General features: G+C 55.8%; 2 protein-coding genes and 1 long non-coding RNA gene across 8 annotated transcripts; 2 read left to right on the top strand and 1 right to left on the bottom strand.

Annotated features, from left to right (window-relative positions):
* Positions 1-27,649: 27,649 nt before the first annotated feature.
* On the top strand, positions 27,650-81,308 carry TP53BP2 (tumor protein p53 binding protein 2). 5 transcript variants are annotated; one of them, XM_058701363.1, is made up of 18 exons: positions 27,650-27,901; positions 51,704-51,851; positions 57,185-57,298; positions 60,040-60,122; positions 63,606-63,707; positions 65,648-65,822; positions 66,449-66,630; positions 66,860-67,024; positions 67,199-67,424; positions 68,883-69,005; positions 69,292-69,440; positions 70,155-70,614; positions 71,789-72,564; positions 74,364-74,501; positions 75,184-75,317; positions 77,711-77,877; positions 78,286-78,485; positions 80,609-81,308. In XM_058701363.1, the coding sequence occupies exons 1-18, from the start codon at positions 27,875-27,877 to the stop codon at positions 80,648-80,650; spliced, it is 3,411 nt and encodes a 1,136-aa protein (XP_058557346.1). In that variant the 5' UTR covers positions 27,650-27,874; the 3' UTR covers positions 80,651-81,308. The 5 variants fall into 5 exon arrangements, with proteins under 5 accessions (XP_058557346.1, XP_058557347.1, XP_058557344.1 ...); XM_058701364.1 differs by lacking the exon at positions 27,650-27,901 and adding an exon at positions 49,499-49,610; XM_058701361.1 differs by lacking the exon at positions 27,650-27,901 and having other exon boundaries at positions 68,883-68,993.
* Positions 28,545-30,036, top strand: LOC131496130 (uncharacterized). Its single transcript, XR_009254329.1, has 2 exons — positions 28,545-29,083; positions 29,804-30,036. It is a non-coding gene; the product is annotated as an uncharacterized LOC131496130 (long non-coding RNA).
* Positions 81,309-83,357: 2,049 nt separating the features above from the next.
* On the bottom strand, positions 83,358-121,971 carry CAPN2 (calpain 2). Of its 2 annotated transcripts, none has more exons than XM_058701367.1 (21): positions 121,568-121,969; positions 117,469-117,538; positions 104,642-104,760; positions 103,202-103,335; positions 102,287-102,455; positions 101,182-101,265; positions 99,563-99,648; positions 98,952-99,026; positions 98,337-98,497; positions 96,669-96,838; positions 95,389-95,400; positions 93,960-94,171; positions 92,836-92,872; positions 92,082-92,147; positions 91,137-91,194; positions 89,620-89,684; positions 88,889-88,957; positions 88,298-88,376; positions 86,691-86,807; positions 85,803-85,861; positions 83,358-84,218 (listed from the first exon to the last, which is right to left on the bottom strand). In XM_058701367.1, the coding sequence occupies exons 1-21, from the start codon at positions 121,802-121,804 to the stop codon at positions 84,195-84,197; spliced, it is 2,103 nt and encodes a 700-aa protein (XP_058557350.1). In that variant the 5' UTR covers positions 121,805-121,969; the 3' UTR covers positions 83,358-84,194. The 2 variants fall into 2 exon arrangements, with proteins under 2 accessions (XP_058557350.1, XP_058557349.1); XM_058701366.1 differs by lacking the exon at positions 83,358-84,218 and adding an exon at positions 84,225-84,944 and having other exon boundaries at positions 121,568-121,971.
* Between the last annotated feature and the right edge of the window lie 16,900 nt (positions 121,972-138,871).

Raw genomic sequence — 138,871 nt, 5'->3', positions numbered from 1 at the left:
CTTCCGAGTGTGTCTCTGCTTCTCCGTGCCTAGTTCTTATTTCCTCTTCCTTGAAGGTCCAGTCTCGATCCCCTTTTGCCTTGGGCTTTGCTTATGGGCTCTTCCAACATCGGCAAGATGAAATCCAACAGGGACAAATGCTAACGTCCTATACTTGAAATGAAAACTCCAATCAGGGGTGCCCAGGGGACTCAGCTGGTTGAGCGTCTGACTCTTGATCTCAGCTCAGGTCTCCATCTCAGGGTCGTGATTTCAAGCCCCACGTTGGGCTCTGCACTGGGTGTGGAGCCTACTTAAAAAAAGAAAAAAAAGAAAATTCGAATTAAACAACACAGAATGTAAAAGGTGTTGAATAATGCCCACGTATGTGGAAAGGCTGAGATCTGAGGTCGAAGCAATTGGACGATGTGACGTGACTGTCCTTCAGATGCTCCCTCTCTCCTCCATGTCCCTCCCTGCCCTGTCACCTGCCCTTACACCTTAAGGCTGGTGACAGCACAGAGCAGAACCAGACAACAGTGAACGGAGCAGACAGGACTTGAGACCCCAGGTTTAAAAAAAAAAAATTTTTTTTAATGTTTATTTATTTTTGAGACAGACAGAGATAGAATGTGAGTGGGTTAGGGGCAGAGAGAGAGGGAGACACAGAATCGGAAGCAGGCTCCAGGCTCTGAGCATTCAGCACAGAGCCCGACGCGGGGCTCGAACTCACCAGCCATGAGATCATGGCTGAGCCGAAGTCAGACGCTCAACCGACTGAGCCACCCAGGTGCCCCTGAGACCCCAGATTTGAGGAACATGTGAAGTAACCAACCGAGTTCTGCCCGAGACAGAGGACGGGGCATGGGAGAAGGAAAGAGCAGCCACGTGGGTGACGGAGTCATTTGGACATGTTGTCCAGGAGCTCGGGATGTGGACCGATGATGGAAAGTAGAGAGGAGGCTGGCAGTTTGGATCAAGACCCTTCTCCCACACGAGCTGCGCAGAGAAGGCGTGGGCCGTCTGGGACAGACTGTCCTCTGCACCCCTGAAGGGTCAGTGCTTGAATTAAGTAACTTTTTTTTTTTTTAAGGTTTATTTATTTCTTTTGAAAGACAGTGTGTGAGCGGGGGAGCGTCCTCCTGGCCCTCCGCGCCAGCCTCTCATCCACACGCTTGTCACCTCAAGTTCCCTGACAGATTTGAACATTTAAAATGACAACTTCGGGGCGCCTGGGTGGCGCAGTCGGTTAAGCGTCCGACTTCAGCCAGGTCACGATCTCACGGCCTGTGAGTTCGAGCCCCGCGTCAGGCTCTGTGCTGACAGCTCAGAGCCTGGAGCCTGTTTCCGATTCCGTGTCTCCCTCTCTCTCTGCCCCTCCCCTGTTCATGCTCTGTCTCTCTCTGTCCCAAAGATAAATAAAAAGCGTTGGAAAAAAAAAATTAAAAAAAATAAATAAATAAATAAATAAAAAAATAAAATGACAACTTCTCTGTGAAACAGAAGGGATTTTACATCCTCTGCCTTTGTGTTTGCAAACGACAAAGACCTTCCCAGAATGAACACGCCCTGTGTGGCCTCTCGGTACAGGGTCTGAGATGACACCCAGCTCGTGGTCCTCAGGGCCGGAGAGGCTGTTCTGGGCCCGCGTATCTCTGGCCGTTTGCTCCAGTGAGCATTTTGAGGGCTAGGCTGGCTGTGCTGTGACCTAGGTTTGACAAGTCTGTCCCTCGTTAGTGTCCTGAAGGGGTACGAACCGTGTACGTCATATGTGAAATCTAAGGCCTTACGGCAAGTCACGTCGGGACATTTGAACGGACCCTGAGTCCTTGCCTGGTCTGTCCTCCTTGATCTTGAACCCGGGCGTGGGCCTTTCCATCCAAGAGGGCTCCACCCTCCACAGGCGAGGATTGGCCTGGCCCAGGAGCCCAGCAGTCGGAATCGCTAATCGGGTGGTAGTACAGTGTGAGGGGGCACGTGATGCCAGAGGTCGGGGATGGGTCAGGAATCCAGGGGCACGTCAGCGGCGAAGGGCCAGGCAAGTCCCCAACCCCAGGCAGACAGGGAACTCAGCACTCACAACACTGTCTAGTGACCCTCCTTCGGGGGGCGAATCAGCAATCTGAGAGCGCGTGGGGTGGGCGTAAGCTTGAAAGCCACTTGTCCCTGTGATTATACCTGGTCGGAGAGGGCATCGGACTCCAGAGAGGGGGGTGGGTTCTGCTAACCTAACTGGGGAGAGCTTCCAGAAGATCGCGCTTCCTCCTACCTGACCGTGTGGGGGAAACACGGTGTGGTGATACGCAATACTTTGCGATTACAGAGAAGGCGGCCGAGGACACCAATGCATTCCTTCCCTTAAATCCAACCAGAGACAATTTCGTTCTCGGGGGACAGCCAAGAGGCAGCTATGATTATCAATCCCCAGGCGACGCCATCAGGGGCAGGATTCCCGGCAGCTTCCCGCGTCCGACCACCGGCCGTCAGCCTCCTGGCGAGGTCCTGTGGCAGCTCTCGGTGGTCTTTCTCTGTAGGGAAGTCATCGTACTCAGGCGAGGGTCAGGACGCCGCAGGGAGAGTAATACTCGGGGCATGGTGAGCCTCCACCACATGTCAGCGTCTGCTCGGGCAGGACGGGCGACCGCAGATGAAATGCTCTGTCGCCCATGGCCAGGCCACGGAGCCACGGGGCCGCCGCTGTTCAAGCAAATCGCTCGGTGACGAAGGACACGGAAGGGAACTGCTGACCGTGCTCCCTAATAACCTTCTTATTCTCTTCACTCAGACTCGGTGTATTTTTAGGAAGATTCCTCCTTCGATCCAACCAAACAGGAGTCCTTTTCTTACGTTTTCTGGGAAGACTTGAATGTAATAACCTTACCCTGGGAGCCTCTCCTATTGTCTTTGGAGGCAGCAGGGAGCGGGGAAGCCCAAGAGAATTAAAAAACAAAAAAACCAAAAAACCCCAACAAAACGCAATTGGAAAAACCTTTCAGAGGTTATTTAACTCCTGAGTAACAGCTTCACTTAGAGCCTATTTTGGGAACGGACTTCTTGTCTTGAAGAGTCCCCGGGGAAGAACGTCTTGTGACCGTGTTAAACCGTGTTAGACACTCAGACAAGGGCTTCGGGACCCCTCAGGGTCAAGGGTGAGGCCCAGTGGTGACCCGTGGAGCCCTTTCAGTCGGAGATGATCCACAGGGATGTTCATTCCTGGGGGGGGCAGGGGCGGGCTGTGCCCCTCAAGCTCCAGTCAAGTTCTCACTCGGATATGGTCGCAGTATATTCGCGGGACGCTTCCAAAACTGGCTCCAGGACATTCGCACCGCCCGGACGGCGGGTGCAGACGAGGGAGCCAAGGCACAGAACACTCTGGCTCACCACCAAGGATGGGGGCCTCCCTGGGTGACCATTCGTCTAGGTCGTGGCTTTTGCAGGTGGAAAATGAGTCGAGGGCAGCCCTCAGCCGCTGTCTGTCCACGTGGTCAGAAGGTAAGATGTGGGGCTGGTGGGGACTAGGGAGGCTGGGCGTGTGCTGTGGCCTGGAAAACGTGTACATTGCAGGGAGTTTTTCAGGAGAAAGGTTTGTAACTGATTTTGAACAAATTAGGTAAAAAAAAAAAAGGTGGGGGGGCTCAGTCTGTTAAGTGTCTGACTCTTGATTTCAGCTCAGGTCATGATCTCATGGTTCGTGAGATCAAACCCCATGTTGGGCTCTTTTGCTGACAGAGCAGAGCCTGCTTGGGATTCTTTCTCTCTCTCTCTCTCTCTCTCTCTCTCTCTTTCTCTCTCTCACCCCCTCTCTGCTCCTCCCCTGTTCACACACACTCTCTCTCTCTTAAAATAAATAAACGAATAAACATTTAAAATAAAATAAAATGAGGTACATATTATATTAAAAAATGATCAAGTAGCGGGGCGTCTGGCTGGCTCAGTCAGTAGAGCAGACAGCTCTTGATCTCAGGTACGTGAGTTCGAGCCCACGTTGCGTAGAGAGTTTACTTAATAAACAAAGAAATTAAACAATTAAAAAAAAGGATCGACTAGCAGTGGAATTGTCCCATACCAACTGCCCGAGTTTGGGTGGTTTGGGAACTGCTTCGCCCATAACCTCCCGTTCCTCCGCCTACCTCTTCAATGCCCTCCTGAAAAGACAGCGGCGGGCTCTCTGGGGAGCGAGAAGGTACCGGCTGTCTGTGTGGCAGCCTCTCATGGACGGCCCCCAGGTTCCCTTTCAGATCTGAAGTAGTCGCCACACGTTACCTTTTTATATCTTAGCCTGTGGGTCTCTGCTTGACCGGTATAATTTTGTACGAGTCAAAACCTTGAAAAGCAGATGTCCGGAAATGTCTCTCTCCTTCGTGTCTTAGTCCACATTCTGCATAGCACGTTATTGGAGGTAAAAAAAAAAAAAAAAAAAAAAACATGATCAAAAAGTCTTGTCCTTAAAGTAAGAATAACAATACGAGGTTGACTTTCTAGTCACTGTTCAAAGACACTGCTCAGCGCACATTTCAGACGGAAAGCCCCGGGAGCCGCTCTTGTGGTCTCGGTAGATTGACTATCAGACGCTCTGTGCTGGAATGAGGTTTAAACCCCAGGCCGCCTCACTCTGCGTCTCGTCCTTCCCAAGCCTCCTGCCTCCGAGCTTCCTGGAAAACAGAGCTGGCTTCGAAAGCCTTCAGGACTCTCTTCCCTTGGTACGAGCGTCCGAATGATTCCCTATAATTCTTCTTGCCGAAACGAAATTGGATTAAAAAGCAAAACTGCCTTTTTCAAAAACAAAAGATTGAAATCCAGATGGCTCACAGTGGAGAAACCTATATGAGCTGTGGAAAAAATTACGTAACAGACCATGAAAGTTAGCGGACGTAAGTGCACTGACTAGATGCACTAGATTCCCGGTGAACGTCAGCGAATTTGTCTCTTGAGTCACGTACCTACCACCTTGGATTAGAGTGTTTGAAAAAAAGAAGGCCTCTGTCTACACAGCACAGAACGGCCCTCCCTCCTCTCCACCTCGGGCTGTGAGAGCCGGGTTCCCAGGAGGGACCCCCAGACCTGCCCCATGCCCTCCATGGCAAACCGATGCCTTTTTTCTCAGAAGAGACAGGCCTCACCAGGTCCACGGACACAGATGATGGAACCCAGATGGTCGCACGACCATGGCTCATGCACGAGATGCAGGTGAATGTCCTCCTCTCTCACTCATGTGAAAACATAGAAGGGGGAGACCTGATGCTTTTTGTTTTTAATGTTTATTTTTTAATGTTTATTTTTGAGAGAGAGAGAGAGAGAGAGACAGAGTGTGAATGGGAGGAAAGAAGAGGGAGACACAGACTCCGAAGCAGGCTCCAAGCTCCGATCTGTCAGCACAGAGCCCGATGCAGGGCTCGAACTTACAAACCTTGGGATCATGACCTGAGCCAAAGTCGGACACTTAACCGACTGAGCCTCCCTGACGCCCTTGTATTTAAAAATGACTTAGGGGTGCCTGGAGGACTCAGTTGGTTAAGTATCTGACTCTTGATCTTGGCTCGGGTCATGATCTCGTGGTTTGCAGGTTCGAGCCCCACGTCGGACTCTGTGCCGACAGCTCAGAATCTGGAGCCTGCTTTGGATTCTGTGTCTCCCTCTCTCTCTGCCCCTCCGCCAGTTGTGCTCTGTTTCTCTCTCTCTCAAAACATTAAAAAAAATTTTTTTAAACTAGCAAAAATTGTCTGAGATTAAATTATGTGAATTGCCCCAACTGTCCCAAAGGATAACCAAGAGTTGACTGAATGATGGAATGAACAAGACATTTATGTGTTTTATTTTTTTAAAAAGCCAATAACTGTATTCATCTTTTTTTTTTTTTTGAGAAAGAGAGAGAGAGAGAGAAAGAGAGAGAGAGAGAGGGAATCCCAGGCAAGCTCCGTGCTCAGTGTGGTGCCCAAGTTGGGGCTCAATCTCTTTGGGGCTCGATCCCATACCTTGGGATCACAACCTGAGCCAAAATCAAGAGTCAGATGCTCAACTGACTGAGCCCCCCAAGGAGCCCCTGAACAAGACATTAAAAAAAAAGAGAGAGACAGTGAAACATAATATGTATTTATCTTTGTAAATCAAGCACCACTTTTTTATTGCTTAACAATGAAATACATGGCTGTGTTCCCGGACAAGAAGAGGGGTGTGCTAAGGCACAGCGATGGTCTTCCTGCCAGGAGGAGAGTGGGGACATACCCAGCACGTGGCATTCAGGGGAAAGACGGGGAAGAAGGACATTCTCTTGACTGGGACCGAGAGAAGGCATGACCGAGAACCTCGGCGAAGACGGAGAGGAAGTCACAGGACGTGCAGGGACTGGTGATGACGAACCGGGAGCCCGTTAAGATGCTTCCGTGTGCGTGACCCATGGTAAGTGGTAGTCAGGGCGTGCACCTGACCCCCGGACTCAGGGCTGTGCTTCTCTAATGTAGCTACCAGGTGGCCTTCAACCCTCCTGCGTGTGGCACAAAGTCCCGGCCGTGGGCCGGCCGGCCGCCTGGGTGCGAAGGTGGGACACCGGTGATCCTATCCTCTGCGTTCCTTCCTCGGCCAGGGCCGACCTGCTCCCGTGTCGTCAGCTCTGCCTCGTGCTGTCACACAGCGCCTGCCGGACGGACAGGCTCGTTTCTGAGGACGGAAGCAGCCGTTCGCCCCAAACCTAGCGCGCACCCCGTTAGAAGCCATTTCCATATATTTTAGAAAAAGCAAAATAAAGTTTCAACCTATTTCTCATGTTTCCATTTTTATGAATAGCATTGATACGAGCATGGAGGTTTTTGACACCAAAGTACAAATAAAGGATTAAAGAACAGTTTTAAATTCTCGTTATATATTCCCAGGTAGTTTTACAGGGGGGAAAAAACACCACATTTTTTTTTTCCAATTGCCACTTTCCCTAAAGCTCCAACTCCCAACAAAAAATAAGTTGCTGGGGCGCCTGGGTGGCGCAGTCGGTTAAGCGTCCGACTTCAGCCAGGTCACGATCTCGCGGTCCGTGAGTTCGAGCCCCGCATCAGGCTCTGGGCTGATGGCTCGGAGCCTGGAGCCTGTTTCCGATTCTGTGTCTCCCTCTCTCTCTGCCCCTCCCCCGTTCATGCTCTGTCTCTCTCTGTCCCAAAAATAAATAAAAAACGTTGAAAAAAAAATTTAAAAAAAAAAAAAATAAGTTGCTGGTGCTGGCTCCTGATGAGCTGCAAACGGTCCCTCCTCCCCACTCTCCCCTCACCGGGTGCCCCTCGCTCCCTCCTTTGTTGGCAGCTGGCAGGCGACCTTGCTCCTTCTGAGACGGCAGTGGGGTGGGACCCTCGGTGCCTTTCGGCAGGTGCACATCGATGATGTTTGCAGGAAAGGGCTCAGACAGCATCTGAACGCGTAGAACCATTTCATAAACTCCTGTTTTATCTCTTTTCATCTTTGGTGTTGCCTGAACCTGCATTTCTTCCATTAGCGACGGGTCGGTCTCCCCTACAACCATCACCTGTCAGTGTTTATGTGTCTCCGTCCGTCTTCACCAGCAACCCTGACCGCCCGTGGAGGGGGAAATGAGCGCCAACCTTATTCATTTTCAATGTTTTGTTGCTAGGTTATGTTTTTCACACTTACGTTCCCAATTTTTAATCTTCCCTTAAAAATTTTACGTTGCATTGTTCTTGGGAAGAAGCTGTTTTGAAATTAAATACTCTTAAATAGGTTAATAAAATCCAAAAAGCTCAACAGAACATAAGAAGTCTCCGCCTCCATCAAGTCTCCTAACTTCCTTTCCCAGAAGCAACTAGTTGTTTATTATTATTCCCTGGATTTGTTCATCGTATAAACAACGTGTGCATGTTTTTGTATTTATATATTTGCTTTAAAGCACTGAGAATAACTACATATACACCATTGTAATACCTTGCCTGCTTTTTTTTTAATTAAAAATTTTTTTAATGTTTACTTTTGAGAGAGAGAGAGAGAGCGGGCAGGGGAGGGGCAGAGAGAGAGGGAGACACAGAATCCGAAGCAGGCTCCGGGCTCTGAGCTGTGAGCACAGAGCACGACACGGGACTCGAACCCACGAACCGCAAGATCATGACCTGAGCGGAAACCAAGAGTTGGTGGCTTAACCGACTGAGCCCCCCAGGGGCCCCAGGAAAGTTTTTTTTTTTAAGTGTTCTGGGGCAAAACCATTTTTTACTCTGGTTTAGAGCTTAGGGCCTTCTTTTGTGAATTGGTTTAGGCCACCAGAGGAGCCTCCTGACTGGTTCCGGGCCCGGCTTTATGGAATTCTGGCCTGGGTTTAACATCAGATCTCGTCTCCCCAGCACCCACCCACACCCCCCCCCCGCCCCCGCCAGGCCACAAGGATTCGTTTTTTCTGTTTATGGGACCCGCGAAGGCCTAAGTAGCAATTCCAATCAAGCTGTCACATAAACAAAAAACGATGAATGATTTTCAACTAAAAGGATGCCTGTCACAAGCAGCCAGCACGTCGAGCAGAGGCAGGGACAGCCCAGCCATCCCTGGCCACCCCGGCACGGCTGCAAGACAGGCTCAGCCTGGGGCCTCTGGGCGGCCGGGCGGCTGGGAGATGCTGTTTGCCCGTCCATTCCTTGCCCTTTGCACACAAACCTTATTTTAGACATCAGCTGTAGTGGCTCTTTGCGGACCGGGGTGGAAACCCCTGAGACGGGCCCTCGGCCACTGGCTCCTGAGTTCGTGTCTGTCCTGTGGGGTGTATAAAATGTGTGTATTTATGCGAACAACGCATTTCACGTGGGTCGTGTCTTGCTACTGACGACTGACACCTGTTAAAAGCGAGGATCTGCGTTACCATTCTGGTCGCAAAATCCCAAGCAAGACTGCTAACCGCGTTCTGACGTGCTCACCTCACAGAAATAGCCTTGTGTTTCGGGGGCTAAAATTGGAGCTGAGCAACTGGCCGAAAGCCTGAAAGGCTGGGACGCCGGGCTCTGACTGGCAAGAATCGGCTCCAGAGCGAGAAGATCATTCCTCGATGGAACAAAAGACTTAGCGTTTGTTGTGGCTGGTGTCCTAGGCTTCTGGGCTGGGAGGGAAACGCAGATAAATTAAAAATAAAACCCAGGGGGCGCCTGGGTGGCGCAGTCGGTTAAGCGTCCGACTTCAGCCAGGTCACGATCTCACGGTCCGCGAGTTTGAGCCCCGCGTCGGGCTCTGGGCTGATGGCTTGGAGCCTGGAGCCTGTTTCCGATTCTGTGTCTCCCTCTCTCTCTGCCCCTCCCCCGTTCATGCTCTGTCTGTCTCTCTCTGTCCCAAAAGTAAATAAAAAACGTTGAAAAAATAAAAATAAAAAAATAAAAATAAAAATAAAACCCAGGTTTATCCAACTTGGATTCTCCTCCCTAGAAAGGAGTTCAGCCAAGTCCCAGAAATGTGCAGAGTTACGGTGACGAGTGTCTCAGTGGGGGGATGAATGTGGTGTGCAGGGTCCCGATGGGGCGGCTTCTTCCCACCTGAAGGACTCGGAAAGGACTCATGGAGGAAGTCTGGGCCGGCCCGGGAAGGCTGGGGAGGGCTCACACGCGCAGGATTGAGGGGATGGGGCTCCTGTCACGGCTCCTGGTTCCAGAGGCGGCTGAAAGGGTCTGTCGCCGAAAGGCAGAGGCGCCGAGGGGAAGGAAAACAACAGAGGTGGCCCGAGCTGTGAGAATCGAAGCTTTCAGAAAGCGGTGTCGTGAGGGCTCATGGGTAGGAGCCCGGAGACAGTCAGTATGTGTGTCGAAGGGTGATGAGGTCACACTGGCCCCAGATGTGACCGCCTGCTGGACAACAGGGCTGTTGGGGCTTTTGTGACGGCTGTCCTTTGGTGCAGGCAGATTCTAGAAGGGGTTCAGGTGCAAAAGGCTGTCTGACTGCTTGAGGGAGGGAACATGTGAGCCAAGCAAGGGTCACGTGAGCGGGAGTTGCCCGGGACCCATTTAGGGATCAGCCAGTGGCTCTGTCCGGGTGACAGTGACACAGAGGGAACAGAGAGGCGTGGCGCATGGATGTTGCAGGACCTTGATCGCCAGGCCTGGTGCTTTGGACACTTTTTTCTGAAGGCAGTGAGATTCCTCTAAGGGCAGATCTGGACCGTATAGGCGTGTGCGTACGTGCAAACGTGTCATGTACTCGGTCCCTTGTGGATGGAAGGGAAGCAATCAGATACTTTTGCGGGCAACCAAATACCTAAAAATTATTTCCTAGCAAGATGTTTACAAATGATTCCTCATTTTTTTAATTAAAAAAAAATCTTTTTTTTTTTTTGAGAGAGAGTGTGTGTGTGCATGCGTGCTAGTGGGGCAGGACCAGAGGGAGAGAGAGAGAGACAGACAGACAGACAGAGGATCTGAAGGCAGCTCCAAGCTGTCAGCACAGAGCCCGATGCGGGGCTCGAACTCATGAACTGTGAGATCATGAAATGAGCCAAAGTCAGACGCTTAACTGACTGGGCCACCTGGGCACCCCACAAATGGTTCCGTATGACTCCGATGTGACTTTTAAGCATCCTGACGAGTAAAGGGCATTTTTTAGGGGAGGGCGAGGATTTCACCGATGGGAATCCAGTGGGGCCCAAGACGCACCTTGGAGGGGTCCCTGAGCTCAGGGCTCAGCTCAGTCCTTGGATTTTTAGGTCCAGCACCTGGATTTTCTTCGTCCACCCAGTGACAGGCTCATGATCATTATAATCCCAGCAAGAAGATTTGCAAGAGGGGTTTCCCCGCCCAGTGACCAGAACGCTTGGGTCTCTGATCCACGCCCGCAGGAGGAGAGCAGCCCTCACCTGTGGTAGAAGGGCTCCCAGTGGCTGCGTCGTGGGTCAGACGGTGGTTTCCGAAGCATAGAACATAGATGAGAAAACACAGCTGTGGCGAGTGCCTGGCCCACTCTCCTGGTGACAAGCCCCTTCTCATCAGAGGATACTTCTCCACTGACGGGGGGACACGTAGGGTCTTGGACAGAGAGATATGCCTCTGGCCTCTTTTGTCCCCCTGGACCCATGTTTTCTCCCACACTCACCTCCTTTCTGACACTTGGGTCTTTCGAGGGCTTTGGTTTCGCTGACTCAGGCCACGATCAGGTCTATTTCTGCTGGCAGATGACGCGGGTCGGACGTCCCAGAATTTGAGGAAAGGACTACGATCTCATCTAACAGGAGTTTGGGAAGGAGTTCAGCTTCTCTGAATTTTCCGCACGTTGACTAACTGTTATTTGTGTCGGGAGATCAACACAAGCAATTGTGTTGTCGACGATTCCCGTCTACAGCTCTGGTAAGAGGGGGTTAGCCGGACACATGGAGCATTCTAGAAGCTGCACAAACTCCTACCACACATCCTGTACCCCCCGCACTGATGTGCAATCCCTTCGTGCACGGAGGGAGGAGGTAGCTCTGGTAGGAAGAGTGGGCCGGGACGCCGCTCTGGAGGCTGCTTCTGGCGCTCCGCCTTGTTGTGGGCTTGGGTATGTGTGACTGTCGCCCCCCAAGAGGATGTTAGACGATCACACGGTGGGGATCCCATTTCTGTCCTGCTGGGGATGCCTCCTCGGCAGTGGTGGGTACTGAGGAGCCCCACCTCCAGGGGGAAACCCTGGAGGGTGGAGGGAGGCTCAGCTCAGAGAGAACCCGTGTCTTCAGGGTCGTTGGCCGGTCCACGTGTGGGCGAGGGCCACAGGGTGAGTCATCTCAGGAACGTAACACCTCGAGCACTCATTTGGGGCTGACTTATCAGTATTGATCCGCAGGGCCTTAGCAAACCGCTGGCCTCTATTCTTCTGGAAAAAAAACATGGGAAACCCCATGTGATCACAAGGATGAGGTTAAGGGTCGTTGACCCAGAGGAAGTAGTGCCCGGCCTGTCCCATCCTGGGTGGCAGGTCACTCTTCAGCCACCCCCCCACCTCCCTCCCCCTCTCCCCGTGGGGCAGCCCTGCTTGGGAAGCTCTCTCTCTCTCTCTGCCCCTCCTCCACTTGTGCTCTCTCTGCCTCTCTCAAAATAAATAAATGAACTTTTTTAAAAAATGGGAGAAACCTACGGTTTTGCTGGAAGCTCAGAAAATACACACTTTCCGTCGTTGTTTGCAGGTGAAATGAAGACAAAATCGTGCATCTTTCCACCCAGGGAGGTAAGCTGTTCGTGGGTTCTAGAAGGTTGTGAATGGCCAGGTGCTGGGAACATCGGTTGGGCAGGATCCCAAGGGGCCAGGGCCTGGGAGGTGACGTGACCGCCACAGGCAAAGCCACCAGCAGGCCCATGCAGGTGTTTGCTATTTTAAGGACTGGTGGTCCCATCGGGGGCTTGCGTCGGCCCCCCCACCCCTTTACACAAATAACATTCAGCAGTTCTGACTCAGCGGTTTATGCCAAAGGATGTAGAATGTGAAACCGACGAGGGTGCGTGTTGTTGACGTTGGTGTAAATGTGGGTTCCGGGACCTCACACCACGTGCGTTTCTGCCCCACGTGGGCCGTTTCCTGCCCGGAGCCACAGGTGTAAGGCCTCGGCCTGGTCTCTGGCTCCCCCGCATCCCAGAGGTGGGTCTCCAGCCCGCCTCGCCACGCGGTGTGCGTGTCTCCTTCTTGACCAGCCTGGGCTGGACGCTCTTGGCCTGGCTGCCTCGGCGTGGACTGTCCCCTAGCAGAGCCTCATCTGAGGTGCAGGGAGGGGAGAGGGACAGGGAAGGAGGAAAATCATAACCGAGGGTCCACGTTGCTTTGAGCAACAGAGATGGGTCTCCACGGGGACCTCCGAGGGAGCGGAAAGATGCCTCCAGAAGACAGACATTTATCCAGTGCTTCTGTCCCCGTCACTGAGGGGACCTGGCACTTGCTGGGCCTGGCAGACCCAGAAGGACCACGGCCTGCCCCCACAATCTCGGGGGCGGGGCTCGGGGCACAGGACGTGGTGCCATGGTGTCTGGTGAGCGGGGCGGTTGTGACAGGTTCCTAACAGTCCGCCCGCCTCTGCTTTCCGCCCACCGTCCACATAAAGGAACAGCTCTTCTCAGGGACTCCTGTGCTCGAAAGACTGTGGTATGTGGTCACGACATCCCGGAGAAGGGGCTAGCAGCTTGGGCTGATGTCAAACCCCTTGCAAGGAGTCTGCCCCGGCCAGGGCCCCGACGGCTCCCTGAGTGGCGCAGACCTTCCCATGCCCACACGTGGCCACACTCTCCCCCCTCTCTTCTCTCCACCCAAAGTCCTGCCTGTCCCTCAGGGCACAGCTCCCAGGTCACCTGTATTAATCCTCCGTTGCTGCGTGCAAATCCATACACTTGGCCACTCCCCACCACAGCCCTTTCCGACCTCACCGCACCGCACCGCAGTGAGCCCGCTGAGCAGGCGGGGGTCAGGGGGGCCTCTGGGGGCCTTTCCCGGCTTTTCCCCTGAGGCTCTGGGGTCCACTCTGCTCCCCAGCTCATCCAGGCGGCTGGCCGACCTCAGTTCCTTGCAGTCGTAGGAAGGAGGTCCCTGTTCTCAGTGGGGGAGCTGAGACAGAGAAACAGAGGGGCCCCTCGGCTGAGACGCCCCCACACCTCACGTTTCCTCCTTCTGCCACAGAAGACTCGGGGGTTCAACGGGGCCACAGGGACAAGCTCCCTTGTGCAGGAAGGCAAGACCGTCCTGTTCCACCCACGCTCAAAGGATGTGAGGTTACGAAGGGTGGGGGGCCACTGGGGTCACTCCTAGAAATCGGCCACCGCACCCGTCCTCCAGGAGTTCTTCTACGGCCCCTCTCAGCGAGAGCTGTCTCCTTCCTCTGAGCCTCGACGTCGCGATAGTGAAGCCACTGTGTCCCCCCCTGAGCCACCGTGATGCTCCCCTCCCCACGGAGAATAAGGGCACTGGCCTCACTGACCCACCGCTCCTCTTCCCCGGTGCTGGTTCCTTGTCGTCTCTGAGTACTTTTGTGCCACAATGCATTTTGGTTTTGTACTAGATTTAAATACGGAAAGGCTCATAAAGGGCACGTCTTAAAATGTTAAAGAAAAAGCACAGAGCCAGGACAGGAATGAAGTCCCGTGGGAGAGGAGGTGAGTGCCAACACTCCAGGACGGCGACCAAGGGGCACGTGCTACGCCCTAGGACGCCGTCCTTCGGAGACTCGCACACACCCGGGCAGTTTCACGTGTGTTCCTAAAGTGGACATGAAGATTGGAACCTCTAGATCTGCATGATTTTGTGGGGGTTTCTGGGTCCAGGGGACAGTGATCCATTTTCAGAGTTCACTTCAGGCCCGTACGGGAAGGGGACCAGTCACTTACTCTTAAGTGACAGTTTGGTTGAGCATATGACCTTTTTTCTGGGAAATGATTCCTGTAGAAAGACCTTTTTTTAAAAAAACACCAGGGGCGGGGCGCCTGGGTGGCTCAGTCGGTTGGGCCTCTGACTTCAGCTCAGGTTGTGATCTCATGGTCCGTGGGTTCAAGCCCTGCATCTGGCTCTGTGCTGACAGCTCGGAGCCTGGAGCCTGCTTCCGATTCTGTGTCTCCCCCTCTCTCTGCCTCTCCCCTGCTCATGCTCTGTCTCTGTCTCAAAAATTAAAAAAAAACACACCACAAAAACCACACACCAGGGGGCACCTGGGTGGCTCAGTTGGTTGAGCGTCTGACTCTTGGTTTTGGCTCAGATCATGATCTCACAGTTTGTGGGATCGAGCCCCGCGTCAGACTCTGTGCTGACAGAGTGGAGCCTGCTTGGGATTTCTCTCTCTCCCTCCCTCTCTTCCCCCCCTGCTCTCACACTCTCTCTCTCAAAATAAATAAATAAACTTAAAAAAAACTCAAACACTCAGAAGACGGGAATATAGCCATAAGTTGCCCACGGGACACGTCTTGTACATACGGTGACTGTGAACGAGGCTCAGATGAAGGTGTTTTGACCCACGGTAGAAACTTTATTCAGACTCACCCCAACAATAATGTTAAAATTTAAATCCAGCCACTGTACAGAGTTCACAATTACACGAGAATGTGTCATTTTTAATCCAATGAGAGTTTATTTTTGCAAACGTTTTGAGTTATAACTTGTTAATTCCACTTCTTATAGTCTGAATAGTACGATCAGACCGTTTGCAAAGCGTTTTTACAACTGCAAGCAGTTCCCTGGGCCCTTCAGCCCCTGGAGGCACCCGGACTGTGAGCATAAGTCTGCTAGTCCCTGGGGCCATCATAGAAACCGCCAAGAGGCGCACCTGAACTGCCTCTTTGCTGCCGGGTCCCGGTGCGGTGCCCCATGGGCCCGGATTAGGTCCATGTAGCGTCATGACCAGTACGTAACCTGAGAGCTAAGTGTCGTTTGCCATTTTACAGATGAGGACACTGAGGTTTCCAGAGACTGAAATCAAATGGTCCAACGCCATACGGTTATTTAAGTGGCCGATGCGGCTTCCCACCGGGTCCTGTGTGACTCCAAGTCTGTGATTTTAGACACCCTGGTTTATAACTTTTCAGAGACTGAAGTCCTTTTTTTTAATGTTTATTATTTGAGAGAGAGAGAGAGAGACAGAGAGAGAGAGAGAGACAGAGAGACAGAGAGCAAGCAGGGGAGGGGCAGAGAGAGAGGGAGACACAGAATCCGAAGCAGGCTCCGGGCTCCGAGCTGTCAGCGCAGAGCCAGACGTGGGGCTCGAACCCACGGACCATGAGATCATGACCTGAGCTGAAGTTGGCCGCCCAACTGACTGAGGGCCACCCAGGCGCCCCTCAAAGACTGAAGTTCTTAAACACCAAATAGGCTTTATTTTAGAGGCAGGCTTTGGCCGGTGAAGTCAGGCTTGTTGAAAATTCCCTCGATTTTTTATTGCCCTGTATCTTTTCAAAAAGACTTATTCTCAGACGGGCTGAAGATTCCTGACTTAGGTTGCTGGCGTTACCCGATCGCGTCCACCAGGATCTGTGCACACCTCTCCTGAGGCCCTGCCGGTGTTGGGGGCACAGACTGACCGACCGCCCCATCTACTGGTCACATTCGGCCCACGTCCCCAGCATCACAGGCTGCTTCTCCAAAGACACACGTCCTAGAGGTGATGGAGTCACGGTGCGTGTGGCTTCTGAGAGCAGCTGTGTGGCTCAGCTCTGGGTCCCCTGCGCCCCGGGGAACAGCCAGGCTGTCATGTGGTTCAGCGAGTCTGTTAGCCTCCCCAGAGAGGCTCCCCCCTGATGCGCATGTGTCCCTGCCGGGACTGTTGAGGCCCTGCCGAGGGGCACTGTGGCTTATAACCCTCTCGTGGGCGCCTGGGACTTCTGGTAGACCTCAACTGGGGTGGAGAATCTGCTCGTTAGTGGACACCTGTGCATTTGTGTCCACACAGAGAGCCAGATAAGCGGATTCCAGTCCTCACATGCTTCTAGGGGATGATGAAACCCTTCTTGAGGGTTTTTAGGGCATCAACCCCCCCCAAGGGTGCACTCGAGCAACCAGCAAAAGTGATTGCGATCCTGTGGGGACCCACAGAGTTACCGTTGTTGCTGTCTCTGCTCAGGCGTCCCCCCCCCCCCCCCCAGGCCTCCCCTCGCTCCAAGAGACCCACTCACTTCTGGCCAGAAGCATGAATTTCACTTCTTGTACTTCTGGCCGAGTGATCGGGACCCGAGCTGCCTTCTTGCCAGAAACAAGTATTTCTATTTCAGACACTTTAACAATGCACAGTCCAGGACTGTGGTCCCTGAGGAAAAAGAAGCTCGTGAGGTCAGCCCCATTTGCCCTGAGTCTGTCTGGGGATTCCTTTTGGACTTGGTGTCATCAGGCTCTGAGCTGGGGAGGCAGAGGTCAGAGTTTTAGGCTGTTGGTGTGGCTTGAGTCCAAGGCTGAGCAGGGGCCCGGAGAGGAGGCAGTGGGGGGTCATGGATGCTGTGGGACATAGAGGTCAAGGGGACAGCATGGACGGCTCAAAAGTAACCCCACATGTATGTGGTTAATTGATTTTTGACAAAGGGGCAGAGATAATTAAACGGGGAGAGTATGGCCTACTTCACTAGAATAAACCGGAGATCCATACGGGGAAAAAAAAAAAGCTTATGACCTTATTTCATAATACACACACAAAGTAACCCAAAATAGCTTGCGGGTTTAAATGTAAAAGGTAAAATCATAAAATTTACATAAAAAATATGGAAGAAAAACTTCTGAAACCTTGCATTAAGCAAAAAGCACAGAAAACACAAAACAAAGAAAAAAGTGATGAATTGAATTTTGAATTAGAATTTCACTTTTTGAGAGACACCATTAAGGTCCTCTGTCCCCCCTCTCTCTGCACCGCCCCCCGCCCCCGCTCACGCTCCCTCTTAATCCAATGTAATATGACAAGCAACACAATTAAAATGGGCTGAAGACTTGGTTCGATGCTTCACAAAAGAAAATATACAAATGGCCCAAAAGCACACGAAAAGAAGCTCCTCATTAGTCATGAGACGATGCAGGCGTTCCCAGGTATGCAGCACCTGGGGCTCCTGTACGTGGCTGGCAGGAACGTGAAACGGTATAACCACTTTGGAGAATGGTTTGGCAATTTTTTAGAAACGTAAACAGACATGAACCAAATGACCCAGCAGTTCTGTTTCTAGATATTTACCAAGGAGAATGAAAATCCATACTCGGAAAAAGACTTCACCGCGTGAATGGTCACAGTGGGCTCGTTGGTAGCAGTGGGGCCAGGGAACAAACCAGATGTCTGTGAGGGGAAGGTTTGGACAACGAGTGGTGCTCGGCAGCAAGAAAGGGTCACCGATAGAAGCAGGAACGTGAATTTCAGCAACATCACGCTGAGCAAAAGAAGTTTGCAGACATGGAAGACACAGCAGCGTTCATGCTGTTGGGTTTCATGTCTCTGACACTAGAGCCTGTTAGTATAGGAAGTGGATCGGTGGTTGGCAGATGCTGGGCTGACCAGTGTGCGGGGGTAGGATGTGGCTGTGGTGGACCTGCCGGTGTTTATGAGAGTTTATGCATTTGTCAAAACCCAAACAACTTCCTGCTTAAGATGTGCGACGCCCTGAATGGCGCTGATTAAACGGGTAAAGTGTGCACAGCGGGGACAGCTTCTCACCTGCACGAGACACTCGTGTCTCTGAGTCCCCGTGTCTCTGTCTGCAAACTGGGACGATCACTGCATCGATTTCACAGGGGTGTTGGCACGGTTTAGTAAGATGCAACGTGCTGTCCTCTCAGGATCTGGCACGGAACTTGTCATTAGTGGGGTTTTCCCAATGACATCATGCAGGGATGTGGTTCCTGGCTCATTCACTGACCAAGAGCTGCCTCTGCAGACCTGGGGGTGGACAGGCACATCCGCCCACCAGCCATGGGTCACACACATCACACCCTGGACAAGCTCCTCCTTTTATTCCAGCTCTCAGCAGGGGAGTGACGTCACCTTCCTGCCCCAGCTGCGCTGTGACATCTGCATACCTCGATCCAGAGAAGGCACCCAGCCCTGTGGGAAGAAGCGAACTTTCTTTGGGATGGTGGCTGCCCCGGTGAGACCCAGGCTGATGTGATTGCAGTGGACTCATCGGACCCAGCGACGTATCGGCAAAACACGTGTCTCTGGGATCTGTGCGTGCTGTCCTGTGTCACTGAGCGTTGCTGCCCTCCTTGTCTGTGACTCCTGCCCGCCGTCTGCCCTGACACTCGCCTCAGGATTCCTACCCCATGACAACGCCCGTGTCACTGGCCCCCGCCTCCCCTGTGCACTCCCGCTACGTCACTCCTGAGCCATCTGCCCTGCCCCACTCTCCTGGAGTTGCCTCCAGACTCTAGTTCTCTGCCCACACCTGCAAGGAGCTGGACGGGTTTTGTTTTGTCTGTCTGTTTGTTTCTTTATTTTTGAGGGGGGAGGGGCAGAGAGAGTGAGAGGATCTGAAGAGAGCTCTGCACTGACAGCGTCCCCCCCACCCCCACGCAGGACTCGAACTCACGAACCCGTGAGATCATGACCTGAGTGGAAGTCAGACGCTTAACTGGCTGAGCCCCCAGGCGGTCCTGGAGGGGCCGTTGACCTCAAGCCAAGCTGAACTCCTGACCTCAGGCATCCGAGCTGCCTCCCCTGCGGCCCACACGGGGTTTCGTCTAAGACGAGCGTGGAGGGCGCGTCACAGGGTGAGGGTGAGGCCCAGGGCGGGGTGCAGGGGTGAATAGCGGGGTGAGGGTGAGGCCCGGGGCGCGAAGCCGGGTCTGGCACTTCGTTTGTCTTTGTGTCTCCTGTCCGAGGGAAGCCCTTCCACGTGCGGCTTTCCTCTATTTTGACTCTTAATTCCCCTCCTGGGGTTCTGCCCAGGTTAACTTAAAAACACAGCAGGCCATGACAGCAGACGGAATGTGCTCATTCCTTTGGGCAGTTTTCTGGGGCGCAGAGTGTGGCCTCAGGCAGGCATGGATCCGAGCATCAGCTCGGCTGGATATCAGCTACACGACCTGGGGTGACATCTTCCACCAGCCGCCAGCCGCCCTGGGCTTTCTGCACCCAGGGCGCTGGGCTCACTTCTGCCCCAGGGTTTAGCATTTGCTGTTCCCTCTGCCCGGCCCGGCCCGTTCATCCCAGTCTGCTGAGGGCGGTTCCTTATTCAGATCTCGCTTTAAATGCCATGCCTTCAGATGGAACTTTCTGGACCTCCATTTCTAAAACACTTACCTCATCTGTTCTCGACGGCGTCGTCTTAATTCCTTCCCAGCACATGTCCTACTTACTGGTTTATCATCTGTCACCCTTGGTGACAGTGAGAGCATCCAGAGGTCAGGGCAGGGTGGCATCCGCCTGTCTCACCGCGATTTCCCCAGGGCCTAGGGTTGTACTGGCATGTGTGGTTCTTAGTAGTTACAAAGTGGATCAGAGAGTCTGCGCCTCAAAGCTTTAGCTTCTCTGTCTGTACGATGGACGTAATCGTACGTCCCTGTAAAGTTGGCGAAAATTATATGAGAAAACGTTGTGCACCTGAGTGGAGGTACAGGAGGGGTGAAGGGCAGCAGGGCAGTGAAGGGTCAGCCGCGTAGTGATTAAGAACACAGACTCTAGGGGCGCCTGGGTGGCTCAGTCGGTTGAGTGTCTGACCTCGGCTCAGGTCATGATCTCATGGTTCGTGAGTCCGAGCCCCGCATCGGGCTCTGTGCTGACAGCTCAGAGCCTCATCTGCCTGCTTCGGATTCTGTGTCCCCCTCTCTCTCCGTCCCACCCCTGCTTGTGCTCTGTCTCTCTCTGTCTTTCAAAAATGAATAAATGTAAAAAAAAAAAATTTAAAAAAACAACACACACAGACTCTAGGCTCAAATCCCAGCTTCTGCCACTCATCAGCTGGGACACTCCAGGCCAGTCACTTAACCTCTCTGGGCCTCAGCTTCCTCATTCATAAATGAGGATAATAAAAGCAAAGCCTCACGGCTACCGTGGCAATGAAAAGACTCCCAGCACACGGGGTTCTTAAAGTCACGCCTTCGCCTCAGTAAGCAGACCTCATTCCACACAGATGCGCCCCAGGAAGGTCTCGGCTGATATCAGAGATTCGGTAGTGTCTACTGAGTTAACCCGAAAAGCTGTATGTAAATTTATTTTTTTTTGATAAATAAAAGCATATATTTTTTTAAGTTTTCTTTATTTACTTAAGTAATCTCCGCACCCAATATGAGTCTCAAACTCACGACCCCGAGATTAAGCGTCACATGGTTCCCTGATGGAGCTGGCCAGGGGCCCCAGAAGAAGCATATTTAAAAAAAATTTTTATTTCTGTTTATTTATTTTTGAGAGACAGAGAGAGACAAAGCATGAGCAGGGGAGGGGCAGAGAGAGAGGGAGACACAGAATCCAAAGCAGACTGCAGGCTCTGAGCTGTCAGCACAGAGCCTGACGCAGGGCTTGAACTCTTGAACCACAAAATCATGACCTGAGCCGAAGTCGGACATCTAACCGATGGAAGCCACCCCGATGCCCCGCCAGTATTCCAATATTCTAAGAGAGACCAGGAAGAAATGCATGTACACTTCTCACTGTGGAATAAGGGTTCCTTTGCACCGGGGCCATGGAGGCCACGGCAGCCTCTGCAGATGGCCACGGGCTTCGTGTCGCCTTCTCAGTGGAAGCGTCTATTGTCTGCACGTTAGAGCTAGACGTCTCTTGCCCGTCCACCGTGAAGCCTCAACTTAACCTTCTGAAATGTATCTCATTAAGGAGATTTTCTTTATTTTCAAGCCCTGTTAGAATTATAGATACAGTTCTTCACGGACGCTGCCCCACGGGCAAGTGGTGTTCCAGCAGTGGGCTCGGTTCCGTGGATCTTCTGTCCCCTTCAACCCGAACCTCCTGTGGCCATGGGATTGGGAAAACGTACAAAACATTGGCTGCTTAGGGGACTGAGCCACCCAGGCACCCCAGAACATTGGCTGCTATGGACTAGTTGTGTCCCCTCAAAACTCACGTGTTGAAGCCTTAACCCGCAGCGTGATGGCATTTGGAGGAGGGGCCTTTGGAAGATAATTACGCTTATGTGAGTCACGGGGGGTGGGGCCCCCGTACTGGGAACACCGTTGGCGGGCACCTTGGTCTTATACTTCCTGGCCTCCAGAACTGTGAAAAAATAAGTCCCTGTAGTTTCTGCCACCTGGTCCGTGATTTTCCGTTACGGAAGCAAGCTGACTACTGCGGTGGCTTTGACCACACGAGCTACAGACAGACCAAATCATTCATCGTCCACTCTTTTGTTCGCACGCTAACCCTGCACTAGTGTGTCCTGGGCCCCGTGTTAGGTAGTGAAGGGCCAGTAGTAAACAGTGATGCGTCCCTGCTCTACTGTTGGCGGTCCTGTGGGAGAGACACATTAACTGAATGACACTGGTGATGCAAACCAGTCTGAAGCGGCAGTGGTGACAGGTGAGGTCCTTGGGGCTATGCTGCAGCCTGTACTGGGGGCACCGGTGGGGGGCAAAGACGCTGTAGCTGAGTCTCAGAGTGGGAGGGGCCTGGGGAGGGGGGACAGACACTCAGGGCCTGGACGAGGCGTTAAGGAGGGGCTGGAAGCGGCCCGTCCCCCAGCCCACGTGGTAGCATGAAGGATGGCGGTTGGTGGTGTCCCTGGGGACACGGCGAGTGGACAGAGCTCGCGGCCAGAATGCGTGTCGGAGGCGAGGACAAGAACGTCGAGCATGGCTTGGGCGTGTCTGGCCTGAGAAAACGGATGAACACTCGTGCAGATACCGTAGAAGCCCGGGACTGCGGAGAGGGGCCATGGATTGGGTTTTAGACAAGTCGCACTTGCAATGCTTTGAGATGGCCAAGAGGACCGTCCAGCGGGAACTGGACATGACTGGACGGGGTCCCCAGCCCGTTCAGTGCAACTTTCTGTGACGGTGGACATATTCCGTACCTACGCGGTCTAGCATTGTAGCCACGACCCACACGGGGCCATGTACATTAAACTAATTAAAATTAGCAGTTTACACCTAAAACTAATCTAACGCTGTATGTTAAGCACACTGGCATTAGAACATAAAAAGTTAGGATCTTAGCTTCTCGGCTGCACCGGCACATTCCATGGCTGTACGCGGTTTGGGACGTCGCACTCGGCAGTGCATTTCTGGAGCCCAGAGAAACCTTCCAGGAAGAACACACAAAACTTCAATCCATGGGGAGGCAAGGTCAAGGCTGGTGAGGAAGAACGCCCTTCAGAGACAAAGAGAAGGAGCAGTCAGGGGAGGAGGAAGAAACCACCGGAGCGCTGTCCCAAAGTCAAGTGAAAAGTGTGTATCGCGAGGAGGGGACAGGCAACATCTCCGTGCTTCTGGAAGGCCAAGGAAGACGGAGACTGAACGTGTTTACTGCACCCGTGAGATGAAGGTCCGTGGTGACCTTGGCTGTTTCAGGGGAGGCCTCGGGCCGACAGGCCAGCTGGATAAGGGGAGGCGAGATGCTGGAGAGAGAACTGAACGGAGCATAAGACGTCGCGAGCTCCTTGCTCCATAAGTTGTCAGTCAGGCAGGGAATTACTTAAACAAATCAGTGGATGGCCAATGGCACAGACAGATGTCTTCGAAGCCCCGAGAGTGTCCTACAAAGTTACCAAGCTTGAGTCTTTTGTCAGGAACACAGGGAGGTGCACAACGCGGCTGGTCCTGCGGACCCTAACTCTCAGAGGCCAGGCACGAGCTAGCTCAGGCAGGGCCTCGGAGGCCACGTCAACAGCATGCTGTCCCAACAGCACTGGACAGCAACTGAAGGCTTTCATTCTTCTGTTTTGAAAACATCATATTATCTTGGGGCGCCAGGGAGGCTCAGTCGCTTGAGCGTCTGACTCTTGATTTCGGCTCAGGTCGTGATCTCACTGTTGGTGAGTTCGAGCCCCTCATCGGGCTCCATGCTGGGCCAGGAGCCTGCTTTGGATTCTCTCTCTCCCTCTCTCTCTGCCCCTCCCCCTTGAACAGATAATAAAAACATTGTATTATCTAGAAGTTAGAGCAAACACAAGAAGACAGAAAAGTATAATAAACATCCAAGCACGACCCCAGTGCCCTTCGACCCTCTATCCTGCCCATCACAGGCCCACCTGCCTCACTGAAGACTGTTAATCGTGGCAGTGACACCCTTCCACTTCTGCTAAAAAGGTCATTGTTGCTGCTAGAGCAGGGGTGGGGGGGGGGGCTTCCTCTTTAAGGAGCCAGATGGTACGTATTTTAGGCTTTGCAGCCCACACAACTGCCATCACGACTACTCAGTCCTGCCTGCTGCGGTAGATGATACGGAAACAAGTAAGAGCGGCTGTGTTCCAATGAAACTTTACTTATGGACCCTGAAGTTTGAACCTGATTTTCGCTTGTCACAAAATCTCCTTTCTTTGCTTCCTCCCCGCGACCCCAACTGTTGAAAAGTGTGGAAGCCATCTTTGCTCACAGGCAATACAAACACGGGTGGAGGGGCCGGATTTGGCCTAGAAGTTGCCAACTGCTCGGGTGAGACAACACACCCAGGAAGACCCTCCCCAGGCTCCTGCGGGAGCTGGGGACAAAACTGAACCAAATCCGCAGAGAGAAGCGAGAAGGTAAGCTTACGATGGTGCTATTTAGGTACCATCAATTCCACATTTATTGATGACCTACTATGCCCTAAGCGCAATGTTAGGGCTGAAGATAGACAAATAAATGAATAGCAAATGGTTTTTGCCATCGAGTCAATTTGGGGTGACAGGTGGCTTGTTTTCTATATCATGTTTTCTATATCATGTGGTAAGTCCCATGATAAATAAAAAAGCAAACAGTATACACGTGTACATATTCATATATCCATGCATATATATAAATGGCCACGGAATATGATGAGATCTGGATTAATTCTGCTTGAGAAACATCAAACATGACCTCCAGGGAAGGAAGGGCCTTCGGTTTAGGTAGGCACTTAAAGATGAGTCAAGGTACGGCAAGGGGGAAGGTATTTAAGGCAAGGGAAAAACATGGATAGATGTCAGGAGGCTTTGGACGGAAGCCTGGGCCCCATCTCACTCTTGAATCATGGTCGTCTCGAGGGGACTTCAGGACTAAGTCTGGAGGTGAGGCACCTGGAAAAATGGAGACTCTGATGCTTCAGGAGGGAGGGCATTTGGTGGAACCTTAAATGGTGTTACGTGGTCCAGGCCGGCTGCTTTCTCCACCTCCAATCTGACAACTCCCCTCCTTGGTCGCTCGGCTCCAGCCCCGCTGACCTTTTTGATGCTTAGGACGCCGCACACCCCTCCTCAGGCCCTTTGCCCTTGCTGTTCCCACAACCTGGAGTCTGAATCCCCCCTCCTTTGTCCTCAGATGCCCTCTCTGACCACCCTGTCTTAAACAGATAATGTTCTCTTAGGTTTACCGGTCGCTTTCCCCCCCTTCTTTTACCGTCTAGCTCCCCACTAGAACACGAGCTTCATGACGTCAGAGTGTGTGTGCCCTTTGCCGTTGTATCTCTACAGTGCAGACCAGTGCCTCGCAAAATACAGACATAAGAACGTCAGTGGGAAGAAAGTCTCGAAGGACACAGGAGGGTGGTCAGGAGTGTCAGGCCCGGGAGCTGGCCTTGCAGGGGCTAAGGAGGACCCTCACCCTCCGAGACAGGGCAGCAGTGCAAGGCTTGGACCTGCTGAGGGTGTTGGGCGCTCAGGCCCAGAAGGTAATTAATCGCACTGGGGGTGAGGTGAGCTTGTGCTACACCACCCAGCCTGGGCTGATCTCTGGAGGCTGCGGACGGAATCCCAGAGCGGGGAGAAGCGGGGAGAGGCCCCGGACTGAGCAGGCAAGCGCGGGCGGGAGTAAACAAAGTGAAACTTGGAAGGGACAAAGCAACCCATCCGAGAGCCAGACACGAACTGCACGGCATTCGAGAGAATGAAACCAAAGCAGAGACAAGATTTATTTGGTTTCACGCTTCTATGATTAAAAAAAACAAAAAAAGGAAAACAAACAAACAAAACCAAACCCTCAACACAGGCAGCAGGGAGTTCTCATCGCTGGGAGTGAGTTTCGGGACGAGGTGCCAGCTGCTGGCCCCGCCCCTGTGTCCTTCCCTCTGCGCCCTTGGCAAGGGCTTTTGTGACAACAGACAGTGAGTGGTAGGACCGCGCCATCTTATTACAGATTTCCTTTCCTTGCTTCTATTTCCATTTTGGTCATTTAATTAATAAGTCAGGACTGTCCATGCTCGTGCTAAATATAAGGTACTGTATCATGTGACCTGCTGCGGGGGGGATAGAGACTGCTTTTCCATTGTTGAGGACTGGAGGTTTAGGGACCAATGCCCAGAATTCTTTTTCTAGAAGACTGTGGATCATGGTATCTTAGGCTGTTTCTGAGATTTCTTTGTGTGCAAGAAAATAACGAAAACCAGTGTAATAGGAGGTTGTTTTTTTTGTGTTTTATTTAGTGCTAAATGGTCCCTTTATGAGCTGCGGGCTGCCAGAAAAGACTCCCTGTGCGCAAACGTGCTGGCCCTCAGGGTGTGATGCCCCACTCATGGGCTTCATCCCCCAAGATGAACACTTTGGACTTCTTCCTGCCTTCTTTCTCTCATATTCCGTGTCTAACCTGTCAGGAAATTCTATGGGGCTGGCCTTCAAAACACACCCCAACCTGACCCCCTTCAGCACGGCCAGGGGGTCCTGCCCCAGCCACTTCCCAAGAGCTTTGCGCAGGTTCGGAGACAGGAGTCAGGTCATCTGCTCCACACCTCCCCAGATCTCTCCATTTGGGCGGGAGCGAGGCCAAAGCCCTCAGGCTGGCCCACCGGTGCGAACGCCCATGGCCCTTGGGTCACCCTGCTGTCCCCCTGTGGTCCCTGCAGCTGTCCCAGAACAGCCAGGTGGGCTCCCCGAGAGGCCTTCACGCTTGCTGGTCCCTCCTCCCAGAAGCCTTCCCTCCACTGCCAGGCTCAGGTGGCTCAGGTGGGGCTCAGGTGGCTCAGCCGGGCTGCCTGGTCACCATCTGCCAAACGGCAGCTGCTGGCTCCTCCCCTGACCCCCTTAATTCTGTCCTTATAATCGAACTGGTAATTCATGTAATCGTTGGCTATTGATCTACTTCGCTATTGGTTTTCCCGTCCATCGAGTTCTGTTTGATGCGTCGGTGGCACTCGGGACATCTGCACTCAGAACACGTGGCCAAAGTTTCATAAATTCGTGCTGAAATGAACCACGCGGTGGAGTCTCTTTGCTGAACTCAGGACCATGAACCTCGGGTTTGGAGAAGTCTGCTTTCTAATGGGATTAGCACACTTCGCTACTGCCAGGTGTGGAGACCGGGTGTACGGCGTGGGGGAGGGGGGTGTGTGCGGTCCTGGAGGCCAGGCGCCGGCAGGTGCTCTCCGCACCCCACTTCTCAGGCTCTTGGAAGAGGCCGGGCTCCGCGGGAGCGCCCCGCACCGGGGTTACGCCATCCCCCACTCCGGGCTGCGCCCCCCCCAGGAGGTGACCCCACCGGGACGGCCCCCCCCCCCGGGGGCTGCACCATCCCCCACTCAGGGTTGCGCCCCCCAGGAGGTGCCCCCACCCACAGGGCTGCGCCCCCCCCTCCAATCCGGGACTGCCCCCTATCCACGGAGCGTGACCCCCCCCCCACCGGGGTTACGCTATCCCCCACTCCGGGCTGCGCCCCCCGAGGAGGTGACCCCACCGGGACTGCACCACCCTTCCGGACATCGCGCCTCCCCCCGGGGCTGCCCCCACCTGAGCATCCGTGAGCCCTGCAGCCCCCCACGGCCCGCCATCAGGGGCTGGGGTAGCGAGCCGAGTCCCCGACCCGCGTGAGCGGCAAAGAAGCGGCCCCTCCGAAGTCGCTCCACACACTTTTAGGCGTTTTGGAGGCTTGTTTATTGTGACTGCGATAAGAATACGCAGGCTCCACCCTGGGAGTCACTTTTAAGTGTATTCGTGTCTAACCTAAAGCCACGCAGACCTGAGTCCTACACTGGACGACGGGCGATGACCAGAGTGAAGGCGAGCAGCCGCGAGCCACCGCTGTGGGACGCGAAACCCCGCCGCTCTTGCGCAGGCGCGTCCTCCGCGCCCGGTCCCGCCCCGCCCTCACAAGACGTGCGGAGGTGGGTGGGGCGGGGGAGCGCGGGGGGCGGAGCGTGGAGGGCGCGCGGGGGGCGGGGCGGAGGGCGCGCGGGGTGGGGGGAGCGCGCGCGCTGGGCGCGGGGGGCGGAGCGCGGGCCGTCGTGGGCTCTGAGGAGACAAAGCCGCGTCGGGGCCGCGGGGGGTGGGCCCTGGGCTCGGTGGCGCCCCCGCCCGCGGGGAGGGCTGCGCCGACCGCCGACGCCGCGGCCGCCTCGCCTCGCAACAGGTCGGCCGCCTTCCGGGAGCCTCGCCCTGCGCCGCCGCCCCCCGCTCCCGAGACCCGGGCGCCCCGCTCGGCTCGGGCCGCGGCTCCCATGCGGTTCGGGTCCAACATGATGCCGGTAAGCGCGCGGGCCGGCGGCTAGTCCCCAGGCCGCGGCCCCCTCTCCCATCCCCCACCCGCCCCCTCCCCCCCATCCCCCCGACCCCTGCGGGCAGGGAGCCGCCGACGCGCAACCGCCCAAACTTTCCTGGCGCGTCCGCCTGCGTCCTCACCCCGTGCGGGTCTCGCGCGTCGAGACTTGGGGCCCCGGGCTGTCGGGTGCTTTGTCTTTTTAAAAACTTTTTGTTGGGAGTGAAGCGGAGCCTGCTGAGGTCCGATTGCCTGTCGCTCCTGGTGTGCGAGGGCGCCCGCGCGGGGTTGGGGGGTCGTCAGGTCGCCGGAGACCCGAGTGCCCGCGGCGCCTTCGGCCCTCGGCCCCCACCCCCCCCGGAGGCCCCCAACCCCCCCCCCCCCGCCCCCGGCTCCTCGAGCTTCTGAACCCCCCGAGCCCCAGGCCCCCCGCCCCCAGCCCCTTGCTCCCCCTCCTCTGAGCCTCGAACCGGCGGGTTCCCTGATCCCGACCCTCCCCCTCTCCCAGACCCTGGAGGCCCCCAGCGGCCGCAGGGCTGACGCAGGAGCGCCGAGGCGCTTCCCTTCGGCGCCCGCGGGTTGGGTGGGGGGGGCTGGGCTGCGGGCTCGTGCACGCGCCCCCCACCCCCACCCCCAGGAGGTTGTGCTCGCGCCTCTCCCAGGGTCCAGGGGTCTTTTTGCGGTCCGCGGTGTTTTCCTAGGGCTTCCCGTGTTCAGACAAAGGAGCGGGCAACTTTCCACCGTCTGCGGAACGTAGCGACGGCGCGTTTCGGTCGTTCGCAGTTACGGGTGCAGAGTAGAAAATTCTGTGCCCCGGCTGCCCACCTGGGTCCTCCCTTTCGCTGCCTCGGCCGACTTAGTTCATTGCGCTTGGTAATTGACTTTCGACGGCTTTGGGATGCTGTTTTGGCCCGCGAGGATTCAAGGAATTAGAGTGTGCGCGGTGTCCTGCACCCTATTTTCGTTTAGTACCGGCTTATGAAGTCAGGTTTGTGATGTGAATGGACCATGGGGGAGGGTGAAGGAATTTGCAATTAAAATTTGTATCCTGGGATTTACGTTTTCCTTTCTTTGGAAGTGACTTCTGCAGTTGTCTCTGAATTTTCCTACAAATTAAGGAGCAAGACCAGTACTGGTTGTTGCAAGGTGATTTCTTAAGGATGGTTTCACGGTATCCTTTGGGCTTTCTTAAAACTTGGGAGAGTTTTGGGGCGTCTGGGGGGCCCAGTGGGGTACGCCTCCGACTCTTGATCTCAGCTCAGGTCTTGATCTAGGGTGGTGAGTTCGAGCCCCGTGCTGGGCATGAAGCCTGCTTAAAAACAAAACAGGAGACTTTTCCTTGTCGCAGCCGGACACCGGCTGACCAGTTTGTAAAGAGCTGCTGGCCCTGGAGGCTGGTACGGTTCTTCCCATCCATGCACGCCAGCCTGGAGCCAGAGCCTCGGTGTTTGCTCAGCCCCCTTTGTGACCAGAACTACCTTCTTGTTTTGAAAAGTGATTCGTCTCCCGGTCTCACCATCTGTAAAATGGGGACGATGGTAACACCAGCTCTCAGGGTGGTTGTGAGGAGCGGGGTCCCTGTTTCTGAAGCCCCACCTTGGGGTAGGTGCTAGATAAGAGCTCGTGCAGGATTTGCAGGACTGGCCACCTCAGACGTTTGTAGCCTGTGTGTCACGTAACCACGTGAAGCAGGTGTTCATTCAGTAACACCACTCTCTCTGTGTCTTTATCCTGTAATAGTTGGGGTGCCTGAAAATGAGCCTATTTTCTTAAATATATTTCTCCTCTCTGGCTTTTAATATACAGCACTTGGATTTTAATTTTAGCATTGAGCGAAGTTTTGCATTTTATCACTTAACCAGTTATTAAAAATCTTAACCCAATTTATTAGGACAAGCGTTGTGATTAATATGAATAGATGGATCGGCGCAGGATGTAGACCGTTGTCTTGATGTGCTTTTTTTTGTTGTGGTTAAATGTACATAACAAAAATTGCCCTTTCAACCATTTTTAAGTGTGTAGCTCTGTGGCATTAAGAACACATTCCATGCATTGCCCTTAAAGACATTCTGAAGATAACAGCTGGCTACTTAGACAGTGTTATATTAAAAGTGTACAGATAAATGTGTTTGTGTATTTTCTCACCAAATGGTAGAGAATCAAGTGACTTTCATGTGGGACATGAAGTGATAATTGGACCCAAAACCAGAAGGGGAAGGTGCATTTTAGTAGGCTAACTAAAAATAAGTAGGCAAACGCTGAGAGGGTAGGGGTAATGATAGGGTACAGCAGAGCAGGCGAGATCATTAACACTCATTTCCAGATACCCACCACAGTGTCTCTGATTCTCTGATAATTTCTACAACTTGGTAAGAAGAAACGGGTTAATGTTTCATCCTTGACACTTTATTTTCCCTCATTGAAGAACGAATTGTTCGCAGGTTGAGTGTCACTTTTTTTAAGTGAGCCATCCTCGTTGTATTTGGTTATCAGATAAAGATAATTTAAAAGCAAAATTTCTCAGCTATTTAAAATTATATCGGATATCTTTTTTCATACTTTCATTTTGGAAAGCATTACATTCAAAGAAAGCATATATTCAGAAATATTTCTATGAGAGAGGTTAGCTAACTGTGAAAGCATTCAGATGTGACTTGATAAACATTTGTACCTGCTACCAAAATGGTAGATTAAAAAGAGCAAAAACCGGGGCGCCTGGGTGGCTCCGTCGGTTAAGGGGGCCGACTTCGGCTCAGGTCACCATCTCGAGGTCCGTGAGTTCGAGCCCCGCGTCGGGCTCTGTGCTGACAGCTCAGAGCCTGGAGCCTGTTTCAGATTCTGTGTCTCCCTCTCTCTGACCCTCCCCCGTTCATGCTCTGTCTCTCTCTGTCTGAAAAATAAATAAATATTTAAAAAAAAAAAAAAAGAGCAAAAACCAAAACTACACACAGAACCGCACACAGTATTCTGCAGAACCACATGGAGGGCCGGAGGACTTGAATGTGTCTCTGGTAGATATCCTCTCTCGGGCATGGATGTCCCGTGTCCCTGTGGCCAGCATGGGGGCCACCAGCCACCTGCAGCTTCAGCACTTGGCATGCGACTAATGGGACTGAAATTTTAAAAAGATTATTTAGTTCAAATATATCTAGATAGCTGATGTGCCTGGTGGCCACTGTGTGGGCAGGGCAGTCTGACAAGGTAGCACAGAGAAGAACTTCACCCTTGAGTGATGTATTTGCAGCTTCACGTTCCCGTTAATGCTTTAAAACCAAATAGTGATGGCCTGTTTACCCCTAATGACTTGGAAAATGGGTTTTCCAACTATTTGGTGTTCTCTTTGAACAAATCTCATCATACAGCTCTGCTGCAAATAATGTTTTCAAGAAAATGATTGCTTATTTTAAAAAGCTCAATTGACCTGATCATGGTTTAAGTCTTTTTTTTTTTTAAGTTTATTTATTTATTTTGAGAGAGAGAGAGCGCGCACAGGTGTACGGGTGTGAGTCGGGGAGGGGCAGAGAGAGGGAGTGAAAATCCCGAGTAGGCTCCACGCTGTCAGCACAGAGCCCTATGCGGGACTCAAACTCCCGAACCGAGATCGTGACTTGAGCGGACATCAAGAGTCGGAGGCTTCACTGAAAGCTACCCAGGCGCCCTGATCATGATTTAAGTTTTAAATTTGTGACATTTTACCTTCCAGTGCTGCAGAGGTGTCCTAATTATTTCTAGTTCCATGATGTTGCTGTAAGATAATATCTGATGGTCTGAGCTTCTAGTTTGGGGAGTCTAGCAAAAAAAAAAAAAAAAAAAAAAATGGGCATGGGGCACCTGGGCGGCTCAGTTGGTTAAGCGTCCAACTCATGATTTCAGTTCAGGTCATGATCACACGCGGTTCGTGGGATCCAGCTCTGCATGGGGCTCTATGCTGACATTGTGGAACCTGCTTGAGATTTTCTCTTTCTCTCTCTCAAGGTAAATTAAAAAAAAACAGTGAGCCAACTTCAGAGTTAAAATAAAAATGGGTTCTTACAGTATCTCCTTTAGGAGTCTGACACCTGCTCAGTAGGATTTCTGTATTTCTATAGGAGACTGCACCTGGGGCACCTCACAGACCAAAGGCATGACTTCTGCTCAAATGCTTGTATTATTTTCATGTAAAAAAAGTCTTATTTGCACATATTTCCAAACTGAAATTAGGTGTTGAGATTAGAAAGGTTTCAAGTTCTAGCTTTAGAACGTTGTATATGATTATACCTTGTGGTGAAAGAATTTCTTGTTGTTGAGTAAGCAAGCTTAGGTTTTATTCCAGAGTAAAGTTTAAGGTAGGTTCTCTGTCTTTATAGGATTGTAATTCTCAAAGGCTCTTAAACACATCCTCTGTTTTAAAAAATGTGGCAAAAACCTCACATGCTATAGTGAGATTTGTTGCCTTATGACTTCTGCTGTATCAATTAAAAGCTGAAAAGCATTAAAATTTTTTTTTTTTTGTATTTTTATGTTTCAGGGGAACATTTTAGACTTTACAAAGAAACTGAGCACAAGCATACACCTGCTTGTATTTTAACAGCTGCAGAGAATTTATTTATCTGGAAGGGACATTTATCTGCAGGACCCAAAAACAGAGGGTCATTTAGTCATGCACTGCTTCCAGGAAGAGCTGTTTTCTCTCCCTCTTTGTGTCACCGTCCCGCAAAGGTAGAAAGTAGCAGCAGTAAAACACGATCTCTCTCTTCTGAAGCCTGTAAGGAATGCCGAGACTTTTATCGTCCGGTGACCTGTCAGGGTGTGTGGCAGGCATTCCCTGAGTCTGTCCAAAGCCGACCTCACGCATCCTCGGCCCTGTCGGTGGGGGGGGTGCCATCCTGGGCTGTGAACCTCTCACCAACTCCCACTACGTTATCAAAGGATAAGGAGAGTGGGAGAGAGAGTTTAGGAATCCAGAGTGTTCTTTTCAGCTCATGCCACTTAGTCAAGTCAAACATTATTTAAATACTTGCTTTTTGATGGTGTGCTATGGACTGAAAAGAGCATTTTTCTTTAATGAGTTGTAATTGAGAAAAGAAAACACAGGTGATAGATTCTGAAATATTTACTTACTTTGGAGTGCCGAGTGAGACATTAAAATTTTACATTCTGTTGGGGAGAGCCAAGGAGAGGTTGTGGTCAGGAGGGGATCCCCGCAGAAGTACTGAGCCACACGGAGGCATAACTCCAAAAACTTTCTGTGTAAGGTCTCAGCAAAAGAAAGTTATTTCAGCGGAGAAACGCAAATTGTAAACATAGATCATCTGTAGGAAAAGTAGCTTCCCACAACTTGTGGTCATTTTGATTTTTTTCTACATAAAATATATCCAAAATCAAGTGATTTCTTGGGATGCTAATAGGACTAGACATTCATTGAAAATATTTATTGAGCCAGTAAATACTGAACTTTTACTTCTGAAATGCCCACCTCACTGGTTTCTCTAGAAACAGGTTTTTAACTTAGTACTACTTTAAGTTTCCAACATTTCAAATAAAAGCGTGTAAGATGCAAGTTGAGAAAAGCAGTAGAAAACCATAATGCATGAATTGTTGCAGGATTCCAGTTTAAAGTGCTCTCCAGTCGGAGCTGGGTGGGACAGCTGGCTCGTCCCAGCAGCGGAGAGGATACTTCCTGAGTGACGTGTGTCCTGGGCTCCTGCTTTTTCCCCCAGGACGGGAAGCAGCCTCTCCTGAGACTGCACAGTGCCCGCTGGTGTAGGCTGGCAATCCTGTCTGGTTTCTGTGCGACCATGGGGGGTCACTTTCTCTTCAGGGTTCTGTAGACAGGGCTCCAAGGCGATGATGCCGATGATGCGGGGAAGGAAGGAAGGGTCGGGAGTGGCAGGCGGAGGGACGGGGACCTCCCAGCGCCTGCGAGAGAAGGGTCCCGGATGGCACAGCAGTGACCTGCCCGGCACGGTATCACCAGGAAGCCGAGATGGGTGCCGAGTGAGCAAGGAAGAGCGATTCAGCCCAGTGATGTGAGTTTATCGGAAGTAAACAAGGGACTGAATTTAGATGGAATCCCCTTAAATCATGGTGCTTCATTCTTCCCCATTTACCTATTGGTTGTATTTGGATGGCCACTCTGGGCCAGCTCCTGGTGAGAAAATACTTAGTAACCGTCTGCTGTGTGTGTGGGGCACTGGTGGGTGCAGGAAAGGGTACCCCACTTGCTGGGAGCTCCCCTTCCCTGAGCTAGTTTCGGGGTGGAAAATACGGAAGAGAAGGTGAGGCTGGGATTTCAGCAGGATAAGGTGGCCGGGATGGTCACTCTAGACTGGATGCGGGTTGGGCTGGGCCTGCTGAGATGGAGTGGAACCTGTCACCTAGTCAGAACCGCAGGCCTATGGAGCCTGTCACCTAGTCAGAACTGTGGGCCGCGTGCATAGGCCGAGTGGCCTGCAGGGAATGCAGTGCCCCTGAGGGGGAACAGCAGGGAGGGGCCGGCATCTCCTCGATGAGCACAGACCCTTGTGCTGCTGTGTGGAGAGTAGGTTGTGGAGGTGCGGGGAGGGGGGAAGGGGAGGAGTGGGGGGTGGAAGGTCCATGGACAGCTACCTGGAATGGGGAAGAGCCACACCTTGTCACCCCAAGGGCCCAGCACATAGTGTGAACTGGGCGTGAACTTGTCAACCTTAGGTAAAACTGGCAGGAATGTGTTTATTTGGAAATAACAACAGAGAATTGCAGGTTGGGGACAGGCTGGCTTTGGGACAACCATAGGCAAGTCCAACAAAGAGGAGAGGAACGTTATTTTATGGACAAAAAGGAAGTTGGGAGGGGTTGTTTTGAACCAAAGTCCACTGGAGAAGCAGTGGGGTTGAGGGTGATGGTGGTTTCTCAGTGGCTGAGCTGTGGGGGGGCGGGGGGATGCCCACACATCTTCCCCATGGGGCCTGGAATTCAGGATGCTTTCCTGTTGGATCTGTAATTGACAGTTCTTCCTGTGATTGACCTTGAGCGGTACAGCTCCCCCTTCCAGCCTCCCCTTCTGCATCCAGAATCTGCTTTAGGGATGTTTCTCTGTATTAATCTTCACAACACTCAATTGACACATCTTGTCACCTGCTTGAATAACTTGCTCCGGTGGTACAGATGTGGAGAAGTGTCAGGGTGAGAGTGGAGACAGGACGGCCTGCCTGGGGTTGGGAACAGGGCCGGATGTAGTAAGGGGAGACCTCTCCGAACCCACAGGCTCCTCCCTGCTGGACCGAGGGGAAACCAGACTTCGTAGAAGAAGAAAGTTCTAAAGAGCTCAAGAGGAGCCTACGTCTCTGTGGTTCTGTGAAACCGAGCGGGGCCAATCTGGTTTCCTGAGGAAGCCCTAACCTTGAAAACGTTTGACCACGGGACCACACCACCTGGATGGCTTCTGATGGTTTCACCTAAAAGTTCCTTTACCAGTTGTTTTTAATTCCAAGATGCTTCGTTTTATTGCCAGAGATACGTGTAGCCTGACATTTGGGAGATTACAGTCCGAGTTGCCGTAGTTCTGCAGGGTGTCCTGCCATTGCTTCTCTGAACCACAGCAAGATGTGGAGGGTTTGTGATACGTGGGTAATTGTTAGTAACTTGCTGATTTCCAGAAAAGGGGCACTATTTTGGGTCACTTTCATTTTAAAGGCAGAAAAGTCTTTCCCCGGTACCTGTGGCTTGCTGCTCTCAGCAGCTGGAGACCTGGGTGTTGTGGCCAGTTCTTTCTGCTTTTCCTGGTTTTTAATGTTTATTTTTGAGAGAGAGAGAGAGAGAGAGGGAGAGAGAGAGGGAGGCAGCGTGAGCAGGGGAGGGGCAGAGAGAGGGAGAGACAGAATCCAAAGCGGGCTCCAGGCTCTGAGCTGTCAGCACAGAGTGCAATGCAGGGCTCGAACTCCTCAACTCGCTGAAGTTGGATGCCTAACTGACTGAGGCACCCGGGCGCCCCTTCTGCTTTTCCATCCGCGCCCCCCCCCCCCCCCCCGCCGCCCCCGCCGCGCCACCTGTGTCATGGGCCCTCTCCTGCGCTGTCACTCCGCTGCCTAGGCCCTCTCCTTGCCATCTTCGTCCCTGCCCTGCTCTCTGCCCCTTTAGTCTGTTCCACGCACTTCCTCCGTGTGGTTTTTCCTGAACCGAAGTCTGTGTCTTCCTTCTCCAGCATGCTCCAAGACTGATTTCTGTTACGGCATATGGGGGAAGCTCCCTCTGCAGAGACGGAGTGTCCGTCATCCAGCCCAGTGGGTTTCGGCCCTTTGGTGTCATCCGGACACTTCGTTCCAGGGCGTCAGGCCTCGCAGAGGAAGTGGTAGAGTCAGAACACCGAACAAGGCCGTGTCGGTCGTGCCGCCACTCGCTGGCCCGCCTTCGGAATTGTGTCGTCCTCCTAAGAGCCGCTCACACCTGGGGTGTGCTCCCTGGGGGGTCTGCGTGAGGACCGTGGGCAGGGCCGAGGCCAGCGTTCCTCTTGTCACAGCAGGCATACGCCGTCGTACGTTTCTGCCCATGACGCTCTGCTCCCCGTGACCGTGACCGTGCTGTAGCTGTGTGCGTGTGTGAGATGAGGCCCGTGCGCCGGGGCGTCCGCAGCATTCCTGTGCCTCACGGGCTGAGCGGTGACCCGTCCCTGCCTGTCCGTCCAATCTCACTCCGCCTGCACGGCCCAGCAGCCCCGGAGTGCAGTCGTCACCGCACGCCGCTGTGCTTGTGTGCTGTCTCCGCCCGGATGTTCCTCTTCCTGCTGGGCTCACTCCTGTCGGTTCCAGTTCAGCGGCACGGTGACAGGGTGGCCTGTCTCTGTCCCAGGACGCTGTGCGCACCCCGCGGGCGGTTCTCCCGTGCGTCCACCTGTCGGCCCTGCGTACACCTGTGCGTTTTGGCACCTGGAGCGTGCTGGACTCTTGTGGGGACTTGATGCACATCGTTCCGGCGATTGTCCTTGGGGACGCTAGTTCTCGCCCGCTTCGTGTATGTCCATCATTGGCTTGGCTTTGAGCTTCCTCAGAGTTCCCAGAGCTGACGTCTCGGAGGACAGAGTCGGAGGCGCTGGGGGGAGAACTGGAAGCAGTGGGTTGCTCGTGCTTCCGGTGTCCTGGTGGATCAGGAAGATCGTGTGCTCGGTGAGGAAGAGCCGAGAACAGGACGAGGAAGTGCCTTTACGTGCAGTGGCTGCGGTGCCCAGTTTAGAGGAGAGCATTGGCAGGGGTAGGGAAGGAGGGGTTGCAGGTGAGGAATGACGCAGTTCAGAGTTTAGTCCTCTTACTTTGTTTGTTGTTTATGACGGATGGTGAGTACAGAGCGGCCTGGAGCAAGTGTACTTGGGGTTTGAAGTCTGTCTAAGTCTGGCGTCGGACACGGTTGAAAAGGAGGGAACACATTTTCCTTCTTTATCATTTTTGTTTTTAACTTTAGAGACCACAAATGGGGAAGGGGTAGAGGGGGAGGGAGAGAGAGAGAGAATCTTAGGCAGGCTCCATGCTCAATGTGGAGCCCGATGCGGGCCTTGAACTTGTGAATGGTGAGATCATGACCTGAGTCGAAGTCAAGAATTCAACACTCAACAGACTGAGCCACCTAGGCGCCCCTGGAACAGATTTCTCAAGTTACCCTCAAATAAGCAGAGTGCTCGGTTTCTTCTTTAGAGACGGCGTCTGGCTTTGAGAAAGCTCACAGAAGTTGCACTGTGTGTTCGGGTAGTAGCTCACTCTTTTTTTTTCTTTTTAAATGTTTCTTTCTTTATTTTGACAGAGAACCCCAAGCAGGCTCTGCTCTCTTAGTGCACAGCCCAAAGCGGGTCTGCATCTCATGACCATGAGATCATGACCTGAGCTGAAATCGAGAGTCGGATACTTGACCGGCTGAGCCCCCCCAGGCGCCCCGGAGCTCACTCTGGGTCGTGTTTTGCTCTCCTGCTGACTCCCGTGTGCCGTGGAGCTTCGCCTCTCTGACCCACAGTGTCCGTGCAGCTCAGCGAGCATGTTTGCGGTTTGTGATACTAAGATAGCAAGGTAGTTCGGGGGTGGAGGAAACCTTAGGGCCAAAGCCTCCGGTCCTAAAGGAATGTGTAGACCAGTGAGGCAGATAAGACAGGATACAAACAACTGCAGTGTGAGTAGATGTTGGACAAAGAGAGTTTTCTTCTGGCTGGAGGGTGTGTGTGTGCGTGAGTGTGAGTGTGTGTGTGCGCGTGGAGGAGGAGGAGGAGCTGGAGGCACTTTTAAGGTCTCTGAATTATCCTAGAAGGATGGGGTGGCTTAGACGGGAGGGAACAGGGTGTAGGGAACAGCTGAGCTAATCTAGGGAGGTGAGTGAGGAAAATTGTGGGTGTTTAGATTTCTCATTTGATGATTTGAGGCTGTCACTTAAACTACGTTCCGTGAAATTTGGACTGTGCAGAGGTAAATGCCAGGGCACATGGAGGTGGTGTTTCCATAGTGTTATCAGGTTAGCTCCTGGCGCCGTGATCGTTCCCGACTCAGCCCTCGTGTGGGGCGTCTTCCCCTGGAGCGTCCTCGCCCCTGCTGGCTGTGACAGAGGTCATTCAGCAGTTGGGACTGGGAGGGCTCAGAGCCAGGAGCTTCTCCAGAGGGACTCACGTTGGGAGGAGGACCAAGTCCCGGAGGTGACTGCTCTGTCGCTGCGGGTACGAAGTGGGGGTGTGATCTAACATCCGAGACCAGCGTGCAGCGTTCTGAGACCCTCTTTCTGTATGTAGAGAACATTTCTCCACAATAAAGTAGCCACTTCTACTTGTTTTATCGTTTTTTTCTGGCAGGGTGATCATCTCAGACAGTGACGGCGCTCTGGATGACACTCAGTGGGTCCTGAGTGTTCAGTGATTGGTATCGAGACTTCATGTGTTGTTGATTTCTAGATTCTATTCACTGGCTGTAGTGACCAAAAGAGTAAAAAAAAGACACCCAGTGATGATTTTATGATTTTGCTTTAAATAAGTCAGATTTGGCCTTAGAAACTGACGGGCTGATTTTGAAACACACCATAAGAAAAAGCAGTGGGCTTAGCGTAGGTCTCAGTGTCGCCGGCCCTTGGTGGAGTCTGGGACATGTAGCTCCTGGAAATTGGGGGGTTTTAAAAAGCAGCTTTAGGGCCTTGAGGGTAAACTGCAGGCAGGAGTCCTCGCGGCCTTCACGGCAGCGGTGCTGACTCTGAACACGCAGGATGGTGGCCGGTCCGGGGTGGCCAGCCTGGGAGGGGGCGGGGCAGAAAACCCCAGGAGCCAGGGAGGCCCTGAGTCTCATTTCTGCCTGGGCCCGGTGTCTGGGTGCGTTTGAGAGGTTGAAGAAGCTTTGGCTGATGTTCCTTGTCTTAATCGAGTCCCCTCTCTAAGTGATCGTGTGGAGGGAGGTGTTTGTCTTGACCAGGTTACGGGAGGCCTGGTGGCAGTCTCTTCTGGAAGGTACTCGGGGGCCCTCCTCCAGGAGGGGTAGCGCACAGTGTAGAAGTGAGGTGACGGTTTCCGTTTCTCTCTGCACAGCTGAATATTAAAGCCCAAGCCATGCAGACCCTTCCCTGATCTTCCAGCTGGGAAGTCCTTCCGGCGAGTTTCCTGTGCGTTGTAAGGTCTGGGGAGGATTCATATCACCCCTTTTATAGGTCGTTCATTTTTCTCGAAAGGACATTTTTTTTCCGCTCATATTCCGCTCATATTCTTTTTTCTCTTCGGTAGACCTGAGGGATTTCAGTTTTGAGAAGTCAAAACTCGAAGGTGTTGTTGCAAAGCTTTGTTGCCTTTCGGTGACCAGGAGCATCTTCCGCTGCTGGTTCCTTTTTCTTTCTGTGGAACTTGACGTCGCTCTTTAAATCCCAGGAATAAACTTTAGCCTCTGGCACAAAGTTAATTTCTTGTAAATGCCGTAGCCAGTTTTTTTGTATTTCCTCTTGGGAAAGTCTTCCAAATTTTAATCGGAGATAATGCCTCCTTGAAGATGAATCATTCTTATGTAAATAGCAGAACATTATAGTCACAGCGAATACAAGTCCTCTAAAAAGGGAGCTCTTAAAAATAAGTCTGTGACCCATTCTTTTTAAATGAAAATTGTCTGGGACTTTGGATTTTTGGAAGGGCAAGTCTCCTTCAGACGTGACTTGGGCACGAATGGCTGTGCAGAGTGTGGAGGGCTGGGCGCCACTTAGTGTGAGGAGTGCGTGTCTTCTCCGGAACCTTCTTTCCTTTCAGATGGAGCACCTGACGAAGTAGATGCAAATAATGGTCACAGTTGCATTTTTTTTTTTTTTTTTTTTTTTTAGTTTTTGGGACAGAGAGAGACAGAGCATGAACGGGGGAGGGGCAGAGAGAGAGGGAGACACAGAATCGGAAACAGGCTCCAGGCTCCGAGCCATCAGCCCAGAGCCCGACGCGGGGCTCGAACTCACGGACCGTGAGATCGTGACCTGGCTGAAGTCGGACGCTTAACCGACTGCGCCACCCAGGCGCCCCACACAGTTGCATTTTTAATGAAGTGTTTTCACATTCTTTCATCACAGTGTATGTTAAGGGTACTTTTCAACTGAAATTACCGTGAAAATATATTAACGTTGAGATTGTAAAAATATTAAAGTGACATCTATCCCTTTTCTCCTAATCAGTGATTTTGTTTATTCCATACAAGCCAGTTTGTATGTATGTATAATGTAAGTGCTTATAATCCACAACTTGACGTGTTTCTATTTGGTAACTTTATTTTCACCGCTGACCCCATATTCATAGTGGTTGGTCGCTGGATCATAATCCTTCCAGCAAAGGTATTTAAACTTACTTTCTATGTCGCTGGATATTTAGTTTTCCAAATTACTGTTCATGGATCTAACACTGTAGGGAAAATCTTCAGGCATTTAGAACTTTTCTTCGTTTCAGTTATTTCTTTGGGATGCATTACCGGATGTAAGGTCGTGAGGTATACATAATTCTATGGCTTTTGACACATGACCATTTTACTTTCCAAAAGGGTTTTGACAGTGTATGTACAGTGCCATCACCATGTCAGGGGTGAACCACTGTCCTACAGTCTCATCTCTGTTGGATCTTTTAATCAAATTACGAATTTAATAGTTGTAAGTGGTACTTCATTGTTGTAATTTATTTAAAACCATTATGTTCTCCCAGGGATTGCCATTCGTGTTACCTCATGTCCTCCGTCTGTTCTGTCCTCTGCTCTGATAGAGTTTATTGTTCATTGAATAATCTCTTTGTGGCTCATCTGAGGAAAAGTGAAGTTCCTGATTGACAGGTTGGGCAGGTTGGGCAGGTTGGAAAGAAGTCAGCATGTCTCTGCCCCTGAGAGGGGCTGGTCTGGGGTTGGCTTCTCCCGTCTCCCACGTTGTCCACCGCAGCGGTTCACGGCCCTGGTGCTGTAAGGTGCATCTGCGAGGGCTCACGGGCCTCCTTGACCTGGTTGGTGCTGCACACTTCGTGATGAACGTGGGTCACCTCCGAGGCTCCAGGAGGTGCAGCTCCGCCTGTAGCTGGGGTTGGCCAGAGCGGTCAGGATGGGGGAGCGGCTTCTGAGGGCCCCATTTCTCTTGCTTCCCTGTGGGGAAGGGTGTGATGAAGTCATTTCCTTGTTCTTGAAAATACAGTGTTTTACCAACGTGTCGGGAAAAGATGGTATGTTTGGAAGTAAGTTTACTATAGATTACTTTTTATTCTTATAATTTCCATTAATTTGTGCATCTGCTGAAACGTCAGTGTGTCTCCAGTCATGTTCAGTTTTTTAATTTCTGAATTTACATGTTACCTTCAGTCTCCTCCATCTAGCTTAGTAGTAAATTGTTGTCTCCTGTTTCCACGTGCAAATTTTGTCTCCCTTAGATTTTATATCTTACATAGTGTGAGAAATGAGCCCACCGACCCGTTCAAGGTGGGGGGAAGCGGAGCCTCGGAGCACAGTGAAACGAGGCTTTAATGAAAGTTCTTGCAAGAGCAGGTGTCTGCCGGACAGGCACACCCAGGGCTGTTACAGCAGACAGTTTATCCCCGAGCGGGACGCTGCACCTCTGGCTCCTCGTTGGCTGATACTGCAGAGGTTACAGCCTTCCCCGGAAGTCGCCTGTGCCCACGGAAGGCGAAAAGTAGTCTGATTGGGACAAGCGTACATTCCTTGAGGTGACACAGAGACTTCAGTTCTTTGGCACATGCTCATTGCAAAGCCTGTGAAAATAAGCCCAGGAAACGGAGGGGAAGAGCCAGGAAGTGAAGTTTCTAGGGGTTTGGGACTCCATTGTGGGGAGGGGGAGGGTGTCACACACATTTCCCATGGGTCGTAAACCTATTGTTTACTGGACAGCACAGCTTTTATTCGGTATTTCTGAAAATTAATCATCTCATTTCTCACAATCCTCTTTGCTAAGTTGATTCCCTTTTCATTTATAGGTTATTTTGGGCACAAGACACACAGACATTTGTTTCTTAAGAGGAATCTTACGCCCGAGGGGTTTGCTGTGGTCAGAAGCTCCCACCCAGCATTGTTCTAGAATATGTGTTCTTTGTTTTTTTTTTCCCCCACTCAGGGACCTCAGGGCCTAACCTTTTCCCTCTCTGCCTACTGAACTCCATCTTTTCTGTCATACTCCCCCCTTTGAACATGTGACTCCTAACTGCCATTAGGAATTGGGACAACCCACCTTAACTGCTTCCTGCTAGAAGGGGGGCGGTGACAGGGGTACGGCAGTCAGGGCAGGTTCAGAGGTCGATCCAGAGGTTCAAAATAACGGGAGGGCATCAGGAATGTCTGGGCTAGTAGAATTTTCTTATTTTTCTGGCGTATGCAGTGGCTTCTACAAATGACATGAAAAAAGAATATTAGACCAGCAAGCGTTAATATTCCAAATGCAATGCCTCCTAGGGAGGAGGTCACACCATGGGAAGTGGCCATCCAGAGAGTCCCTGACGTGTGTGGTCAGGTTTTTTTTGTTTTTTTGTTTTAAATTTAACTAGCTTTTCCTCCCTCTTCCACATTTATTTGGATCTTTTGATATTATTGCTTAGAATAATTAAGCATTTGAACTAGTTTTTGGTTCTCGATCCTCAATCTTCCTTTGGCCATCCGGTTTCCATAGGAATAGCTCCACAAGGAGTATTTAACTTTACCTCGAGGAAAGATTGATCTTCGATATCCAGATTACTCTAAGTCCAGGCAGTTGTTTATCCGTCCTGGAACTAGCAGCACTATCATCCCTAATTCAGTCAAGTGTCCCTTTCTAGCAAGGGAGTGGGGCTCTCTGACATTATCAAAAAAGAATGTGGAAAAAAAAAAATCTCTCCACATGCACCCTGGGGGCAGAGAGAAAAATTTAGTCATACGTTTTCTAGAAACGCCTCTAACTGTTAACGCTGTGTTTGGATGGTTGGCCTGGAGTGGAAAGGAGGACAGAAAAGGCGGCTCCAGAGTCAAGAAGGAACTCAATTCCTTCTATTTCCAGAGTTACCCGAGGCTCTGGGTTTCCAGTGGACAGTTGGTTCGGGGGAGCCACCATGATGAGCCCCCCAGGACCCATCCATTCCCTTCAGGGACACGGGTTGTCTGAGCCCTGGCAGATTGAGATCCCCGAGGGCATGCAGATCTCCAGTGACTGTCTCCACACAAGGGGCACAGCTTACGGGGTTTCCACTTCTGTTGTCCCCTCTGAGAACATTCTTGTTTCCAGTGCCCTGAATGGCCACGTAAATGGCACTTGGTGCCAGGACCTCGGTCGGGAAGTCTGATCTGACATAGTACGCAAGGTCGCGATGAAGGCCTTAGATTTTTCTTTTTAAGCCTCCTTTCCTGTTCCGGATTCTCCTCTTGATCTCGGTTGTAATAGATCCACTTGTTAGCTCATAAGAGCTCCTCCAGGGTCCCTTCTGGGCCAACAGCCAATTTTTGCAGCTTCCTTCGAATATCTGGGGCTGGTTGAGTGACAGATCTGTCCATTAAAATCATCTCAGCTTCAGGGGGTCTCGGCTAAATATAGCCGTGTTTTAACCTTTAACCTTTCCAGGAAGGCTCTCTCGTCCTGTGTCTGTAAAATAGTGACCGACTTAGCATAATTTAAGGGTTTCACCTCAGACCTCCTTTAATTTCTCCAACATACAAGCTTGGAAATGGTAGTGATACAATTCCCCAGTGGGATTATCATAGTTCCAAATTAGGATGTTGGGGCAGAACTGCCTGAACCCCAGTAGGGAACTGGGAGTTCTTGAAGGACCTCCAGCCCCATGGTAATTAAGGAGCTCCTCGTCCCCATATCTCTCAGCGGCTGCCAGAACACCACACTTCCCTGTCTCATTAAGAGTCTGATTCAACAGGGGCGCCTGGGTGGCGCAGTCGGTGAAGCGTCCGACTTCAGCCAGGTCACGATCTCGCGGTCCGTGAGTTCGAGCCCCGCGTCAGGCTCTGGGCTGATGGCTCGGAGCCTGGAGCCTGTTTCCGATTCTGTGTCTCCCTCTCTCTCTGCCCCTCCCCCGTTCATGCTCTGTCTCTCTCTGTCCCAAAAATAAATTAAAAACGTTGAAAAAAAAAATTAAAAAAAAGTCTGATTCAACAAAAGCATTGTATCTTTCCAGGTCAACTCAGGAACATAACTAATATTCTGAAAAGTCTCTATATACCTATGAGGGTCATCAGAAAACGTACCTATTCTTTTATCTGTCTTAAATCTTGCAGTGAAGAAGGTACTTGTAATCTTATGGTGGTGCCTCCCTGTGTCCCCCACTTCCTGCACCCTAGCTTCTTGTAGGGGAAACACGCCTGTTACACTACGGGGAGGGCCTGGGTAAGGTGGGCAGCAGGGAGCAAAAGTGCACGGTTTTTAAGTCTGGATATGTAGATTGAGGACCTGAGCAGGAGGAGGTGGAGGTGGAAGTCTTCCCCTCTCCTGTCTCTGGTCTGCTGTGGGTGCAGCAAGGCGCCCTTAGTTCCCTCCTTTCATTGTTGTGAGCCCTTGGAAAGGGTTGCCAGTAGGCCGGGATCGACCTTGTACGTCCCTCGATTTTCTCTAAGGCTCCAAACACACTGAACCTAGGGACTTCTCCCTGTTTCCCTTCACGTTTGCAAAACAGGTCAAACTGTAGGATAGCATTATAACTGATAACTTCCCCCTGGCGGCCAGGTTTCTTCTTCCAGTTTGTATCAGGGCCAGGCCTCAGTGCAAAAGAAAAGGAGTCCCTTTTTCTGTAGGGTTTGTGGATCAAAACCATGCCAGGTTTTCAGAATGCATCCTAAAGGGGTATTGGCCTTGGTTGGGGAATTGCCCATCTATAGGAAGGAGGAGGAAGAGGTGGCCTTCATCTCAGTTTCCTATAGCTGGCCAGGAGAGGCCTCATCTTTTGACCCTGTTGGCCAGGAGAAGCCTCATCTCCTGGCCCTGCGTTTTGGCTGTTTGACTGGTAACAGAAAGCCCTACTTTCTGTCAGTCTTGTGAGGTGCAGAGAGCAGTGGCTCCTACCCAGGCTTGACTCTGCCTCCGAGAGCTGATCTGTCTTCCCCAGTTTCTCCTCCATGCTGTATCCCGCCTACAGGACGTTGGGGGTATGGACTGTGACCAAGCAAGACTCCCCTTGGTTGTAGGATGCACTGATTTTCTTTTGGCCCAACAGTAATTTACATATCGATAGTTGGCTGTTGAGGAGGGGTTAAAAGGGCCAAGGTCTTTAAAAGGGCCAAGGTCTGTTCCCTTGCCTTTTTCAACAGTGCCCTCGTAAACGTGTTCCAGCCATGTGGATATGCATTTTCGGCATACACTGGGCTAAGTGTAGCAAAATGGCCCCATGAATCCCAGTAAAAGCCCTTTGTCCGTCCCCCATGTCGTTCTAGTATGCTGGAGGAAAGGGATTGTGCTCTCTGAGACTGAGGACATGTGGGATCTTCTTTAGTCCCCAAGGACTCTCCCTTGGGATGCCTTTTAACCCACTGGAATCCATTCAGATTGCAAGATCTAAAAACAAAACAAGATGAAACTGATCTTTTTTTGTAATACTGGCCTCAGTTCTCCTTAGGAGATGAGGAAAAATGGCCCATTAACAGGACACTGCATTTTAATACAAATCTTTTCTGTAAGAAGTAGGGCAAGTGGACTGAGGTACCTCGTGTCCAGGCTTTCTGGCCTTCAATAGGGCCCAGAACTGAGGGCCTTTTGCAGACTGTGTTTGCCCAAATGTGCTGGCCAGTAAACTCCTTCCTGATACTGGATGATTGTCTGAAAAGGCCTCTGAATAAACCCAGGTTGTCTCCGGAGGCCTCGCGGTGCTGTGTCTGCGTCCTCCGCTCGGGGTCTGTGGTCCGGTCCCTCTCTGCTTGTCCTCCCAGAGGCTCCAGAGTGCCACATGGGGGGGCTGCGGGGTCAGTTCTCAGCTCTGAGTTCGTTGGGCTTCGTTTGAAACACTCTCTCGACTTGGTTGCTGGGCCTCACAGTCCTTGGGGTAGTTTCTGTTTCCTTGGTGGTGCCTCAGTCCTTGGCGGAGTGCTTGCCCTCTGTCGGGGGTGGGTGTCTGCAGGTCACGGGGCCAGCTCCAGGCACAGCCCTTGGTGCTCCTCAGTGTCTGGCCCCTCAGGCCTCGTGTCCTCTCGCCCCCAGGCAGATGGTCATGTGTGTGTGTGTGTGTGTGTGTGTGTGTGTGTGTGTGTGTTGCAGCCTCCTTGGCCAGTCCTGTGTCTGGTAGGCAGCTCCCCTTTGACCCCGATGGTCCGGTCCGTGGGCGCTCCCCTGCCGGCCGGCCCCCTCCTCCCCTCCTTGAGGCTCTCCAGGTGCTGAGACCTCACATCCAGGCTCCCGCCCCTGCCCTGCGTTCACATCCCGCGCAACATCCCGCCCCTGCGCCGTGCCTCCTGTTGAGCACATCTCCCGGCCCAGCCTTCAGATCTGTCCGCGTCTAGCCGTTTTCACCACCCTTGCTGTCCCCTGTGTCTGTTCACATAGTAGCCAGAATGATTTAAGTGACGTCACTTCACCTCCCTGTTTGGAATCCTCCGATGACCTCTTGTTAAAAAAGAGAAATGGAGATACAGTTCACATACCACCACTCTGAGTGTGCCCTGCAGGGGTTTCTTTCCACCTGTTGTGCAACTGGCACACTAATTCCAGAGCATTTTCGTCACACCTAGAGAGGCCCTGTAGCTGTCAGTGGTCCCTCACCGCGACCCTGGCCACCACTGGCGCCTCTGCCTCCAGTGGGCTCTCCGCTGGAGTCCACATTCCTTGCTCTGGCCTTTGAATGGTGGTTTCCAGTCACGCGCAGACCCTCGGCCCCCTGCCCGGTTCCACGCGGGCGCTGGGGGTGCAGCCCTGCAGCCCGTGGTGGACAGTCCTCTGTCCACACCCTGGCATGAGGACCAGCGGCCTCATTGGTTCCTCTGTCCTTTGCTCTCTCTACGCTGACCCTGCTCTGCCCCGGGTGTGACCCAGCCCTTCCTCCAGGCCCTTGGGCTCCCTTTCCCCTTAGATGGCTGCAGACTGGCACCGCGCAGATGCGTGTGGATTGGAGGATTGTGGTCCTGAGCCCCTCCAGGATCACTCTGCATCCTCCTTCCTGCCCTGTGCTCCCAGAGGTGGGGGTCCCTCTCCGCACGGCCCCCTCTGTTTTGAATTTTGTGCTATGTGCTGTGTTCGCTGTTTATTTTATTATTTTTAAAAATTTTTTTATTTTTTAAAATTTACATCCAAATTAGCATATAGTGAAACAGTGATTTCAGGAGTAGATTCCTTAGTGCCCCTTACTCATTTAGCCCATCCCCCCTCCCAAAACCCCTCCAGCAACCCTCCGTTTGTTCTCCATATTTAAGAGTCTCTTCTGTTTTGTTCCCCTTCCTGTTTTTATATTATTTTTGTTTCCCTTCCCTTATGTTCATCTGTTTTCTTTCTTAAAGTCCTCCTATGAGTGAAGTCATATGATTTTTGTCTTTCTCTGACTAATTTCACTTAGCATAATACCCTCCAATTCCATCCCCATAGTTGCAAGTGGCAAGGTTTCATTCTTTTTGATTGTCGAGTAATACTCCATTGTGTGTGTGTATATACACACATATACACACATATGTGTATACGTATATACGTGTATATACACACATACATGTATATACATATATGCATATACATATATGCAGAGTGGCTGCACCAGCTTGCATTCCCACCAACAATGCAAAAGAGACCCTCTTTCTCCACATCCTCGCCAACATCTGTTGTTGCCTGAGTTGTTCATGTTAGCCATTCTGACAGGTGTCAGGTGGTATCTCATTGTGGTTTTGATCTGTATTTCCCTGATGGTGAGTAATGTTGAGCATTTTTTCATGTGTCGGTTGGCCATCAGGATGTCTTTGGAGAAGTGTCTATTCATGGCTTTTGCCCATTTCTTCACTGGGTTATTTGTTTTTGGGGTGTTGAGTTTGATAAGTTCTTTATAAGTTTTGGATACTAACCCTTTATCTGATATGTCATTTGTAAATATCTTCTCCCATTCTGTCGGTTGCGTTTTAGTTTTGCTGATTGTTTCCTTCGCTGTGCAGAAGCTTTTTATTTTGATGAGGTCCCGGTAGTTCCTTTTTGTTTTTGTTTCCCTTGCCTCTGAGTGTTCGCTGTTTATTAAAGGTGGTTTCCACCTGAGGACTTAGTTTGTTCACTCGATGGCCTGTAAGTACTGAACGAATGGGAAGGATGTTGAAGACGTAAGCTGGCTGGCGTGCTGTACGCTATGGAGGTGACGGCGGATGGACACTCCCTCGTTTCCGTCCGGCATCGTGTCCAGCTGTGCTGTCCGAGGTGGCTCTGTGACATGCAGGACCAGCTCCAGGGTTCATCCGTTCATACGCCACTGCTGCGTGCTTGGTGCGCACCAGGCCCCGTGCAGGGTGCTGAGGGTGCAGTATTGACCGTCAGAATGCCGGCCCGTGTGGAGCTGACCCTCTGGAAGGGAAGATGGAGAGAGCAAAGTTAAGTAAATATAATGTGCGCTACGTTAGTGACTATGCCAAGGAGAGCACAAAGCAGGGAGTATGTGCGCGGGTGCGGGTGGTGTTGGGATTTTCTGGAAGGGTGGCCAGGGAAGGCCTCACTGGGAAAGCAACATTTGAGTGCAGACCTGAGGGGGGCGGAGGGGGGGCAGCTTGGTGGGCTGCAGACGGAAGGGCAGGTGCACAGGCCCCCAGGACCCGGCATGCGTGCTGCGTGGGAGGGTCACGGACACGGGGCAATGGGGGGTGCTGGAAAGGTAACGGGGGCAGCTGCTGGTGTGCGCAGGTCACAAGTCAGCTAATCCACACAAACTTCCCATCTGATGCAGCCACAGCTGCAAAGCCCTGCTTCCTCCTCCCGAATTTACTCTGTATCCACAGAGTTGGGGGGTTCACACGCAGCACTACACCCCCCCACCCCCCCATTTTGTCACCAGATCTGGTCCTGTCTACGGAATCTCTCCTTATGCACTGCCCTCATTCAGGCCCTCACTTGGTGCCTGAACTGCTACCTGTGGCTTGCAGGCTGCTGTAGAGAGCTGTCCTGAGCCGTTTGGGTGCCGGAGACTCTTACTTTGAAGGGGAGGACCGAGATTCAGTGATGTGATTTCCCTAAGGCGGTCTAACTAATTATTAACAGAGCTGGGGGTAGAGCCCAGACCTCCTGCCCAGGAGTCTGGAGCAGTGCCACCTGGTTCTCGGCCGAGGACTTCGGGACACCTGCTGTAGTCCGTACCCCAGAGGACCTCTTTGCACGTGGTAGGTAGACGTGGGGTTGGCCTCTGCACTCGCCCCTCACGCCAGGGCTGTGGCTCTTCGGGGTTGGTAACCTGCAACAGCCTCTCGTCATTCTTACTTGTGATCCTGCTTAAAGTAAACAAAGCTGTTGTTTCCCAGATAGTAAAGTTTGGGTGACTGGCGCATAGAGCATTTCCCAGTTTTCCTGGTATTTTCCTGCCGTAGGCCGCAGCCTTAAGGGTAAGGCTGGATCGGAAGAGCAGAGTTGACAGTCATTTTAGTGGCCAGGCGGGTCCTTTCCGTGAGTCCTCTTTGTTTATGAAGAGAAAACAGTGCCTGCTCTAGCTCTCAGGGTTGACGTGAGTCTCTGAGGTCCCACAGGGGGACGCGGGCCGGGCCAGGTGCCGGGACCTGTCGCAGCCCCCGGTGTGCTTAGGGCACAGACTGCCCACAGAATGTTCCTGCAGTTTAACGGACACCTTAAGCCCGTTGTTTACGGTAAAAGCGTTCCTGTTTTCGAGGCGCTCAGGTTCAGGGAGAGCATTGGTGTGGGGAACGCTGCCGAGTGCCAGCTCCGTTACTGTCATCTGCCCCGGTGATTCTGTCTAGGCTGCGTGGGTGTGCGTTCACGGGCTGCCTTTCTGGCCGGGTGAGGCCTGGAACCATGTGTCTTTATTAATAGAGCTCGTTGGGGTGTGAAAACCAGATAGAGTTAGCTTGGAAGCTTCTCAGCTCATCCTGGGAGAGGGTGCAGGATTTTTCACGTCGTACGTACTGTTGCAACGGTGCCCACTGTTGTAACGTTTCTGGGTTACCTGCTCGTCCGCTCCGGTCTTCCGGGTTACTTTGCACGTGCACGTGCTCCTGTGCGTTGAGAGCTTGGACTGTCCGAAGGGGGGGACTGTGCCCTGCAGAGGACACGGGCGGGGCGAAGGAAGGGCTGCAGGGTGCCCGGGGAGTGTGTCCTGCCGTGCGTGTGCCCTGTCCCGACCCAGCCCTTGTGGCGTCCTGCGCTGCCTTCTTGCAGGGAAACGTGTGCTGCGGCTGTCGCATCCAGCCTGGGGGGCGAGGGTGTCCGGGCAGGGGCAGCCGGGTGCTGTGGGCGCCAGGACTGCCCCGTGATCTCGCGTGTCCTCGTGCACGCAGTGCGCGTCCTGCTCCTGCTGCTGCTGGGTGGCCTTACAGCCCGAACTTCTCGCGGTGCTTAGTGGTGGTTAATTATGTTTACAGAAGGCGTGCTGGTCCACAGGTTGACGTGCCAACGACTCTGCCTTTCTCTTTGGGGAAGTATTTCCACAGGATGGATGCCCGCAGTGGGGCCCCTTTGAGGTGGTTCTTTATCCTGATGCCTGTCGACTGGCATGGAGTAGGCACCCCCGGAGTTGAGGGTGCCAGGGTCGCTTGCCTGCGTGGCTGGGCTGGGAACGGACGACATTTTGGGGGGCAATCGAATGGGTGTGAGAGTTTGCACTCTTTGCTCTATCAGTGTTAAGATACGGCGTCTGCTCTTAGAAGGAGAGGCTTTGCTAACGGGGTTAGATTCCAGCCTCTGCTGCCCGAGTGTTTACGAGGTCAGCCAAGTGTTACCCTAAGAGTCGTTCTGCTCGTGCCTCGTCGATGGAGACTTCAGGCTGTAACATAGGCATTTGATTTGATTAAAACGTTTTCGCCCCAGAAACACAATGGTTTGAGTAGGCGATACACGCGCGTGGTGGAAATACTAGATTTCCCTCCGTGTTCTGCCTCCTGCTTCCCTTCCCTACCTCTAGAGTGACATGTGTCACATTCTAGGCCTCCCTCCAAAGAGCCTGCGCACGTCTGGTGGCCCGGCCGCTCTCGGGATTGGTGGGCAGCTCTGTTTCCAGGACGGGTGGGGCACACACCACGAACCGTTTGAGTCTATGATAAACAGATGACAGACAGCGTCACAGAAAGACTTGGTTTGGCCTTTTGTGTGAGCCGTTTTGACCGAACGCCAGGAACCCCGGGGGCTCTGCAGGCTGTGTGCCGCGGGGGGCGTGGGGGGGGGGGGATGGCTGCCGGCACATACGCACTTGGACGGGGACTCCGGGGACGGGAATGGACGCTGACAGCTGCTGTCTCTCTCTTGGCAGATGTTCCTCACCGTGTTCCTCAGCGACAACGAGCAGCACTTCGCCGAGGTCCCCGTGACCCCCGAAACCACGTGCCGAGATGTGGTGGATCTGTGCAAAGAACCCGGCGAGAGCGAGTGCCACCTGGCTGAAGTGCGCTGCGGCTCTGGTACGAGGCGGGCACCCTGCGCGCCCCTTAGGCTGCGTTGTGTGGTTCCTGGATTGTAGACGTGGCGGCACACGTGCGTCGGGAGCGCGTCCGTCCAGCCGTGGTGGGACACAAAGCCTTTCTGCTCTTTCTTTCCCTGCGATACACTGAAGCCGCCATGGTGTGCGCGGTCAGAGGACGGGCAGGTGATGCACCGGTGGAAGCTTCCGGTAAACCGTACGGTGCTCACGAGGTGCTTTCTGGGTGCTTGGAGTTGACTGAGTTGGAGATGTGAGGCGTCCCGAGTGTGTCGCCCTCTGCACGTGTTTGCAGGTTTTTAGGGAAGGCGGTCGGTGTGGCGTCACCGTGGTTGGGGGCGGGGGGGGGGGATTGAAGTCTTGGGTACTGTTTTAAGCTTTGAGATCAATCCCTCACTCTAGTTCTTTGTATCTTCGTAGCTCTGAAGCGGGACAGCCTGCTCTTCTTGCCCCTGAGGAGTTTGTAGATGGAGTAATTTTCTGTCATTTGTGCCTCGGTCCCGTGCAGCCTGCATGAGCACCCCCTGCCCCCCGGCCTCCTCCAGGGCTGCCCGGTGTCCCGGCGCCGGCCGCACACCGTGGGGACTGGGTCCACACCGTTCCCGATGCTCCGGTGGCCCAGGCCGGACCTCCTGGTCACCTTTGGTCGACTCGCTTACGGGTGGGCGTCCTAGAGGTCTCGTGCCCTCTCCCTGGGTCACTTCCTCCCTTCCCCCCCGCAGGGGAGCTAGAGTAGACCATTTGCTAGAGGGGCCCGAATGGTAGTCTGACTTCCCTCTTCTCAGTGACTTGCTTTCTGCTTAGAATCAAATCCACACTCTGATCTTGGACAACTGTGGCTGCCGGATACTGGCTCCTCCCATCCTCCTGCAGCTCTCTGGTGTTCCTGAATGATCCCCGCTCCTTCCCCCCTTAGGGCCACGGGCGCCGGCTCCTTTACTGCCTGTGTCGCTCTCCCTCCAGGTTTTGCTGCCTGGACTTCAGCTGAAATGTTACCTCCTGCTGGAGTAGCTGTGATGTCACCCTGGTCTGCCCCTCTGCTAAGACACATCACGCTGGTTCTTGAGCGTTCACGTCCCTTGCCGCTTTAATCCCCGTGGCCCCACACACGTGCACTTGAACGTCGCTCCCTGAGAGGAGAGGCCTTGCGTGTCCCTGTCGTTGGCGTGCCCGGCTCAGGGGAGGGCCTGGGGTCTGGCGGTGCTCAGTGAGCACTTCCTGAGCGAATCCGCGCACTGCTGGATGCTTCTGGCAGCCTCCTTGCATCAGAAGCGGCCTTGTTGATGGTTTACTAGGGGTTATCGGAAGCACGCATCGTGCGCCCCTCCCCTTCTCTCCAGAGCCGCCTGCCCTTCGTCCCTTTTCCTGCAGGAAGACGCATCCCTCTCTTTGCCGAGGCTCAGCGTCTCCTGGAAACTCTGATTCCACCTGTTCTCTTCTCTCGTGTCTTGCTCACTTGAGTTCCCTTTACTATGTGATGCCGATGTTTACACGATTCTCTGTCTTCTAACTTACGTTTTCGTTTTTTAAAGTTATTTGGAGAAAGATAGAGCAGGTGGGGGAGGGGCAGAAGGGAGGAGACGAGTCCCAAGCAGGCTGCACACGGTCAGCGCAGAGCCTGACGTGGGGCTCGAATTCACAGACCTCCAGATCATGACCTGAGCCAAGATCAGTCAGAGGCTGAACCACCCAGGAGCCCCTCCTCTTCTAGTTTTTAAAATAAATGACAGCACCTGAACCTATTCTTTTTTGTGAAAGAGGAAATAATATAGACAGAATAGAAGCGCGTCCCTACTCCCATCCCTCAGTTCTCCACGTAATTGCTCCTTTTTAAAAATTAGTACTATTTTTAATGTTTTATTTTACTTTTTGAGAGCGCGTGAGCTAGCGGGGGTGGTGCAGAGAGAGAGAGGGAGACACAGGATCCGAAGCAGCTCCAGGCTCCGCTCTGTCAGTGGAGAGCCCAAGGTGGGGCTCGAGCCCATGAGCTGCGAGGTCGTGAGCTGAGATCCGGAGTAAATGCTGGGCCACCCGGCACCCCCCTGGGTTTCCATTTTCAGAGAATTGTTTCCCTGTAGCCATTGCTCCGGTTTCCCTTGGCTTTTTTGCCTCTTGATCTGTAGGCGTTAAAACCAAAACCAACTACTCTGCAGCCCGGGTCTCTCTGTGTGATTTACAAGGCTTCTTCTTTACTTCGAGGCTGTGAACCCGCTCTCCTGGTCCGTAAAGCTGGTTTTAGTGGTTTCTGTCCCTCCCCCATCAGTCTGTGACTCGTGAGAGTTAGGGGGCCGGTTCTTGTCTCCAGACAGAGAGTGAGTTGTCCCGAGTGCCCCTCCGATCGGTGCTCTCTTCCTTCCCGACGTGAGCCGTCTCTGTGTACGTGGTAGCTCTCGTGCCAGGTTCACTCCTGCCAGCTTCCGTCAGTCACTTGTGTCTTTTGTTCACAACAGAACCAAACTGTTCTAATTACTGTGTGGTTTTAGTGCGTGTTAGGGATCGGTAAGCCAGGCGTGCATTTCATTGTTCTGCTTTTTTTGTTTTTTCGAATATTTGTTTATTTCTGAGAGAGCGAATATGTGTAGGCGTGAGAGAGGGGCAGAGAGAGAGACAGAATCCCAAGCAGGCTCTGCACTGTCATGGGGCTCAAACTCACGAACTGTGAGATCATGGCCTGTGCCGAAATCAAGAGTCAGAGGCTTGACCGACTGAGCCTACCCCCCACCCCACCCCCAGGCACCCCTGTTTTTTCAAAGAATACCTGAGCTGTTCTGTATTTTTTTTTTTCAGATACAATGTAGAAGGACCTTAAAAGGTTCCGGGAAAAGTCCTATTGGGATTTGGATGGGTTATAGCGAATTCATAATTCATTAGAGGGTTGCTGGTGTGGTGCTGTGGTTAGGAGCAAGATCTTGGGTATCAAGTCCTGTCTCTGCCCTTTACTAGCCTTCTAACCTCACCGTCCTCCCCGGAATCCCTCCCTGGAATCCATGGCAGGCCCCGCTCACCTGGGGCAGGGGGTGTGGGCAGGGGGTCTGCAGAACCCGAAGCGTGCTCCTGCACTTGCGGTCAGTCCTCCCGGCCAGCGGGACCCCGGCTCCCAGACCTGCTGAGCAGTCCCCCCGTGGGGACTGGGGTTTCTTCACTTCCTTGACTTGTCTCTTGGCTCCTGGAGCCTGGGGGTTTCACCTCATTGTTCTGAAAGCGCGCGCGTGTGTGTGTGTGCGCATGCGTGTGTGCCTATGTTGGGTGAGGAGGTAGAAGGTCTGCTCAGAAGTGCTTTTGGGGGTGTCTTTCTTGTCAGGGGTGTTCCTTTTGGGGGGTCTTAGAATTTCTGTGGCTTGTGGAAGAGACGGGACCTCTGAACTCCGCGTGTTGTTTTACCGTGACTGGAAGCACAACGGTGCTTTGTTGGAGCTGACGGGACTGAGTTCAGGGCCAGTCCACAACACGGGCTGCCTGTTCTCCGCCCTGTGGTCGCTGCAGGTGCTGGCGTCGTGGTCTCGGTTACTGGCAGGCGCGCCGAGTTCTCGCCGGCCGCTTCAACGTCCTCACGTTGAGTAAGTAGCACACTGACGTCACTAGAGCTGCTCCGATTGGGAGCAGTTGTGTCCGCGAGCAGTAGGTTTGGTGTTTATATCCAGATCCTGGAGATGACAAGGTATTTTGAGGGGAGCTTACAACCATGGTTTCTCCTGAATTTCACATTTATTAGAGTGTTTAGCTGTGTCCTTTTGTCTCTAGAAAAGTTTGACAGCTGTCATTCTCACCGGAAGAGGGGCCGAATAGACATGCAGCGAACGATGTGGGGGGTTGGGGTACCGGCCCCCCGGGGCACAGTCGAAAACCCGCATGTGACTTTCAGCTACCCCCAAACTGCTTACGGCCTGCTGTCGCCCGGGAAGTCCGGTAGCCCATGTTGTGTATGTCGTGTGTATTACACACTGTTCTTCAGTCAAGGAAGCTAGAGAGAAGATGCTAGTAAGGAAATCACAAGGAATGTGGAGCGCCTGGCAGTAAGTTAAGTGCTCAGTCAGTTAAGTGTCGTCTTCGGCTCAGGTCATGATCTCATCCCGGTTCCTGAGTTCGAGCCCCCGCATCAGGCTCTGCACTGACCGTGCAGACCCTGCTTGGGATTCTGTTTCTCCCTCTCTCTGCCCTCCCTGGCTCACATTCTCTATCTCTCTCTCAAAGTAAAGAAACAGTAAAAAAACAAAAAACCATAAGGAATATTTACAGGACTGCCCTGTATTTATCAAAAAAATTCCCGCATAGGGGCGCCTGCGTGGCGCAGTCGGTTAAGCGTCCGACTTCAGCCAGGTCACGATCTCGCGGTCCGTGAGTTCGAGCCCCGCGTCAGGCTCTGGGCTGATGGCTCGGAGCCTGGAGCCTGTTTCCGATTCTGTGTCTCCCTCTCTCTCTGCCCCTCCCCCGTTCATGCTCTGTCTCTCTCTGTCCCAAAAATAAATTAAAAAAAAAAAAAAAAAAAAAAAAAAGTTGAAAAAAAAAAAATTCCCGCATAAGTGGACGTGGGCAGGTCATAGCTGTTACTCAAGGGTCTATTGTGTTTTCAGTGCAGTAAGCAGCCTTTTGTTAGGAAACGGGTATGTCTGATTTTTTTTTTTTTAACATAGTTTATAGAATTATAACTTAAAAATAGCCTCATAGGAAGACTAGGCTGTTTGGAAAGTTATTTTTAATTTCTTGTTTGTGTGCTTAGAGAGCCCTAGAACATCTGAGTTAGAAAGGACCTCAGAGACCATCCTGTGTCACAGTTGACAGACTTCAGAAACCCCTCGAGGTCACCGGCGGCTAGTCCATCAGGCACTGAGCTAGAGTCCCGTGCTCCTGGCGGCCGGCCCTGACCGGTTCCTCTTTCCTGTGGCCCCCCCCCCCCCCCCCCCCCCCGGTTGGACACGGACTGTGTGGAGCATCTGTGACACTGTATTTCTAAGGGCTCTTTTATTTTACTTTTTAAAAATTTTTTTGAAGTTTATTCATTTTTGAGAGAGAGAGTGGGGGGGGTGGGGTGAGGGACAGAGAGAGAGGGAGACACAGGATCCGAAGCAACTCCAGGCTCCGAGCCATTAGCACAGAGCCCGACGTGGGGCTCGAATTCACAAACCACAAGATCGTGACCTGAACCCAAGTCTGACACTTAACCGACTGAGCCACCCAGGTGCCCCATCTAAGGGCTCTTTTAATGGGAAAAAAGTTATCTAGGACGCTAAGTATTCCCGTCAGCAGAATCTGCACGAAGGATGGGAGCAAATGCCCTTCGTTGGACCTGCAGGTCACATGATGTGTTTGTTTCCATAGAGCGTCCGGTTGCTGATAACGAGCGCATGTTTGAGGCTCTGCAGCGGTCTGGAAGTCAGAGGAACGAAGTTCGTTTCTTCCTTCGTCACGAACGGCCCCCCGGCAGGGACACAGGTGGGTAGCGTCATGTGAATCTGAACAGGGCTGTGGACTTTGCTTGCTTTGGAGGGGGTGGGGGGTGTCGGGAGCCTGGTGACTTGAGTGAGGGTGCAGGAGAGGGAGGGAGTGGAGGCCTGAGGACAGCCCAGCTGCCAAGACCTGACCGCCAGGGAGCCAAGGGTGTGGTTTGCTTTGCTTTGTGGTGTTTGAAGAGGGGAGAGTCGGGTGGAAAGGAGTCCCTAGAGCAGGAGGTGGAAATTTGGGGGCGGCGATGTGTGCTGGCGGGTCCCTGAGGAGCGGCGCCCTCAGCCCGAGAGACCTTCTCCTGGGTGCAGAGGGAGAGAGGACAGATGCGGTTGGCGGTGGTGTGGGGTTTGGAGGAAGGGCTTCTGGTCGTCTTCTCTGAGGTTGGGGGGGGGGGGGAGGTGCACAGAGGCCCACGTGAGCCATCACAGGGAACACAAGAGCGTCAGCTAGGGACTCCGGACACCGCGGATCCCAGACCCTGGGCTTTCCTTCTAGCCGGGCTCTGCAGTCTGGATGTTGGAAGAAGACGGTCAGATTGCCCCAGAGTTGGGGTTTTGCCGGCCCAATCGGGAGGAAGACACAGACGGCGTCTGAGCTGGTGGGAAGGGGTGGAGGGGAGCTGCAGGGAGAGGCTAGGCAGGGGAGGAGACTGCGGTCCCGGGTTCCTGAACAGGTGCAGTGACGGGAAGTTAGGGTCCGAACCCAGACCGTCTAAATTCAAGATCCCAGAGGGAGAGCACTTGTAGGGGATTTGGGCCAGGAGATGAGCCAGGGTTAGGGGCTGAGAGGCGGGCTTTGGACGGAGGCTGTGGGGGTCAGGTGGTCACAGCTGTGGGGATGAGGGTTCTCACCGGGGCGTGCAGATGAGGTAAGGAGGGAGAAGACGCCAGTGGAGGGACGCCGGGCCGACCATGGCTGGACCCTGAGGGTGGAGCCGTCCTGGGGACCCTGAGGGGCTCTGTTCCTGGGGGAAGCCCCCTGATAAGTGGGAGTACTAAGTATTTCTAAAAGTATGAGAACCTTTAAAATGGGAACTTGAGGGTTTGTGATCTCAGGACATTACTCTCGTGAGTAGGAATGTAGGAAACAGGTGTTCGCTATCATGTAACATAACATCTCAAGTTTACTGCCTTAATCCAAGCGCCCGCGTGGTGCCTAGCCATTAGAAATGCTTACGTGTGGCGTGTGACGTAGTGTGGCCTCATCCCCACTGCAGGAGAGTGCGGGCACGCAGGTGACCTGCCCTGCCCAAGGCCACACGTCCGGGGCGGAGCCGGGAGCACAGCCGAGACCCCTCAGCCAGGCTGGCCATACGCTCTCCATTCTCACTGCTGTCTGTTGGTGTCCTTTAAACCCTCACTTATTTTGTTCCCGAGCCGCCTTTCTTGTAGTTGTAAATTGGCGTCTGCAATCGCATTCTTGTTTTGTTCTTTACTTACGTTATCGCACACATCCTCTGGTAATAAGTTGAATTTTACCTTTTCACCCAACAGTTCCCATGTCTTCTGGGTAGGTCGTGGGTAAATTATTAAATAGGAGTGCAGTACACAGCCTCAGTGTGTCTGCAAGGTGAGAAGCCCAGTCCAAAGATCGAGGAGCCGTTTACATTGTCGCACACACCAGGGCCCCGCAGCGTTCGAACTGGGCCGCGGCGGCATCCGCTAGCGAGGTGCGAGCCTGGGTTAGGGGACGCCCGCCCTCTTCCCTGTGCCCTTGGCCCAGGACCTGGGCCTCTGACTCTGATTGAGTCCTGAACATGCTAACGAGACACTGGTTGCATGCCCTCTCTTTGAGGTGGTGAAGAAAGCAAATACTCTTAAGTGGCAGGTTTTTTTTCTTGTGGAAATAATTGTGACAGATGACTTGAGCCGCGTTGTCAGAACTGAACAGTGTTTTAAAAATAAAGCTAGTGCGTTCGCGTTAGGTGTCCGCGTGATACCTGGCTCTGAGGACAGACGTTTACTTTTATGGGCGCAGGAATCTGTGCTGAGCTTCAAGTAGGTATAATAGACATTTAATTGAAAAGAAATTTTAATTTAAAATTTCTTGGGAGATCTGTGTTTTCTAATATACGGGAAGTACAGATAGAGGCTTAATTTTCTATATTTAAAAAGCTGTTGATATTTCAAATTACAAATTTCTTACACTGTATCAGTTTAAATTTTTTTTTTATTTTTATTTTGCAAGAGAGACTGAGCACCAGCGGGGGACGGTCAGAGAGAGAGGGAGACACAGAATCCAAAGCAGGCTTCAGGCCCCAGAAAAATTCTTTTTAGCCAGTAAAGCAGAATATACAGTGTTCTCTAGTTAGTATTTTCCCAAGTTAAGAAAATGGAAATTTTTTTACTGAAATAAATGGGGAAGTACTTCATAGTACTTATGAACTACCATAAAATGTCCCCAGTAAACCAAAAATATTCAAGACGTCTCTTAACTCTGTTTTCAGTTGCTTCTTTTCAGTGGAAGTTACAAACACACCTGATGAGCACGGGGATGGATGGATGTAATTTTCACTTATTTCTTTCGGTGAAAGTTCTTGATCTCACAACCGACTAGCTAAGTGGAGAGCCAGGAGCAGCACTGTGAACAAATGATGGGAGGTGTTTTGTTTATGGCGTCCTTTCTGCTTCTGGTATCCAGGAGCGATAGTGACAACCCCAAGGTGACCTGCTCCTTATGGCACCTGTCCGTTCTAGTGTTAATGCCTGGCTTTTGAATTTTGTGCTTAGTGAGTGGACCAAGGTCTCAGGATCCAAGTTTAAGAAGAAATGGTGTAAAAGTTCCTGGTGAACATCGAAGGAAGGAGAATGGCGTAAGTGATCGTTTTTTTTGTTTTTATCCATGCTGCACGTGTGCCAGTGATCTGCTGTTTTGACCTTCAACTCGCATTCATTATTATTTTGTTCTCCAATGGGTTACGAAGGATGGCCCTCTTCTGTAAAGGTTATTGTAAATTCATTTCATACAAAGGATTGATTTTAATCATCTCGGCATGGGTGACTGTCGAGAGCAGTTTTAGATGCTGGAAATGCCTCACATTCAGAACAAAACAAATGTTGAGCAAGTCATGAGTTTTAGTAAGTATCTTTGGGGGCACCTGGTAGACATTTTCTTTTCAGAGCTCAGAATTTGTAATACGGTTAGGGATTCGCCTCTTTATCTTTCCCCAGTCTATGGTAAATTTATGTGAGAATCCAGACCATTTGCTCCTCTTTCCCCAAATTCTCCTTGTTTCTCTTAGGTCTTACACTTCTCTTACGGGGCTGGAAGGCTCATATAAAGATGACGAAAAACGGTCTCAGCCGTTAACAGGATTTGAGTGCATCTTGACACAGCGTATCTTCCCCCCTCACTGGGTTCTTCTTGAACAGCTTTATCGAACTATAGTTGACCCACATACAGTAAATTGCACATATTTCGAGTGCACAGTTTGGTAAGTTTTGACACGCGTACACACCTGTGAAACCGTCACCACAGTCAAGATAGTGACAGTGTCCATCACACTGGGTTTCCGCATGTCCTTCTATAACCTTCCCTTCCTGCCTCCCTCCCCGTCCTCAAGGACCCCCTGTCTGCTTTCTGTCGCTGCAGATTACTTGTGTTTTCCCGAATTTTATGTGGATGGAATCCTCCAGTATATAGTCTTTTTGTCTGAATGTGCTCAGCATAGCTATTTTCATCCCTTCCGTCCTGGAGGTCAGTGGTTGGTTCCTTTTCATCGCTGGGACGCACTCCATCCGCACAACATGCTGATCCACCTGTAGACGGACGTTGGGCTTATTGCCGCTTCTGGTTAGTCTGTATCCAGCCGTCATATTCGGGTCCTAGTCTGTGTACGGGCACGTCCTTTTAGTTCTCTTCGGCTACTAGGAGTGGGGTGCTGGGTCACGCGGCAGGGGCGTGTTCACTTTTTAAGAAGCTGCCAGACTGGTTGCCAGGGTGATTGATTGTTTTATTTTCCGTTCCCATCCGAGAGTTCCAGTTGTGCTGTGTCCTCGCCCGCATCTGGTGTGGTCAGTCCTGGTAATTGTCGCTGGCTGGGGCCTCGCGGTCCCCCGAGGCTTCACCTTGTGTTTCTCTGACAGCTTGTGGTGCACACGCTTATTTGCCACCCCGTGTGTCTTATTTGGTGACATATTTGTTCGCCTCTTTTGTTTATACTTTTCCTTGTTGGTTTGTTTGCTTTCTTAGTACTGAGTTCGAGAACTCTGTTCTGGATCCGAGTCTTTTATGAGGTATATGCTTTGCAAATATTCTCCCTGGTCTGTGACGTGTTCCTAATTTAATAAAGGATAGTTGCTCAATTGAGAGGTTTTGTCTTGTTCTTTTACATTTAATTTTATGACCCACTTTGAACACTTGGCTGTGGTACGAGGACTTGAGCCTCGTGCTGTTGTGTACGCGGACGTCCAGGTGACCAAGCTGGATGCCTGTTGGAAGGGCCATGCTTTCTCGCTCCAGGGCCTTGCACCTTCGTCTGGAGGCCGTTGCCCCGTACACGTGGGGGTCTGTCCGTGCTCTCCATTCCTCTGTCTTGACCGTGCTGTGTCGGTCACCAGAGCATGGGGAAGTCTTCCGGTCAGGCCGTGTGACTTTTCTAAATTAATTCCTTTTCAGGTTGTTGTGGCTGTTCCAGATCCTGTGCCCTCCCTTATGGGAGTTTGGAATCTCCTTGTTCATTCACACACACACACACACACACACACACACACACACACACGCTTACTGGAAGATGCCTGCATGGCTTAGTTGACTGGGTGTCTGACTCCTGATTTGGCTCAGGTCATGATCCCAGGCTAGTGGGATTGAGCCCCACGTCGGGCTCTGCACTGAGCATGAAGCCCGCTTAGTATTCTCTCTCGCTCTTGCTCTCTCACCCCCCCACCCCTCTTCCCCACTCGTGCTCTTTCTCTAAAATAAAAAATAACCTTTAATCCCTTTTTAAGAATTAAAAAAAGCCTGCTGGGAGTTCACTTTGCCGAGCGTACAGGTCAGTTCGGGAAGCGTGGTCATCTTGCGGGCGTGAGCTTCTGATTCACGAGCATGTCACTTAGCCCAGCTTCATTCAGGCCTTTCTCTCAGCAGTTTGTGAGTTTTCAGGGTGCAGGTCTTGTGCATCGTGTTAAATTTATTCCTAAGTACTTCATGGTTTCTGTGCTACTGGAAATGGTCGTTAAAGATGCTTTTCTAGGGTACCTGGGTGGCGTCTGTTAAGCATCCGACTCTTTGGGTTCAGGTCGTGATCTCACGGTTTGCGAGATTGAGGCCCGAGTTTGGATTCTCTCTCCCTCTCTGCCCCTCCCCATGCACGCGCTTGTGCACATGTGCCTTCTTTCTCAAAATAAGTAAACATGAAATTTTTCCTCAATTTCTGGTTGTCAGTATATGGAAATACAGTTGATTTTTGCCTCCTGATCGTTTATCCTGCAATGTTGCAAAACACCTCACTAGTTCTGGCGGCTCTTTTGTAGACTCTGTAGCATTTTCCTCACGATCACGTTTTCTGTGAGTCAAGACAGTTTACTTTCTTCCTTTCCAAACTGGATACAACTTCCGGCCTTTTCTTTTCTGTTACCGTGGCTTGGAACTTCTAGGAGCGTGTTGAGTAGATGCTTTGAGAGTAGACATCTTGTTTGTCCCTCACAACTCAGTGTATCTTGAATGTTTTTGATGCTAGTGTCATATTTAAAAAAACCTTTTTTTAAGTTTATTTATTTTGAGAGAGAGAGAGGGAGCATGGAAGGCAGGAGAGAGGGAAAGAGGGAATCCCAAGCAGACTCACACTCTGACAGCGTGGAGTCCGATGTGGGGCTCAAACTCCCGAACCATGAGATCATGACCTGAGCAGAAATCACGTCACTTAACTGACTGAGCCACCCGGGCGCGCCTCGCTAGTGTCATGTTTTTAAAGGTCATTGTGATGACTGTGTTCTAGGTCAGCCGCTGGTGCCCCAGCGTCATGTTTAGTGTGATCAAATGTTATTTTTCTAGTATAAGTTAACTACAGAACAAGGTGATTCTAAGTAGTTCCATTTCGGCCACCGACTACTGAAACTGTTTACTTTTACATTTATAACTTGAAGAGCGCTGGTCTATTGGTGCATTTTATGTCTAAACATAATAAGACGTATCCCCTGTGGGGATGTGAACATGAAACTTAATGGTCTCGTTAATATTACGGGAGAAGAACGGCCGATTTTGGCGTGATGGGTTCAGGTGCGGCTTAAGCAGACCTTGGTGCAGGGTGTCTGTGATCATTTCGTGGTAGCCGGAGCGCATGTGGTTTCGTTTGCAGGCTGGCAGCCCCGGGATGGATCTGACTCTGGCCGAGCTTCAGGAGATGGCGTCCCGCCAGCAGCAGCAGATTGAGGCCCAGCAGCAGATGCTGGCCACTAAGGTAACGTCTCGTTGGAGGACGGGCGGGCCGGCCGTTGATGCGTGAGTGAGGCCGCTCACGCTGTGCGCCGTCGCCTCCCAGACACACGAGGAGACTGCAGCCCACGAGGTTCCTGCTTCCCGGCGCCTGCTTCTGTTTGCTGCAGCATTTTCTGGAAAGCCTTAGATCATCCCCCGTGTTCAGGATCGCTGGACCCCCGATCCTGAGCAAAATTATCCTTGTCGTGTATCGGTAACAGAGGAAGAGCATAAGGAATGCTTCCACTTGGCTGGTGGGAACCGCTCTGGACTGGCCTTGTCCTGACTGGTTGCTAAAGCGAGAGGGACTTTACAGTCAAGTCCTGCTAACTCTGTCCCCTTCTGCGTCATGACACTGATAACCGGCTGTTTGCCCTCTCCTGAGACATCCTGCCCCCACAGACTAATGCTCATCCTGGCCTCGAACAGGTGAAAAAACATAAGAAGCCTCCATTACCTTCCAGACCAGTCTCCCTGTTGCCTCTCCTGCCGGCCACAGGTTTCTGGTCTAAGTCCTCAGACTTCCTCCAGAGAGGCTGGGAGTCGGTATCTTGGGGTTTGCAGGCTAACGGTCTCAGCTCTATGGTTGTAGCACTAAAATGGCCGTGGACGCAAATGAATGGATGGCTGTGTCCCCCAAAAACTGGACTTCTAAAAACAGCAGGCTGGATTTCACCTGCCGTCCCTGGTCTGAACACTCAGTGTCTGCACCTGACCAGTTTTTTAGTGACTGTAAGTTCACTGGAGCTAGGGTACCAGTGGTGGTCTGGCGTGTGAGGTCCCCAGCGACACGCCCTGTGGCCCTCCTTGTCATAGTGCCAGGGCTCCCATGTATCCGTTTCTGTCTCTGATGCCAGGCACCAGCACCTTCAAAATCAGGTGTAGCATTGCTTCTCAAACTTCAGCCTGCATACGAATCACCTAGGGGTCTTGCTAAAAATGCATGTTCTGGGGGCGCCTGGGTGGCTCTGTCAGTTAAGTGTCTGACTCTTGATTTTGTCTCAGGTCATGATCTCACGGTTCGTGGGATCGAGCCCCATGTCGGGCTGTGCTCTGACAGAGTGGAACCTGCTTGGGATCTTCTCCCTCTCTCCTTGCCCCTCTTCTGCTCATGCGCTCTCTCGCTCTCAAAATAAACATTTTAAAAAATGCATGTTCTGGGGCACCTGGTTGGCTCAGTTGCTTAAGCGTCCGACTCCTGATTTCAGCTCAGGTCATGATCTCACAGTTCGTGAGATCAAGCTTTGCGTCAGGCTCTGTGCTGATAGATAAAAATAAGGTTGAGTAATAGAACAAATCTTTAATCTTGGGGACTTATTTCGAAACTATTTTGTGTTACTTCTGTTTCGGGCATATTAACTTGAGGTTACTCTTGATGATAAGTTGTGTGACTCTGTTACTGGATTTTAGTTAAAAATTTTAGTATGATAGAATGTTACGCTCTGGTTTTTTAGAGCATTAAGTGGTTCTTCACCTCTTTCCTAAGTGTGTTGAGCGTGCGCTAGCTGTGCAAGGTGCTGTGTGAAGAGAGTCACATTTCACGGTTCGCTCCTTGCCGGTCGCCCCACTTTAGAGCTGAGGAAGGCGGTGAGGTTATGCGGTTTGCCCAGTCTTAGAGCCAGTAAGTGGCAGCACGCGGGGTTGGGAGTCCAAATCTGGCTCCAAAGCCGCCTTTGTAGCGAGCGTGTCTCTGTGTGAGCTTCTCCTAAACTTGTAGCCACGGCCCGTGAGAACCAGTTCCGGATCGCTGTTCGCTCGCGGCATGAGAACCACGGGGAATAAATGTGCTCGTTCCTGGGTCTTGTCCCCATGAGGATGGAGGGCTGGGGCCAGGAGCGGGTGCCTCGCGGGCTGGCCCGGGTTCGTTCCGGGCTGTGGCGCGCCTGCTGGGAAGGGCGCGCTGACCGTGGCCTGTGTCTTCAGGAACAGCGCTTGAAGTTTTTGAAACAGCAGGATGAGCGCCAGCAGCAGCAGGCTGCGGAGCAGGAGAAGCTGAAGAGGCTGAAGGAGATCGCGGAGAGCCAGGAGGCGAAGCTGAAGAAAGTGAGGGCGCTCAGGGGCCACGTGGAGCAGAAGAGGCTGAAGAACGGCCGGCTCGGTGAGTGGAGCCCGGGGGCGGCCGGGGTGGGTGCGGGGGCAGGGCGGGGGCTGGTGACAGGCGTTGCCAGGGGTGAGAGTGGGACGGGACCGTGTGCGCAGGGGCCTCAGAGTTGTTGGAAAGCAGAATGCCCTGTAGCTTGGACACCCGTGAATAGGAGTTAGCTGCTGGGCGCTTTCGACAAGGTTCCTGACTCACCTTTGGAAAATGTCCTAGTGGTTTATTTGGGTTTTTTCCCCTCTAAATACTTTTTGACTGGAAATTTGACGAAGGATTTTTATTCATAGAATAGGTCTATTACAATACCACTTAGTTACAATTTTAGTGACTTAACGACTCCGTCTACCGCTTTTACAAAGCGCAGATTCAGAGTCCTAAATAAATTTTGTTGTTGCCCAAGTTTGCAGTTTAATACTCAAGATCCGGGTCCTGCCAAAGTCCCCTCCAGAGGGAGGCTCATTCAGAATGCGTCTGCCGATTCCAGCCGCCTGTGAAAGAGAAGGCTTCGGGGCCTTTCTGAAACGTCTGCGCTGTGTTCCGAGGCTCGTCGGACAGCCCGGTTGCCTGGGAGCGCTCGTTCGTAGTTTTCTTTTCAGCCCTGGTTGCCTTTCTTCTTGTCCCTCCAGTGGAGGAGATCGAGCAGATGAACAGCCTGTTCCAGCAGAAGCAGAGGGAGCTGGTTCTGGCCGTGTCCAAGGTGGAGGAGCTGGGCAGGCAGCTGGAGGTGCTCAAGAACGGCCGGCTGGACGGGCGGCACGACAGCAGGTGCGCCGCGGCCGAGCTCGACCGCCTCTACAAGGAGCTGCAGGTGAGCCGGGGGCGCTTCACCCTGAGGTCCGGGACGCACGTCCGAGCGCCCCACATGGGAAGTCGGGGGCCTCCCTCCAGCCGCAGCCGTGGGCCGACGTTCACTTTACACCAGGAGGTGGAGGGTGGGGGCCTTGCGGTTTGGGAAAGTATGGAAGAGGGAAGCATGCGATTGTCTGGGAAATTTTCTTCCTGCTCCCTGCCGCGCGCCCCCCCCCCCCCCCATGCAGTTACGAAACAAATTGAATCAGGAGCAGAATGCCAAGCTGCAGCAGCAGCGGGAGTGTCTGAACAAGCGCAATTCCGAGGTGGCAGTCATGGACAAGCGCGTGAACGAGCTGCGGGACCGGCTGTGGAAGAAGAAGGCGGCACTGCAGCACAAGGAGGGTCCCCCGGTAGGTGGGGCGCCGGCCGCCTGCAGGGTCCCGGGGGGAATGCAGAGCGGGGCCACAGCTCCCCGCCGGGCGGACGGAAGCACGGGCCCGTAGACGTGAGGGAGGTGTCCCGGCCTGCTCTGAGTTCGGTGCCATCTGGGTCGTCACGCTGGAGGACCTGTGCCTCTTCCCCAGGTTGACGGAACCCCGCCCCCGCAGGGGCTGCCGGCACCCAGCCGCGTGGCCGCGGTGGGCCCCTACATCCAGTCGTCCACGATGCCCCGCGTCCCCTCGAGGCCGGAACTGGTGGTGAAGCCCGCTCTGCCGGACGGCCCCGGGGCCCTGCATGCTGCTTCGGAGGGGGCGCTCAGAGTGCACACGCTGCCCAGCACGCGGTCTGCGGCTGCCGCCCAGGCCAGAGGTGACTCGGTCCCCCCGGCCCTCCGTGGCTCGCCCTCCTGGCCTCATTGTCCTTCCCCTGGGTTGGGGGTTTTACAAACGGTCTTCCCGTCCCTCGTTCGGGTGCAAATTTTAAGAACCTCCCTGTGATTTTTGCCAGTGCAGTGATAAGTTTCTTAACCCTAAATGATACGGTTCTGTCTGGGAAATAAAATGTAGTATTATTTTTGGAGTGAAAATTGTTCTCGGTTCCTTCTCATTAATAAGGAGATTTCGATCTGATGTCTGTAACTTGACAGCTTTTCTTTTTGTGTAAAACCCCGTATGTGGGCAGCGGTGCCGTGTTTTCAGAGGGCGGGGTCGTGAGTGCGTTCTGCTGAGAGGTGTGTGTGCTGTTCACACGTGCTTGTGCATGAGAATCTGCTTGCTAGCAGTTTGTGCGATAAAAGTAAGCATACTGGAAGCTTACGGTGAACCGACAGAGGCTGCTTGTGTCCGTGACCTTGGCGTTTGGTGCAGTCCTCGGGTGCGTGTGGAGGTGCGGGCCGGAGTCTCGTGGCAGGAGGAGCAGACGGAGGGAGGGTTGTAGGAAAAGCAGGGTAAAGACGACCTTTACAGGCCTCGTTCAGACCCCTGCAGGCAGGGAGCAGCCGGCTCCGTCTGACCGCTGTCACGTGCGGGAGACAGCCAGCTTCACGGTCACTATTGTTTGCCCGCGTGAAACATTAGAGCTGCCCTAGAGCTGCCCGGTCCGGGTGTTACTGTGGAAAGAACTGCTTTAGTTTTGCCTCTGTGAGGACAGAGCTGTGGCCTTGATGCTTCCTTGTCTGTGGGGAGAGAACCTGAGGGCGCCGATCTGTGAAAGACTGATCGATGTCCACAGTTTTGCCTTTTTTGTTGTGTGTGCGTCATGGGTGTGTGAGCTACACCCGGAGTCCTGGGGCCGCCAAGTTGGAAAGTGTTTTCTCAGTGCGATGGTGACCGAGGGGTAGCGTGTCCTCGCTGTTTTCCAGCAGATTTTCTGTTTACTGTGATTACTTTTAAAGAGTTCGAGTACATTTAACTTAGAAATATAAAGTCCAGTATTTTTCTAGGGAAGTTTAGTGGGATTGTTGTAAGTCTGAAATATGAAGTTGGTTTTATTTTATTGTTACATCTTAAGTTTTTTGTAATGTTTGTTTATTTTGAGAGAGAGAAAGAGAGGGAGAGACAGAGCCTGAGCAGGGGAGGGGCAGAGAGAGAGGGAGACACAGTATCTGAAGCAGGCTCCAGGCTCTGAGCTGTCAGCACAGAGCCCGATGCGGAGCTCAAACTTACGGACCCATGAGATCCTGACCTGAGCCAAAGTCAGACGCCCAACTGACTGAGCCACCCAGGTGCCCCTTGAAGCTGTTTTTAGAGATTAAACCCTGTGGCAAAAGGAGCCATTGGAGGTGCCTTTCCAGCGCCGGCTTACCCGTGTTGCTTTTCTGCATCCTAGGCTCTAAAATCCATCCACTCAGCCCTGACTGGAGCCCCCCAAGTGCAGACGTCACCGTGAGCCAGCCCTCCGGGCCTGCACCCACCAGCTCTGGGCGGGCCCTGGACCAAGGTGGGGACCAAGGTGGGGTTCGCATGCGCTGTCCGCAGCGCTCTAGTCTCTAGCTAGTTTTCTCGTGTGTTGGCACTGGGGACGGTGTTTACTTCCAGACCACCTTCTTTTGTCTGGGGATTAAAGTACCAGCACGGGAGCATCTAGGTTATTCTGTAGTCGACTTAATTTAAAAATAAGAGAGCATTTAGTGGCTACAGAGTTTCAAAGACTTTGAAGAGAGAGAAACTTCTGTGTGAAAAAGAAATTGTACTACAAACAGCTTGAATATCCATGTGATTTTTTTCTCTGTCTCCAGTCGACGATGGAGAGGTTCCCCTGAGAGAGAAGGAGAAGAAAGTTCGCCCCTTTTCGATGTTGGACTCGGTGGACCAGTCGGCTGGCCCTGCCCCCTGTGGGGGTCTGAGGAAAAACCAGAGCAGTGAGGACATCTTGCGGGACGCTCAGGTGCGTTGGGATAGCTCAGTGTTAACACCCGCCGCCCGTTCCGTACGTGCCCCTCAGAAGAGAGACTATTGTATGAGGGAGAGCAGGAAAACAAACGAAAATATATCTGCAAGATGAGAAAACAGAACAGAATTTGGTGATTTTAAATTCTGCGGCTTAAGTGTATTTGTGGTCTCACCCTGTGTTGGAGAGCGGCTCCTTTGCCTGCTGCTGGTTCATGTTTCGCGTGATTCTCTAAAAAACTGAGGGTGCGTTGAAGAACAATCGTATTTGTGTCCTTCAGTTACCTTGTTTCTTCAAAACTGGGAGCCGAGTTTATGTCTGTGACGATTTTGTGTGTTAGAACCGCGGCCTTGGACGGCGTGTTGCCCGAGGCGGCGGCCTGGTTTGTGTCCATTCTGATGAGTGCAGAGGATGTTCGGTTTGGGGGCCGCCTGAGTACGTAAGGTGGCAGTTAAGGTTTCCGAGCGGGCACCCAAGGGTTCCTACGTAGGAAGTGGCAGCAAGGAGTTATTCGGGGCAGGGATGGTGTTGCATTACTGAGCTTCCTTATTTAATGTGGTTAAGTTCAGAGATTTAAAACTTTTTAGTGATTTAAAAACGTAGAGCTAGTGTTTTTAGCGTGACTTATATTGGCGAAATGAGGTTGTCTAGACATCCCGCGGACCCATGGAGGCAGTGTTTTGACTGGCTTTGTACGTGTGTGTGTTACAGGCTGCAAATAAAAATGTGTCTAAAGTACCGCCTCCCGTTCCGTCAAAACCAAAACAGATTAATTTGCCTTATTTTGGGCAAACGAATCCGTCACCCTCAGACGTTAAGCCGGATGGAAACGCTCAGCAGTTATCAACAGCGGCTGCATCCGTGGGAAATAAACCCAAAACAGCAGGGCAGCAGCGGGGTCTGCTGTCCCCCGGCGCACCTTCCGTCGGCCAGGGCCCGGCCCTCGCTCCAGCTTGTAAGCAAGAAAGTCCCCCTGCGGCCGCCGTCCGGCCCTTCACTCCGCAGCCTTCCAAAGACGCCCCTCCTCCGCCCTTCAGAAAGCCCCAGACGGTGGCCACGAGCTCCATATACTCCATGTACACGCAGCACCAGGCGCCCGGGAAGAACTTCCAGCAGGCCGTGCAGAGCGCGTTGACCAAGACGCATTCCAGAGGCCCGCACTTCTCAAGCGGTGAGCTTCTGGGCCCGGTTTTCCCCGGCGCGGGTGGCCGCGGGTGACGTGGTCATGTCCTCCCCAGAGCTGTCCTCTCTCGGTACACAGCGAGATGGCTTTGTTCTCAGAGTTTTGTTTAATTTGCCTTCTGTTCTCAGGAACCTTAAACAGGTGAAACGTCTGTTAAACGTCAGCCCACTGCAGTAGGCGCTGGGGACCGTAGGTGATAGATGACTAGAACCCATGGCAGACATGGCTGTTTGCACGGTGGCGACCCCGTGCACTTGTTCCCTGCTCCTGGTGGGCGAGGCGCACACAGGCGGTCCCCGCGCACCGGGCCATGTCCTCGCTGCGGGTCAGACCGCACACATGCCCTTGGTGTGAGGAGGCCTGGATAGCTGCCCCTGCGTGCTTTTCAGAAGAGCGCTCCTTCCTCTGTTTCAAGCCGTTCTGATGAGCACAGAGCTGCTAGTTAAACATAAAAGCATAAAAAGATACACAGTCTGTTAATTTGTTGGGTTCTGAGAGTCATTAGTTTATAAAGCTAGAATAGAGTTCACTCTCTTTTACTGAATGAAATTGGCTTTCTAGTCGTGAAATCAGCGTGCAGTTGTGGCCTGAAGTGCCCCGAAAGTGATCAGACGACAGACACGTCCCGCACGTGCCACAGCGGACTCGTCCTTAGTGAGGCCTGCTGACACAGTGATTTGGGAATTGGATAGCTCTGACCTGATCAGAACGCTGAGGGGGAGGGCTTGGGCAACTAGAAGCGGTTCTTGAGAACTCAGGAAGCCAGATACGATTCTCCACAAGTGTGAAAGAGAGGGTGGTGTGTGATTCCTTCTAATCTGGACTCAGGAGAGGATGACCAGCCCCCGTTGCTTTTATGCTGTTTTCATGGTTTGGGTGCAACAGACAGTGATTGCTTAACAGTTACAAGGGCAGCGTTTTCTTATCGGCACATGAAATAATGGCGTGTTACAGTCAGCGAGGGTTTTCATTCTGTCAGAAGTTCACTGTGCCGCGATGGAAGCCTTGCTTTGTCCTTCGTTGGGTGTAAAAATTGGTTGTGGCGCAGGGTGCTGGGTGATGACTGGAAAATTAAAAGACGTTTTAATTATCGTCAGCTGGGTCTGTGACCTGCCGGCTTTATTGAATACTGATCGGGGCTTTGTTTCCATTTTCCAATCAGTCTACGGCAAGCCTGTGCTCGCTGCTTCCCAGACCCAGCAGCAGCATCCGGAGAACGTCTATTCCAGCAGCCAGGGCGAGCCCGGCAGTCCCGAACCTGACCCGGAGCCCGTGGCGCCCGCTCAGGAGAACCACGAGAACGAAAGAATTCCTCGACCGCTCAGCCCGACCAAATTGCTGCCTTTCTTGTCCAATCCCTACCGGAACCAGAGTGACGCTGACTTAGAAGCCCTGCGGAAGAAACTGTCCAATGCCCCACGGCCGCTGAAAAAACGGAGCTCCATTACAGAGCCAGAGGGGCCCAATGGGCCAAATATCCAGAAACTCTTGTACCAGAGGACCACCATCGCTGCCATGGAGACCATCTCTGTCCCCTCGTATCCGTCCAAGCCGACTCCAGGCACGGCCGACTCAGAAGGCCCAGGAGAAATCCAGAATCCGTACTCACATGTGGAGCCAGAGAAGGAGACGGTCTCTCTGGTTCCCGAATCGGTGTCCCCAGAGGAAGTGGGGAGCACCGGTGCGGAGAACGGCGACATTCCAGCTGCTTCACCAGGCCTCGACTGTGTGCCCGAAGGAGTCCCAGACGGCAGCCCACGTTTCCAGAGTAGTGTGGAGGAACCGAGAGCAGAGACTCCGCACCTGCTCGAGGTGTACCTGGAGGAGTACCCCCCGTACCCGCCCCCGCCGTACCCGACCGGGGAGCCAGAAGGGCCAGGAGAGGACTCTGGGAGCCTGCGTCCCCCCGAGATCACGGGGCAGGTCTCTCTGCCTCCTGTAAGTAATGTGGCGTGTCACCTGGTCCCTTCAGGAGCCCCCCCCCCCCCCCCCCCCCCATCTGGTCACGGTGTCCCAGGTGGTCGACTGGCAGAGCTCCGGGAACCACCTCTGAGTTCGCAGGGTCGTTTGCCCAGGGCGGCAAACATGTCTGCAGCCCACCTTTTGTTTCACAGCCCCCTCAGTGCGCAGTGCGTCTCGTAAGTGTCCTAAAAATCCATTACATTCAGAATACCTTTACTTTTTCGTTACTTCTTTTAATATTTATTTTTGAGAGAGCGTGAGTGGGGGAGAGGCAGAGAGAGAGAGACACACACACAGAATGTGAAGGAGGCTCCAGGCTGTCAGCACAGAGCCTGACACGGGACTCGAACCCGTGAACCGTGAGATCGTGACCTGAGTCGAAGTCGGACGCTCAACCGACTGAGCCCCCCAGGCGCCCCAAGAACAACCTTAGTTTTTAAGGAAGAGCCCTTTTCTCTGTGAAGAATCAGAGTTCGGTTCTTTGCGATACAAACCACACTTGTTTCTTCGACTGCGGTCGGAGGTTAACCTTGAGCCCACGCTGTACCCAGCCTGGTGTGCGGTTCCCTGCAGCTGGTGTTAAACACGCGGAAAGGAAAGACGTCTCACACCTGGTTTGGCCGTTCCCCCCACCCCGCCGGCCATCCAGTCAAAATGATGTGTCCTCTCAGGGACGGAGGAGACCGCCGTTAGTGACCGCGTCGTGCTTTCTGCTCAGGAGTCTGTGGCCGTTGTCCTGGGAGAGCCATCCCCTTCTTGCTTGGGTTCGAGTGACCCAGGGCAGCTTGTGTCTGCTTGTTCGCGAGCGGGCGCGGGGCCCCTGCCCCACGCGGCCCCTGCGCTGCGCGTCACGGTCACGTAACGTTCACACTTCCCTTTTCCAAGAGACGACATTTTAGTCCTCACGCGTCAGTGGAGTGATGGCCGCACGTTTTCCGCAGCGCCGTGGTTGTCCACCCCGAAACCGCGCTGCGTGTGTGCAGCACGGCGCACCTCCGCGAAGTTGCCGCTTTGCGGGCTGTGTGCGAGGCGCTTACCGTATGCAGTGTTAGGGCTGGTCTTCGCGAACTCGCCGTGTGTTTTTTAAGTCTGGCTTATTAACGGTCGAAGGGCTTGAGTAGCTTACTCGTGTATCTCGGAGTGTAGTTAGACTTTGAGTAGACGGCAGTGACGGCGTTTTAAGACCGGAAGGTTTCTTCACAGTGTATCTAAGGCAGATGATCATATTTCTTATTTCCTTAATTCTGTCCACTCTCCCCCGAAGCAGGCGTTTGTTGTTACGAAACGGTTGAAAGGGAGGGAGTTGAAGAATCCACATCACTTGGATTTAAATTCCAGCCCTGATGTTTACTAGCCGTGTGCCTTGTTTCCTGATCTGTAAAAGGGGGTAATGGGATTCTCGTGAGGAGTTCACGAATGATCATTCGTTAAATGTCCGCCCAGAGAACTGTGTGCCCAGTCTGTGGGGTCTGTCGCACTAAATAGAAGGGGAACCCAAAGACCAGTTCTCGACCCAGCGGCAAAGCAGCCTTCTCGCCATCGCACGTCACACCCTTAGCTCCAGCCGTGGTGTCTTGGGTCACCCAAACGGGACACGGTTCAGTTCTTCCCTCTTCGTTCATTAAGCTGTATGTTACGATTCACGTCCGTGTCTGGATGATGTTACATGTCTACAGAATGTGCCAAGTGCGTGTTTGTGAAGCCCCTTTCGCTCCCCCCTTCCCTCGGTCTCTGCGCTGAGACCAGGGCCCTGACTTCACACCTTTTTTCTGCAGGGCAAAAGGACAAACTTACGTAAAACTGGCTCTGACAGGATCGCCCATGGCATGAGGGTGAAGTTCAACCCCCTGGCCCTGCTCCTGGACTCCTCTCTGGAGGGGGAGTTTGACCTCGTGCAGAGAATTATCTATGAGGTACCGTCTAATGATACGACCTTCTGTCCCATTCGGACCTCCGATCTGAGAGAGAGGAATTGCATCTTTAAATCGTGGGGGTCGGGGCGAGGTGTTGAAGGGGGGCGGCGAGCATGCCCTGGGACGGGCTGTGCCGGTGGAAGGTGTGACATAAAGTTGGGGGCCCTCTGGGGTCTGGTCTTTCTCCGGGAGATCTCCACCCTCTTGTACAGTTGTGCCTGCATGGGTCCGGACCGCACAGGGTTCGTGGTCGTGCCTGTGTGGGTCCGGACCGTGCAGCGTTAAACTGCAGGTGTGGGCCTTATTTCAGAAGCCTGCTATTTAAAATATTTTTAGTTGGCCTGTTTTCCTTTCCATGGCAAGTGCACCTTGTCCTTAGACACTAATTTGTGGTGGGAGTCGGAGGGTAAGTAAACATCAGTGACTCTGAGGGTAGAGTTTCCGGCCCCTCTTCATGGGTAAGAGCCTTTTTATAGTGAGCGCCTACTTACTCTGGCTTCCCCGCCTCCCTCATTTCTAGACTTGCTCTTGGTAGAATTTTCCTGGCTCCTGAGGTTTAATTATGATGGAAAATAACGCCAAGAGCCTGCGTCTGTTCTCTTGATCCTAGACAGCTGGTGGATTGTGATCTGAACGGTGACAGAAGTGTGAGTGACAGTCACCCTTCTTCTCGATGTCACAGGTTGATGACCCAAGCCTGCCGAATGATGAGGGCATCACCGCCCTTCACAATGCCGTGTGTGCGGGCCATACAGAAATCGTGAAGTTCCTGGTGCAGTTTGGTGTGAACGTAAATGCCGCAGACAGTGACGGATGGTAAGGACCTCGCTGACCCCTGCCCCGGCTTCAGGGTGTCACCGTGAGGGCCCTGCCGGGTGGTGAGAGCATCTGCGTGCGTCCTGCCGCGGCTCGTGCCTAGACTCCCCTCTTGCTCCCGTTCTGGAGCACGTGGAGTGTTGGAGTTTAGTAGTTAAGTAATAAAAACAGGAAATGTCACAGCCGCACACAGTTAGTAGACTCGAGCAAGTTTGAGAAATCCTGATTTAAGCAAGGTCCCTTCACCCATGAAACCTCTGTTTTTAATATACTGCTGTCCATTGCACGTCTGCACGAGGGAGTCGGGTTTGTAGATTTTCCCAAATACACGTGACCGTGGAATCCATTTTTTGTGGAGCATTTTGTGAAATGGTTTTATGTGCATAAAGCACAGGAGGGACTGTTGTAAGTGATGAGTGTTCCTCATGCGATAATGGATTGTTACATAACGAGTTAAAGGTCTTGATAAGATATTGTCAGCCCGGTAACAGTAATAGAATTGAGAGTAAATTTTGTAATTTTTCTTTCTTTCTTTTTGGAAAAAGAAAATTTTAAATTATGATAGGTTCTTTTTTGGAAGAAGACTTGTTTTTTTCCGTATAGGATTTTTAAAAACCTGGAATCACATGAAGATATTTATGCAGGTATTTTTATAGCTTATTTTTCTGTTAACGTGGTAAGTGGCTGTACGATGACGTCGGCTTTACCTCGTGCACAGGTGTATGTCACGTGCGTGCACACAGGTGCAGAATAGAATAGCCCTACATTGCCAGGAGTGACTCTCTCTCTTGTTCGACACTTAGATCATCCCCCAGGTGTTTGTTCCAAAGCATTTTGGTTACAGTTTTTAAAAATTACATTTATAAAAGTAACGTGTATGTGCTGTGGAAAATGTGTGTAAAAAAGGGAAATGAGAAGAGGAGATCAGCCATTCGTACCCCACAACGTAGAGAGATCAGCATCAGTGGTTCTTAAGTATATTCCTTTAAAGCTTACGTACGCGTAAGTATTTTAGCCTAATTTTTTGGTTTAACTTTACACCGTAAGCAAAACAAATTTTTTAAGTCATCTCTGTGCTCACCGTGGGGCTTGACCTCACGACCTGAGAACAAGAGTCTCACATTCCTCTGAGCCAGCTCGCCCCCGCCCCAAAACAAGTTCTTAATGTGTCATAACGTCTTCGTTTCCCTTTTATTAGGAATTTATGTATAGTTTTTCATTTTTTAAAACCACGCACTTAACAAACCTGCAGTAATACCAAAGTGAGCGGTGGGGGCAATACGTGATCTTAGAGACTGTGCCCTCGAGAGGAATAAAAAGAGGGGAGAGAGGAAACAGGTGAAAGCATGAAACCTGTGTAATTCGGGGCCTGGTCCACATCCTCCAGTTCACGCTTGAGCTGGGCCGCAGCGCCGGGTCCTCTTCCTCTTCCGTGGGTCTGGATCACTTAGCGCTCGCTGCAGACATCTGAGGTGCTGGAGGGGACTCTCCGTATGGTGTCCGCGAGTCCCTGCCGGCCAGCTGCCGAACAGACTGAAACGTGTGCGGTTGACAGTCCCTGTTCTCGTCTGCATTGAACTACCAAGGTGTTTTTTTTTTTTTTTTTTTTTACCAATTAAAATTCAACTTGGATTTTAACAGCCGTTAAGGAAAGGTAGTTTTCTGTGTGCACCTTAATTTCTTCAGAAGCGGTAACGACAAGGGAACACGTAAAGGCCCATGTTTCAAGTGCAGGCCTATACCGCAAAGACGGTCGTGCCCTCCGGTCTGGCACGGCCGGGCGCTAAGGCTGGCACTAACTAGGCAGGTGCTCCAGAACACATCCGACTCTTTCTGAGACGACTGCACAGATTTCCTGTCCTTCGCTCATTTCCTTGATTCCCCTGGCCCTCCGTGCTGCCCTGTTGGGCGCCCGGTGTGGCCTGTACGCAACATGTCCCTTTGTGGCTGTCGGTCTTCGGCGGGTTCATGTGTCCATGTGTAACTGATACTGTTTTTAAGTTTATTTGAGAGAGAGAGAGAGAGAGCGCACAAGAGGGAGAGGGGCAGAGGGAGACAGGATCCCAAGCAGGCTCCACGCTGACAGCACAGAGCCCGACACAGGGCCCAAAGCCACGAACTGTGAGATCGTGACCTGAGCCGAAATCAAGAGTCGGACGCTTGACCAAATGACTCCCCCGCCACACACACACACACACACACACACACACACACACACACACACTCACACACTGAGGCGTCCCCGTGTGTAACATTTCTAAAACCGTGTGTAAGAGGTTTTAGGAGAAAGGCCCAGACCGAGGAGTCCGGAACGCTGTGGGCAGACAGCCCAGCCCGTGGGCGTGGTGTGCACCGGAAGGTCCTCCAGCCCCGTTTGCCTCGTGTCCCCCCAGGACCCCGCTGCACTGCGCGGCCTCTTGCAACAACGTGCAGGTGTGTAAGTTCCTGGTGGAGTCCGGAGCCGCCGTGTTCGCCACCACCTACAGCGACACGCAGACCGCCGCCGACAAGTGCGAGGAGGTGGAGGAGGGCTACGCCCAGTGCTCACAGTTCCTTTACGGTTCGTGACAGCTGGCTCGAGTGTGGGGTTACTGCCTCCCTTTGCCCGGAGTTTCTAGGGTGCAGTTGCCAAGTAGCTTTAGCATCTGGGGAAACGTTTGCGTGTCGTGCGCGGTCCTGGCCGTTGAGCACAGGGCGGCCTCGGAGGCAGGGACGGATGCGGCTTCTGTGCTTGCTCCAGTGGGGACGGCGTGAGCCGACCCCACGATGGGGCGGTTTGACCCCACGGGGGGCTCTCCCGAGACTCAGAGAAGGGAGGCTCCGGGTGTGGGCCCGGCGGCCCAGGCGTGTCCGCGCAGTCAGACGCGGGGGCTCCGTGCCTGGGGCACCGGGGACGGGAGGTGCCGGGGGGTGGGGGGGGGCGCGTCGGGCGTCGGGCCCTGATCCGCTGGCTCCCCCGTGGTTTCAGGAGTGCAGGAGAAGATGGGCATCATGAACAAAGGGGTCCTGTACGCGCTGTGGGACTACGAGCCTCAGCACGGCGACGAGCTGCCTCTGCGAGAGGGGGACTGCCTGGCCGTGCTGCGGCGGGAGGACGAGGAGGAGACCGAGTGGTGGTGGGCGCGCCTGCAGGACCAGGAGGGCTACGTGCCCCGCAACTTGCTGGGGGTAAGTGTGTCCCTCTGTCCGCGCGATGGCGAATCCTCACGTTTGGACGGTGGCGGGTTCACGCATCCAGCCACATTTTCCGTGTTGGCGAGCCACCGGGCACGGTCAGGGTCCCGTGCTCTCAGAGGTCCTGTGCTCCTCACGGGACCCGGGGCTGGACCGGGGAGGGCACTGCGGGCAGGAGTCACCTTCTGTCCTGGATTTAGGTGGAGGGGGCTCTCGGGAGCGTTTGCAGGGAGGAGGCCGGGAGAGTGGGCAAGAGAAGGGAGGGAGCGTAGCACTTTCCAGACGCTGCATTGCCGACCTGAATGCCGTGGGTGCCAGGGCGGGACAGATAACGGAGAGCGAGGAGAGGACCGACGTGGGAAGGTGGAAGAGCCCGGCCGGGGAGGTGATGACGGTCAGCGGCGCGGCTCCGCGCGGTCCCCCTGCACCTGGGCGTGGCGGGAGGGACCGGAGGGCACCACCTCCTGAGATTGTTGAGGCGTCTGATGGACAGCGAGGGGGAGAGGTTTTTATGGGGGTTTCGTCAGGTCGGACCCACGCGGGCTGAGCGGCACGGAGCCGCTCCGGTGTCTGGGTCTCTAGCCAGGGCTCCGGGTGCGAGCGCTCCGCTGCCCCGTGTTACTCTGCCGAGTGACCGTGGTGTCGGACCCTGGCTGCCCGGATTCCGACCCGTGCCCCCTCCTGACTCTTCTTGTCCGCTCCCGTGTCTCGTGTGCCGTGTGGGTGACCTCGTGTGTCCCGACTGCTGCCCCTGCTCACAACGTTTATCATTAAGTAAAACTTTGAGCCTGGATCATATTCACACATGTGATTCTGACGTAAATTACAAAGAATTGATGAAAGTTAAAGTAAATTTGGCCATGGAGCCCTTTATTTATTTTTTATTTATTTTTAATTTTTTTTTTGAGCGCGAGACTGAGCGTGAGTGGGGGAGGGGCAGAGAGAGGGGGAGACCCAGAATCCGAAGCCGGCTCTAGGCTCCAAGCTGTTAGCACAGAGCCCGATGCGGGGCTCGAACTCCCAGACCGTGAGATCGTGACCTGAGTCTAAGTCAGATGCTTAACTGAGGTGCCCGGGCCACGGAGCCCTTTAAACGAGCTTTCCAGTGACCCGACCAGAGTTGTGTCCAGCCCGACGGAGCCTCTGCAGCCGCCTCCCTGCCGAACATGAGCAGCAAATACTAGTTCTACCTTTGGACGTTTCCTGCCTCTAAAACCTCTCGGAACTAGTTGCTTATTGGAACCTTTTGTTGTGATTTTCCAAGCGGTCCTGTGACTCCTGAACAGAGGAGGCCGCGTGGCCCAGGTGCTCGGCCCTCGGGAGGCCCGCGTCAGGCTGGGTCGGAGACGTGCGTGTTCACCCCAGCCTTTTGGAGGTCTCCCCGGGGTACACGTTGCCTCTAAGTAACGTTTTTTTGGTTTCCTTTGAGTTTAAAAGAAAAAAGGAACTCACGTAAATGTGGAGTTTTTAATCAGCGGTTCAAATTTGAGTCTAGAAAATTGTATTGACCCGTTGTTTTCTCGGAAAAATCATCTTTTGCGTGGTGTTGATCACCCATTTTTCAGTTTTGGCTGGAGTCTGACTCCACTTTCTTTCAGCGAACCCTTTTTCCCGTTGTGTAGGCGGGAGGAGGGGGTTGTTTACTGCGCCAGCTGGATGACTCGTTGGACTCACCCGTGGCTTCAGGACCTTCCATTCTTCTCTCCGGCTCTTGTTCTAGAAAACACAAAACCACAAAAACCCCCACACAAAAACCTCCACTTACCCTCCCTGAAACCGGCAGACTTTTAGTCTGTGGCATCCTGTCGCTCAGTCTCCTGTCACGGAGTCGGGTCTGTTGTCAGTGAGGTTACAGGAGACCCTGATCTGTCCCGTCCGCTCGGGAAGCTGCAGGCCGCGCGGGTGGGGCCGGCGCTCAGCGCCACCTGCATTTTTATGTGGGACCCCCTGTGACTTTGCAGGGGAGGTGCCGAGTGTGAATCTTGTGTCCTGGGGCGGCGCTGGGTGCCTCACGTGCAGAAAGAGTCCTTTCCTTCGTTTCTTTCCGGTGACAGCAGACCCCCATACTCGAGGTTTTGTCTCTGCAGCATGTAAATCATTTCTCCGTTCTCTTGCAGCTGTACCCCAGAATTAAACCCAGACAAAGGAGCTTGGCCTGAAACTGCGGAGTTTTAGTTTCTGAAGAACTCACCTGTTATCAGTAAGGAGAAGTGACGTGATTGTTTGTGGCAGACATTTCACAAGACTGCTGACGACGTCACTGGAAGGCATCTGGAATGGGCTCTGGAGGGAGGTGAAGGATTTGGGGAGTTGGCTCTCCGAGGGGGACCTCGGCGTGATAAACTGGCCGTGCTGTGCTGGGGAAGCATGTTCCGCGGAGCAGAGGACAGACAGTGACGTCCTGTTTGTCTGAGAGAGAAGTGGGGCCGCTCCGTGGGCTCCGTGTCCCACCTGCTTGCTGTTGGTCGGCGCGTCCCCTGCACCCGCCCCACCGGGAAGGACCAGAGCCGTGGAGTGGGCCCCGGGACCTTGGGACACAGGCCACACGCTCAGAAACACGTGTTGGCGGGTGTGGGCGGTCCTTCGTGTAGGAGTTTGTAGCGTCTTCGGAGTCACGTGTGGAAGGAATCCTGGGACCGAGCCACAGCATAGCTACCTGAATGTGGAATCTGGTTTTTAGGGGGATTTGAATCTATATTTATTGTCTTTTGTATCCTGGAAATTGGAGACTCACTATATAGACTTAACCATGAAATTTATCAAGATCGTTGCTGACTTTAAAAACAATTGTAATAAAATTAAACTTTTTGACTCTAAGCTTTTTACTGGTTTCTGTTCTTTGTGTCATGAAAAGCCTTGTTGAAGCTCCCACGCTGTTGGGAGAGTAGCGGTTTCTTCCCCGGCCATGTGGCTGCAGTGAGGAGTGAGGTTCTTACAGACGGCTGGGTTTTGAAATTGGCGAGCTCTGCGGTGGCCCTGATTGGGAGCCACGGGGACAGCCGGTGGCCCCGTCCCCACGCCTCTGCGAGAGGAAGGGTCTGGTGTTCGTGGTGCTGTTTGCAGGGATTCATCGGACAAGAACTCAGACTGAGTCTGCATTGTTTGTGATCTGTTACCCGGTTTGTGAGTCGTTGCAGAGCCGGTGGATCCGTGTGGCGGGGTCACCGAGTAGGAGCCACGCGGGAAGGACCGGCCGTGTGCAATCCCGGCATGTTTGTGGGCAGCTCAATTCCAGCAAGAAGGCGGGGGAAGAGCTAACAGGCCACGCTCTGCGGGTAACAGAGAAGGCGGTGACCCCGAGGGCTGGACACCAGAGGACCACCCTGCTGCTGCCCCCAGCCTGGCAGGGTTTGGAGGTGGGGCTCACGTGAGGTCACCAGGTTAAGTTCCCCCTCCCTAAGGCATTTGCGTCCTTGGAGGAGGAAGGGACCACCTCCCCTCCTCAACGTGAGGTCACCACGAGAGGGGGTGGCCACACACGTGCCACGAAGGGTCCCGCACCCCAGCCTCGGACCCCCCAGCTCCCCAGAACAGTGATGGGGTGTGGGGTGGGTCCCCGGTGGGCGCTGCGGTAACGGGACAGCATGGATCGCTGACCTTGGACACAGTGGCTTCCCCAGGGGCTGCTGCTGGGTCCGGCTGCAAGGAGGGGGGTGCTGGTCCTGGAGCCGCAGGGGGATACCCGCTAGGGGACAGTTTTAAGTGATCTCCACAACCCCGAGATGACCCGCTGCGCCGGGCCCCCGGGGATGGGTGATTTTAAGCGCATAAAGCGACAGGAAGCGAGCGCGACACCTGGGTTGGTGGTTCCTGGCCACCAAGCGACCATGACCCGGCCGTGCCCTCCACAGAGGCCTCTGCGTGTACCTGCTGGTGAACCGTGATCATCCATTGTCCCCTCAGCCCTATACCCACGACGTGTTTTCTCTTCTGGTTTTTACTTGTTTACGTCTTACCCGAGGTCTGCGTGGGAAGGTTTGCAGGTACAGAGAAGGGTCTGGGGTCGGGGGGGGCGCAGACGCTTCTGGTCTGGCTGTGGTGTCTGTCGTGCTGTGGGCGCGGGACCACCACGGGAAGGACCCCGGGGTCGGATGGGGTGGCCCCGTGAGGCATCTTCACGGCCGCAGTTTAGGTTTTTGTAGAAGGAACAGGGCAGCTGGGCGGCGGGCCCCGCGGAAGTGGGGCTTTTAAAGGGGGCGGGGGCACGTCTACCTTCTCCCCGTGAGGGAGGCGATGACCAGTGCTCCCCTGTTTGGGGGACCCAGGTGCTTGGTCGTTGTCCCCAGTCCTTTTCTAAATGGGTTGAGCTAAGCGGAGCGTAGCCCTTGGCTGTTTCGTGTCTCTGTTTCCTCTGCTGTGACAACGAACCAGGGAGCAGGGCAGGTGGTGGCGAGCCGGGGGCCTTGCGGGCGGCCCCCGGCACAGAAGCGGTTTGTAGGCCTCTGCGACCTGGGAAGGCGCCTCCCTCCCCTTCCTGTGTGCCCGGCCCCCACTGGACGAGGCTGGGAGATGCGCTTGCTGGCCCGGCCCGGCCCGCCCCACACCTCTCCTGGGTCGTAGGGCTCCCGCAGGGGCACCACTGGCAGGCCCGTGACTGACGCGCCTGTCCTGTCTGCCTCTCTCGTCCCCACACCCGAGGGACCTGCCTGGGCCTCCTTGGGGGAGGCCAGGGGCAGCGGAGGAGAGCCGCACCTGCTTTGTGGGCACTTGAGAGCCTCTGAGTTGGATTAAGAAACTGCGTAGTTCCAAGCTGCCTTTAACTCTCAAGAGGGGACATGAGAGGTGACCTTGTCGGAGCGGGAACAGGCCGAGACCCGGGCGCACCGCCCGCCACGGGGCCCCCGAAGGACAGCACGGCACGCCGGACCGCTTGGGTCACTCTTTATTAACAGCACGTTCAGCAGGAAGTAAGGCAACAAGGCGGTAGGTGTGTAAGGCGGCTCGCGTCTTCCAGGGTGAAGCAGGGCTCAAGCTCTCCCACCCGTGTCCCTCCCGGCTCCACGCACAAGCGCGGGGGTGCTGACGTCCCGGCCACGAACGGCTCATCCTGTCCTTTCCCGTAATCGTCTCGGACACCAGGCACCTGCTTTCGCGCACGCTTCGGTTAGCGGGCCGAAGGCCGCGTGGCTTCAGCATCTTCTGCGACACACGGGTCACCAGGCCGTTCTACAGAAAACCTGGCTCTCTCTGCAACCACGTGACGGAGGTGTGCGTGCTGGCCCGGCCTGTCACTCTTCGATGCTTCCTGTTTTCCGTTTCACTCCAGGGACGCGCACTGCTGTTTGGCAAATGCCACAGCTGCATTGTTAATCGGGAATTTACTTTCAATGTTCCCAGCAAGGACCTCGTGTCCTTGGAGACTGACTTCGTGTTTGGTCAGCGGTTAAAAATACCTCCCTGTGTTTTTCTCCGATTGGATATTGCCATAAACGGGCAAGTGGGTAAAAGTAAACCGTGGACCTGTTTATAGATGGAAGGTTTTCTCTGAGCTAACCCAGGATTGAGTCACCTGCATGTAATACCAGGATACGCAGATCTTTTTTACTGTGAAACGTGAGACCTGTCTCAAAAAGTATCTTTATTTTCAGCTCTAGTCATTCATCGGTTAGGTAAATGTTCCCGTCATTTTGGGGTCCAGATAAAAAGTTTCTCTGTGGGGGCTTCGTCCTCGGCTGGCTGTCTTCAGGCAGATCAGTTAGGACTTCAGAGGACTGAAAAGCAGAGCCACTGTGAGGAGGAAGACAGCCGGTCAGCTCAGACACCTCGTGCAGAACTAACGGTCATTCTGGAAGAACGACTTGGAGCAGACAGGGATCGGGGCACAGACTCGCGGGTTCTCCTCCCCACTTCTACAGTCTGGCCCGGCCCAGGTCAGGGGCACGACCCGGCTCACAGGCCGATGGCCACGAGACAGACCGGACCACGTGGCATTTCCTGCCGCCCCCTCTAGGTCGGGTGAACATTCTTAGTTCGGCTGTCCCCAAAACCAGTGCTTTCGACCTCGGTCAAGTGGGGGTCAAGTGGGGGCTCTGGGTCACACTCTGCTCCAGTCGGTCCGGGACCCGGGCCCGGGGCCCCGGCTTCTGCAAAGCTGCCCTTGGTGCGTCGTGCAGCCGGGGCCGAGACTGAGACTGCAGCCTCGTTCTAGAAGTTACCTAGTGTCATTTGTAGCCAGCTAAAATGTATTCTCAGTTGGCTGAAGGTCCTTTATAATGCATCATAGCAGGTGCAAAGCTACTTCATTCTGGCTTCCCCCAGGTCAAAGTTCAAGGACAGGAGTCCCTAGTCCCTTACACCTGTCCCCTTGTCACTTTGCTCCTGGCTGGAGCATGGGACCGTGTCGTTCCCCTGTGGCACCGGCCCCTGACCGGCCCTCGCCAGCCTGTGCTGCTCCAAGCTCAGCTCCCCTGACAGCAAACGTGAGGCCACGACCGGGAGGGCGTGCCCTTCCTCCTGGAGGGGAGAACGTTCTGGCACCAGGGTGACCGGACAACATTTTGCACTTTGCTTTTCACGGGACCGGTCAGCCTGCTGCATTGGGACTGACGGTCCCCTGGGCCTTGCTGGGGCTCCGGACCAGGAGCTCGGTAACTCTCTACGGCAAGTTTATGTATTTTCTATTGAATTTTTTTTTTTTTTTTTTTTAAATTTTTTTTTTTCAACGTTTTTAATTTATTTTTGGGACAGAGAGAGACAGAGCATGAACGGGGGAGGGGCAGAGAGAGAGGGAGACACAGAATCGGAAACAGGCTCCAGGCTCCGAGCCGTCAGCCCAGAGCCCCTCGCGGGGCTCGAACTCACGGACCGCGAGATCGTGACCTGGCTGAAGTCGGACGCTTAACCGACTGCGCCACCCAGGCGCCCCTCGATTGAATTTTTAACCGGGGCGGGGGGTGGGGGAATAAGGTAATCTGCCCAGGAAGTATTTTAAGTAGATCTGGTCTAAGGACACATCTTCCCCAAACCCACTTGAATTTCATGCGGGAGAATTTTCTTACGTGACCACCATCTCTCGTGCATGTGAACAAGCACTTCGTTTTCCCCTCATCGTTTTCCCGCGTGTGCACTTGGCAAATTGCGTGGGAGGAGGAACCAGGAGTGTCTCCCGGGCCCGAGGGTCGGCGGGGGGATGCGGGGAAGGGTGTGCACGTTTGTGGTAGGACCTCACAGCCGTTCACAGGCCCGCCTCCCACGGCCACAACACTTGCAAGGTGGAGCTTTTTAAGCCAACAGCCACGGGTCCCTGTCCCGCTCCCCCCCCCCCCCCCCAACCCGTGACAGCTCCCAGTGCCTTGTGAGCGGCTGACTTACAGAGATGAGGTCGAGCTCGATGGTCCCAGTGTTCTCGGGATCCAGCTGCTTAAATATCCCTGAGGGAGGGGGGTGGGGGGTGGGAAGAGGGCCGCCCGGTGAGCACTCCTCCTCCTCCCCCTCCTCCTCCCCTCTTCCCCCTCCTCCTCCTCCCTCCTCTCTCTCTTCACTCCTCTTCCCCCTCCTCCTCCTCTTCCCCCCTCCTCCTCGTCCCTCCTCCTCCCCTCTTCCCCCTCCTCCTCTTCCCCCTCCTCCTCCTCTCTCTCTTCACTACTCTTCCCCCTCCTCCTCCCTCCTCCTTCTCTTCCCCCCTCCTCCTCTCTTCCCCCTCCTCCTCCCTCCTCCTCCTCTTCCCCCCTCCTCCTCCCCTCTTCCCCCTCCTCCTCTTCCCCCTCCTCCTCTTCCCCCTCCTCCTCCCTCCTCCTCCTCTTCCCCCCTCCTCCTCCCCTATTCCCCCTCCTCCTCTTCCCCCTCCTCCTCCCTCCTCCTCCTCTTCCCTCCCTCCTCCTTCCTCCTCCTCCCTCCTCCCTCCTCCACTCCTCTTCATTTCTCCTCCCCCTCCTCCCCCCCTCTTCCCTCTCCTCCTCTCCTCCTCTCCTCCCCCTCTTCCCCCTCCTCCTTCCCCTCCTCCTTCCACTCCTTGTTCCTCCTCCTCCCCCTCCTCCTCCTCCCCCTCCTCCCTCCTCCCTCCTCCTCCTCCTCCTCCTCACTCCGCCTCCTCCTCCTCCTCACTCCACCTCCTCCTCCTCCTCCTCCTCGCTCAGTCACCAGCTCCTCCCTCTACCCACAAGGGTCTGCACAGTCAACCGCGCACACATGCCCTTCCAGGCGGCCTCCCCTGCGCCAAGCACAGAACTGGGACGGGCCTTTCCCCAAGCGGCCACTCACTGAACAGCGTCTCCAGCCGGACCAGACACCGAACGAAGTTATCGAAGTCAATGATGAGGTCATCGTCCGCAAAGCGTGCAACGACGACCTGGTGGAGCTGACACGGCAGCTTGAAGCCTGAAGTCGGAGGAGGAGGGCGCGGCCTCAGGGTGTGCGTCACACGGCGCCCGTGCCACAGACGTGGCCCTCACGTCACCGCCGCCCCATCCCCCGGTGCTCGCCTGGGGACCCGCCGCTCCCACCCTTGCTCCCGACTCTGACCGCTCACCTGGCTCTGCCTGTCCCCGCAGGCTGCCATGAGGCTTCTCTCTCCCGTCCCCGTCCCTGTCCCCGTGGCCCGTCCCCACCCCCGTGGCCCATCCCCGACCCCGTGGCCCGTCCCTGTCCCCGTGGCCCATCCCCGACCCCCGTGGCCCGTCCCTGTCCCCGTGGCCCACCCTTGTCCCTGTGGCCTACCCCCACCCCTGTGGCCCGTCCCCGTGGCCCATCCCCGACCCCCGTGGCCCGTCCCTGTCCCCGTGGCCCATCCCCGTGGCCCATCCCCATCCCCGTGGCCCATCCCCGACCCCCGTGGCCCGTCCCTGTCCCCGTGGCCCATCCCCGTGGCCCATCCCCGTCCCCGTGGCCCATCCCCGACCCCCGTGGCCCGTCCCTGTCCCCGTGGCCCGCCCTTGTCCCTGTGGCCTACCCCCGCCCCTGTGGCCCGTCCCCGTGGCCCATCCCCGACCCCCGTGGCCCGTCCCTGACCCTGTGGCCCGTCCCTGTCCCCGTGGCCCATCCCCGTGGCCCATCCCCGACCCTGTGGCCCGTCCCTGTCCCCGTGGCCCATCCCCGACCCCTGTGGCCCGTCCCCGTGGCCACCTCTCCCCGTGCTTCCTCTCCCGGCTGTTTAGCTCTGAATCCCCTGGAGACTAACTTCCTGGATGCACATGGCCGAGACGGTCTGTCCTAGATTAGCGATAACTTCTGTTCCCGTGGCAAGATTTCCACTGGGCCACGGCTGCCTGAAATCAGGACCACGTTTCCTGCCTCCCCTGCAGCACACTGAGGGCTCGTGACTCAGTCCTGCCAGGGGGTTGTGTGCCTGATGGCGGGGGGAGCCCATCTCTCCCTCCTTTTGTCCACCCGTTGCCAGAACACGGCCGTGGTGCCTTGCCGTCCTAGTCCGGAAGGCCCGGCGGCGGGGGGGCACCTCCCCTCGCACTGGGACCGCCTGGCGGGGGGGGGAGGTGGATCTCGCTGAATCCAGGTATCTGGGGTCTCTGTGTCGGGATTTTATGTTGCCCGCGGGGACTCACCCCAGGGGGGAGCAGAGACCCTCGTGTCAGCCCTGCACCTGGCAAGAGCCGGGGGCCCGCTCGCCCCGCCAGCCTCTCGGAGGAAAAGTAGATTCAGGAAGGTATGGTGGGCAGAGCGTTTTACCGGGGAGCTTTTAAAAGGGGAACGGAAAGGACGTGTTTGTACCAAACCAGCACCCGCTTTGTCTCACGGTCACCGACCTCCACAGGGTGCAGAGCACAGTCTCCCGTACCCCACAGCCGGGACGGAGCCAGCGCTCGCGTATCCCGCAGCCGGACGGAAGGGAGAAAACAGCCACGAGGCGTTACCTGCTTCCTCCAGTGCTTTCCGCATCTCGTAGGAGTTCATGGTGCCAGACCTGTCCACGTCGATTTCCCGGTAAATTTTCTGGAACGAGCAAAATAGTTCCAAGAACCATGACCCAAAGCGAGGCAGGCAGCGAGCTGGCTCGCGCCGAGTGCCGCGCGCGGACGCAGGTTTCCCAGCTTTGCCTCCGGTGGCCTTGGAAGAGTCGCCCACCTTTCTGCCTTAATTAGCTAATAGTGTTGGCCTCTCTCGTGAGCCGGTTCGTCAATACGCCCGTCAGCCAACCAGCCAGCCACCACGGCTCACGTTATCTTATCCGACTGTCGTGCTTGAGCTGCTAAAAACCCATGTTACAAAAGGCGACGTGGCTTCTCCAGGACGCTTTTGGGAGCAGCTGTCAGGGGACCCCATTTCCGGTCGGCGCCAGGCGAGGGCAGGAGGTGGGCTCATCTTTGCTGTCTGCGTGTGGCCAGCCTGTCTCTGTGGGTCCAGTCGCCACCCTGGGGATGTCCCTCCCACCTGGCAAAGGGTTGTACGGGCACCGCACGACCCCGACACAGCCCCCCGCCCCCCGGCGGCCCCCGGGCGCTCACCTGGTACTTCTGAATCTTTGTCCAAAGAACGTAGAACTCCTTCAGCCCCAGCTTGCCACTGCCATCTGACTGCCCGCGGTTAAGGAGAGCCCGGCCGTGGGTGCGTCCCCTCCACCGGATGGCGCTGACGCCCACAGCGTTATCTGCAGACGGCTCCTGCTGTAGGACCCGGCCTGCCTCTGAGGCTGGCGGAGGGCCCAGAAGGAGGCCTCTGGCGACCCTGACCTTTGCTGGTTGGTCTGGGGATGCGGGGGGCCCCGGCCCCGGTGAGAACGAGCTGTCACATGACCTGCAGAGGCCCCCCCCCCCCCGCCCGCCCCCGTTAAGTTCTGCAGTGCTTCTAAGGCCTCTTGTGAGGCAACCACTGTCAGCCCACGAGAGGAAACTTCGAGCAGCACAGAGCATCCGTGCCCAGGACTTGTCCCTGAGCCACGAGTGGAGGCTGCGGGCGGCCGGGGAAGGAGCTGCCCACGGCAGGCGGGCCCCGCGCCCGCAGATCGGGAAAACCCACAACCAGAGGAGACTGGTCTGCGGGGTATTTTCCACGGCCGCTCGGGCACAGCTGAGCGGCCGCCTCCCGTGCGGGGACCTGGGACACGGCCCTCGGCTTCCCCTCATCTGCAGCTCCTCAACTCCCCTTCGGGGCCCCCGGACGGGCGGGGCGTGGTGTCAGAGCCCCCAGGGCGGGGGTCTCAAACGCCGTGTCTGGGCTCTGCCGCCTGGAAGGATACGTCCAGCATGTCCACCATGATCTTACAGGTCTCGATGCTGAAGCCATCCGACTTGATGTCCTGGCCTGTAAGACAAAGTACCAGTGATGGTTACGTCCCACAGAGCCGTGCTGTCCCCGGGATCCCCCTCGAGGAAGTGCTCATCCGTCCCTCCAGGGCCACAGCAGGCCGGTGGCTGTCGGAGGGGCCGGGGGAGAGGGGCGTCCGCCTGTGATTCGCCACACGAGCGTGTGCCCCGAGGACCAGAACCTGTCCGGAGTGGCCGCGGCGGGTGGCTGGCAGCCTGCAGGAGACCCTCATCACAAGTAGGAGCCTGGTCCCTCCCGGACTCCATGAGGGGTCCCCCTCTTGTCCTGTCCTTGTAAAGGCTGCCACTTAACTCGAAGCTGCCCTGGTGGGCACAGACCCCTCCCTGGCCGGGGCAGAGGCAGGGGTCAGCGGGCAGCCGGGGGCAGGGAGGCCGAACCCCGGTGCGGCCCGGCTCTTTCCGCCTCCGTCTGCGTGGGAACAAGGAGGCTTTGACGGCCACACGCCTCAGCAGCCCTGTGACCACACTCGTGCCTGGCGGCCTCCGGGACGCACACCATCTTCTTGTCCGCGCCTGGCCTGCCCGGGGAGGAACCGGTTACGAGCGGATCCCTCCCTACATCCTCCGCGGTGGATGGGCGGCCGGCCAGGCTCTTTGGCCGTGAGGGAATTTGCCATGGGTTAGGCCGGCTGCTGGTGGCGCCCAGGGCTGCTGCTCAGGACACGGCGACGTCCAGGCTCGCGGGGTCTGACTTCACACAGACCCGCGCGGGGACGGCGGTCTCTTTGAGGGCCGTGCGGCTCTTGTGATAATTTGCGGGGGAGGAAATGTGTCCCCGGGGCTGGCCTGTCCTGTTTCTGACTCGGACGCAGTTCCAGGTGTTCCGGGCCCTCCTCAGGCTCCTCTGGGCCTCACCCCTTCTTCCAGGAGCCTGCCAGCCGCCTCTGGGCCCTCAGGTCCCTGGCCTGGCTCATAAGTTCACGGGAAACCATGTCTCTCCGAGTAAAGAGCCAGTCAGCCGGGGCTCCTGACATGCACGCTGGGGAGATGCTTTGCACACCGTTCTGTGGTTCCAGACGGCCCGTTTACCCTTCCACCCCGGCTACTCAGTGAGGTGGTGTCACTCCATCCATGGCTCCGCCCCCCTTCCAGCTGACCGTCGGAGGGGCAGCCACACGGAGCTCGGGCTCTGCGTCAGGCAGCTTCGCAGGGCACCTGTTGGAGGCTCCCCACTCTCCGGGGTTAGGTAGTGACGATGCTGCTTTCCAGGTGCAGCAAGAGAGCCCAAGGGTCTCTGCGCATGGGCTTCCAGCAAGAGCCAGCCAGTGGTGGTCTCGACCCGGGGCCCTCTGATCCTGAGTGACCAGGGCACACAGAGCCTCCTCTGCCCGGTTCCTCAGGGGTCCGGGGGCTGGCGGGTGTTTACGTGCGGGCGGGGAGGGGACCGGCGGCCGGGAGGGGACCGGGGCCCCACCAGGAGGGCACTTACGCTTGGCCAGCACCCTCCTCAGGATGGTCTGCAGCTCGAAGGCCGAGATCTCCGCGTCCTGTGGGCACGAAGCAGAGCGTGGTCACCGCCCGGCGGCCGCCGGACGTGGGAGGCTCCGCCCACGTCAGGTGCACTGGGCGGGGCTGGCCGGGGCCTGTGATGTGCGGGCCCAGCGCCCCCTGCAGGCCGCACGTCTCGGCGGACTGCAGGCCCCGTGGACACAGTCGAGAACCCTCCGCTCCACCCACGCGTGTGGTTCCACTCGACGCTCTTCTGATCCCAGTCCTCCGCCCGTCGCCCCTTCCTCCCCTTTGAAACCCGGGTCTGGCTCCTTGCAAAGCTGGTGAGGGCCCAGCTGTCTCCCCGCCGCTCTGCCTCTGAGGCCCCAGCTCTCGGGGCGGGTCTGGTGCCTACACACGCCCTCGTGTTGGGGGACAGGGGAGGAGGGGCGGGGGACGAGCCCAAGTCGCAAGACCACCATGGGCCACAGTCCCTTCTCCTAGGGGTGGGGGCGGGGCCCACGTGCCGCGGACCAGCGGGAACAGGTGTCTGTGACATGAGGCCAGAGACCTGGTGGCCCCAGAGCTCTGTTTGGATTGGCTGGGCAGACAGGGCCAGACGGTGGCAGGGGTGGGGGGTGGGGGGGCCTGAAGGAACTGTGCCCTGAGCCGTGCTCTTGAAATGTGCGACCCTTCTGTCCCTTGAGCGTCTCTGTGTACATCAGGGACATCCCAGCTGGACGCAGAGGACAGGAAGCAGCCGGAACCCTAAGGCCAGAGGGAGTCGCCAAGCGGCAGCCCCACCGTGTGGGCAGGAGCCCCAGTCCCCCTGCGACGCCTCTTGCTTCTACTCTTGCCTCTGCCCCTTTGGAGTCACGTCAGGCACGAGACTGTCCCTTCGAGTGGACCACAGCGCAGGGCAGAGGCCGCGTGTGCAGACACCCACCTCGCCTGCCAGCTGTGCAAACAGCCTTCTGAAGCCGTCGTCAATGTCGTCCTCGCTGGCATCGTTCTGGAAGGGGGGATACGGGAGCAGCTCAGAGGCAAGGAGGCGCCTCCCGCGGGCTTGAGACCAAGGACAGTGTGAGGAATTAAGGGCGGATGAGAGAGGGATGTTAAGCCTGAGGGAGGGGTTAACAAGTCCTCACGGAGGCGTCTCCTCTAGCCCTCAACCAGGACGCCCTTCCTGATCTACACTAGTGGGGATCCAGAAGCAGAGCCCAGCCGGAATGTTCTAGAAGGTCTTCGACAGTGGCCCTCTGGACTATTCACTCTCTCCCTGGGGACAGGGGACAGAGGAAGGGCCTTCTGTCATGTTGGCTGTGGTCTCCTTCCTGGACTTGGGATTTGTGGTGGTCAGGCCTGCCCTGGGACCCCCGAGCCCTCAGGATTCACCACTATTTGAACAGAGACCCTTGGTGTTACCCTCGGGAGCCTCAGAAATCTCGTCACCCAGCATTTTCATTCTACAGATGAGGAAACTGAGGCCCAGGAAAGGTGGCGACAAGAAGCCCGTGGTCCCGTGGCGGGGGGGGGGGGTGGGTGGTCAAGGGCCACGCACTGGCCGGTGCAGGTGCAGGGGGCGACCCTAGTTTCAAGCTGCGGGCACGAGGTCCTGGGGCCCCCTAGCGATTAGGAGGGGCCCCTCTGGGTCCTGGGTAGTCGGGGGCAGAGCGGGCAGGTCCAGAGGTCACACACACCTCATCAAGGTCAGCCTCAATCTCGTCGTCAACCACCCTGGAAACAGAGGGAGACTGTGTTACCGGAAGGGAGGTGGGGGTGGGAAGCACGTGATGCCAAAATCAAGGCCGATGGCACGTGTGACTGTTAGGGCAGTGCAGGGCGGGGCGGGCAGGGTCACTGGACCACAGCCCTGCACGGAGGAGGCCGAGGCGGGCAGGGACTTCCTTGCTCCTCGAGAAGCACGTTTGGGGACAGCAGACCCCGGCACCCGCTCTCCGATTCTGTGGGAATCTCTGTCACAGAAACCTTCCACCCCCGGGATCCTGCAAGGTCCCTGCTGCCTACGTGTCCTGCTCGGAGGCCGGGGTGTGGTCTCAGCTGAATCTCGGGCAGCTCGGGCGGTGCCCTGTACTGTGTGCGGCGCTGGGCCCTTCTTGGGCCCCGGGACCCTCCACTGGTCCGCCGAGGGCCCCGGCCGCCGTGTCCGCCGCTGGCCTGAGCCGGCCCGTCGGACACACTGTCCTGGGTCTGATGGGAGCCCGTGGCACGAGGTAGAGGCCACACAGCACGTGCCGTGTGCCCTGCTTCCCATCTGTTCAAAGCCCCCATGTTTCTCCGTAAATCTCCTTTTGCTTAAGCCGCCGAGGAGGATTATGTCTCCTGCAATCAGGTGCCCAACCGAATGGATGCGGCTGAGGCAGCGGCCAACGGGGCAAGAGCCATTGGGAACCGAGCCATCCTGACAAGGGGCCCTGGGCCGCTGGGCCCAGGGGCCACCGAGGCCGTCACTCGCGGGCCGCTGGATGGAAAGGATTACACGGTGCGGCCCGGCTTCTCCCCGTGAGGTGCCTGGGTTCAGCCGTCCAACCCGTGTCGTTACGGCGAATGTGACGGCCCGCTCTTTCGGAGCCGCAGCTGCCACAGCAGATTCTGCGCGAGGCTCCACAGCCGCCCTTTCTAACCGCGAACACCCCGCGTGGCTCATTCCTTCGCTCGCTGGAAAGTAACGCTGAGGTCCTTCCAGCTGCGCCCTGGAAGCGGGCGGGTGTCGCAGAGCAGAAACTCGGAGGGAGGACGCCGCGCTCCAGGGGACGGGGATGGGGACGGGGATGGGGACGGGGAGGAGGGCAGGAGCACCTACTGGTAGTCAGCCTTCTTCTCGGAAAAGACCCGGACGCAGAAGTCCCCGTCCTTGTTGGGCTCGAAGGTGGACGGCACCAGGATGTACTCCCCAGGCGGCAGCTTGAACCGGTTCAGCACCTCCCGCAGGTTGATGAAGGTGTCGGACCGCTCCCTCGCCCGGTGCGTCAGGAAGAAGTTTCTGCTGAGGTGGATGTTAGTCTGTCCAGTCATCTGAGGGACAAACAGAAACAGAAGGGAGTAGACGGCAGAGAGAGCCCCAAATCCGCATTGTTTTCGCTCACGGAGAAGGCGACGGTGCCCGTCGTTCCAGATCAAACGCAAACTTCCCGCCCACGAGAACAGATGCCCACGGAGGGGCTCAGGGCACGTGCGGCGGGGGTCCCGCGTGCACCCAGCTCTGCAGAGACCCCATCTGCACACGGAGGGGCTCGGCCGTGAGGCCCCCCGCAGGAGTCGGATCAGTGCTGTGTGGTGTGTGACACGTGAACAAAAGTCGGGACGGGGCCGGGCCAGGAAGGCAGGTGTGGTCGGGCTGGCCGCTGGGAGGCCGGAACTCACCAGAGGGATCCGGGGAAGCCCAGCCTGCCCCCGACGGCACTGCCCGGCCCGACAGTGTGTACCACTGGGGTGGAGGGGGGCACCCCGCGTGGCCACTGGATCAGCCGCGGCCTTCATGGACCCGCACGGCTGCTGTACTTCCCACCAGTCCTGCTAATGCCAGCTGTGAGCCTACTACGCGCTCTCACGCCATTCACCTCATCGCTATGGTCCCTCCAGGTGGGTGGTGGACCAAGTTTTATTGAAAAAGAAACGGAGAGGGACGCCCGGGGGGGCTCAGTCGGTTAAGCGTCCGACTTTGGCTCAGGTCATGATCTCGTGGTCTGTGAGTTCCAGCCCCGCGTCGGGCTCTGTGCTGACAGCTCGGAGCCTGGAGCCTGCTTGGGACTCTGTGCCTCCCTCTCTCTCTGCTTCCCCTGCTCATGCTCTCTTTTTCAGAAATAAATAATAAAACATTTAAAACCTTTAAAAAAAAAAAAAAGAAAAAGAAACTGAGGTCCAGAGAGGACCCATAACTTGTTTGAGGTCACACGGCCTGCAAATGGCAGGCCCCTGGGCTCCCATATCATCTTAGGCACAGTCCTGGGGCTCGCCTTTCCCTTCAGGCTTGTTTTAGGGGGAACTGCAGGACCCCGCGGAGAGCCTCCTGCGTCCCAGACCACACGTCGTCCACCCAGAGCTGACCCGTGCCCCGCAGGGACTCCCCAGAGACCTGGCCCTGAGCTCGGCCCAGCAGGCCCTGGGACCTGAGCAACCTCCCCAGGGTGCCCCCAGCCGCCAGCCCTGCCCAGGCCTCCCGGGGCCCCCCAAGCCAGCAGTCGGGGCCTTGTGCCTGGTGGTGAACACGAGCCAGCGTCTCCCAGACGTACCTCCTCCGGCACCTGCAGGCACAAAGGAGAGCACACTTCAGATTCCCGGAAGCTGTACGAGGTCACCCCCGCGATGGGCTGCGGCCCCCCATCCCCTGCAGCTCTAGCAACGTGAAGTGACTCAGCACGGTAATTATTTTCCAAGGGGCCCCAACCGTTCCCACACGGAGGACAAACCTCGTGACCCAGCAACAATGTGGCTGAGCCCTTAGCGCCATTGCTAATTTATGGAGCATAAAACTGGGGCACGGAGCCGTGAAACGCCTGGCTGAGGTCTCCCCGCCCCCAACTCGAGGGTGCCCGCCGGGCTGGGAGCCAGCAGGCGTCACACCCAGCCCGTGTGTCCTTGGGCAAGTCAGCTCCCTCTGTTGCCAAAGTTTCCTTGTCTCTAAAGGGGACCAAGTGACCCCCCCGTGCTCCCCAGCTCCAGAGCCCAGGACCGGCTTTGCACCCCCATGAGGCAGGGGGTGGGCTCCGTGTCACGTCCCGTTGGCATTTTCCCTGGGGTCGCTTTGTCCCAGAGCGGAAGTCCTCAGCTCCCGTATCAGAGGCCGAGGGGCTCAGAGTTCATGTGCACGCCTGCAACGATGGCAGGTGACCCACTCTACAGGCGGGGTCCTGTTACGGGCGCCACGTAGCCAGCGACGAGTGAGCGTCTGACCTATGACCTCTACCAGCGGCATGCTGCCCTCCCCACCACGGCGGTTTCCCTGAATGTGGGGACCGCCCCTCCTCATCCGAGCGGCTCTGGGCCGTGCTGCAGGGAGGAGTGGGGCGGGCATGTTGGGAGGCAGAGCCAGGCCTTGCTTTGACTTGGTTGGAAATGAAGCCCCTGCGGGCAGCACAGAGCTCGCGTTCCCGGTCCTGAGCTGGTCCCAGCCGGACGCTGGAGCGGTTGGTTCCTGCCCGAGGTGTCCCCTGTGGGGGCTCTGTTCTAGGCCTGGAGGTCGGCAGGCTAAGCAGAGCACCAGGCCTGGTTGGCGGGGGGTGTCTCAGAAGAGGCGGGAGGCCTCTAAAAAGAGTCGACTGTCCCCAAAGTGGCTGTGGGGCCTAGGCAAGCCCTAGGCACCTCCGGGGACACAGACCAGCTGCAGGACCTCGGGGCGTCTCCTTGCGCCGGCCCGGCCCGGCCGCCACGTCTCGTACACAGAGTTTTGCTGTAAAAGCCCTACTTTCCTTGGCCCGGCCTCCCGGCGGGGCCCCGGGGCCCACCGTGCCCGTGGGGAGGGCCGTCCCCCGAGGCTGAGAGCAGGGAAGGGGGCGGCCCGTGCTGCCCCCACCTCATAGATGCCGAAGCCGATGGTGTGCATGTCCTCCCCCATCTTCCTCTGTCGCCGCCGGTGCTTCTGGATGAGGCCCACCAGGAAGGTGCACCCGCTCTCGCCGTCCTCCTGGTCCTCGTCCTCCTCCTCCAGCTTGATCAGGTACTGAGGGTTCATCCAGAACGTGTCTGCGGCCAGAGAGGGGCCGGGTCACTGAGGACTCGGGGCCGCCCCTGCCCCCGCAGGTGCACACGGGGAGGGGGAGGGAGCCCCATAAAGACGGGTGGGCAGGTGGGCGGGTGCTGGGGGGCTATGGAGAGAGCCGGCCGGCACTTGCCTGGGGACCACGGGGACCCACGTCAGAAACTCCCTCGCATGGTTCTCTCACCCGCCCTCAGGCTGGCTCGTCTTTGTCACTCGGGAACAGGGCGTTAGGGCTGAGCCCCTGCGGCCCCTGTCCCGCCCCAGGCCCAGCTGGCCGGGCTGGGGCGCTGTGGGGCACACGCTCCCGCACGCCCTCTGTGAACCCTGAGGCAGGAACATCCTGTGCACAATTCCTGCCTCTTCTTCTGTGTCCCGTTGTCCACCCCAGGGTGTGTCTCCCCCCCTCCCCCCCCCAGTTCCAAAGTCCACTTATGGAAGGCCTGGAGACTCGTTCACGTCTGAGAACAACTCCCCTTGCCCACCTAACAGGATAAACTCTTTGTTGGGGAAATAAAGGCATCATCTGGTGCAGGGGTCAGCAAACTACAGCTCGGAGGGCCCCTGGCCGCCTGTTTTTGTAAATAAAGCTTTATGACAACACGGCCATGTTGTTGAAGGCCTGGCGGCCTTCGGGTGACGGCGGCGGAGCTGACGGAAAAGCGGTAGAAACTGACGCTCACCAAGCCCCAGATGTTTCCCATCTGGCCCCTGAGAGATCTGCCGGCCCCGCATCCAGCGAGCGGCTTGTCGGGGGCAGACGGCCTCCCCAGCACCTCTGGAACCGCCACTTGGTGGCTGGAGGCTGGAGGGGAAGGACTGAAAGCACCAGAACTCGAGGTCCCCACCACCTGTCCGTGGCCCGGGATGCCACGGGAGCCCAGTCTCCCCATCAGTGGAGAATCGGCACACGACCATCACGTGGCCTCCACGGTCAGACTGCCTGCGTCACGTCCCCGTGAGGGGTACCGTGAGGTCACTTAACCTCTCCAAGCGGCGGTCCCCTCGTCTTGAAGATGAAGAGGACAGCAGTGTGCCCGCCGTGGAGGCTCGTGAAGACGGACGGGGTCAAATGCACATACACCACTTGGGACGGTCCCCAGGCCCGATGTGTCATATCACACCGACTCAATTTCTGCGGCTCGGGGGGAGGGGAGCCCTGGGCCACAAGGCAGAAGGTCGGGGGTCAACAAAGGAGGGACCGGGGACCCCGTATGAGCCGGGCCCGAGTGCGCAAGAGGGCTGCGGGCGACGGTTGGGGCCCGGGTGTGCAGCGGCCCCGTGGGCGAGGTCTCTGCAGGGCGGGGCTGCCTGGGCTTCACGTGGACGAAGTGGCCTGTGGGCCTGAGCTGGGACCACGCTCGGCCTCACGGGGTGTGGTGGGGGCCACGGCACAGGGGAACCTAGGGCTGGGGAGGCCGCGTGTGGGGTGTGGCCGGGCAGGGGCCAGGTGAGCGCAGACGAGGGCCCGGCGGGCGGCCTTACTCGGGTAGTTCCTGCAGCCTCCCGCGGTGGAGCCCCGCCTCCAGGTCCCGTCCACCTTGGTGAGCTTCCACTTCTTGTAGGACTCACTGGTGAGGGTGTCAGGGGTCAGGTTGCAAATCTCCAGGCGAGAATAGTGCCTCAGAAAGTCACCGAACGACATCCTGGCGGAGGCAGGGGGAGGGCGCCCCGGTCACGGGAGGGCACGCTGCCGAACCCTGACCTTCCGCCCAAGGCCAGCCCAGGAGCCGGTGAGGGCCGGCAGAGCGGCCAGCAGGTGCGGATTCCAGCTCTTTCCCGCTGGGCCGCGTTGGGCACTGCCCACCGGTGAACCCGCAGGCCCAGCCCTGCTCTCGAAAGGCCTGGTTCTCAAGTGTGGGGACAACTCGGAACTGGTTGGGAGAATGGCCCCGTCCTTCGGGTTTCTGTCGGGATCTGGACACGCCTGCAGGACTCCCTCCTGCTTTCTGAGGGGTTGTGCCACCCCCTTGTTGAGAGGGACGAATGGTTCCATTCAGGGTCTTACGGTGAATTTGAAACGATGGGAGCAGATCCCACGGCCCCCGTCTCCCTAATGTCCCGCTACAGCCCACCAGCAGACCCCTCCAGCAAGCTTACCAGAACTCTCCGTCTTCGTGCCGTCTGGTCAGCCTCTCCCTCACCTCTGGGTCGACGCTGTTCCAGTTGGGGCAGCTGGAAAACCATGTGATGGGAGGGCGTTAGCATCAGTGCCGGCGAGGATGTGTCCCCAGGACCCCAGTGGAGGCCCTGGGGACACACTCAAGGGCCAGGAGCCGCAGGGACAGAGGGGGTGAGGCCAGATGTCACCCTGGACGGTGGTGGGAAGAAGACAGCCAATCCGGGGGGAGACGGGGTGGCATTGGCAGCCAGGACCAGACAGCCCCGTTTTAACAGGAACAGAAAATCCAAGGTGTCGCTGACCTGCAGGCACCTGGCCTGACCTGGCCGCAGCCCCGCTGTGGCGCCTGCCCGGGAAACTGTGTTCTCCCCCCTGGGGCCCGCCAGCGGGGACGCTGAGCCAGGGAGGCGTGGACCTCGAGCTCACGGCAGGAGCGCCGGCTTGGACGAGGGCGTCAGACCGCTGGGATGTGCTGGTGGCCCCTAGAGGGGCACCTGCCTGAGGGTGCACGGCCCTGTGACCCCGGGGCCCTGCTCCTGCACAGCCGCCTGCCTCCGGCCTCCCCCTGCCCGCAGCCTCCTCTCCTCACTTGTCATTCCACCGGCCCGTCCACTCCACCTCTCCCCAGGGGTTTCGGATGCGGATCAGCTTCTGCAGGCTCCCCCCACTCTCTACCTGCAGAAGGGGCACAGGGAGGGGCAGGGGGGACACTGAGCTCCAGCCGGGCCTGGACGCGCTCGGGCCCAAGGCCCCTTCTCCACGAGCCAGGAGGGGTGGGGTCCATGTTACAAGGGGGTCAGAAAAGGGAGAAGGGCTGGACCCCAGACCCCTCCAGGGGCCGGCTGTGGGAGGACCCGGGTCTTTGACCCCGAACCTCAGCTTCACTGTGCTGTGGTCTCGGGAGCCCCCGGCGCCTCCCGACCTGTCGCAGAAACAAGGTGCTGAGAAGCAGGTGCGCCGCCTGGATCTCCAGTGAATCCCGGGGGGGGGGGGGGGGGTGTGTTTCTACAAAGGGTGTTTTGTAGCAGCTGGGAACACGTAACATGAACCCTGTGTCAGATGCCGCTGCCGGGTGGATGTTTATTTTCGTTGGCGTGGGAACGGAGATGGCATTACGTGACAGAGTGTCCTCACTCGTGGGAGGTGGCCGTGGAAGTATTCGGGGGCAAAGCGTGATGGCGTCTGACACTTCCTTCCATGCGGCTCGGAAAGCAGCACAGGGAGGGAGGACGTGTGCAGAACCCTAGGTGTCGAGTCTGGGGAAACCGCACTGGGGCGGGCATCACACTGTTCTTGCAACTTTTCCACAGACTCGAGCTTTTTCAAAATAAAACAACAGATGCGTGGGGGGTGGTGGATGGAAAATAGAATAAAAGTCCCGGGTTTAAAAGAAACGGAGCCCCGGACAAGTCAGACGACATGGGGTTTGTACGTGGCAGTGGGGCTGTCCTGTTTCTAGTGACGCTGCGTGGGCAGATGGGGACTGCGGGCAGACGGGGACCCGGGCAGTGGGGGCCCGCGGGCAGACGGGGGACCACGGGCAGCGGGCGTCAGTGGGCAGATGGGGACCGTGGGCAGACGGGGACCCGGGCAGTGGGGGCCCGTGGGCAGACAGGGGACCACGGGAAGCGGGGGTCGGTGGGCAGACGGGGACCACGGGCAGACCGGGACCTGGGCAGTGGGGGCCACGGGCAGACGGGGGACCGTGGGCAGCGGGGGTCGGTGGGCAGACGGGGACTGCGGGCAGACGGGGGTCGGTGGGCAGACGGGGACCGCGGGCAGGGGCACAGCCCTATGGTGTGTGTCATCACGGCCTCCAGCTTGGGGTTACGGAGGGGTGGGGGTTTAGGAGAAGTTGCCCAGGCCGCTGGCCAGAGGCTGTCCAATCTGAACAGGAAGTTGGACACTAACATTGTTGTGAGGTCAGACGCAAAAGCACCCTGAAGGGTCTACACCACTCTGCTCATGCAGTAGCCGGTCCCAGGGGCAAAGTGAGTCTAAACAAGCACAGCGGGAGGGCGGGACCCGGCCGAGAGGGGACACCAGCCGGCTGCCCCGCCCAGGCTCCCTCGGCTTCAGGGATCTGAGGCCTGGCAGCTGGGCCGCGGGAATGAGGCCGCCCCCCCTCCTCCTGGTGACCACCCGCCCAGCCAAGCCAACCACTGCGTCAGGGACACGACGCCCCCCCGAAAACCCCGGCCACCTCACCTCCTCCGCCCCGGTGACTGAGTACGCGTGCCCCTTTACCAGCTTCTGGAAGGTGATGGCCTCCGAGTCCGCCATGCTGGTGATCTGGAGACAGGGGAGGAATCAGGTGGACGCAGCGGCCTTGCCCTAACCCCTGCTCCCTCCAGTCCCTCCACCAAACCCCTGGCCCCCGGGCCTGGGGGAGGACAACCTCCCGGCTGCCCGTGGATGGAGCAGGCCTGGGGAGCCCAGCGGAGGGGCGCTCACAGCCCTCTGCAGGGGGCACGGGAGAGGGCACGCCCTCAGGGTGCTGGAGGCCCTGGTGGCCCAGCCCGCTGCTCCCAGGAGGACAGCTGTTTGCCGTAGCTGCTGATTTGCCCTGTTGTGTTAGAACCTCCTCAGCCCCCCAACCTCAACCACTGGGCGGAAGGGGGGCTGCTGTGTTGGTGATTAGGCAGAGGGGCCGAGAGGAGGGTCTTCTGCCCCAACACGGTGTGTGGGCGAAGTCAGGGTCCTTTCCACTTGGTGCAGCTCCGCGGACGCCTCCCTCCCCCGCCCCCCCCCCCCCCCCCCCCACCGGCTGGATGGGGAGACGCCTGATTCACGAACCGCTTAGTGAGGCCAATTAGGTCTTCAAATTTGCTGGGTAGGAGTTTGTTTTCTAGCAAGTTGCCCAGAGACTTGGGCCCCGAGAGTGGGGGCTTCTCACGTCTGTCCCCGCAGGGAACAAGCCCGCGGCAGCACCGGGCTCCAGAGTGGGCTCGGCCTGGAAGAGGCCTGGGGACGGGACGCAGGGCGACCCTGCCTTCCTCTGGGGGGCCGTGCGGCAAGGCCGCCATGAGATGTCCCTCCCGATGCCTCCTGCAGCCCCCCCCCCGCCAGGCCCCTGGACCCCGAGGCAGCGCAGGGGAGGCTGCGGGGGGCAGGAGTCTGGACATGGTCCGGCCCCTGGGACCTGTCGAGGGGTGGGGCCTCGGGGAACCTGTGGTCCAGGCTGGCCACGCCCTCGCCCACCAGCGGCCCGCAGACAGCCTGGCGGTGGCCACCCATCCAGGTGATGCGCACGCCGTGCTGAAGGGGCTGGGCTCCCAACGGCCAGAGCAGGCAGGGAGGGGCCCGGACTCACGTCGATGGAGCAGCCCAGGAGGGAGCCTTTCTGCAGAGCCTTCTGGATGATCTTGAACAGGTTGGGAGGGGCCTTCCTCAGCTCGTACCACTCGGCGATGCCCCCGGTGAAGTCCTCGAAGCCCTCCGTGGTGGCGCCGCCCGAGAGCGCCTCATAGCAGCCATTGACCCTGAGGGGAGACGGAAGCCGCTGCCCCTGTGTCCCCGGCTGCCCCAGGCCTCCCTTGCGGGCAGCTCCAGGGACCCTCCGCTCGGAATCCCCCCCACGTGGCCGCCCGAAAATCTCCTAGAACCTCGGGGGTGGAAGGTCCGACCTCCCACACGGACTGTCTGTCTGTCCTAACGGCGAGGACAGCCTGCTCAGGGGCTGTTGGGCATCTACAGCTCAACACAGGCCACAGGGCAGTGACGAGAGCACCTCTACGCGCAGAGCGCCCCACGCTGCACCTGACCGCCCTGTGGTGGCCCGCGGCTTCCGGCTGCGCCGTCTGGACCCGCGACTGAGAAGCGGTTCTCCCAGCTGGCCGTGGGGACCCCGGCCCTCCTCCCCACAGGGGCCGCAGGGGACGGGTCCCTCGTCCTTGGACTCCGCACCCTTGTGTCCTGCCTGCGGCGGGTACACACCGGCAGAAACCGTGCTGCCCCGGGCTGATGAAAATGTGACATGACCTGGCAGTGACCTGCGAGGGAAGCGGGTCCTTCCCGAGCCAGCCCTGGGCGCCACAGCCCGTCCCAGCGCACAGCGTCGGGAAGGGCCATCGCCGTCGGGTATCGGGGCGCGGTGTGGCCGGCAGCCCGCGAGCCCAGTTCTGGCCAAAGCGGTCCTTGTGTAGAACGCGACTCCTGCTTGAGGTGGTCCTTGAACACCACCTGCTCTCCCCAGAAGCCGGGGCGGTCGGGGGGCAGGGTTGCTCACTTGGCGTAGGCCTTCTCCAGCAGGGCGCTCCAGAACTCGCTGCCCTCTGCCGAGTGCACGAACAGCAGCTCCCCGTCCTTGGTGGGCAGCCTGTCGTCCACGACCACGTCCACCCACTCGCCGTACTGCCAGAACTGCGGGCGCACAGACACGGGGGTGCTGGAGGGGGTGCTGGGGGGGCCAGCACGGGGACCCCGGGCCTCGGCGGCCCCTCGGCACAGGCTCCGCCAGCCCATCCCGGGAGGCGGGTCCTCGCTGAGGAACAGAGGGCACGGCCCACGTCCTTCCCTCTGAGCCCGCCCCCCCATTCTTCCCCACCTCGTGCTCTCCTTCACCAGCATCGAAGGAGCACGGCAAGCAGCACCTCGCCATTGTGTCCCTTTTCTAGAACTTGGGGATTCCTTCCTGAGCACCCTGCTTTACCTCCCTCCGCAGAAGTCCCTAGAGGTTCCCCGCTGCTATCCTCTCTGGGTCCCCGTCAGGGGCAGGCCAGGGAGTTCCTGCAGTCTCTCAAAGTCCTTTGTAGAACAGCATGTCCTAGGAGTCGCCAAACACTGGGGTCTGATAAACTTGACCAAGCCAGGGGATCTGTTCCAGCATCCAGGACCTGTTCCTAGCCCCCAGCACTTGTCTTTAGACACCAGGACCCATTCCTGGCCCCCAGCACATGCCCTTAGCCCCCAGGACCTGTCCTTAGTCCCTAGGATCCATTCCTGTCCCCCAGCACCTGTCCTTAGCCCCCAGGACCTGTCCTTAGCCCCCAGCACCTGCCCTTAGCCCCTAGGACCTGCCATTAGTCCTTAGGACCCATTCCTGGCCCCCAGGACCTGTCCTTAGTCCCTAGGATCCATTCCCGGCCCCCAGCACCTGTCCTTAGCCCCCAGGACCTGCTGTTAGTCCCTAGGACCCATTCCTGGCCCCCAGCATCTGTCCTTAGCCCCCAGGACCTGTCCTTAGCCCCCAGCACCTGCCATTAGTCCTTAGGATCCATTCCTGGCCCCCAGGACCTGTCCTTAGTCCCCAGGACCTGTCCTTAGTCCCCAGGACCCATTCCTGGCCCCCAGCACCTGTCCTTAGCCCCCAGGACCCATTCCTGGCCCCCAGCATCTGTCCTTAGCCCCCAGGACCTGTCCTTAGCCCCCAGCACCTGCCATTAGTCCTTAGGATCCATTCCTGGCCCCCAGGACCTGTCCTTAGTCCCCAGGACCTGTCCTTAGTCCCCAGGACCCATTCCTGGCCCCCAGCACCTGTCCTTAGCCCCCAGGACCCATTCCTGGCCCCCAGGACCTGTCCTTAGTCCCCAGGACCCATTCCTGGCCCCCAGCACCTGTCCTTAGCCCCCAGGACCCATTCCTGGCCCCCAGGACTGTCCTTAGTCCCCAGCACTGTCCTTAGCCCCCAGCACCTGCTGAGAGAACCTTGAGCCACCTGCTAAGTCACCTGGAAGTGGAAGATCCCAGCATAGTTTTCCTGGAAACTCTGGTTTAGGGGGACAACTCGGGCCAGGATCTCTTCGTTCAAGGTGAGGGAAGCGATGGCCGCCAGCAGCCAGCAGTCACCTGTGAACACAGCACAGAGCTCCAAGCAGGGGTCTCAGTACCAGGAGGACATCAGACACCATGTGCCCCCTCTGGGAGCTTGAAGCCAAGGACGGGCTGGTGTGGACAGTCCCCACTGAGGGGCAGTTTGGAGGGGGAAGCCCTCCCAGCCCGGCCCCCCGCCCCGGCCCCCTCTGGTGTGAGGACACAGATGCTTGCGGGAGCGCGGGACTCACCGCTGGGCTTGGGCAGCAGAGGACAGGGTCGGGGGGGAGACAGAGGGACGGGGTCGGGTGGGGAGGCGGGGCTGGCAGGTCGTGAGTGGGGCAGGTGTGGGAGCCTGGCTGGAGCGGGCGCGGGGGCCGAGGGCACATAGCAGTCACTTCTGGGGCGTGGGAGGGCACCGTGCGGGACACAAGAGTGGGGACGGTGGACGGGCCCCTCCTGTGGCCCACGGGTGACCGAGGCATCACGGGAGCACATGCGCGAGCTGCCACACACCCGGCACCCATGGCAGGTGCTCGGCACACAAGCACCGCGACCGTCCTACGTGGTCGGCTGTGACAGTGCATGGTGGGGGCTCACATTCTCTCCCCCAAAGGCCGCGGCCGGCTGACCCTCCTCCTACAGGCGTGGGCGCGCTCCTGCCCCCTCCCAGGACAGTGACAGGAGCAGCCTGGGAGGGGGGTCCGGGCTGGACAGTGACAGGAGCAGCCCGTCGAGAACGCGCCCTGACAGTTCTTCGACGAGACTCTCCCGCTGGCACTCGGAAGTGACGGCGTGCCAGCGGCTCTGCAGGGAGTGTCCGCCACCAACGGGAGGCAAATGCATCCTCTTGCTCCTTCGGCTGGGGGTGTGGGGGTGCTGGGGACCTCGTGGCCACCGCTCTCCTCCTGGGAGCCCGCGTCCCTCTGAGACTCCAGCTGCCCTGCACGCTCAGTCTGTGAGGTGTTGGCAGTGCAGACCCCGCCCCGATTCCAGGAGGCGGCCTGGCTGAGGGGTCGGCTCGGGAAACATGCCTTGACCTTCACTGGTGCGTCGGCGAGAGTGGACAGGTGCCCCGTGAGTCTGCTCGGTGACGTACAGTCTGCTGCTGCTGTGGGACGGGCAGTCCGAGAACCAGGCCAACTCGGAGGAAGAGGGGCCGGGGATGGAAAGTCCTGCCAGCAGTCCTGCAGACCCTGGATCAAGCCGTACCTGCAGCCCGACCTGCCTTGGACTTTCCTGGCACATGAGTTGATCACCCCCGTTTCCCTGAGCACCAGGGCAGCTGAGACCCTCCTATGTGCCGGCCACTCCCCAGGAGCCGCAGGGCCATTGCCACATCTGTGGAAGCCTGGACGTGCCTGTGACTCTCACTCTTCTTGAGCGAGCGTGAGATTTTCTGGGACTCTCCGCAGTGCTTGAATTGGGTCTGTCGACACGTGGAGGCAGACGGGCTCGTGGACAGCAGGGGCCCACGTGTGGGGAGCCCAGGGACCGAAGCCAGAGCTCCCACATTTCCTGCACAGCCCCCTCGAGTCCCTGAGCCCCCTTAGACGAGCCGCCGGGTCTGTGGGACTGGGGACTCAGGGTGGCCACCGGGCCCCGAGGGGCAGGGCCACTCAGAGGTCCCGGCTGACGGTGCTCTGCTCTGAGACGTGACTGGGTGCGGGGGGGACTGACTCCAGGTGACTGTGCTGCCTTTTGGTGTCTGTAGCCTGACATCTAGGTCAGTGCTGACCACATACCCAGCTCAGATTACCGCTCGCCACCAGATCCGGAGGCTCTTGCCACATCCCGGGAATCAGTGGCCGTGTTCCGTGGCTTCCGGTTTTCTTCCTCCAGGTCTCCCCTGGCCACCCTGGGGGGGGGGGGGGAGCAAGGCCCCAGTGCCCCCTGCCCTCTGGAGACAGCGCTCTTATGCCGGGCTATTCCGATGTAGCTGGTCTCCTCCGGAAGGCGTGTCAACCCAGAGTGTTTTCTGGACGGCAGACCTGCGGCTTTGAGAGGTCGACTTCCTTGCTTCAGCTCACACGTCTGGAAGGTCCCAGAAGATCCCACAAGGGGCAGAGAGGCTTCCCTTCCAGCTCAGGCTCTTAACAGCAGTGAGCAGCGAGCGCAGTCAGCATTCTGGATCAGTGCAGTTTACGGAGAACTCGCTGCACCGTTTATGTGTAAGTCTTACGGGGCGATTACCCACGTTAGCGTCACCTTTTGGAGATGAAAAACCGAAGCTCGGGGGCCTGTATACCAGACAGCCAGCCGGTCTCGGAAGCAAATCCTCTAAGTCAAATCCCAGGTTTTGTTTAAAACCTGAGCCTTGCCAGAGATTTCTTTTGGTTAAGAGGGTCTGATTCCTTTAATGCAGCAGAGACCACAATAGAAATACCCAACCGCAGCCTAAACTTAAAACTATGGGGTAACAAGCCAGCAGCTCCCTGAAATCCTATATCGTATCTTAACACCTGACACCATGCGCCCGTGAGATCCTGAAACGCGTCGCCTGCCCGCTGCAGCATAAGTCATGAAGGCCACGGGACGGTGGCCTGTCATGGCACCTTCCAGACAACAGCACCAGGAGCACAGCAAACAGGAGGAAACAGGTCAGAGCATTTCACAGCTGAAGACCCGAAACGCCTCTCATCAGGGGCCCCACTAGGGGACCCACGTGGGACCGGGACTGCGGAGTGGCCATCCAAAACATAAAAATCAAGTTCTAGCTCATCTTGTCACAGGAATAAATTCTAAATGAAATAATGTCCACATTGTAAGTATGTATTTTAATACGTTATTGACGTAGTTGATATGTCAATATGGTAAATCGAGCCATTTGTTTTAAGGTTTATTTATTTTTGAGAGAGAGACAGAGAGAGACAGAGTGTGAGAGGCGGAGGGGCAGAGAGAGAAGGAGTCACAGAATCTGAAGCAGGCTCCAGGCTCCGCGCTGTCAGCACAGAGCCCGACGCGGGGCTCGAACTCACGAACTGTGAATCATGACCTGAGCTGAAGTCGATGCTCAACCGACTGAGCCACCCAGGCACCCAAACGAGCCATTTGTTTTATTTATATATTTATTGCCTATGTATTTATACCATATATTTAAAAAAAAAATTTTAACATTTGTTCATTTTTGAGTGAGACAGAGCGTAAGCGGGGAGGGGCAGAGAGAGATGGAGACACAGAATCTGAAGCAGGCTCCAGGCTCTGACTGCCAGCACAGAGCCCGACATGGGGCTCGAACTCACGAACCTCGAGATCATGACCTGAGCTGAAGTAAGATGCTCAACCAGCTGAACCACCCAGGCACCCCTACAAATACGATATTTTTATAAATCCATTGACATTCTGGAAAAGACAACAGGAGAATTCCAGTGAAGACATGTTATCGACTTGTAACCTGGAAGCCATAAGCTTTTTTCTTTAAAGAGTTTTTTATTTTTTTAAGTAATCTCTACCTCCAACGTGGGGCTTGGACTCATGAACAAGAGCCATGCGCTCCAACAGAGCCAGCAGGCGCCCCTGAAGCCATAAACTTTTTATATGACACATTTAACGACGCTAAAGTAAAAAGAAAAAAGTCTACATGGTAAAAATATCATGATCAAGTCAAACTAAGAAAGTAACAAGCAAAAATATCTATTATTCAGATCCCAGACGAGACGTTATATAGAAAGATTTCTAGTAAATGATGAAATGAGAGCTCCATAGAAAAATGGACAAAGATATAAGCAGTTGACGGAGAAAGGAAAAACCAGTGTCTCGGCCATATTCAGGGCGCCTGGCCGGCTCAGTTGGTGGAGCAGTGGCTGTTCATTTTGGGGTCGTGAGTTCGAGCCCCACACTGGGCACAGAGATCATTTAAAAAAATTTAAAAACCCCAAATGTTGAAGGGTGCTCCCGTCACTCGTCATAAAAGAAATATAAAGGGAAGTTCCCCTGAACCACTTCCCTCTCTCAGATCGCACAGTAAGGTCGTGTGGTCCCAGAGGGGCCGGGGGAGACCCACTCGCGCCTGTCCATGAGCAGTCACACCACGTGGAGTGTGTGCCCCCGAAATCCCAGGTGCAGGAGTCGTCCACGGACACGCTCACGTGAACCAAGGACGGTGATAAGTCATTTCCTAGAGCCCTGGTCATCCGTCCACAGAGCGGAGCGACGATGTTCTCTGGGGACACAGACCCGCCTCCGAGAGGTTGCGTAAACCAGAGCAGGGCACAGAACATGCGTAGGACACGCCAGGAAAGGGAAAAAGACAGGTGGGAGAGAAGGTGGGGAGCGCCATGGGTCCCTCTGTAAGTCCTGTCTTCACAAACTGAAGGTATTTCTGGATGACTATTGTATGTGTCCTTTGACATAAACGCTAGGGACGTTTTGACGCCCTCAACGGATTAGCTGGTCATGTCATCCCTTAGAGTAAGGAGAAAAATAGCTTACTATCGTTCTTCTAAATGAAAATTATTTCCGGTCGAGGCCTCCCATAAGAACTGGTCAACCGTCGGCAAGAACAGCTAATCAGTTTGCCTCCTCCTGGGCCCCCAACGTGTATCCTGTTGAGAAGTTACCAGGTATTCCTTGAGAAAGGGTTCCTGCGGTCAAGTGCATTTCCAAAGGACGGGCAAAGCTAACCAGGTCAAGAGTGGAGGCTGCTTAGAGCTTTCCGGTAATTCTATGGGGTCAGGGGAGAGGGGTGCAATGCATTTCCCACGTCTCCGACCCCGGAACCTTCTGGCTTGCTTGGGGAGGGCGCGTCGGCTGCCGGCCCACCCGGGCAGGGTCCCTGGACCGGGCCCCTCAGAACCAGCTCCTCCTGGGGGTCCGGCGAGGCTCCCCCGTGGCAGTCTGGCATCGGCCCGAAAGGCAGGGGCCTCCTCCGGCAGCTAAGGTCCTTCTGACACGACCTGCGTCTTCTCTCTGGATGGTGACACCAACTTCTTTCTGGATCGTCTTTTCTTCACTGTTTTTCTCTACGGGGTTTACCGTGTGCACTACGGGGAGGGGTTGGGCCCCACTGAGGCGAGGCATGTGCAAATACTGGCACATTCCGTCCACTTGGTCTAAAGCTGTGACTCACCCTCTCATCCTGGGAGCCCGATGCCTGCCCCGGTCTGTGCAGCGCCCCGGCCGTGGGCAGGGACAAGTGTCAGAGCCGGGTCACTACGGGTCCTTGAACACGCTGGCTGCCGGCCACATCCATCATTAATGGAGCAGACAAGGCCGTGCCCGGAGGGCTAGACAGACTAGCCCTTCCCACATCCAGGTTCCCGCCCCCCCACACCCAGCTGCACCCCTGCCCGGCCTGTTCTGTCCTGGGAGACACTGGACTGGTACAGGCCTGAGAGGCCTCTCTGGCCCGCTTCCTGCCCTAGAAGCCCACCCAGGTGCCCCAACAGCCCGGGCTCAGTCAGGCAGGAGCTGCCCACAGGCGCCTGCACTCTCTTCCTGAACACAGCATAAGACAGTCCTCGCCCTGCTCGGAGACTGGACCTGAGTAGCGCCCTGGAGAGCGAGGGGGTCCGAGGCCGGGCCAGGGGCAGCTAGAAGGCCAGCATTCTAGAAATCACCGGGGCAGGGTTCAGGGCCTCAAGGCTGACTTGTGTCCTTCACTTAGGTGGACAGAGACCCTCCCCTCCCCAGCAGGGACCTCTGGGTCCCCGCACAGGTGTGTGTGCTCCAGGCTGTGTGCGCACCTGTTTCCTCAAGCAGCTGACCTCACTGGAACCTTCTGTCACCTTCCATCGCCTGCCTTCACTGGAACCTTCCGTCACCTTCCGTCACCTTCCGTCCCTGGAACTTCCCTCACCTGCCCTCACTGAAACCTTCCTTCATCTTCCCTCACCTGCGCTCTCCGGAACCTTCCCTCACCTCTGTCACCCCTGGAGGTACCTGTGCAGACTCCACCCTCCCCGGTTCCCATCTGGTTCTGGTTCTGGCTCTCGGCTGCCCTGTCTGCCCACTCTGCCTGGGTGTGTCCTTCCAGCGTGGCCCCCGCACACCCTGTTCCACGCGGGGCCTTCAGGAACCCCCGACGGCCGGGGTGGGGGGCGGGGACCCAGGTGGGACGAGCGCAGGATGCAGGCTAAGAAGACCAGATTTGAAGCCCGCCCCACTCGTGGTGTATGAATCCGGGGACATGTCTCCCTTTCTCTGACCCCAGGTTTTCTCGGCCATGCAGGCGGATAGGGAAGCCGAGGTCCATGGGGGGGGGCTTCAGAGATGAACCCCAAATGCTCTGCGTGAAGGTGAAATGTGAGCACACGCCTTCTTCTGGCGGAAGGACCGCAAACGGGAGATGTCTCTGAGGCCGGGGTCTGTGGCCCCGGAAGGGGTGACAGCTGACAATGGGGGTGGGGTTGGGGGGGCCCCTTACAGAACACAACCGCCCCTGCCCCTGCGGGTGGATGACCACGTTCTCCCCATGTGACTTGCCGTGGGTTTTCAGAGGGATTTTTACCCACGAATTTTGTGCCTAAGGCAGAGAGACTTCCTGTACTCATTTATTCACGTGTCTGAGGACTATTTGGTGACCGTTTCTCTGGCCCACCCTCAGGCACCTGCTCCTGGGCCCCAGGGAACACCCTCCCTCCTAACTTGCCTGGGAAAAGTGGGACTGGTTGTGTCTCTGGGTCCTTGGGCACAGCCGCCTTGCCCTCTGGACCCCGACAAAGGCTTGACTGTGTCCAGGGGGGCTCACCCGCCTCCAGGCACCCCCCCATTCCCCACACAGGCCGCGCCCAGGACACGGCCTCCCCGGCCGCCTTATGAATGGCTCCTTCAAGGCCCTTCTGAAAAGGTGAATTCAGACACAGCCGTGTCAGTACATTTCCAGGGCTGTGCTCCCCGGGCCTTCGCCCTTGTCCTGAAGGGCAGCTTGGTGCACGACCGAGGTCACCTGGGGCCCCCTGCGGGGCGCAGACAGAGGTTACTAACACCTGCGGCTGCCGGGAGTTTCTCCCAGAGGGGAGCACGGTGATACGTCTGGGTGCTCCCTCTCTGCCCCTGCCATCAGCCCTTCCCTCCGCAAGCAGGAAACTGAGGCACAGAGTCCAGGAGACGCTGGGCTTTTGTCCCCCATCCCAGCTGTGGGTCCTCACGTCCCAGCACGGCTGCTGGGGCCTGTCCCCAGAGAACGGAAGATTCGTGAGGGCAGGATCCGTGTCACCGTGAGCACATATGTGTCCGTGTCCATGATGCACACATGCGGCACGCACACACACACACACGCACACACCAAAAACGAAGACTGAGGAAGCTCTTCATCTCCGACAGAGCAGACAGCCCAAGGCCTGCCCGCTGCCTCCAGGAAGCCCTCCCAGCCTCAGCACGCCCCACGGTTGCTTCTCTCAGGGCCTGTGGGACCTGCCTATATGGTTCACCCCCAGGGGCGTGGTCACCAACTCCCCTCCCCCACCCCAGGGAATCCCTCTGGATGCATTTCTGACTGTCAGCTTTGGGTGGGGGGCTGGCGCATCTAGTGGGTGGTGGCACAGCCCCCACGAGCACCCGGCCCCCACCGTCCACGGCCCTGAGGCCGGGGAGCCCTGCCCTGCCTCCCGTCCTGCTTGACCCGGGGCTCACTGCCTCGGTGTTTTTCCTTTGCTTTCCGTGGTGACGGCGATGTAAACACCAAACAGACCAAGATGCCGAGGCTGCTTCCGCCCACACTTGACCCTGCAGACACACGTGTGGTTAACAGTGTCCAGCAGCTGGGAGACCCCGCCCCCAGGTCACCCCGAAGCTTCTCCACAGGACGTGCACACCCTGCCAGGGGCCCAGGCCTTGAGATGGTGGCTGATGAGTCACTGGGGGCGTCCCTTCCGTGACGGTTTCATGCCGAGAGCAGCCCAGAAGAGGGAAGAGGGTAGCCGCAAACTGGAATTCCCCCCCCCCCCCCGCCAGACAACACTCAATCACTTGTCATTTACATCCACGGCTGTGGGGAGGGGATACCCCTCGGGTCCCCTCTTACTCCCACCTGTCAGCCTTGGTTAACCAGCTGGCAGCCAGCAGCCAGCGACCCCTCCCTTCCCCTGCTGGAGCAGGGCCCTAAAAGGAGGCTGGGGGCGGGGGGGGGGGGGAGAGCTGAAGACACAGCCCTGAAGTTCCCAGCCTCACTCTGCACTTGCCTGGATCAGGGACGCTCGGAAGGGAGGCCCTGCCGCCCAGACCAGGAGGAAGAAGCCACCAGGTGCCTGTTTCCTCTGCGGTCCCAGTTCGTAGACCCACGCCCCTCCTCCCCCGTCCCTGCTGCCTCCATGGCCCACAGCGGGGAGCACCTCACCTCCGGAGCCCCTGCGAGCCCTCGCAGCACAGAACGGGGACAGAGCCTCCGGTGGGGGGGGCGGCCAGGTCACATGACAAAGCGGCCCACGAAACACGGGTCCTTCCCTCTGATGCGGCCCCCCGGCCAGATGGAGAAACCGAGTCACACAGCTACACGCGCCGCCCCCAGCCTCACCTGAGCTGCTCGTCCCCGAAGACAACCTCCAACCTGCAGCTTCTAAGGCCCATGCCACGCGCCCGTCGGCATTGCCTAGTGTCACCTCAGCCCCGTGGCGTTCGCGGATGAGGACAACGGAGGCCTGAAGACCCCGGGGTTCGCCCAAAGCGAGAGCCGAGTGGCCGAGCCGAGGCCACGCTCTGCCTGACGCACACGCACGTGCTCACTCCTGACCCCGCTAGTCACACCTGTTGCATGGCTCTGGGGGGGACGCACAGGCCTGCGGGGACCGTCCTGCCCGAGGGCAAGGGACGGGAGGCTGGACCCCGACACGGCCCACTGTGCCACCGCCTGGGTAGCTGCGACGCACACGAGGCTCCTGGCAGTTACACTTGGAAAATTAAACCCAGCTCCTCGCCTGCATCAGTCCCTCCTCAGGGTCTCCCAAGTGGCTCACGGCACAGAGTGCAGACACGGACCCCGTCCTTCAGCGTTGGAGTGCACCCGCTGGCCAGGCGTCGGACGCCGTGTGGACCACCCTCAGCCCGGGGCTCCCTTGCCCGCACTGCCGCTGTGTGGACACTGGTGGGGTGATCCGAGCCAGGCTCCTGGGACCGCGGAGCAGGGACGTTACTGTCACGGACACGGGCTGAGCCCCGTGGCGGGTGTGGGAGGGACTGGGGTCCGCCAGCAGAGGGTACCATCCTCTCAGTGTCACAAGTAGCGGGACCTCACGAAAATGGATCCAAGGGAGCACCCCACAAAGGCCCAGTCACTGTGCCGGCAGGGGGCAGGGGAACCCCCTAAAGTCCTCTTGGGCACTCTGGGGCTGTCAGCGTGTGCAGCGAGGGGGCGGGAGATCAGGAACCCTGCTGTGTGGTGGGCCCGGCTGGGCAGCCAGGGCAGGACAGGGACCCCCCCACCGGTCCTGCCGAACAGCAGGCCTAGTGCTCCAGACTTCCCGGCGGCAGGAAGGGATCTGGGAGCACACGGGAAGCAAGGCCCTGACGGAGCATTTACAGCTGGCAGGGGGGCGGTGGGAGGAAATGACTCACGGGCGCCTCACATGTGCTCCGAGAGCGAGAGCGGAGGGGCCCCGTGGGGCGGAGGACGCGCCAGCCGAGAAGCACAAGGGAAGGCACTTACTTTCTCCATCAAAGCAGCTGAGACTTAGTTCCTAGTCCTTTTTTTTTTTTTTTTTTTTTGAGAGAGAGAGAGAGCTCGAGTGTGGGGGAGAGGCAGAGAGAGAGGGAGAGAGAGGGAGGGAGGGAGACAGACAGAGGGAATCCCAAGCAGGTTCCATGCTGTCAGCATGGAGCCCGACTTGGGGCTCGAACCCATGAACCCTGAGATCATGACCTGAGCCAAAATCAAGACTCGGACACTTAACCGACTGAGCCCCCCCCAGGAGCCCCAGTCCCAGTCCTTTTTGTTTTTAAACTACATGCATTAGTTTTTAAAAAGGCACCTGCAAATTCAATACAGGGCGTCCTGCGACACCCTACAGCACCCTACAACGTCCTACAACATCCATGCAAAGCAAGGAGAATCTGAACCTGCCACCTGGAAGAGCCAAGCTGACGTGAGCCGACACGTCACATGGTCGCTGAATGGGATCCCGGCACAGAGTCAGGACGTGAATGTAAAGAAAGTATAGACTTTGCTTAACGATGACAGATATTGACGTAACAAGCGCAGGGACCGTGAGGTGGGGGTGGGGGGAACGGAATTCTCTATTATCTTCCCAATTCTTCTGTGAATCTAAAACTGCACTGAAAAATAAAGCCTATTACGTTTCTTAAAAGGCACCTATCATACGAATGACTTTTGAAAACTATCATTTAAATCATCTAGGGGCGCCTGGGTGGCTCGGTCGGTTGGGCGTCCGACTTCGGCTCAGGTCACGATCTCGCGGTTCGTGAGTTCGAGCCCCGCGTCGGGCTCTGGGCTGATGGCTCGGAGCCTGGAGCCTGTTTCCGATTCTGTGTCTCCCTCTCTCTCTGTCCCTCCCCCGTTCATGCTCTGTCTCTCTCTGTCACAAAAATAAATAAACGTTGAAAAAAAAAATTTTAAAACTGCACTGAAAAATAAAGCCTATTACGTTTCTTAAAAGGCACCTATCATACGAATGACTTTTGAAAACTATCATTTAAATCATCTAGGGGCGCCTGGGTGGCTCGGTCGGTTGGGCGTCCGACTTCGGCTCAGGTCACGATCTCGCGGTTCGTGGGTTCGAGCCCCACGTGGGGCTCGGTGCTGACGGCTCGGGGCCTGGAGCCTGCTTCTGATTCTGTGTCCCCCTCTCTCTCTGTTCTTCCCCTGCTTGTGCTGTGTCCCTCTCTCTCTCTCTCTCAAAAATAAACATTAACAAAATTTATCTAAAACTGCTTTCCGATACTAGTGGTCAAGTTTGGGGGGGGGGGTTGCATGTGTGTCTTCATTTCAGGGCATCTCTGAGGCCACACCATTTGCCCCGTTTCCCCCCATTTTTAGAAGAGACAGAGGTTCCGAGTGACGACGCGCCTACGATCTAAGACGGGAGCCCTGGCTGCCACCTCTGTTCGTGTGACCAGGTGCCGCTGCCACAGCGCCCCTTTCCAGATGCTTCCGAGCCTGCTGGCACTTAGCGACAGTGACCACCCCGTGCCCAGAGTCAGGGCGAGAGCTCCGTCAACCACATGTCACAGATGGTCATCGATCCAGGAGCCTCCGAGAGGAAGGCTAAGACAGCCAGACGGCGACACGGCGTGAGACAGCTCAGGAAGGACATGCCAGCAGGGGCGTTCTAAGCGGGCTTATCACACGCAGTTTTGTTTCCGTTCGATCCACTCCAGGGGCTTCACCCCAGGAACGTGAGCTCCCCCGGCTCCTTTCCAGAAGCCCGGTGCTATTTAAACAAGGTTTAAATCCTGCAACCGTTGCAATTTGGCCCTTAAGGTGTCCTAACACTCCGCGGGCCAGTGTGGGGTGTGGGCCGGTGTGGGGTGGGGGCCGGTGTGGAGGGGGGCCGGTGTGGAGTGCGGGCCAGGTGTGGAGCGAGGGCCAGCTGCGTGTGACAGGCCAGGTGTGACAGCTGCCATGTGTGTGTCCTGATCTCCCAAACCCCAGGGTTGGCCAAGGCTTCTGCCAACTTGCGGGCCTGTTACGTCCCATCACTCGAGGAGAGGCTTCTATCTTCTGGCGAGGGGGGGGGAGGGGGTGGAAAGGAACGAGGAGGGGAGGATGGGGGAGGATTCTCGCAGGTAAGAATGTGCTCCGGCATCTCAGGCATCTGCACACACGCACAGGCCAGGCTCGGACCAGCTGGCCGGGTTCTCGAAGAGGCATTTCCCGTGGGGCTCCTGGGGCGCCCAGCCTGACGATTCACACAGCTGCCCTGACCCCCGGCAGGGCCCGGAACTTTCCAGGCCCTCTTGCACAAGTCTAGCCCAGGGCCTAACGCGACGGCCCCGGGGTCAGACCGTCTGCGCCCGTGGGCCAGACCCCCAGCTCCCCGGGCCTCAACGTCCTCGCCTATACACCGGGAATAATCACAGGGCCGTGGGGACTTTGCTGTCACAGCTCAGCGTCTGGCACCCGGTACTCACTCGGGACACATGGCTGCTCCTGCTTTGGGCACCAGGGCCTGTGCCAAGCGGGCCAGGAGAGGAGGTGCAGTTCAGGTCAGTTTTGCTCCCGACGGAGCCGTGTAGGGGGCAGGCTGAAGCCGGTAGGGGACACAGGTCTACGGGAGCGGACATCCGCCATTTACCACGAGCGGATTCTGTGAGCATCTTAGACAACTGTCCAGACCCCTCCACAGACTCGGGAGTTTCCCACCGACGCGGGACGCGGCCAGCCCTCCGCCTCAGACCCGCGCCCACCTGCCTGCTGTACGTGCACGTCACACCCACCAAGGCCGCCTCCCGCTGTCGTGATGCCACAGCCAGCGGAGGACGCCCTGGGGCCTGAACTTCCTGCAGCAGACAGCGTCCTCTTCCCTCGCACTGAGTCCCCATCCAGGTCGCTGAGCCCGGAGACCAGAGTCGTCCCCTGGCCCTCAGCCCGCAGCCCGCCATGTCACAGGCCGCGAGCAAGGCAGTCCCCAGGGGGTGGAGGCCAACACCCCAACAGCAGCCCAGAGCAGGGGGCACAGGGGGCCTCGGGGCACACTGGCGCATCTGTGAGCCTTGGCGTGGACCCCTGGGCGGGGGGAGGGGGAGAAATTCCAGGAAGCTTCTGGAAATGGAAATCACCGGGCTTCCTGAGAGGGGAGGGAAGGTGGGGCCTCGCAGACAGGACCCCGCAGCCCCTTCAGATGCCTCACTTACCCAGGGCTCCTTGGCAGATGTCTGTGCGGGTGGCTCCTCCAACAATAAACTCGGGGTCGTCGCAGATCTCCTGGGAACGAGACCCACAAGGTGCCATCAAGCCACCAGCACACGCTTTTGCGGTCAGGACACCTCGGTTCCCGGTGGGCGCAGCAGGCGCCTTCCCCCCTTCCGCTCCCCCCTCGGAGAAGCTCTGCAGTTATAGACAGACCACCCTGGGTCCTTATCATTCCCCTGCTCCGTGGAACCCCAGCGCTCATGTCGCCACGCCCGGGGCCACGATGCCACCTCTCTGCCACGTGTGGAGTCCCTTCAGCCTCCGGAGCTGCCCCGCCAGCCACACCAGCCCCCCTCCTCTATCCCTGCACCTCTCCCCGCCCAACTCTCTGTTTCGCCTCAGACCACATTTCATGACTCACTGCCGCCTCCTCCAGGAAGCCCTCCTTCACAGCCCAGCCCTGGCTCATCTCCGGGATTCTGGGCCCCAGCGCACTTGTACTCTGCGGTTTGGTGTTTAGTTGTGCCCTGTCTGGTGGTGCTGCTGGGTATGTGCAGGGGAACTTTCTAGCCTTCTGAATTCATTCACGGGGCCAGGACACTTGCAGCATCCAGGTCCTGTGAACCTGCCGTAGAGCAGGGCTGCGTGTGGCGCTTTATCTCACGGAGCCCCTCCAGGAACACAGACGGGCGCGTCCCCATTCTGCGGGTGAGGACGCAGGCGAAGGAGATAAAACCACGGAGAACAACGTGTGGGAAGTTACAGCGAGCGCTCTGTGACAGAGGGCACCGGGATTTGAACTCACGGGCACACAGCCAGCTCTTTCTGCTCTGGAGCTCCTCCAGCTGATTACCAACAGGTCTCTGAGGGCGTTCAGGCCTCGGGATTGTCCCGCAAGTGGCCTGGTGGGAGCCACTGTTGAACCGTTCTGGCCCCTCCTGCCTCCCTCCCTCGGTGTTTCCGGATTCTGAAGCGCTCACCCCACCCCAGAGCCACAGAGGAAGCCGGGGCATAAATCAGGGTTCTCGTCAGCTCCGGCAAACCCGGTTTGCAAGGGCTCCACCCCACGGCCCCCGGAGCGCCCCTCCGGTCAAGCAGGAGCCTTTCCTGGGTGTGCCCCAGTCCGGCCCCCGCCCTGCAGCCGAAATCTACAGCAAAGCACATTCCTTTCGTGCCCAGGTCGGTCTGTTTCGGGGGACAGACAGTGAGAACGAGCTTCTGCCGAGGCGAGCTCCCCGCCAGCCGAGCACCCCTGCAGCAGACTAACCTGCACACGGAGCTCCCGCCGCTGTTCCTCCGTGTGCCGGGTGCCTGACCCCGATGGATTTTTCCAGGGGGCTGCAGGGGCAGCCCTGTCAAAGAAGGCTCCAGGGGTGCCTAGAAAACTGACCCTTGTGCCCAGCATGGGGGCACTGGATTCAACACGGCTGTGACAGTCCCAGGGGGGCGGCCGAGGGCGTGGGCTCTGGATTTACACCACCGGGGTCGGAACCCAGGCCCTGCCACTTTCGTGGGTTCTAGGACCCTGGCAAGTTCCTTCCCCTCCTTCGGCCTCAGTTTCCTCATCTGTAAAATGGGGACAGTGTGACAAGTATGCTGAGACGCCTCTGTAAGCGCTCCACAGACATCACCTGTTATTATTATCAGGGGAGGACAAGTTGCTGATCCTCACGGAGCCCAGAGGCAGGAGAAGCAGGTTTGATGCGGTGTAAGCGAGTCCTGAACCTCTCCGGGAGGTTTGTGCTCAGGGAACAATGGGACTCACGCCTGTCCTAGCTGTGGTTTCCTGCCTGCGTAACTGCAGCCCCCTCCCCAGCCCGTGAGCTCCAGGCCTGGGAAGGAGCACACCCTCTGCCCTCCTGCGCCGACCCCTCCCTGCTCTCCCTTCCTGGGGACCCTGTTCCCCCACCTCCTCCTCTCTGCCTGTCTCCCGTCCCTTCCTCCTCCTTGACTCAGCACAGAGGTGTTCTCACCTGCCACAGCCTCTCAACCCCCAAATCCGGCCCTGCCCACCACTAACCTGTCCCCTTCCACAGACACCCTCAGAATGTAGCTGGGACACTCCCCCCTTGGAGGCCATAGCAGCCAGGCGCTGCACCCCTTCCCACGGCACTTGCCCTGTTAAAGTCACCAATGACCTTGCTCGTGTCCAAATCCGGGGGCCATTTTGTCTCCCCTGCTTGACCCCAACCACGGCGGTGCTGGAGAAGTTAGGGCGGAGGCAGAGGGCAGCTGCAAGCCGAGGGCTCCGCACACCCACAGACTGGACAGCCTCCTGGTTCCACCCCGGACACCCGTGAGAGCACATATTAACTTTTGCAGGCCCCCATTTCTTCAACCACCGAATAGAACATAACAGCCTCCCCTGAGCAGGGGTCCTGAAATGGCTCCAGGCCTCTTTCCTGTCTGGAAGCCCTACAGGCATTTCCACCTGCCCCTAAAGTCGAAAGAGGCAGAAACTATATGCACTGTGCCTGGTACACAGTAGGTACTCAGTTAATGCTTACGGAATGAACGCAGGAGTTAAGTGAAGGAGTGTGTAAACGCACTTTGTAAACTGTGAGGGAAGCGCTATGCTAATGCCAGGGGAATGCGCTCTCTTCTCGACCACTTCCACAACTATAATTTCAGAGGAAGCTCGTTACACTCCTGCATTCATTCACTCACTCATTCCGCGAAGAATCGCCATCTCCCTGTTCACGGACATATTCCAAACACTGGAGACAGAGCCCGGCATTGAATATGTGCTCCGTAAATATTGCTGGATGGGTGAATGGATGTTGCAAAGAGCATTAGCCCTGCTGGGCTCTGGGGTGTATCGGTGAATGATACACATGCTGGCCCCCTGGTCCCCCCAGTTCAGTAGGAAGGACCATAATATGCAACTGTCTCTCTAAATTGTGAAAATACCTGAGGGAAGTCCACAGGGCTCAGTGATGAATAACAAAAGATAAAGAGAGATAAATAAAGAGAAAAACATTTAGGCAACATGTTTCCTTTTAGATGAAGAAATGGAGGCGGAGAGGTTAAATGGTTCAGGCAGGGTCACCCCTCAGGTGACAGAGAATGAACTCAGGGTCCGGGGCATTCCTACAGCACTTGCGGCCTATGGGGGGTGGGGGGTTTGGGGTACCAGGAGGTGACCTGGGAGGTACAGAGGAGGGGTCGCAGGGCAGCAACCTTACTCTCCAGTCAGGAATCTAGAGGCTGGATCCTTGTTTAGGTCTGGTGGGGGAAGCCCATGAAGTCTGCAGAGGTGCAGGTGGCAGGGAATCCAAGGCCAGCTGGGGTTGGGGGGGCGGGGGGGGGGGTGCGACCAGATCAGAGGGCAAGCTGTCCCAAGGCCTGCCAGGGCAGGAGGTACAGGACAAGGGAGCTTAGAGGGGCCCCGAGCTTCCCCAGGGACGATTGTGGGCCAGGCAATGAGGAGGAACATTTGGCCCTTGCTGCACCACCCCAGCCCTTCCTTAATCATCAGGGTAAATATTTGGCCGAGGTCTGGCCAGCTCCCATCTGGAAAACTAAACAGGGAACTCTGATTGGACACATGTAACCACCACGCATGAGACAGTCCTCACTCACAAAGGCCCCAGGCTGTGGATCCCGCCCTCCCCAAACCAGACCGAAGCAGACCGAAGCAGAGTTGGAGCCCCCCCTTTTCCTGGTCACATACTGCCTGCCTCCCAGCTCCCTCCTTTCCCCGCAGCCCCTCCTCCCGCCATCTCTCCACGGGACTCCGATTAGTTTCCTCGGGACCCCCTGACGTCACCGCGACTTTCCGTGGAGTCCGAAGGCGGCTCCCCGGTTAGGCCTGCTAACCGCGCTGGAGGGCAGGGCGCGCCGGACCCGCCGGGGCAGCGCCGGGGCGGGGAGGGGCCGGGCCGCGGGGCGGACGCGCGGGCGCCGAGTAACGGGGAGGGGCGCGCTCCCGGCGGCCGGCGCAGGCCCTCGGCCGGAGGCCTGGACCCCGCACCCCGGACCCCCTGTCCCGCCCCCGGACTCCTCCCCGGACTCCCTGCCCCCTCGGACTCCTCCCCGGACCCGCGCACCCCTCCCATGCCCCCGAGTTCCCCCCACCGCGCACCCCGCCGCGCCGCCTACCGTGGGCCGCTTCCACACGATGCCCTGCGTCTTGCTGGAGTAGGGTCCCAGCTCCTTGAAGCCCAGGGAAGAAGGGATGGCCGGGAAGGAGGGGTCCTGGAAGAGCGTCCCGGCCTCCAGGCACTCGTCCCGCAGCGCCTCGTAGTCCTGGTTGAGGTACTTGATGGCCTTTTCGTGCGAGCCCAGCCCGTCGGCCGCCTCTCGGTCCTTCGCCAGCTTGGCCGCGATGCCGGCCATGGTGGGGGTCTGGGCAGGGGCGCGGCGAGCGAGGGCCGGTTCTGCAGGGGCGCGGCGAGCGAGGGCGAGCCTGTGTCTGCAGGGGCGCGGCCGGGCCCGGTGCGCTGCGGCTGGACTGCGGTCTGCAGCTCTGCAGGCTGTGATTCCCCCAGCGGGAGGCGCCCCCTCCCGGCGGGGTGTGGCCTCGGCGCCGCGGGGTGTGGCCTCCGGGCGGGAGTGTGGCCTCGGCGCCGGCGCCGTGGGCGGGGGTGTGGCCTTCAGGAGGGATGTGGCCTCGGCGCCGCGGGGCGTGGCCTCCCGGTGGGGGTGTGGCCTCCCGGCGCGGAGCACGGTTGGGGCGGGGGTGCCTCCCCGCGGGGGTGACCTCGGCGCCGTGGGTGGGGTCCGCCACCTGCTGCCGGACCTATAGCTCACTCCGCACCCCCAGGACAGTAAGGAGGGGGGGGGACTAGATTCGCTGCCATCAGTCCCCGACTTTGTGCCAGACACTGTCCCAGCGGCTGTGCAGAGGTCACCTCGTGGGAGCCTCGCAGCGACGCCCTGGTCTCACAGGTGCGAGCGCCCGGCCCACCCACTACCACTGTCGCACACCTGGCCACCGGCAGCACCGGGTTCCAAGGCCTCCAGGCCTGTGATGATCACGGGCAGGGCTGCCGGGCTGGCAAATACAGACATCTTCGCAGGTGAATTCGAATTTCAGGTTAACACCAGTATTTTTTTAGTGTAAGTGTGCCCCAGATACTGCAGGGACGTACTTACACTAAAAGGCTCAGTCAGTGGAGCGTTGGGGCCCTTGATCTTGGGGTCATGAGTTTGAGCGCCACGTGGAGAGGCCTCAGTGTTAACCTCCACGTGGAGATTACTAAAACACAGGTAATGGTTGTTTGTTGAAACTCACACTGAATGAGGGGCTTGTGTCAATACTGGCAGAGTGTTCGGAGAACAGTGCTGGGTGACCGGTCAGGGACAGAGCGTGGATTGGCAGCTCCCCGGGGGGACTGGGTGGCCCAGGCCTGCATGTCCTGCATCTCCCTGGCACTGATAGGCAGGTGTCTGTGTGTCAGTGGGAAAAGGGGTGGATTAGCCCTCAGTTACCCTGTCCACCCTATCCTACGGGCCATGTGACCTTGGCTGGAAGACTTTTTATTTATTTGTTTGTTTTAATTTCATTATTTTTTTAAAGCTTATTTATTTATTTTGACAGAGACTGAGTGAGCCTGAGAACAGGGGAGGGCAGAGAGAGAGGGAGAGAGAGAATCTCAAGCAGGTCAGCACAGAGCCCGACGCGGGGCTCGAACTCACAAATCGTAAGACCATGACCTGAGCTGAAATCAAGAGTCGGACGCTTAACCGACTGAGCCACCAGGCGCCCCTCAATCCTGCATTCCTAACTGGCTTCTCTTTTAGTTTCTCCTTTGAACTATTAAAAAACAAAAAACAAAAAACACCTACTAGTTCCCTCCTTCTTTAATGAGTTAAATAAAATCTTGGACATATGTTCATCTTATATTTTCATGGGAGTCATTATTTTATTTTAAGAAAGTATCTTTTAACACACTTGTGCGCAGGCCTCAGTGTTAACTTCCTGTTTACAGGTGTCATGGGGAGTAGGGGGTGTCTTCATCCCGTGTCCTCCACAGAGGGAACAGGGACCAGCAGGGCTTAATGGGGTGCAGGTTTTAATTTAACATAAAAAAGCCTGCACACTGGCCCGCACCGGTGAACGGACTGCCTTGTGACCCTGGGTACAGCCGCACTGGGGTGCTCCCAGGGTGGGGGGGGGGTCCCCGACTTTGTGGCACATCAGAACCACATGAAAGCATGTGGTTACAAATGCAGACTCCAGGCCTGCTATCCCCAGATGCTGATTCCATAGGAAGTGCTAAGGCTTTGATGGTTGAGGACCAGCAAGGTGGGGCTGTGGGGTCAAGGACAGGCCACCCCAGAATGTGCCCCTGTGGCAGAGTGATTATTCCAGAGAAACACCGGGCCCAAGGGCCTTCAGACCCTCCTCCTTTCAGTGGAAACAAACCCCCACGTGAAAAATACCCTTCCTGCTGTAACAAGTGAAAAGACACACCCTCATCACCAGAGATGGGGCCTTGAGCGCCGAGAAAGCGGTGGAAACAAACCTGCTGACTTTCTTACTCGTCCATGACCTCAGCCCAAACTGCAGAGAATTCCATACTGGTTAAAGCTCACAAACCCCTGTTTTCCTTAACCTGTCAATTCCTCACAAACTTCTCGTCTCTTTGTCTACACCGTGTAAAATCTGCCTGACTTGGTCATCTCTTGGGTCCCAGTTTCATTACTGGGCCTCTGTGCGTGTGTTCTGTGCGTGTGTGAAGCAGCTTTGGGCCTTTCCTCTGTTGATCCGTTCCGTGTAAATTGAATTCCTTTTTTTTTTTAAATGTTTAATTTTTTAGAGAGAAAGAGAGACAGAGTGTGAGAGGGGGGAGAGGCGGAGAGAGAGGGAGTCACAGAATCCGAAGCAGGCTCCAGGCTCTGAGCTGTCAGCACAGAGCCTGATGCTGGGCGGGCTCGAACTCACAGACTGTGAGATCACGACCCGACCCGAGCTGAAGTCAGATGCGTAACCGACTGAGCCACCCAGGTGCCCCTCAGGGAGATTAGTATCTAAATGCAAAAATCTTCCCATAAGGAGGGTAAGTATCAACCATTTGCCATGTGAGCAGTGAAACTTACCAAACACCTTTCTTTCTCCCTTTTTCTCCTTCTTCTCCTTCTCCTTCTCCTTCTTCTTTTTAGTGTTTATTTTTGAGAGAGAGCGAGCGCATGAGCAGGGGAGGAGCAGAAAGTGAGGGAGACACAGAATCCGAAGCAGGCTCCAGGCTCCGAGCTGTCAGCACAGAGCCTGACCCGGGGCTCGAACTCACGGACTGTGAGATCATGGGCTGAAGTCAGATATTTAACTGACTGAGCAACAATCCCAGTGCCCCCATGTAAATTGATTTCTTAGTCCAGCCGAGGACTTGGAGGGAGGAGGAAGAATTCCCCCTCCCCAAAAGGGCCCTGACGCTGGGGGAGGGGGTGCTGCCACTGGGTGGGGGCCTTGCTGCTGGGGGGCAGGTGACCTCTGAAACCCTTTCTAGCCAAACACCGCATGGCCTGAGGGCTTGCTGGCAGGTGGCCTGACCCAGCCTGGAGGTTTATTTCCAACATCATCAGGTACTGGTTTCTTCTTGGCGTCAAAGCCAGCGCTGGCTTGTTCTCGAGGTTTCCGTAGGGAGTGGCTGCATTCTGAAGGAACTCTCTCTGCCCCTCAACATCTTTTGGAGACTGCCTGTTGCTTTTCACTTACTAAATTTCCCCGGAGAGGCGGGAGCCTAGGATTTGGGAATTGCATTTTGCCACCTGGAGTATTTATTCAGATTCAAGAACTGAGCCCTTGGGGTGCCCGGCGGACGGGCTTAGTCAGGGGAGCTAACTCTTGATCTCAGGGTGGGGAGTTCGAGCCTCACACTGGGTGTAGAGGTGACTTTAAAAATAAGGCCTTAAAAAAAAAAAGGAAAGAAAAGAAAAAGAACTTAGCCCTTTGCACCAAACGCTTTAGGAGCGGAGTCACCGGGCACCCCTTTCTATGGAGTGACCCTACATTTGAGGGTTTGGGTTTGTATTCGCCAGTATCGTCCCTGTCCCCCATCGATGGCCAGGTGCTGCTGCCTGCCTTGGATGACACGGGGCCACCGGTGTTGGCTTCCAGCTCATAGGTTTAAGGAGAACACAGGAAGCTGTTAACTTGCTTACCGTCTGACTTCTGATTTCCCCTGGGCTCCCCGGATTTCCTCCTGGCCCCAGGCTCTTGGGAGAAGACCTGTCCACCTGGCCAGTGTGACAGAGCAACCAGGGGCACTCACGCTCCTGCCAGACTCCTGGAGGCCAGCTGAGCCCCGGGGTATGCGGTTCCTCCCGGCCTGGCCTGCACTGCTCGTCCTCTACCTGACCCAGGACCTGGACCCAGGACCCAGGACCCAGGACCCAGACCCAGGACCCAGACCCAGGACCCAGGACCCAGGACCCGGACCCAGGACCCGGACCCAGGACTCAGGACCTGGACCCAGGACCCAGGACCACCAGCTGGCCACCCACCAGCCTCCAGGCCTCTGCACACAGGGCTGTCCTCACAGAAGACCTTCGCTGTCCTGAGGGACTCAGATTTATTTCAGACGCGTACAACAATTACTGCCTCCCCCACTGGACAAGCGACAATTTTTAAAACCTGAACAAACAGCGTTCTTTATATTTTTGGAGCCTCTCACACGACGCTGTCTCACCGGATCCGGCAAAATCCCATCTCTTTCGGACCATACAATCCCTCGCACAGGAACACACACACCCTAGGGCCTCGCCCTGGAGAACCTTCCTGCCATGACTCACCCAGTCCTGGGCAGTGGGTGAGTCACAGAGGCTGGGATCACCCCAAGCGGGTGGGGCCCCGGCTTTGAGGGCCAGCTGTGTGTGTGTGTGTGTGTGTGTGTGTGTGTGAGAGACACACAGAGACACGGAGAGAAATGGAGACCGTGTGTGTGTATCAGAGACAGAGACAGGGAGAGACGTGTATTTGGAAGAGAACACATTCTTCCCCACAATCACGGGCAGGGAAGGGGTCGGTGGGGTGTGGTCTTCTAGGCCAGCCTATCGGGGCCTCTCTGCTCCGGCGACTGGAATGTTCTGGTCCTTGCGAAACACCATCACCGATGCCTCAGGAAGACGTGATAAGAAGGAAGTGCGCTGGGTTTCAGTTAGCGCAGGGGAAGGGGTCTTGTGTATTTGTGGGTTTGTCTGCTGGGGTCTGTGGTTGAGCAGAGGGCTGGCTCACACACACACACACACACACACACACACACACACCCCACCCGCCATCCACTCACCTGCTGGCGGACTCTGGGGCTGCCTCCACATCCCGACTGTTGTAAAGAATGTGGCCGAGAGCACGGGGGGGGGGGGGGGGGGGGGGTGGTGGAGCAGGTGTCTTTCCGGGTTAGCGTTTTCCTTTTCCTTCCCTGGGCAAACCCTCACAACAACCCTATGACACAGGTCTTGTTACGTTTTCCACATTTGCAGATGAGGAAACTGAGGCACCCAGCGGTTCAGTGCCTTCCCCGGGGGGCACCGGGCGGGTGCTGAGTGTCGCCTTCGGGAACCTCAGCCCTGAACGCGGGCGTGTGGTGTGCTGGGCCAGTGGGGGGTGGGGGGGAGGACGAACCCTCTTGGCTGCCACCCTCCGCACTGTGCAAGCCGCAGTGGCCACGGTCAGCCATGGGGTCCCCGACCCTAGGTCCAACCCTGGCTTCTCACTGTCCCTCTCCAGCCCGGCTCAGCCTGCGTCCTGTGTACATGATCGGGCGCTTCCTGCCTCGCAGCCCACCCGGCCTGCACCTCCTGCTCCCAGCCTCCCACCTCCCATCACCGCCGAGTGTAAACACAGTCAGTGCTCGCCCAGAATAGCCAGGTACTTCCCCTGGCCCTGGCCCCGGCCGAGGCCTCTGTCTCCTCTGGAGGCTAGTTCCCCCCTCCCTCTGTCTCTCCCACCCACCCCCCCCCCGCCCCCCACACCTTACACACACAGATTTATTGTTTATTTTTTATTTTTTACTTTTTTTATTTAAAAAAAATTGTTTTTAACGTTTATTATTTTTGAGACAGGGAGAGACAGCATGAACGGGGGAGGGTCAGAGAGAGAGGGAGACACAGAATCTGAAACAGGCTCCAGGCTCTGAGCCGTCAGCACAGAGCCTGACGCGGGGCTCGAACTCAAGGACCGCAAGATCATGACCTGAGCCGAAGTCGGATGCTTAACCGACTAAGCCACCCAGGCGCCCCAGATTTATTGTTTAGAATACTAATGTGAGCTTCCAGGTACAGCTAGTGGTGCCCAAGTCAGTCTCCACACGATTTATGATTTAATCTCGGTGGGGTTTAAAGCCTGGAAAGCCGTTTCTTTGCGTCGGTCCCTCGTACCGATTGGGTCAGCGCCAGGGCCCAGCCCAGGCGGTCACTGCCTGAGTGTCGGGCTCTTCCTTGGCCCCGAGAGAGGCTCTGCCCAGCAGTTCCCGGGAGAGAACACGAGACCCTGCCCGGGGCCAAATAAGGGAATATTACAAAAGGGGCCTCCCCGTCGAGTCTGGGTGTGAGTCACTTCTGAGCCATGTGGCCACACAGTGTCTGACTCAGAGATTCTCCAGCTCTTAGCAGAGGTGGAGGAGGAGGGCTGGACCATCTCCTTGTCCAACCCCCGCGGATGGGGAGCCGAGGCCAGAGCAGAAGGTCCGGCAGCCCCAGGGGAGCGCGCGGGCCTGGGTCCGGACACACAGAGCGGCTACACCCAGCCTCTGTCCCTGTGCCTCTGACCCAGCTGGGGACACCTCTGCTTCCTGACTCACACTCAGAGGGGAGTGTCTGGGAGGGATTTCCTTCCGCCCCAGCAGTCCAGAAACTGCTCCAAAATGCAAGTCACGGCAAGACAGGGATGCTCCCTAAGCAAGACGGGGGTGCTCCCTAGTGCAAATTCTGTGGTGTGGATTTACTATAAATCCAAAAGCACAATAAGGAACAATTAGAACTGTAACCTCGGCACTCTCTGCTCCCGCCTGCCGCACGTGTCTGTGAGTCCGATTCCCTGCTGGCCTGAAAGTGCCCCAACTGGACGGACTTTCTTTGTGGCCTCGTGGTCCTGGCGTAGCGCCTGACCGTGGGCCCCAGGATCCCCGAGGCAGAGCCCGCTGGTGTGTTCAGGGTTCGCGTCCTTGGCCCAGGGTGGGGGAGGTGCAGCTTGGGGCCCCGCGTCCCGTTGAAGGGTCTCCCAGTTGACGGCCTTGAGGAGCTCTGATTGAATGCCCACCACGAATGTTCCCGCCCTCTGTGTTTAGGGTGAGGTGTGCACCCTCTTCCTCAGAGAACCGGAAGATCTGTCCCCTAGGGTGGGGCGACCTGTGCTCGGGACAAAGGTGAGACCAGGCCCTGCTAGCATTTCCTGCCGCCTTCCTCCTCCTCCTCTGTCAGCGTCAGCGGCTGGGCTGGCCGGCCCTTCCTTCAGGCGCTGGTACAGGGCTGGGGAGTCTGCTCAGGATGCACAGCACCCCCCCCCCCCGCCCACTTCTACCCCAGGATCATTTCCAAGCCAACAAAGTAACTCAGGGACTCCCCAGGCCTGTTGGGAATTCATGAGTGGGGTTGGGGAGGGGGTGAGGATCGTGCTGGTGTGAGGGGCCAGGGGAGGACAGACGTGAAGCCTGGAGGTAGGGACAGACTGCGTCCCCTAGGGCTTGCAAGGGCAGTGAGGGAGTCAAAGGAGGGTTGGCGGGGGAGGGTCCTCGTCGACGGAGGGGTGGGGGTGGCTCCTGGCTGCCGGGGGCAGGGGTCTGGGCGGAGATGCATCCCCGCCCTGCAGGAATGCTGCACCGAAGGCCCCTTCCTGGAAGCAGAGCTCTGGGCAGGGACTGTGGCCCCCCAGCCCTCCTTCCCAGGTCCTGCTGGAATAGGACTGATGGGCCGGAAGACAGCCGTCCCCACGGATCCTCCCCCCCCCCCCCCCCCCCCCCCCCCCCCCCCCCCGGCTGTCCTCACAATGGATCCCAGGCTACGGGCTCCCTGGTGAGGAGACACCCCCTCCCCACCCTTTTGGGCAGCCGGATGGTTGGTTGGAGCCTCAGAGTCCTAACAGCCCCGGAGATTTCCCGAACGACAAACCTGAGCCTGGGGTGACCCTTCACCCCCAGGAGCTGCTCTCCTTCCCGGCCTGCGGGGCGTCCTCGGCGCCTCGTCGGCTCCACCGTGCGGCCGAGCGCAGCATTGTGGCTTCAGAGCCGGAGAAACCCCAGTTGAGCAGCGAAAGGCTTTCGATACGTTTCAGTATAAACAACTGAAATGGAGAAAGTGGCGGGGTGGGGGTGGGGGGGCCACAGAGGCAGATTGTAAAGCCCTCTGGTGGGATCCCGCCCCGCCCCTTTGTCTCCTCTCTAATCTGTCTGTGTCTGTGTCTGTCTCTGTCTGCCTATCTATCCAGATATCTGTTAGCTACTATCTATCTATCTATCTATCTATCTATCTGCTATCTATCGATCTACTATCTATCTAGATATCTGTTATCTACTATCTATCTATCATCTATCATCTGTGTATCTATCTATCTATATAATCTACTATCTATCTGTCTATCATCCATCTGTCTCTATCCATCTTCTATGTATCCATCTATCTATCTATCGATCTCTCTTTCATCCATCCGTCTTCCTCTCTCTCTTCTATCTACCCGACCATCACCTACCACCTGTTTACCGATCCGTTGATCTGACCATCCATCCACCTGTCTGTGTAATGTGTGGTCACGTGCAGCTCTGGGCTTCAGCCGTGAACAGGACTCAGGCCTGGGCTCACAGAGGATCTAGGTGGCCGTGATTAGCCCTGATCACTGCTGTGGTGGGAAGTGCCTACTGAGGACCCTCACTCAGACTTGGAGAGACTTGGAAGGTTCCAGTGAGGAAGTCATAACCAAGCAGAGGCCCAGAGCTGGCTCAGCACCTGTGAGGTGGGCGGGCGACGGGAGAGGCCGCCGAGGAGAGTGGGGATGTCTGGACAAGTCCAGACCGCGAGAACAGGGCTTCAGCCAACACTTTTAACTTGAGTGTGGCAATCGGCTTTTGGGGCAGGAGGGCTGGGTGCCCGCCAGCCCGGTGGTGGACACATCTGTGTGCTCCCCAGCTAACAGGCCCACCCGAGGATTTCTGTTTTTGTTTATTTATTTATTTATTTATTTATTTTAACATTTTATTTATTTTTGAGACAGAGAGAGACAGAGCATGAACAGGGGACGGTGAGAGAGAGAGGGAGACACAGAATCTGAAACAGGCTCCAGGCTCTGAGCTGTCAGCACAGAGCCCGATGCAGGGCTCAAACTCACGGACTGCGAGATCATGACCTGAGCCGAAGTCGGACGCTTAACCAACTGAGCCACCCAGGCGCCCGGGATTTCTGTTTTTAAATGATAGTTTTATTCATTCATTTATTCACTCATAAGTAATCTCTATGCCCAACGTGGGGCTCGAACTCACAACCCCAAGATCCAGAGTCGCATGCTCTACTGACTGAGCCAGCCAGGCACCCCGGATTTTCTTATCCTTTAGGAAAATGTAATTTTGTTTGACTTGTTATACACCATTGAATAGGGCCCCGACTCTATAAGGTTATACGTTAGCATGTAGGCTTTTGTCTGGTGCTGATGCAAATAATTCCTTTCAGGTAAAAAATACGAGAACAAAGTCTCCCAACCAAGGTTGTCCCTTCCTTGTCCTGTATGACATTAGCCAGTTTTGTGTATATCCTGGAAGTCCTGTTTTAACATTCTTTATTCCTAGCTAAGATATTTAGCCTAATATTAATATTTAATTTAAGCAGCTTTATCATCCTGCTGGTTCCCTGTTAATTAGGTAAATAAATTGTAGAAACCTTAGGTAAATAAATGCAAGCTAACTTTATATTTACGAAAGTGAATTCAGCTTCTAAAGTTATCCTGTTGTCATGTGAGTTCACGTTGACCCTTGATTCCAAATGAAGACCATGTGCCTTGTTTTAAAGTTCCCTCTCTCCTGGGTGCCTGGCTGGTTCAGGTGGTTGGGTGTCTGACTTCAGCTCAGGTCATGATCTCGCGGTCCGTGAGTTCGAGCCCCGCATCGGGCTCTGTGCTGACAGCTCAGAGCCTGGAGCCTGCTTCCGATTCTGCGTCTCCCTCTCTCTCTGCCCCTCCCCCATTCGCCCTCTGTCTCTCTCTCTCTCTCTCAAAAATAAATAAACATTACAAAAAATAAAGTTCCGTCTCTCTGCATTTGTAATGCTCTTCTCCAGCAATGAGAACGTGACTTCCAACATTCTTAATGGATTTCCCCATTTTCTTTCTCCAGGGACGCCCAGAAAGTAGTTTGCAATTGCTGGCCCATGCTACTGTGCAAATCAAACTAGTAGCCAGTGTTCAATATTTGTTCACAGTTCTTGTGGGTTTACTGAGGACACAAGGTCAGAATGCTGCAGGCAAAGCCTCTTGGATTAGTTCTTTCCCCGCTGTCTGTAGAGCCTGTGTCTGAGGCTTGCGGGTATCAGGACAGACAGCAAAATGGACGGCAGGATGGATGGCAGGACAGACAGCAGGACAGACCACAGGATGGACGTCAGGACAGATGGCAGGATGGACAGCAGGACAGACAGCAGGACAGCTGTCACAATGGATGCCAGGACAGATGTACGATGGATGTAGGACGGATGCAGGACAGATGTCAGGACAGCGTGGGGCGCCCCGTCACCCGTGGCAGTGTCGTGAACTGTGGGGCTCCGTCCGCAGGACAACAGAGCGTTACTCTGCACAAGGGGTCCTGTAAACAGAAACATCAAATAGACACGCGGCAGAGTGTAAAATCAGTGTGCGACTTCCATTTTTAGCAGCCTTTGCCTGATATCCTACCCCTTAGTCCTTCCCAGCCCACGTGGAAAGTGACGGTATTGGCCCATTTTAATTAACTACAGATATTTTTCTGTTTATTGCTCTGAGAACTTGATGTCCCCAAGAGGGCCCCCGATCTTGAGAAGCAGCCCCAGTCCCCAGGGCCGGGCCGTTCCGAGCCGGTTTTAAACAAGGACGCTCCTGATTGTTCAGTTGCTTAGGCAGTGTTAGCGTCCTTCTGGCAGTGAGGGAGTTTTTTAATGACTTATCTAAATGACATCTTCATGTTTAGTTTTTAATCGCTGGGCTGTGTCTTACGCTCGCGTTGGCGTCAGGAACAAGGCTCTGACAAAGACAAACTCCGGGCAAAATCTGGAGTTTCTCTGCAGGCCCCCGGCCCTCTCCCCTCCCCTGTATTCCGTGCGTACAGGGCCCCTACGATCTCTTCATCGTACACACGAAGTGTGAGTAGCAGATAACAGCTCACAGTACGCCCTCTGGTGCACCCCTCTGGGACGGCCACTCGTGGGGCGGGAGGCGGCCCTCGCAGCCAGCTCGCCACGTGCGGGGCTCAGTGCGAATGTGGCCACGTTCTTTAAAACCCAGGAGAGAAGTGCTGTTAAAATACAGTAAAACCTTGGTCTGCGAGCACAATTCATTCTGAAAACATGCTTGTAATCCAAAGCACTCGTATGTCAAAGCGAATTTCAATTGGCTCACTTGTGATCATGTGACGTTTGGTGTCACAGGCGACTCGTATCACAAGACATCGCTCGCTCCTCAGGTTAAAGTTTATTAGAAATGTTTGCTTGTCTTGTGGACTCACAGAACGAGTTCCTCGCAATCCAGGGTTTTACCTTATAAGGCTTTTTCCTTTAAAAATATACTTCACATATAAGAGGTAGTAATAGTGACATGTGTGTGGGGGGGGAACATAAACTTACAAACCGCAAAAAGAGGCCATTTTTGGTGTCATAATTTTCTATAATACAATGAATAATTGTGATTTATTAATTTGGTATCTTTATGTAATGTGTATTTATTTTTGAGAGAGAGAGAAAGTGTGGGGAGGGGCAGAGAGAGAGGGAGACCCAGAATCCGAGGCAGACTCCAGGCTCCGAGCTGTCAGCACAGAGCCCGACGCAGGGCTCGAACTCATGAGCTGTGAGATCATGACCTGAGCCGAAGTCGGACGCTTAGCGGACTGAGCCACCCAGGCGTCCTTTAATTTGGTATCTTGATTGATGAAAAGATTTCTCTGGCTCACTTTGCTGAAAGTTCACTTAAGGAATTTTCCATAGAACCGAAATCACCACAGGGATTTATATTTTCAAGATGGTGAGCAAAAGCACGAAGCCGCGTGCGTCCCTCCGAGCGCACGCCCGCGTGGCTGGCCTGCTCTGTTGCCGGCTGCGCTCTCCGGGAGCCGACGCTGAGCCGAGGTTCCGCATGCCTGGTGTTTACCGGGATCAGCATCTGTGGAGGGGGAACAGGGAGTCCCGGTCGGAGGGAGGAGTCAAAATGCAACACCTTTGTGACAGAGATTTGACCAGTCCCTTGGATGCCCTGGACCCCCGTGGCCCAGAAGAGATGCGAGGTTGGGCCGGAATGTCTTTGTGGGCTCGTCCCTACCAGGCGCTGGGTGTGGGCTGCCCCCGCTGTCCCCTGTGATTAGCACCAGGTTTGGCCCCTGTAGAGTCATCGCGGGAGGACACAACCTTCCCAGGTGACCCGCATCCTTCCAATGAGAGTGTGAGCAAACCGAGTCCGGCTGTATACACGTGACAATAATCACAGCCCAAAACACAAGTTGGGGGGCAGCCGGCTGGCTCAGTGGGTGGGGCGTGTGCCTCTCGCTCTCCTCGTTTTATTGTCTGTCGGTGACGGCTGCTGAGACCCAGCATCTCACTAAGGCTGGCAGACTGTTGTCTCTTCCAGTTGTCTCTCACCCCTGCTCTTATTAGCCGAAATTCTTCTGTAAAGAAAAGCGTTGCTGGGGCGCCCGGGGGGCTCAGCCGGTTGACGGTCAGACTTAGGCTCAGGTCATGATCTCACGGTTTGTGGGTTTGAGCCCCGCGTCGGGCTCTGTGCTGACAGCTCGGAGCCTGGAGCCTGCTTCGGATTCTGTGTCTCCCTCTCTCTCTGCCCCTCCCCTGCTATCTCTCTGTCTCTGTCAAATAAATAAACATTAAAAAAATACAAAATAAAGTGTTGCCCAACCCACCATTTCTCCTGAAACACGGCGCATACAGGAGAGTCAGGTAAATGCACGTCCTTCCCCTTACTGATTTTCAGAATGCTCTAGTCATTTAAAGATAAAGACGGGTGTAAATATTCTTTATCAGCAGAAACAGCTAGCGGCCACCCTCTGGAGCAAACAGAAAAGCGCGAGCAGATCACTGCAGAGACAATGCTGTAGGGAGCGCTGGTTTAAGGAGTCCCCAAGGCTGTGGGGAGACCCAGGGCTCTGGGGGGCAGCAGAGACCAGCAGCCGCGGCCCCTTTACCGATGCCTTACTGCAGAGCATTGTCACTCACGGTGCTTGTCTCAGCTGGAAGGTCAGGAGGCATGAGGCCATGTGCCGGTCACGGGTGCAGGAGGAGCAGGGGCTGTCCCTGGTGTCCCAGTGTCCCCAGTGTCCCTGTTGTCCCCGGTGTTCCTGTTGTCCCCAGTGTCCCCGTTGTCCCCAGTGTCCCCCGTGTCTCTGTTGTCCCCAGTGTCCCGATGTCCCTGTTGTCCCTGGTGTCCCCATTGTCCCCAGTGTCTCCGTTGTCCCCGTTATCCCCAGTGTCCCCAATGTCCCTGTTGTCCTCAGTGTCCCCGACATCCCTGTTGTCCCTGTTGTCCCTGATATCCCTGTTATCCTCGGTGTCCCCATTGTCCTTGGTGTCCCCATTGTCCCCGGTGTCCCTGTTGTCCCCAGTGTCTCCGTTGTCTCCGGTGTCCCTGTTATCCCCAGTGCCCCCAATGTCCCTGTTGTCCCTGGTGTCCCCATTGTCCCTGGTGTCCCCATTGTCCCCGGTGTCCCTGTTGTCCCCAGTGTCTCCGTTGTCCCCGGTGCCCCCAAAGTCCCTGTTGTACCCAGTGTCCCCATCATCCCTATTGTCCCTGGTGTCCCCGGTGTCCCTGTTGTCCCCAGTGTTCCCGTGTCCCAATTGTCCCCCGTGTTTCCATTGTCCCCAGTGCTCCCAGTGTCCCTGGTGTCCCCGGCCCTGCTCCCTGCAGCTGGAAGAGAAGGGTCCTGCCTCTGACAAGCAGCAGGAGCCCAGCAGCTGTGTGGGGACTTGAGCACGAGAGAGCAGCCCCCCCAGTTCAATCCCCGTTTTCCATCGATTTTTTGTCTCTTTCAACAGTGTCAATATAGTGTCTTGGGAAAACACGTAGGCTTTTAGGGGAGACGAGCCTGGGTTCAAATCCTCCTGCTGCTTAGCGTGGTGCCGCTGTGCTCTCATCTGTGATGCCCCGTTGGTGACAGCGGCTGTGGCCCAGACGGGACGATGTGAGCGCAGGGCCGGGCCGGGGGCTCCGCGTGTGGCACGCGCATGCGTGTGTGCATAACCGCGGGGTGGACCCCTGACCTGGGCCCGGGGGGCTTGGCCCCCCTCCAGGGCTGACGGCTGCATTCAGCTCACCAGGCGCTGTCTCCCCTGGACGCGGGTGGCCTGGTCCAGCTCACAGCACAGCCGTGTCCTCTGGGTCAGGTGAGCAAAGACCCACGAGGAAAGTGACGTCTCCAGGTGATCGCGAGGATGGGACAGAGTGAGGCTGAAATCCGGGTCCGCTGTCCGTCCGGGGCTCCTACTGGCTGCATCTAAACTACTTTTTCTAGATACTTGTAGCCTTCTCCCAGCACTTCCTACTTTGTCTCAGTTTCAGTCATATGTGCAAACCTTTTCAGACAATCACACACGAAATAAGAGCCCTCAGGGCACACGTGTACTTGAATTCTATACTTTTATCCCCCCGGGGCTCGATTCTGTTGTGTCTTGCTAATCCAAGGACGCAAGACACAAAGCTTGCATGTAACTCCATGTTTAGTAAGTTATTCCTTCATTAGGCACGTATTGAACATCTGTTATGTGTCCAGCACTGGGCCACAGCGAAGGGGTGTGTGTATCAGGGGAGAGACTCAGGGACGAACACACAGTTTCTGCGTGCCAGAAGGTTCTGGTCACAGGAGGCGTGGCAGGAAAATTGCACACGGTGGGCAGGGAGTGGGGGGCAGGGGGCTTTCACCGTCCGTTCTGCCCGAGGAGCACCTGATGGGCTGCGTGGGCATCAGGTGGTGAGAGTCCTGGTGCTGGGCCCGGGACACAGGGTATCATCCTCAAGGCAAGCTGAGGGGCCCCGAAACTCCTCATGTAACAGAATCATCTGGAGGTTGGAGGGATTTGGGAAGTCGGGGACACTGTTGCCATGATCCGGGCCTGAAGGGATACAGAATTGTGCGGAGGCCGTGGCTTTGGGTGCAGCGAAGGGAAGGGACCCCAGCAATGATATCGAGGGATACTTGGGGGAAAGACTGTCGCTTCTCTGCCATCTGAGGGTCCTGGCGGGTCCCCAGCCCATGCACACCACCCCTCTGCCTGCTGCACGGTTTTGTGTTTAACGGTCAGTGTTCAAAGCTGGATTAATTACAATCCTTGATTCATGGCACATTCTCATCGTTAGTCCATGCATGGCTTGCTTTAATTAACTTACTACTAATAGTGTGATAAAGTGCTGTAAACGTATCCGCCAGCCTGCCCGAGAACATCGCCTAAACCTTACATGTCTCTGTATTCCCGTCCCATCTCCCTCCTCGAGGTGGAAAAGACCACGCTCCTGATCTTTGTGTTCAGCTTTCCTTCTGGGTGTGTTTTATCAGTCATTTATTTATTTTTAAACATTTTATTGTTAACGAGTCTCTACACACTACACAACTCTGAGATCGAGTCGCAGGCTCCACCGTGGGCCCCTGGTGTGTGTTAATTCATACCCTTGCGTGTGTGTGTTTTCCCCCCACATTTGAAGTTGCCCCACTCCTCAAAAAGTGAAAGATAGAACGACCCTACGACCCAGCAACTGCACTCCTAGGTATTTATCCAAGGGATACAGGTATGCTGTTTCGAAGGGACGCATGCACCCCCATGTTGATAGCAGTGCTATCGACAAGAGCCAAAGTATGGAAAGAGCCCGAATGTCCATCGATGGATGAATGGAGAAAGAAATGGTGGTATATATGTATAATGGAATATTATTCAGCAATCAAAAAGAATGAAACCTTGCCATTTGCAACTACATGGATGGAACTGGAAGGTATTATGCTAAGTGAAATTAGTCAGAGAAAGACAAAAATCGTATGACTTCACTCATAGGAGGACTTTAAGAGACCAAACAGATGAACACAAGGGAAGGGAAACAAAAGTAATATAAAAACCGGGAGGGGGACAAAAACATAAGTATGGAGAACATATTAAATATGGAGAACAAACAGGGTGGCTGGAGGGGTTGTGGGAGGGGGAATGGGCTAAACGGGTAAGGAGCATTAGGGAGGGCACTTGTTGGGGGCACTTGGGGGGCTCAGTCATTTAAGCATCCGACTTCAGTTCAGGTCATGATCTCAGAGTCTGTGAGCTCAAGCCCCGGGTCAGGCTCTGTGCTGACAGCTCAGAGTCTGGAGCCTGTTTCGGATTCTGGGTCTCTCTCTCTCTCTCTGCTCCTCCCCCACTCACACTCTGTCTCTCTCTGTCTCTCAAAAATAAATAAACGTTAAGAAAAAAATTGGGGGGCACCTGGGTGGCTCAGTTGGTTATGCATCTGACTTCGGCTCAGGTCATGATCTTCCAGTTTGTGGGTTCGGGAGCCCTGCGTCGGGCTCTATGCTGACAGGTCTGAGCCTAGAGTCTATTTCAGATTCAGTGTCTCCCTCTCTCTGCCCCTCTCCTGCTTGTGCTCTGTCTCTGTTTCAAAAATAAACATTAAAAAACAACCTTAAAAATTAAAAGGTAAGAGCTTCCCTGAACTTGGGGGTCGAGCCCGGCAGCCTCCTGAGTTTACTTTGTGTTCAACACTTAAAATGTTCCTTTTACAGAAAAATCTTTGAGGGGCGCCTGGGATGGCTCAGTTGGTGAAGAGTCTGATTCTTGATTTCGGCTCAGGTCTTGATCCCAGGGTCGTGGGATTGAGCCCTATGTCAGGCTCCATGCTGAATACGGACCCTGCTTGGCATCCACTCTCCTCTCTCTCTGCCCCTCCCCCCGTTCTCTCTCTCTGTCTCTCTCTCTCTTTCAGCTGATAGTTTAAGAGAGCAGGTTGTGTTTCTGCCTCTGCACGTCAGCAGATACCCGAGGGCGCAGGTCCCCGGTGAGGGCATCGCTCTGACAGCCTGGAACAGCGGGGAAGCAGAGGGGCGGCAGCCGTGTGCGTGGAAGTGGTGAGGGGACCCGGGGGGGACAGGGCAGAGCGCGGACATCACGCTGCACCCAGCCGGACCCTCAGCCTGGTCAGCGACCCAGGACCCGTGGGCCCGGCGGGTTCTCTCGCCCGCTAGTTAGCGGTGGGCTTGTCCTCGACACGCCGGAGCCAGAGCTGGAGCTCAGGAGGCGGTGGTGGCCCGCGGGGCAGTCCCGGCCCTG

This window comes from Neofelis nebulosa, chromosome 15, assembly GCF_028018385.1.
Source record: "Neofelis nebulosa isolate mNeoNeb1 chromosome 15, mNeoNeb1.pri, whole genome shotgun sequence".
NCBI classification, from domain to species: domain Eukaryota; kingdom Metazoa; phylum Chordata; class Mammalia; order Carnivora; family Felidae; genus Neofelis; species Neofelis nebulosa.
This window is presented reverse-complemented; position numbering and strand designations above follow the sequence as displayed.

What these genes read in the sequence shown, in the direction of transcription:
- TP53BP2 (XM_058701363.1), top strand. Translation starts at nt 27,875, where the DNA reads ATGCGGTTCGGGTCCAACATGATGCCG. An exon ending in GCCGCAGACAGTGACGGATG is followed by an intron (nt 75,318 to 77,710) that starts GTAAGGACCTCG and finishes GTGTCCCCCCAG; the next exon opens with GACCCCGCTGCACTGCGCGG. An exon ending in TGCCCCGCAACTTGCTGGGG is followed by an intron (nt 78,486 to 80,608) that starts GTAAGTGTGTCC and finishes GTTCTCTTGCAG; the next exon opens with CTGTACCCCAGAATTAAACC.
- CAPN2 (XM_058701366.1), bottom strand. Translation starts at nt 121,804, where the DNA reads ATGGCCGGCATCGCGGCCAAGCTGGCGAAGGACCGAGAGGCGGCCGAC. An exon ending in CACGAAGACGGAGAGTTCTG is followed by an intron (nt 98,498 to 98,951) that starts GTAAGCTTGCTG and finishes TGCCTCCGCCAG; the next exon opens with GATGTCGTTCGGTGACTTTC. An exon ending in CCGGCTGGAGACGCTGTTCA is followed by an intron (nt 85,862 to 86,690) that starts GTGAGTGGCCGC and finishes CCCCTCCCTCAG; the next exon opens with GGATATTTAAGCAGCTGGAT.